Source organism: Kogia breviceps, chromosome 2 (assembly GCF_026419965.1).
Source record: "Kogia breviceps isolate mKogBre1 chromosome 2, mKogBre1 haplotype 1, whole genome shotgun sequence".
NCBI classification, from domain to species: Eukaryota; Metazoa; Chordata; class Mammalia; order Artiodactyla; family Physeteridae; genus Kogia; species Kogia breviceps.
This window is the reverse complement of record NC_081311.1, coordinates 188040732-188161493: the sequence shown is the minus strand read 5'-3', so window position 1 is coordinate 188161493 and position 120762 is coordinate 188040732. Positions and strand designations below refer to the sequence as shown.

The 120762-nt window shown below is 41.8% G+C and overlaps 1 protein-coding gene, 1 long non-coding RNA gene and 1 other non-coding gene across 4 annotated transcripts; 2 read left to right on the top strand and 1 right to left on the bottom strand.

The window, feature by feature from the left end:
• Window positions 1-42118: 42118 nt before the first annotated feature.
• LOC136793719 (uncharacterized) lies at window positions 42119-45864 on the bottom strand. The gene is made up of 3 exons (XR_010839339.1): window positions 45813-45864; window positions 45431-45590; window positions 42119-44102 (listed from the first exon to the last, which is right to left on the bottom strand). It is a non-coding gene; the product is annotated as an uncharacterized lncRNA (long non-coding RNA).
• A 2505-nt stretch (window positions 45865-48369) lies between these two features.
• Window positions 48370-81891, top strand: FAM124B (family with sequence similarity 124 member B). Of its 2 annotated transcripts, none has more exons than XM_059052072.2 (2): window positions 48370-49420; window positions 60247-63885. In XM_059052072.2, exons 1-2 carry the CDS (start codon window positions 48686-48688, stop codon window positions 60898-60900), a joined length of 1389 nt encoding a protein of 462 aa, XP_058908055.1. In that variant the 5' UTR covers window positions 48370-48685; the 3' UTR covers window positions 60901-63885. The 2 variants fall into 2 exon arrangements, with proteins under 2 accessions (XP_058908055.1, XP_066883092.1); XM_067026991.1 differs by lacking the exon at window positions 60247-63885 and adding an exon at window positions 81390-81891 and having other exon boundaries at window positions 48394-49420.
• A 20691-nt stretch (window positions 81892-102582) lies between these two features.
• On the top strand, window positions 102583-102655 carry TRNAF-GAA (transfer RNA phenylalanine (anticodon GAA)). The gene has a single exon. It is a non-coding gene; the product is annotated as a tRNA-Phe (tRNA).
• Window positions 102656-120762: the final 18107 nt, after the last annotated feature.

Here is a 120762-nt window from a genome sequence, read left to right as displayed (position 1 = left end):
CAAGTATCGGTACGCGGGCCTCTCACTGTTGTGGCCTCTCCCGTTGCGGAGCACAGGCTCTGGACGCGCAGGCTCCGCGGCCATGGCTCACGGGCCCAGCCGCTCCGCGGCATGTGGGATCTTCCCGGACTGGGGCACGAACCCGTGTCCCCTGCATCGGCAGGCAGACTCTCAACCACTGCACCACCGGGGAAGCCCAGCCCAAGTGTCTTAACTGTGAACCAGTATTTAAAGGAATACAACAAAATCCTGCAGTCAACAAATAAAATTCACAGCATCTGACATCCAATAAAAAGATTGTGAGACATGCAAGGAGTGGAATATGATCTATAAGTAGTAGAAAAATAAAAGAAACAGACCCACAATGCAGAGATGATGTAACTAGGAGACAAGGACTTTAAAACAGCTATAATAAATGCACCCCACATATTCAACAGTGAGAGAAAAACAAGATTGTAAAAGAGAAGTGGAAGATGTAAAAAAGATTCCAATGAAACTTTTAGAGATGAAAAATACAACGTTTGAAATAAAGAACATACTGAATGAGATTAAAGCAGATTAGACACCAACTTGAAGACAGCAATAGAAACTATCCAAAAAGAAACACAGAGAAACTAAAATCAAAAGAACAACAAAAAAATATAGCATCAACAACTTGTGGGACAATATTAAGAGGTCTAACATATGTGTAATTGAAATCCCAGTGGGAGAGGAAGGGGAGAGGGAAAAATATTTGACCAAATAATGGACAAAATTTCCAATAATTCCATGAAGATTACAAATCAATGGTTGGAAAACTATTGACTCATGGACCAACTATGCCTGGTGCCTACTTTTGTAAATAAAATTTTGTTGAAACAGAGCTATGCTCATTTATGTGTCATTCATGTGTTATGGCTGTCTTTAAGTAGTTGTGATGGAAAGTATGGGGTTCAAAGCCTAAAATATTTACTATCTAGCCCTTTACAGAAAAAAAAAAAAAAAATTGCCAGGGGATTGGGGGAGGAGATTAACTGTAAAATACCAGGAGGGAATTTTGAGGGTGATGGTATTGTTCTACATAATGAGTGTGGTGGTCACTACATGACTGTGTATATTTGTCAAAACTCACTGAACTGGACCCTTAAAACTGGTAAATTTTATTGTATGTAAATTGTACTTCAATAAATCTAATTTTAAAAATATGATACGTTAGAAATAGTTCAGCATCTTTGTAGACCTTGATAAGTTTGGCTTGCACTTTAAACATAATCAGTGGAAAGCCAGTGGAGACTTTTAATCAGAGGAGGGACAATTTGATTGAAAAGTTTTAAATAAATTGCTACTTTAGCAACACAGTGGTGACTGAGAGACAGGAGCCTGGTTTAAAGGGTTTTGCAGCATGGGCATACCTCATTTTATTGCACTTCAGAGATATTGCAGTTTTTACAGATTGAAGTTTTGTGGCAACCCTGAGTTGTCAGAAGATAGTTAGCATTTTTAGCAATGAAGTATTTTTTAATGAAGGTATGTACATTGGGTTTTTCAGACATAATACTATTGCACACTTATAGACTACATTATCGTGTAAACACAATTTTTATATGCACTGGGAAACTAAAAAATTAATGTGAACTTGCTTATTGCAGTAGTCTAGAACCAAACCTGAAATATCTCCAAGGTGTGCCTGTAATCTCCTTAAGAGATCATGGTAACTTCTGAACAAGGATGATGAAAGTAAAGATTGAAAATGAGATGGATTGAGGATCTGTTTTTGAGGTAGAACCAACAATCCTGCTGATTGAATGTGGAAGCTAAAGCTGGACCCAAACAGGACTTCAGGGTTTGGGCAGAGAGGTGGGTAGAGGTGCTCTTTACTGGGATGGGAAAGATGGGGAGGAAGGCAAAGCCCAGAATGAAAAAACAACTCTTGTTTGACTCATCATGCATATTCCAGATAAACTGAACCATAATGTTTTACATACACAATATTTTTATGATTACAGTTGACTTACTTACTTGGCAATAAGATGAAGTTCACTTTCACCATGGTGTAATGTTTTTAATGAGAAAGAAGCTTTTGACAATTGTATAAAATATAAAGATACTTTTCTTAGATCTAGTTTATCATTGTAAACTCTTGCTTAGTTCCTCCTCCTAGAAGATAATTAAAATTATGTTGGAGCAAAATTAAAATATCAGTGAGGAGGCACTTTGAATGGTAATTCCACTCATTACAAAAATAATCAGTAACGGAAGTAAATAAAATAATTATACTGTCTTAATTCTCAGTAAGTCACTTCCCTTTTCACACCTTCATTTCCCTATTTCCCAAAATGCCTTATTCCTCCAAAGATTCTGATAAACTTTACCTTTCACAAGTTCATTTTCTAGCTTACTATGAAGTGTGCTAAATTGTATTTGGAAAAATAATTGACCCAAACCTGTGCTTTTTACTTTCAGTCATAAAAAGAATTTTCTGATGACTAAATACATAATATATATCTTATTAATTATCATGATTTTGACTTTACTTTGTGAGGATCAATACCAGCCAATTAAATTCTTCATGTTCAGAGGCATCTCCCCTTTGTATTTTCACTCTTTGAAAATGAATTCTGCCTTTCTATCCAGCCTTCTCCCAGCTCCCCTCTCCACAAAAAATGTTCACCTCTTTACCTGTGTTTTTCAGGCTGTGGTCACACATAACACGTGAAGCAAAGTGGGACTGAGAATATTAGTTCCAAGTCTGCTGGTGTCTGGAAGTAGCAGCCACCTGATGTAAGGGCCCCTGACGGACTGAGTGTGTGGGGTTCACCCAGACTGGCTCTGACTTGGATCCTTTGGTTCCTTTTCTGAGTCAGATGCAACCCTTCCTCCTATGAGTTTCCAGTTTTGCTCCTATTACACATCTGATTAAATTCTCCCAACACAGTTTCCTTCCAGACCTGAACTCTGACTTGCTACTACTCTCCTTTCTTCTACCTGTTTTGCTTAAGGTTGTGGACATTTCCCTGATCTCCAGTGAAGCTGATGCTTCTCAAGGGAGAGCGCTCCTTTACGGAGTGAGCCAACACACTGGATATGTCCAGCCTCTCCAGACAGAAACAAGATGGAGATTTGACCCCAGTGTAAAGGGCACAATTGCCAAATATAGTCTCCTGGCCTCCAGTGCATGGGAAGTGTCTCATTTAACTCATCCACTAATTAGCATTTTCCTTTGAAAATTCTGATTTACACACTGTCATGAATATTTGCATTTTTCTTAATTTTAATCTAAGTCCAACCATTAAAAATCCACTCCTTTTGGTTAGATGTGTGTTGTTTCCCAAGACTCCTGGATAACCGCTAGTCCTCCCCAAGTAGACTTTCAATTTTCCTGGAGCCCCTGGATCGACTGGACATATTTTCATACACAATTCATACACAATTGTTATTGTTGTTTGTTTGTTTGTTTGTTTGTACATGTCAATCCCAGTCTCCCAGTCTATCCCTCCCCACCACCCTTCCCCCCTGGTAACCATAAGTTCATACTCTAAGTCTGTGAGTCTGTTTCTGTTTTGTGAATAAGTTCATTTGTATCATTTTTTTAGATTCCACATATAAGCAATATCGTATGATATTTGTCTTTGTCTGACTTAGTTCACTTAGTATAATAATCTTTAGGTCCATCCATGTTGCTGCAAATGGCATTATTTCATTCTTTTTAATGGCTGAGTAATATTCCATTGTGTGTGTGTATGTGTGTGTGTGTGTGTATATATATATATATATATATATATATACCACATCTTTATACATTCATCTGGTGATGGACATTTAGGTTGTTTCATGTCTTGGCTATTGTAAACAGTGCTGAATTGAGCATTGGGGTACATGTATACTTTCGAACCAAGTTTTTCTCTGGATATATGCCCAGGAGTGGGATTGCTGGATCATATGGTAGCTCTATTTTTAGTTTTTTAGGGAACCTCCATACTGTTCTCCATAAGTGGCTCTATCAATTTACATTCCCACCAACAGTGCAAGAGGGTTCTCTTTTCTCCACACCCTCTCCAGCATTTATTGTTTGTAGATTTTTCCATGATGGCCATTCTGACTATTGTGAGGTGATATTTTATTGTAGTTTTGATTTGCATTTCTGTTGTTTGTTTTCTTAATTTCAAATCAGTTTGTTCCAGAATGAAAACTACTACTAAGTGGATTCTCTTTCCCTGAATGTATGTTTCCTATTGCTGTTGTAATAAATTACCACAAACATAATGGCCTAAATTTATTATCTTACAGTTCTGGAAGTCAGACATCCAAAATCAGTCTCATGGGTCCAAAGTCAAAGTAACAGCAGGGTTGGTTTCCTTGGAGGCTCTAGGGGAGGATCAATTTCTTTGCCTTTGCTAGCTCCCTGAGGCTGCTACATTCCTGGGCTCCTGGCCTCTTCTTCCATCTTCAAAGCTAGCAGCGTACCTAGCATCTTCTCTCCTTCTCCCGCACTGCTTCTGTCGCCACATCACCTTCTCTCTGACCCTGACCCCCCTGCTTCCCTCTTACGAGGACACTGTAATCACATCGGGCCCATCCTGATGACCCAGGATAATCTTTCCTCTCAAGAGTTTTAACTTAATCACATCCGCAGGGTCCCTTTTGCCCTATAAGGTAACATATTCACAGGTCACAGGGATTCGGGTGCGGACATCTGGGGAGAAAGGGAGCATTATTCAGCCTGCCAGACCAAGTAAACTCATTATTTTCTCTTTTTCTTCAAAATAAAAATTATAATTAGTTAAATGAGCCATAGGTCAAGATTTATTTTCTTTATGGATAGAAGCCCAAGGAGTTTAATGACGTCTACACAGTCGCGTGATGAGACTCGGCTGGCACAAAATCAAGGCACATCAATCTGAGATCAGCCGGTGGGTCGCCTTCAATTTTTTGTCACATTGACCAGTTTCTTTTCTTCTGTTACTTCATAACATAGAACATTATTCCTAAATCATTAACAGGCCATCCTTTAATCTGGCTGTACAATTTGTCTGAAGAAGGCTGTGTAAAAGCGTTTTGCCAGTAGAAAACTCATGTGAAGTTGAGGGCCAATAGTATAATTTGACATCTTAATTCTTTTCATGCTGGTGGCAGCGTATTTGACAATTTATCATCCTTGGGTTTGAAATACCAAAAGTAATTGGAAGAGTGGGTACAGAATGAGGTTGATTTAGCCAGTAGCTATAAGAATCCACTACAGGGACTTCCCTGGTTGTCCAGTGGTTAAGACTCCGCGCTTCCACCGCAGGGGGTGCGGCTTCGATCCCTGGTCAGGGGACTAAAGATCCTGCATGCCCTGCTTCACGACAAAAAAAAATAAAATAAGATGGTTAATGAAAAAAAAATCCACTACATGCAAGGCACTTAACCGACCACCTTAAAGAACATGCCTTCCAAATGGAGAGGCAAGACCATCACGTGAATATCACGTGAATACTCAGCAATGTGGCACACATGTGCAATTGAGGAAAGAACCATCCCGTCCAGAAAGACTTCACATTGCCCCTCATGCTCTCAATATTTCATTGGAACCTGCTTTCACTTGGGAAATTATGATGAGTAGGAAGTGCATGGGAAGGTATAGTTTGTTTTTTTTTAAATTAATAGACTAATTTTTAGAGCAGTTTTAGGTTTACAGAATATTTAGCAGAAAGTACGGAGAGTTCTCACATACTCCATCTCTCTCCCGCTTACAGTTCCCCTCCATCTTGAGTTACTGTGGCACATATGAACCAATGGGGACAAACTGTTATTAACGAAATGTCCTTCACTCTTTGTGCCATACAGTTTTTTTTTTTTTTTTTTTAACATCTTTATTGGTGTGCCATACAGTTTTATGGGTTTTGACAAATGCCTAATGTCATGTATCCACCATTACAGGATCATACAGAATAGTTTCATTCTGTATTCATTCATTCATTCATAAATCCCTTGTTTTCCACTTTTTCATTCCTTCCCGCCTCCTCTCAGACCTCTGACAGACACTGATCATTTTAGTCTCCATATGGGTCTGCCTTTTCCGAAACATCACATAGTTGGAATCAGATAGCTTGTAGTCTTTTCAGACTGGCTTTATTCACTTGGTAATAAGTATTTAAGGTTCCTCCTTGTCTTTTTGTGGCTCGATAACTCATTTCTTTCATCACAGAATAATATTCCATTGTAGGCATGTAGTACAGTTTATCTATTAGAGAGCACCTCTGTTGTTTCCAACTCTGTCTGATTATGGATAAAGCTGCCATAAATATGTATGTGCAGATTTGTGTGGACATAGTTTTCAGCTCCTCTGGGTAAATGCCAAGGGTTCTGGATCATAGGTGATGACCATGTTTAGCTTTGTAATAATCTGTCAAACCGTCTTCCAAAGTGTACCATTTTGCATTCCCACCAAAAAGGAATGGGAGTTCTTGTTGCTCCACATCCTCACTGTTATTCGCTCTTGTCAGTTTTTGGATTTTAGCAATTCTAATAGGTGTGCAGTGGCACCTTACTGTTATTAAATTTGCATGGCCTAATGACATATGATGTTGAGCATCTTTTCATATGCTTATCTGCCATCTGTGTATTTTCTTTATTGAGGAGTCTGTTCAGATATTGCCCATTTAAAAAATGGGTTGTTTTCTTATTGTTGAGTTTTAAGAGTTATTTATATATTTTGGCTATAAGTTCTTTATCAGATATGTGGGTTTTTTTGTTTTTTTGTTTTTGTTTTTTTTTTAGTTGTATGCGGGCCTCTCACTGCTGTGGCCTCTCCCGTTGTGGAGCACAGGCTCCGGACGGGCAGGCTCAGCGGCCATGGCTCACAGGCCCAGCCGCTTCGCGGCATGTGGGATCTTCCCAGACAGGGGCACGAACCCGTGTCCCCTGCATCAGCAGGTGGACTCTCAGCCACTGCGCCACCAGGGAAGCCCCAGATATGTGTTTTGAAACTCCTTTTTCCTGGTCTGTGGCTTGTTTTTTCATTATTTTAGTCATGTGTTTTGCAGAGATGAAGTTGGTTTTTTTCTCTTTTAATTTTTTTCTTTTTTTATTGAAGTATAGTTGATATACAATATTATATAAGTCACAGGTATACAGTATAGGGATTCACAATTTTTAAAGGTTATATTCCATTTATAGTTATTATATTATAAAATATTGGCTATATTCCCTGTGTTGTAAAATATATCCTTGTAGGCTTATTTTATACATAATATTGGGTTGGCCAAAAAGTTTGTTTTGTTAGTGAACACATTGTTCAATAAAATTTTTGGTGAAAATTAAAAATGTGTCTTTTAGTTCTACTTAAAATTGAATGAATTTTTTGGCCAGCCCAATAGTTCGTACCTCTTAATCCCCTGCCCCTATATTACCCCTCCCCTCTCCCTTTCTTTATTGTTAACCACTAATTTGTTCTCTATATCTGTGAGTCTTTTTCCTTTTTGCTATATTCATTAGTTTGTTGTATTTTTTAGATTCTACATATAAGTGATATCATACAGTAGTTGTCTTTCTCTGTCAGACTTTGTTGTTGCAAATGGCAACATTTCCTTCTTTTTTATGGCTGAGTAATATTCCATTGTGTTTGTGTGTGTGTGTGTGTGTGTGTGTGTGTACACATATATATATACATATACATAAATATACCACATCTTCTTTATCCATTCATCAGCAGAGCAGAAATTTAAAATCTTAATGCAGTCCAACTCATCAGTTTTTGTTTGAATTTTTCATTTAAAAATTCATCACTGAACCCAAGGTTATATAGATTTTCTCCTATGGTGTCTTCTAAAAGTATTATAGTTTTGTATTTTATATTTAGGTATATGACCCATTTGAGCTAATTTTTATGAAAGGTGCAAGGTCCGTGTCTAGATTCACTTTTTTTTTTACACACAGATGTCCGGCTCCAGCACTATTTGTTTAAAAGACTATCTTTTTTCCATTGAATTGCCTTTGCTCCTTTGTCAAAAATTAATTGAGTATATTTGTGTGAGTCTATTTATGGGCTCTCTTGCTGTTTTATTGATCTATTTGTCTATTCTTTCACCAATATCATGCTGACTAAATTATTGTAGCTTTTTAGTAAGTCTTGAAGTCAGATAGTGTCAGGCCTCTAACTAGAATGTATAGTTTTTAATATAGCCCTCACATGCTTCCATGAAATATGTTTTTTTTAGATGAAGTTCTTTCCTGGAAATTTAAATTTTTTTTCTATATTTGTGAATACCATCCTGTTACATTTCTTTATGGCTCCAAATTGTAGGGATTTTCTTTCCAAATTAATTCACATGCAGAACAATTTGATTGGTATTGACGGGCTTTGAGTAGGAAATGATTCACATGCAGAACAATTTGATTGGTATTGACAGGCTTTGAGTAGGAAATGATTACTACCTAGTAAGGGAAACAAGGATCTCCTCTTCCCAAATTATGACTGTTTGCATAAAATGGATTATTACACTGAAGGTAGATGCTCAAATCCCTCCTACCACAACTGTTAACTATCAGGTACTTGTGGACAAAAGTGCAGCCTAAGAACATGCTCTCTGTCTTTGATCTTCATCCCTCGCCTAGTTCCTCACACCGGTGTCTCAACTAATGTGGAAAAAAAAGCTCTCTCATCACTGACAGCTGGAGATGGGTACCATCTGCAACTCTGGTGCCATAGGTGTCAACTGAAACAACACAAATGAGACTGGAAAATTTGCCAGTGGTTATTTTGCAGCAAGAAACTCACATATCAAGTGAATTCTCTTTGGCCATTGTGGGAAAAGAATAACCTCTACTGGCTTCCTAAACTCAGGAGGATCACCTTTAGCTTTTAAGAGATAAAATTACCCCAACATCTTCCCTGCACCTAAGCTGGAGTCTCCTGCAGTGAAACTGACATGGATACTAACGGAGCCCATATCTCCATCCATACAATCGAGCTCCACTATCACAGGCAAAAATGGAGACAAACAGCAATGTGGATCTTGAGCAACATCAGCCACTTGAAAATATGATGCCAAATCGAATGCTGATAAATGCTTCCAGTAAGATAGAATTAATGCAGAAAACAGAAGAGAATTTAACAATATTTAAACATGTATTTTCACATTGATTTCAGGGCTATTGCAACAATAAATAAATCTTGCCTTAAAATAGGACTAACAACAAAAATAAGAAATAATTCTTTCAAATGAAAAAACATAACTGTCAAAAATTTTTAACTTATTAAAAACATTGATGAAAAGAACATTCCCCAAAATGGAAATAATGATTTATAAGGGTAAATAACTCATTCAGAGTACAGAGCAAAAAGACCAAGAAAAAGATTTTATAAAAGGAAAGAGGAGACATGAAAATAGAGCAAAGAGACCCCATATTCATGAAATAGGAATGCTAGGAAACAATCAAGCAGATGGAGGATAAGCCAAAAAATAAAAACAAAAACAAAAGCAAAACAGAACAAATACCCAAAGGAAATTTCTCCAAGTTTAAGAATCATATGAATTCCAATTCAAAATGCCTCACAAATGTTTGACAGGATTATTGAAAAAATTGAAACAAATTGAAAAATACATTGGATTTCTAAGGATAAAATAAGCATTTTCCAATATAAATACAAAATATAGTTTGACTGCGAAGGAAAGAGATTGCTGACATGAGAATTCTCATTTGCAATAGCAAATGCCAAACACAACATGGAGCAACGCGGGAAAATTTCTGAGGAAATAACATTTTCTGAGAGTTCCATATACCAGACAGACTGTGGGTCATCTCTGAAGGCAAAAGAAAGACATTTTTGAGACCAGCCACGTAACTTTCTAGAAAGAATTACTTTGAAATTCTCCAGCCAAATGTAAACGTGAATCTGAATTCGAATTTGAAAACACAGGGAAGTGAAAACATAATATCCAACAGTGATGAGCAATGAAACTCAGGCTCCACACCAGACCTAGTGAATCCAAATTTTCGGTTTAGCAAGATTCCCAGGTGAGAAGCTGTGCTCTTTTGTTTGTTTGTTTGTTTGTTTTTTTGGCTGTGTTGAGTCTTTGTTGCTGCGCAGGCTTTCTCTAGTTGTGGTGAGCGGGGGCTACTCTTCGTTGCCTTGCATGGCCTTCTCGTTGCAGTGGCTTCTCTTGTTGTGGAGCACGGGCTCTAGGGCGCATAGGCTTCAGTAGTTGCAGCGCGTGGGCTCAGTAGTTGTGGCTCGCGGGCTCTAGAGCGCAGGCTCAGTAGTTGTGGAGCATGGGCTTAGTTGCTCCGTGGCATGTGGGATCTTCCCGGACAGGGGCTCAAACCCGTGTCTTCTGCATTGGCAGGACTCTTAACCACTGCGCCACCAGGGAAGTCCAGAAGCTGTGCTCTTAAAATAATTCTGAACACGCTTACAACCGCCAACTGCTGAGGAGTGGGAAAATTTTTAAATTTTAGTCCAGCTTAGTTTGATTCCAATTTGTTTAAAACAATAATTTAAACAATCTCTAGGTTTAACGCAGTTTATTGGAGGGGGGGTGCTGATGGCAGTCTTGAGGTTTCTCACTGCCCCCCCTTGCTTCTTTCTAACGTGGTATCTGGAACATGGGGTGGGGTCAACTGGGTCTCATGTTATTTGAGGGTAAATGGAACCCCCTGATCTCAAGTTGGTCCTTGGTTGTACAGTTGGGTCTGCTGAGAGGTGAATGGTCTCCTCCTCCTCTGGGCTTCCTGCTGGTGTCTGCCTCTGGAGGTGATGAATTCATGGCGTGTTCTTCCTAGGATCCATCAGGGCCCAGCTGCCCCTCCCCCTTGCCTCATCAACCTCCCTTCAATGTTCATGGAGGCTGAGATGCTCACACACATCTGCTATCCCAGCTTTAGCTTAAGCAGTCCTTTGTCCTTACCTGCTGGCTGTCAGCTCAGCAACCCTCACATCCAAGGATGTGAACTGGAATTGGGGCCACGGATTTAGATCCTCCCATCGTGCAACTACACTGCCTTCCTTTGTAGACCAGGGCTGCCCTGCACCTCAGGCTCCTTCCACAGTCCCAGGTGGAAACAGAAGAAGCCTCATCATCATCTTAGCACAAGTTTCCCTCAACAAGTCAAGGCTCCAGGAGAATCCAGGACATACAGGGTACTCCTTTATCCCATGACAGTCTACCCTGGCCTCTTTGTCTTGCTTTCCAGACACCTCCCCAGGACCAGCAGGGACTAACTCCCTTTTACTCCCTCTGTTTAAGTTAATATCCTCCACCTTATGATTCCAAATTCTTGGGTAATCCCTATTGGCAGACAAAATTATTTTCTATGAACTTTGGGAGAAATACTGCTTTGTGGTTCACGCCTAGCATCGGATCTATTAAATAGAAGCAAAGGAATTTAGACATTTCTTTGTTCTTCAACTGACTTTCAGGCACATTTGCCTATTGTCTTCCTGCAAAATGCCATTTAAATATCAGAAACTGAAAACCCTTTGTTCATCATTACATTTCTTCTCTACAAATGAATTTTAATAATTTTCATTTTCTAACATCTCTTGGCAGCAGATGAACTATAAAATAAGCAAAAATTTTAGTAAAATGTTTAGAGTTCTACATTTTCTGATGGCCGGTGAAGCAAGATTAGACATTAATAAACAAAAAGATAACAAAATCCCATTTGGAAACTTCAGACTGCTCTTCTAAATAATTCCTGTCAGGAAATCAAAATTGAAATTATAAGCTCTTTAGAACTGAATGATATTGGGAATACTGAATATCAATAACTATAGAATTTGGCCACAGTCATACACCGAAGAAAATTCAGGATTCAGTGCTTTTATTATTAAATAAGAGACTAAACATTCAATTCAAGTATGTAATAAAAATAACCACACAACAAATCTAAGGAAAGGAAAAGGATATAATAAATATAAAACTAGAAATTAATTGACAGACAAGCAAAAGTAGAAATAATGGACAAAACTAAGAGTCTGGGGAGTTCTCAAGTTCATTTGAAAGAACAAATAACGAGTTAAAGATGCCACATTGAACACATGTATTTAACCTCCACTCCCTCCTGAAATCCTATAAAAATGAGAATAAAGGTGTGTTTTCTTTGTCTGAGTTTTGCACAGATTCTCAAGGTCAGAGAAGGCAGGAGAAAGCAATAACCAACATTAGGGTCTGCAAAGCAGATGGATAATGGCAGCTGACTTAGCAGTTCCTAGAAAGCTGAATCCTAAATCTGGCAGTAGAGAAAAATCAAGAAGCAATCTGACTTACACTACAGACTTTTCAAAGTCTCAGGAATTGGATGTATCCAGGACCTATGAAAGTGAATGAAGAGGTAAAGCCAAAAACTGGAGAGAATGGGTTTCTTACCTGTTTAAGTTAGAATTTCACTATGGTCTCCACCATCTCCACAGTCTTTTTACTGGCTCTCTCTCACCCCCAAAATTGGACTGCTGTTATTTGTTTTCCCGGAGAGAGCAAAACAAAAGGTGACAGAACAAGTTGAGGATGAGGATGTTTTGCGGAAAACAGGGGGAATAAATGAAAGGTGACACACTGAGGATAAGACTTGCAAACTTCTTCCCCAACAGAGCCCCCAGAATGTTGGCAGCCAGGCCAATATACTCCAGGCAGGACGGACTGGCTTCCTCCAGGCAGAAAAACGTGCAGGCTAAAGGAAGAGACACAAAGATATTGATGTCAGGGGTGACTTAAAGAAATAGCACAGTCAGAGCTTCTCAAGGTAAAACCCAGGCTCTGCAAGACTGACACTTGCATTCAGAGCTTCCAATCTGCTTTTTGTTTATATATTCTAACAGCCAAAGAGAAAAGCATATAATATGAGAAACCAAGACAAACAGGGAAAAGTTACTTGGAAATCACAGAGAGACTCTCCAGGGAGAAGGAAATTTCAAAAGAACTATCAAATCTTCAGAGGGCTAAGAGAAGATACAGTATAAACAGAGTATGAACAGAATGCTCTAAGAATAAAAGTATTGAGAGAGTAAAGGACTCTTAGAAATTAAAAATATCACAGAAGTGAAAGACTTGAGAGAAGGATTAGAAGATACAGTTGAGGAAATCTACTGGAAAGTAGGAAGAAAATAGTAGAGAAAAGATGATTGGAGGACTGGTCCAGGAGGTGGGGTATCCAAAATAAGAGGAGCTCCAGAATGGGAGAGCAGAAAAAAAGAAACAAAAATGGAGGGGAATACCATCAGAGAAAAAAATCAAAGAAAATTTCCTAAGACTGGATGATACACCTTTTCTGGAATGGGCTTACCAATTGCTCAGAATAGATCCAATCCAAAGTATATCATCATATAATTTGAACAGACTTATCACTAGAATCTATAATAACAACAACAACAAAAACTCCCTACAAACAAAAGTCCTGGACCAGATGGCTTCATAGGTGAATTCTACCAAACATACAAGGAAGACTTAAACCAGTCCTGTTCAAACTCTTCCAGAAGATTGAAGAGGAGAGAATACTCCCAAAGACATTCTATGAAGTCACCATCTCCTTCATACCAAAACCAAACAAAGACACCACCAAAAAGAAAATTATAGGCCAATATCTTTGATGAATATAGATGCAAAAATTCTCAAAATATTAGCAAACCGAACTCAACAATGCATAAAAAAGATCATACACCACAACCAAGTGGGATTCATCGCAGAGTCACAAGGATGGTTCAACATAACAAATCAATCAATGTGATACACCACGACAACAAAAGAAAAGACAAAAACCACATGATCATCTCAATGTATACAGAAAAAGCAATAGATAAAATGCAAAGTATATCATCATGAAATGAAACTGCAGAATACTAGGAACAAAGAAAAGAGCCCACAAACCTCCAGAGAAAGAGAGAAAGGTTTCACACAAACATCAGAATGAATTCTATTTCTTGACAGCAACATTGGAAGTTAGGAGACAATAAAGAAGTGTATTCCAAATTCACAGAAGAAAATTTTCCAATGAACTTGAGAAAAGCTACACAATATCAGCAATTAAAAAAAGGAAAATTAAAACATCCATGCCTATTTTCCATTTTTATAAAGGAAAAAGTAAAAAATATTGATATTGTTCAGTGTTGGTAAAAATATAGGAAAACAGGGACTTCCCTGGTGGTCTAGTGGTTAGGACTCTGCGTTTCCACTGCAGGGGGCATGGGTTTGATCCCTGATTCGGGGAACTAAGATCCTACATGTCATGTGGAGCAGCCCCCCCAAAAAAAGAAGGAAAACAGCTCAGTTATTTATTTCAGTTGTCTGGAATAAACTAAAATACATCAGGGTCCACACTTACCTACAGGAAGTACCAAAGGTCATTCTGGTGTCAAGCTGTCTTATTCTGGGTCTGATATGGGACATAGGAGTTAGAAAATCAAAGCATTTAATTCATTCATTATTTATCCAACAAACCTGATGTGTTTCATACTTTTATTGTATTAGGAGTATCCTGATATAAAAAAAAAAAAAACTTTTGCAAGGATTATGCACAAGTTTGTGAGGATGAAGTAGAGTCAGTCTCACCCTCAAGAAAGTCATGAGGTTCCTGTGATTTTTGGCTTCACTTACTCAATCGGTAAAATGAAGGCATTGGACTTGGGTGACTCAGTTTCTAAAGTGCCTTCCGGCCTATAATGTTCTATTCTTCAATAGCTAAAGTATGTTTTATAGGTGCTATACACCAATGAAACTTTTGCATCACTATGGCATAAAGAAACCATGTTTATATTAGTCTGTCTCATAGTCAGTCAGGCTCTAGGTGGTACAGTAGAGTCCAAGTGATTCACATTTTAATTGTTCTGTGAAAAGGTAAGTTTATGTAAAAATTCTGACATCCGTTGTCTGAGGGGAAAAAGACAGTTTTTTTTTTTCCCCAGGAATCCCCTAAAGTCCGTATGATGCTGATCTCCTCAAAATAATGGAGCATATCCAGTTAAATTCCAGAATCAAGGCAATTTCAGTATTTGATCACCTATTCTAAGTCCAATGGAAACATACTGAGGAAAATGAATAGCAAACTTCTGTTTTATAAGTTCAGAAGTGTTCCTTGCTGGCATATTTTAAAAAGGTATTCTAACATGAAACTAAGATATGTCTGAGAATTAAGTAAACGTGTTTAATGGAGGAAGAAAACCTCCTAGGTATTTTAACGAATGACGAAGCTGTATTGTAAATAAAAGCTTATTTAAGAGAATTTTAGGTCACATCTAAAATAAACAAAATTAAAATCCAAACATTATATTAAATATCCAAAAATTGGCAAGACTGAAGATTTTGAAATTTACATTTTATATGTTCATAACATTAGTTATGGAATAAGCACATCATTTCATAAATATAGAAACAGGAAAGGGGGTGCTTTATTCGGGGAAAAAATTACTCCTTCTGGTAGTGGTTTTCAATGTGTCATCTATTAGCTGCCTCTCTCAGAATTACTTGTGATGTTTGCTAAAAGAAGCCCTGCTGTCTGCACTTCTCCTGATATCACTGAATCAGAATCTCTGAAGGGTGGACCTGGGAATTTTCATATTTCACAATATCCACAAAGTTTTCTGTCTTACAGTAACATTTGAAAATATGGTCTTAGAAAGCTATTAAAGTTTGTATGTAAATGTCGTGAGCATCTGGCATTAGTTTGTATGTACATGTCATTTTTTATTTTATTTTATTTTTTTATTTATTTTTTTTTTGCGGTACGAGGGCCTCTCACTGTTGTGGCCTCTCTTGTTGCGGAGCACAGGCTCCGGACGCGCAGGCTCAGTGGCCATGGCTCACGGGCCCAGCCGCTCCGCGTCATGTGGGATCTTCCCAGACCGGGGCACGAACCCGCGTCCCCTGCATCGGCAGGCGGACTCTCAACCACTGCGCCACCAGGGAAGCCCTGTCATTTTTTAAATGGAGATATTTTTGAGTCATAATCCTGTATAAAAGTTTGCATATTGTATTTTACATTTAATAATTTCTCTTAGGCCATTATTTCAAGCCATCAAAAATAATGTGTATATATATGTGTGTGCATGTGTATGTATTTATGTGTGTGTATATATAAGTATACACACACACACAATATTCACCAAGTTTCTTATGCTGCCATAAAGTTTTGTTAGGAGCTTGAGTGGTTACAAGTGAGCCTGTCTAGTAGAGAACAAAGCATATCAAGGGAAGAGAGTGTGAGAGAAGGGTTGGAACCAAGAACCTCATCTTGGCTGCTATAGTAGACTGAACTGCAGATTTGCCTCGGGGATGCCACACTCTGTTTCTTCACATTCATGAGAAATATGGGGAAGGCTGGGGCAAGAATATGCAGCCCTTCACATGAGCGAAGCAGGCAGATTCTCTTGAGTTCCAGAAATATGGTGGTGAAAGCAGAGGGAATGATGGTGGGACTGGCAGGCTGAAAACCTGTGATTTAACATGGTAGATAATAAGAAGCCACTGAAGTTTCTAAGTGAAACATCAGACAGATCCTGGAAGAAAACGGGATAAGTTTAAATTAATTAGGAAAAAAAAAAAGATTAAGTGCCCTTTAACAATTACCATTAAAATTAACCAAAATCCTTTGTAGAAATGCTGTTGGATTTTTCCAAAGCATTTTGGTTCTAGACTATCACAGCGCTCACCACTCTTACATGATTCACTCTTCTCTAATTATGCTCTCCAGTTAAAAATATAGCACATCAGGACCAGTTGCTGATTTTAAACTCTTAAACTTTAAGTTAACTGCATAAAAAAGTAGATGAAGTGTTTCTCTGGTGGCGCAGTGGTTGAGAATCTGCCTGCCGATGCAGGGGACGCAGGTTCGTGCCCCGGTCCCGGAAGATCCCACGTGCCGCAGAGCGGCTGGGCCCGTGAGCCATGGCCGCTGAGCCTGTGCATCCGGAGCCTGTGCTCCGCAAAGGGAGGGGCACAACAGTGAGAGGCCCGCGTACCACACACACACACAAAAAAAAAAAAGTAGAGGAAAAATTTAAATTTGTGTAATATTTTATGTTTTAAAGTAATGAATTTCTCTGTACAATGTCTCAAATAATATATAACACAAATGGTTTTCTACTTAGAACACAGTAATTATACATGAATTCACTTGAAGATTAATATTTTCCACCATTGAGTTTTGTCAACAGATATTTAATTTTAATTAAAAATAGCTCCTTACAGCATTGTTGAGTTTTTGCTACATGTTTGGAAAGTAAGAGTGAATTATGGAAAGAGTTAGTTATTAATTTACAAACCACATTTCAGTGTGACCTCAGGCCAGACGAGGTGTAATTTATCTGTTAAGCCTTATGTATGGAAGGTCTGGCCAAACTGATTGGCCCAGTCAAGCTCCCGCTCTGGGTTTCGTGTGTGTGTGTGTGTGTGTGTGTGTGTGTGTGTGTGTGTGTGTGTATTTTGCCAACACTGAGTTCACAGGCCTTTGGTGGAGGCTGCATTTTCCAGCTTCACCATACTTGGCACCATGATCTATTGTCAGATACCGGGTTACCTGACATATTTTCGTGACTTGTCTGGCCTCTGAAAGCATTTGAATTGGCAACTCCTGATAAGATCTATTCCAATTCTAAAAATTATAATAAATAAACACTTGCTGAATCCACCAGGGGTCAGCACACCAAGCATTATCACTCCAACGTCAATATGAGTTGAACCAAGAAAAAAATTATAAAGATTAGAAAAGCCAAATACTTTTTGAAACTTGCATATGCCCATAATTATTTTTTTCCCCTTTCAGGCAAGTTGCCTCACTTGCTTGCTTTGTACTGCTTTGATCCTGCCCTCTGAGGATCAGGAACTCAACAGCCATCAACTCTGATTTCTAGTCAAGATGACTCTGTAGGTTAGCCTTTCAACTCGTCCCCCTTGCTCCAAACCCATAGCAATGACAGGTCACAAAAAGAGAAAACCATTAAGATGGACTCTGGATCAAAAACAAAACAGGTTATTTCATGGACCAAAAATGGTTCAGAAATGCAATACCACACAAAGACCTTCATTAAAATAATTATCAAAGGATATACGTTATTGGAAGAAAAATGAGCCTAGAGGAAAAGTGTGGAATACAAAAAACAGGGGAAGCACAGAAACTGATAAAATATAAGCAAATGTTTATAAACTGTTAACTGTAAAAAAAAAAAAATCTCAATTTTTCTTTGTTTTGTTTCAAGAAGTACAAAACTAAAACTCTAGATAACAATAAATTGAAGAGGTGATGCCAATGGGCAGGTAAAGTGTGCTACAGGCTTTTGGCTATATGTTGTTCAGGACAAAACCAAAATTACTGAGCATTTTGGATTCTTTAGAAAACTGTGTGGTCTAATATGTATGTTAAAAAACTAAAGGCAAATAGTCAAAATATAAAAACACTATCAGTAGCTTCCTAACCTTAAAGGGGGGAAATAGAGATAACTTTACTAGTTCAAGAAAATTCAGGAAAGGGGGAAGAAAAGAAAAAGATAAGTGAAGGTGAACAGAAAATCAAAACTAAGAGAGTAGAAATAAATTTTAAATCAATCAATAATTAAAAAATGGAAAATAGAATAAATTCAATAGAAAAAGATTATATGATTAAATTAAATTTTAAAAACTAGGTATAGTCTTCTTATAAAAGATACAAATAAAATAAAACTACCCATATAAGCTTTTCGGCTAAAGGGATGGGAAAACTTGTCCCATACAAATAATAAAAACACTTACCCTAAAGAATAGCAATATCAATTTCAGACAAAACACAATTTATGGCAAAAACATGGATAGAGAAGGAAAGAACTTAGTAATAAGAGGACTGCATAGTACTCAGGAACTCCTGTGTACCTAAAAACAGATGCCTTAAATTCTAGAAGGCAAAATTAACCTACATAAAGAAAACAGACAAACTTATAATTATATTGGGGGATTTTAACACATCTCTATAAGATACTGATTGGTCACATAATACAAAAAAGTGTGAGGGTATGGAAATAAAAAATAAAAATAACAAGTTTGATGTAATGGATTATTTTCAAAAAATCTTCAAAAATTGACAACATAATAGGTAATAAGGTCTAAACAAATTTAAAAATATATAGAAAACAGACCACATTCATTCTCTGGCTATACTGTAATTACATGAGAACTCAAGAATAAAATAATAGCAAAATTAATAAGTAAACAATAAACAAAAGTACTAATAAAATAATAAATAATGTACATAGACTTTTGGAAATTCTTCAATGCATTCCTGAATAATTTCTGAATTAATTTAAAAAGAGACCACAATGGAAATTGCAGCATATTTAAGACCAGAGTGATAATACATTTGTTACATATCAAAATTAGCTGAATGCAGCAAAAAGAATTAGAAACACATTTTGCAGACTTAACTTTATGTTTTAAAGAAATTTTGAAAACAAATGAGTAATACAGCACTTAATTAGTTAGCAGAAAAATAAAGTAAATATAAAGAGAGTAAAAGGAAGAAATTTTAAATAATAGGAGCAGAAAGAAACAGTGAGTATCAGCAAAATCAGAAGCTAGTTTTTTTGGTTAAACTAAGAAAATGGAAAACAATAAAAGAGAGTAAATGCATACATATACACACACAATCAATATTAGGAATAAAAAAAAAAACAGCTATAGATTTAATGGAAAATTTCAAAACCACACATGAACATTAAAATCTTTGATGAACTAAAAAAACTTTGATAAAAGATTTACTTTTCTAAAAAAAAATATGAATGTCAAAAACTGACCCCAGAAGACAAAGAACTTCTGAATAAACCAATAGCCATGGCAAAAATTAAATTAGTAATCAAAAGTTTCTCCTGGCATTCTCCTCCACCCACTCAAAAAAACACCAGGCCAGCTGATTATACTGGGGGTGGGATGGGAGGGTGGTCTTACTAAATTTTCAAGGAGCATTTATTCTATTTTAAACCATTTCAGAGGAAAAAAAGAGAAGGAAATTATCTAGCTAATTTTATGAGACTACTATAGCCTTGGTACCAAGACACGACAAGAACAGTACAAGAAAGGAAAGGCATAGGCAAAGTACAAGTATGATTTAGATGCAAAAATCCTAATTAAAATACCAGCAGATTGAATTCAGAATTAGATATATGTAAGAGGCCAAAGTGGAAACTTAAAAATGCCTTTTTTGACCCGGCCTCAGAGGTCACACCCCACTGTTTTCCCCTGGACACGCTCACTGGCCCTGATTCAGTGCCTGAGTCGCTTACACCGGGCGCATTACGACAGGAGCAAGGCACTCTGAGGGCCCCCTTGGGACTGGCTGCTACAAACAAGTGCCGTTTTGGAAATTGAAGAATTACATAGCATGTTAGTTTGTCTAAGAAGTGTTACTGTAAAGTGTTTGATTTTTTTTTAAGTCCAGTATTTGTTTAATCCGTATCTGACATGGGATCCTTATATTCACCTAACACCTATTGATTCCCACGGAGTGCACTTTAAGAAATCTGCCTTCAGCTTTTTTAGTTGAAGGGAGAATTCAAGGACCCAGTGTTCATAGCACCTTAGAAATCCGACAACCTTTTGTAAAATATCTTCCTTTCGAATTTTTTGATGGCATGTAATGGAACATCTGATTCGTTTTTGGAGGCTCAGCAGTGAGAGCCTGATCTTAAGCGGTCCAGTTTCCCTTTCTGTTCAGGTGTAGGTGGGCTCATCTCTTTAAAGTCAAGGTTGCATAGATTCTCTAGCTCCCAGGTGTAAGCACAGGTCTGAAGGGGGCGCTGGGGGAAGCCTTCCCCGGGGCTTCTGGAAATGGGTGGAAGGTAAGAGTCAGAAACTCCTAAGTCCCTTTCAGCTCCTAAGATTCCATGATTCCGACTTCAGTTAATACCTTTGGGTTCTCCCTTCCCACTCCTGGCCTCTTGCTTGTTGGTCAACAAAAGGTATCAGCATTTTGAAACACACGCTGGGTGGTCCTTCCTTTACCGCATGATGTCACTCTAAGAAAACTAATAACCCCCAGTGAGGCTGGCCGCGGGTTTTACATGTGGAAGATTCCCAAGACTTATATCCCCATGAAACATGTTGTTCTAGAGGAGGGGAGGGTCACATCCAAAGTGGCATGAGAAAGGAAAGGGGTGCTACACGCGGTTAGTCAGAAAATAATCATTATGAAAGGAAAAAGACGGGTGAAATAAAAATACTACGCTCCGCCTAGAGGGAGTAGGGGTTTCAACCTTCGGACTCTCGCCTCCGGGAAGCCTTCCGGGATAGCGCCGCCTCCCCACGGCCCCATCAGGGCCCGGATGGATCAGGTCCCCGGCGGCCTCGGCTCCGCGTGGCCTGGCTCTCGGTCTCGCTCCGAGCTAGGGCGCAGGCCCGGGGGGATTGGTGCCCGCGGCCGGGCGGGGGTCCCGGAAGCCGCAGGCGGCGACCACGAACGGGCGCAGGGACCTGGGCGCTGGTTCTAGTCCGGCGACGAGCGGGCGGAACGGCTCGAGGGGGACCGAGGAGACCGCAGAGCGACGGCGGCGGCGGCGGCTGCCCCAGCGGATCCGGCGGAGGGGAGGTTCTCGCCGCCCTCTGGTCCCGGGGGTTTGTCGGCGGCTTCCACGTGGCCGGGACTGACCGGCAGGGCGGGGTGCGGGAGTGGCGTGGCCCGAGCCTGGGCGGGCGGGAGGCCCAAGTCCTTGTCCCGCCTACGGTGAGACTCGCCCGGGCACCGATGGGACGCGCGTCCCCGGACTCGGCCCGCAGGAGAGACGGGCAGGAGATGGGCCGGGGGTCGGGGGTCGTGGTGGGGGGGGTCCTGGCCTGGCTTCTCCTCCGACTGCGGCCTGCGAGATGCCCGGGGCATCGGCTCCTTTTTCCTTCCTCTCGGTCGCTGACTGTGGGTCCGGGGTCTCTTTGTCCGATTGCCCAGTTATTCTGATTCCTGAATCATGACTTGGTGCCCTTTCTTTGGCTTCGCATTTTGAATTCTCCTGACATCCATCTCCCCTGAGCTCAACCCCCATCCTCGTCTTTCACAGTACACAGAGGTCACAGTGGTGCCTTACGCAAAGACACGCCCAGCCTCCCCCCGGACCCCCTCTCTAAGGCCATCATGAAAAGATCCAGAAGCAGGGTTAGAGACCAGGTCCTCTACGTGGGTTCTCAAACTGGGCCCCGTGATCACCCGACCCCATCCATCTCCTTCGGACGGGAGTTTGTGGAAATCCACCCTTTGGCCCATTCCTATTTTTCCCCTTGTGGTTATGATTGTTTTCTCCTGGATCCTGAAAAGCTGTTTCCTTATTTCTTCCCTTTGTACTAAAGGTGGGTGGTGATAACCAGCGCTGTCGATAAAGGGAAAGAGGTGCGAGGGTGGGTGGCTGGGAGGGAAAGCGCAGGGCTCAGAATGAAAGGCCGGCGGTGCAGGTGCGCCACCTGGGCTGGAAGAGAACGTGCGTCTTCAAGTAAGTGCAGCGCCCTGGGTGATGTTTCTCCTCTCCCGTTTCTGACTTGGGGTGATCATGTTTTGCTCCATATGGGCCACCTTGTTATGGGTTACTTATGTAATGATGAGCCAATGAAAAAAAGTCAATGGTGACTTTGCCATCTGCTTGCCAAATTAATACCTCAAGTTAGAGGGGACCTGCCCCCAGGTAGCCTCAATAACTGTGTGAAGGGATAGGAAGTAAACTGTAGAAATAGCCCACCTGTTTGAATCTTGACACTCGTCCACAAGATTCAAATGCGTGAGTTAAGTAGCCACAGACAGTCCGTAGACCAGACCATGGGCCAGCAAACAAAATGCGCAAGAGTCTTTATGTCACAGCTTTAAGCTGAAGAGGACTGGGCAAAAGAAAAAGAAAAACGAGGAGAAAAAACCGAAAGCATCAAGAGTTAAACTGAGAACTGAAGAAAGGCGATTATGGGTAAAACTAGTTCAAGAATTATCACTTTAATGAATTGGATAGTTGCTCGTCAGCCAAAGATGGGAAATGTTTGTGGTTTTAAAAATGAATGCTACAAAGTATTTTCTAGACTGAGGGTATTTTAATCCCACCCCTCTCATCTTTGCAATAGGACCCAACAGGGGAAAATGGCAGGGTCAAAATGTATCAATTTGAATCCTAACTCAGGCCCTTCCAGGCTGCGTTAGCGTTACCCCGTGGGGTGGGCGTGTGTGTGTGTGTGTGTGTGTGTGTGTGTGTGTGTGTGTGGCAGGAGGAGTTACCCTCGGAGCCTCTGCTGGTTCATTAGCCAAATAGGATTGTGTGGGAGATGAACAGTGCTGTACACCTGGTAGCAGCTATCAACAAATATAATAGCCATTACTAAAAGTCACAGATCATAATTATAAACTATTTTGGTAGAAATCATGCCATGGCTTTAATAGGCACTCATTACATATTTTTAAAGAATAAACGAATGCCCCTAATTTATAACTAATACTGTTCTATGTCTTGTGTTTAGTCAGACTTAGACTTCCCGTTTTACCCTGAAGGCAATATTACACCAACTAAAATACTGGCATTCACTTAGTTTTGGTTTGCTCTTTCCAAGAATAATAGAAAAATTTACAGACTGCGGCATAAAGAAGCTGGTACCCCTCTGTAATCAAACGTGTGATCAGTTAAACAGAACGAAAGAATGAGAAATGGGAGCACAGGACTGCCTGAAGGCAACAGCTTGTCACCCTAATTCCATGTGGACTTCAGGGGTTTCCCAATTTGTCTGTCATTCTCAAGGTCAATTTCTAGCTTTCACAGGATTCAAAGGCACTTGGGAATGTTAGTAGAAGATATTCTTCTTGGCCCTGGAATCCTTACATCCCAGGGGCTTTGGGGGAGAGGGGAGAATAATTAAATAGTAAGTAAATTAACAGTGCTCTCATTCTGCTGTCAGGGGTCATACAATAGGATTTACATTACAAAGGTGGAATTTACATTATAAAGAAGTCCCTTAGGTGTTTTATAAACTAAATCCTTTTAGGCAAAGGCTGGTAAAGACTTGCCTTGACTAAGTGTTCTTTATAAAGCATCCCAATTCCAAATAAAACTAAGTGAACAGTGATATGATGAATGCTTTTTGGAGTAGATCTCAAAGGATTTGGAAGGTGGGAGGGCATGGCAGTGGTGGGGTCCAAGCTGGGTGGGATGTATGAACAAAAGCCTCTAAGACGAGGTGTGACGTGGAGAAGGGTGTCCTTCAGTTATATGTAACGCGAAGAGCCAAATCTGACTGCGGGTTGGATCTGTTTCTTTTACTTTAGCATTTGCTGCCTGTCGCTTTTGTTCACTAAGAGGATACTGTCTATACATAAGGGCCTGCCTCGGGGAACCCTGCCCCTCTGCCTGAACGTTAAACCAAAGTACCTTTGTTCAGGGAAACATCCGGACCCTGTCCACCTGTGGAAGGTTGCAAGAAAGAAGAAATTAACACACCCCCTCCCCGAGGCTGGCCATTCCAGGGGATATTTGCAAAACTTATGGCTTTTTTACTTCACTTCCTCATCTCCCCGTCTCTGTGCTATAAAAAGAAACTGGCATCCAAACCCTGATAAGACAGTTATTTTGAGACTTTAGTCTGCCGTCTTCTCGGTCTGCAGGCTTCCCGAATAAAGTCGTCTTCCCTGCCTCAACACCTCGTCTCTGATTTATTGGCCTGTCATGCAGCGAACAGAGCGAGCTTAGACTTGGTAACAGTTAGGAGTCGCTGTAATTGGTGGCTGAGTGCTGGCGCGTAGAGGTGGGAGATGGCAGAATTGCGCTGAGGATATAGGAATTCACTCAAATGAAAAGGGGATGGGGGGGTGGGGGAAGGCACGGGCTGCTGTGAATAAACCTTACGGCAGGAATTTCAGCGTGATCAGGAGCACACGGGAAAAGGAATGACAGACCTCACAAGGAAGTCGGTGTGTCTTCGGTGGCAGCTCCAGAATTTCCAGGGTCGGGAGGCGATTGGGGGTAGCCGCCTCCTTCGGGACACCTAAGAGTATCTGTCTGGAAGCTCTCTGCGGGGCAAACACCGAGTTTACTTAGACTACATCTTTATTCGGAGTGACTCGCTCTAGATTAAAGCGATTAGGAGTAACTAACGTACTGCCCCTGCCAAGCAGCGCTTTATTATTTAGATTGTTTCGATTAAAAAAAAAAAGGTAATTGCCCCAAAATGAGTTTTTGTTATAAAGATACTAAGGAAATTAGGGCCCTAGTTATGTCGCACAGAAACCCAGCAGCCCTCACAGAGACCAGAAGAGAATCACGGTGGGTGGCAGAGCAAGTCAAGACCCCAGGACCCAGGCTCCCGCAGGACTCCTCCGTTACCTCTGGGGGGACTTGGGGTCTTTGTGTTCTTTCCCCACGGCTGTTGCTGGTTCCGGCGATCTGTCTTCCTTCCCAGGTCTCTCTGAAATCAACTGTCTGTCTCCGTCTTTGCCCAGAAACACCTCCCTGGAAAGAATGCTCAGCTGCTCCAGTTTAGTCTCCATGAGGCCAGGAGAGGCATGTTTGTCTCTCAGAGGTTGCAGGGAAGGGAATCACCCTGGAAGACTGCCTTGTAGAACCTTCTGGGGCTTGCTCCTCAGCGTGGGGTATGTGGGAGGCACCTCCGGAGAAGGGGCCTTGGCCTCCCCAGGAAATACCCTGCTCTCCACTCTGAGAGTGTGCTCAGATCCGCAGCATGAGGGCAGGGGAGCGGGCCCGGGTTCCCTCAGTCTCAGAACGCACTGAATATGTGGGGAGGGAAAAGGGCCTCAGAGGGTTTGAGAAAAAAAAAATCTCATCATAAAGAGCAATAACCCTTTACACCATTGCTGGTGGGGCATTCAGAAAATGAATGAAAATGAAATGAATGCAATCTCGGAAAAGGACAAAATGACAGCACAACAACAGTCAGCTCTGATGGAGAGTTCCTACCCGCAGGAGGAATTTTCCCCGCTCAAGGCATCACACACACTCCCTCCATCCCCTCCACGTGATGAGGGAAGTGCTCCAGATATAACTGGTCACACTTTACCAATGAATCACCTTCTTCTGTAGAACAAACCATCCCAAGACTTAGTGGACTTAATCACTGTTTTATTTGTTCAGGTCTGGAGGGGGGCAGAGATGCAGGTAGGGATCAGCAGGTCAGCACTTCTCTGCTCTACGATGTTAGGGGCCTCAGCGGGGCTGGCTGATATGGCCGAGACTGGCTGGGACTCTTGAATCTTTTTTGTAATGCTAGCGCCACTAAGCTGGAGCTGGAAAATCCAAAATAGCCTCAGTCACATGACTGGGGCCCTGGTGCCGGCTGTTGGCTGGGGGGGGCTTGGGTTTCCCTCTGAGTGGTCGCCCTCTGTCTTTCTCCATGGTCCCTCATCCTTCAGTAGTCTAGCCTAACCTTCTTCACATAGCGGTTGGCTTCCAAAAGGGCAAACATGGAAGCTGCAAAGCCTCCTAAGGGAGAAGCCTGAAAGTCACATAGCATCACTTCTGCTGCACTCTCTGGGGCAAAGCAAATCACAGAGATGGCTCGGGTTCCAGGAGAGAGGAGACGGAGCCACTTGTGCACGTAGGGATGGGAGGACCAGCTACCGCAGGATGGGAGCTCTCTGAAAATGGTAGAGCCACCTTTTCAATTGAGACTGACCTTCAAGTTTATGCTTGAAACTGCCTCAGATGTCCCAGTAACAGGCCAGTCAGCACTGGACTTTTGTTTTGATTAGAAATGTTTTCTGTTGAAGTGAAATCTGCCCCCCGTTCCTGGGTAGTGATCTGAGCTTAGGCTCTTTAAACCTTCCTACTGTTATAAAATGCACTATTCTTCTTTTTCAAGGATAAGCTGATGATTCAGACAGAGGACCTCAGTGGTAAAGGACATATCCACCTTTCTGCTATAAAATCGATCATCCCTGGGGTGGTCACAGGTCTACAGAGATCCACAGTGAAAGGCCCTAGAATACCCTCTCTCCATGATTCTGTCTCCCATAAAATGGTGATGCTCACAGCAGTCAATAATTATTTTTCTTCTTATCTCTCACCCTTTCATTCCAACTAGTTACCCTTTTTCCACCTGGATTCAGTTCATGAACTATCATCCAAGAAAGACATTTTATAGAATTACACCTTTATCATTTTTGAAAAATATAAACTGTTTACTGGGAAACTCTCTGGAAAAGCTTGAGCCATCAGAATGCTTCATGAAGGACTCCTGGAGCTTGTATTTTTCTGGTTAACTGAATATTGAGCTCTCATCATTTCAGCTCCCATTGGAAAATCGCAGAAAATGTACTAATTGAATTGACTGCCTCTGCAACTATAGTACATGAAACACACCTGAATTTTGGTTCCCAGATGAACACCTCTATGCTCAGTGTCAAGTTGATGAAGTCTTTTTTGGAGGGAGCTGTCGCAGGACCAAGCACCCGATCTAAATATGCAGTCCCCAGAAAGTGACGTTGTTGACAAAGTTTGATAGTTTTAGTATAACTTTCCTCTTTCAGATAAAATTAAATGCAGCCCCTCTTTTCAAAGAATGCTACCTACTTGGAGATTTTACTATCAATGGAAACAAATACCTTCAAAAAAATGAAGGGAAACTATTTTTTCATTGAATCATGGAGAATTTTTCTCTTGTTTCATCTGACTCTTCAAGAGGAAATCAGTAATTAGTATGGGGTTGGTTTGCATCGGCCCGGAACCCCACTTCTTCCTAAAAGGAAGGCCTGAACAATAGGGGATATGAACTTTTATTGGGCTATTATTACAATACATAGATATGTCTGTTCAGACACATTCTTTTTTAAACTTCCATTTCTGTTAAACTTCTTATCTCTCTCACACATTTCCCCGTCAGACTCTGAGTGTCCTCTGAAAGATAAGATTTGCATTTATAACTATAAAAGTAGTTCTAGGGCTGGGTGATATTTGTATTTGATTGGATAAAGTTGAACTTTGAATAAGAGTTATTTGATTTTTATTTTACGAAGAAACCCTTCCCAATATGGTAATGTTATTTGTCCAATCAGGGATGGTTTACAGGTTAAAAATTCCACATGTGTTTTCCAACTTACATGTAAAATCCGGAAGTGTGATAAATAGAGATAGTCTGCAGTTATAAAGTAGAACTCTTTCTGTAGTTAAAAATATATGTATGTATATATATTATGGATGTTACATCAAATCATCGCCCACAACTGTCTCCGTTGTTTCCTTTGTGTTTGCCCTTTATAATTTCCTTTATGTTTGTTCATTTATTTATTTATTCACCGAGCTTTGAAAAACCTAGTATATGCTGGGCACTGGAGATCTAAGGATGAACGGAGCTGTAGTCCTTCCCCTCTGGAGACAGACATTGAAAGGGAGTTGTAGCAATGTCAAGTGCTATCACATAGATATGAACTTGGGGAGGCCTGGGGAAGTCAGGGAGGGCTTCTTGGAGAAAGAAGTGCTTATGCTGAATCTCTAAGAAAGAGCAGAAATTCACCATGTACCAAGTGGGGGCGAGGGTTGGAGAAGGGCATTTAAGGTTGAATTACCTGTGAAAAGGCAAAAAGAACGCAGCTTGTTGAGGAAGCTGCAGACACCTGGGGGAGCTGGAGACTCTTCTCTTGGGAAGTGTAACAGGGGCATGGGAAAGATTGTTAGGGACAGGGTTATGGAGCCCCTCCATGCTAGGACCAGAAATTGGGGCTCTCCTTTGCAGGGCAGACAGTGGGCATCCTCAGTCTCTGTAAATGAAAGCAGAGGAGGTGGTGGTAGGTGCGGAGGAGGGGGAGAAGAGGGAGAGGGTTGAAGCAGCAACAGAGAGGCAAATAACACAGTGGGCAAAAGCCAGAAGCTGGTTGACACTCTAGTTCTAGCCACTCTGCCTTACTAGCTGTGCACACCTGAAATGAGTTACTTAACCTCTCTGTATTTCCATTTGCTCATCTTAAAATAAGGATAAAAATAGTGCCTACATTATAACATTGTCAGGATTTTTTTTTTTTTTTTGCGATACGCGGGCCTCTCACTGTTGTGGCCTCTCCCATTGCGGAGCACAGGCTCCGGACGCACAGGCCCAGCGGCCATGGCTCACGGGCCCAGCCGCTCCATGGCATGCGGGATCCTCCCGGACCGGGGCACGAAGCCACATCCTTTGCACTGGCAGGCGGACCCCCACCCACTGCACCACCAGGGGAAGCCCTTGTCAGAATGGTTGAATGCTTAATATATGGAGAGCATTTAGAAGTGTCCAGTGTTTCTTAATAAATGGTTGCTGTTATTAATTGTAGTCAACAATGTGATAAAATATGCACTCAGAAAGTTCGCTTTGTTAACACAGTAGAGAAGGGTTTAAGAGAGGGGCTGATAAGAAAGTGTTTGAAGCTCACCAGAGGAGAGTGAAACTCACCTGGTGGTGAAATCCATCAGAAGATTGATTCAAAAGATGTTTGAAGATAAATTCTCCATGACTTGGCAATTGATAGAATGTGTAGAGGGAGGGTATGAGGCTGGGGGAGTGAGGTGTTCATGCTGAGAAGAGGAGATGAGGACAGAGCAGGGAGTAATGAGAGGTGTTGCCGTGTTGTACTGGAGGCGTTTGTGGGACATGGTAGTGGAGACGCCTGGCTGCATATGTGGATCAGGCCTAGGGACTTGGATTTGGGACCCGCCACGGCATAGGCGGCAGGAGAAACCATGGATAGGGATCAGCTGGCTCAGGTCACGTGTTCAGAGAGAGAAAGGGAGGAAGGACAGAGACCTGAGCAGAATCCCCTGGAGATCTGGGTCTGGAGGACTCTGGACCTTTCCTTTCTGGGGTGATGACAATGTTTCAGTGAGTCTGAGGTTGTCCTACTTGTGCTGGGAAGATCCATTAGGAGGCCAGCACATCCGAGAGGGCAGTGGCTCCTGGGGACAGGGAGGGAGGAAGGAAGAAACAGCCCCCCTGAAATGGTGGTTGTGCGTGAAATTCAGTTTTGAGGAGCTCACAGAGGAACCCCTATAGAAGTGTTCTGAGGCACAGGGGCACAACGGCAATGTCAGCGTTAGATGGACGATGTGAATAGCATGGATTGTGGGAATGGGAGCTAGATCCAGGCTGGAGTGCAGCTGCTTCTAAAAATAGCTGCTGTTAATTGAGCATTCACTGTATGCTAAGCCTCTCAGATGGATGTATTCATCCTCCAGGCCACCTTGGAAGTGGATCCTAGTATCATCTGCATTTCACCAGTTAAGAAGCATTCTTAAAGAGATGACATTAGTTGCTTATGGTCACATAGTAGTAAGTGGTAGTGAAAGACCTGTCGAGTGTCTGCCTCTTGGGACTGCAGTTGTTGTTATAAGCATATGGGCAGGGTTTCATCAGGAAACAAACAGATGGTACCTTCAAACTGGGTAATTTGGGATGACTTTAGTAAAGGGACTACTTTTTAAAAATTTATTTATTTTGTTTATTTTTATTTTTGGCTGCTTTGGATCTTCGTTGCTTCATGCAGCCTTTCTCTAGTTGCCGCGAGCAGGGGCTACTCTTCATTGCGGTGCGCGGGCTTCTCATGGCGGTGGCTTCTCTTGTTGTGGAGCACGGGCTCTAGGCGCGCGGGCTTCAGGATTTGTGGCTCGCAGGCTCAGTAGTTGTGGCGCACGGGCTTAGTTGCTCCGCGGCATGTGGGATCTTCCCGGACCAGGGCTCGAACCCGTGTCCCTGCATTGGCAGGCGGATTCTTAACCACTGCGCCACCAGGGAAGCCCCAGTAAAGGGACTATTTTTTAAAGGTGTGGGAGAGTTTAGGGAAACCACAAGGAACAGTAAGGGCCTCCAGGTAAGGAGTCAGGAAGCCTGGAGGAGAGAGGGCAGCAGAGGGCTCTTGGAAGGGGCTGTGGATAGGAGCTGTGACCTTCAGAGGCGGCCTGAAGGTGACCCTGAGGTGGCCCTGCAGGGAAGAATGATATCCTACCCTCACAGTCCTGCAGCTTTCAAATCCCCCCATTGGCCAAACAACCAAATGCTAAGGACAGGAGGTCAGTCTCAGGACACAGAGCAGGGTGGAGAAGGGTGGAGAGTGGAACAGGAGGAAGAGTGGAAGCTTCCAGCACAGTTCAGGCCAAGGGAGCTGGACCGACAGAAGGTGAGCAGCAAGGCTAGGGGAGGCACGTGGTCCGACAAGCCTGATGCTACCCTCAGGGCAGCCAACAGGAACCAGTGACGCTGGACCAGCCCAGGAAATCCAGCCCAGGGCATCTCTGCAGCCCCTTTTGGGCCACAACCCCATCAGGCATCACCTCTCAATTCTAGGAAACCCCACACTTGGCAGAGCGATGGGCTCCCCTTTTGCAGGACTTCCTGACACTTGCTAAAGAATCTCTGTCAGATTTTTCCAGCTGTTCCCAGTGATCAAGGGGATGTAGACAAGGTGATTCTGGGTTATGACCTGCAGACCATTTAGAAAGGCTCCCATCTCATCCTTCAGAGTAAAGAGAGATATGCTTGTGTGTGTGTGTGTGTGTGTGTGTGTGTGTGTGTGTGTGAGAGAGAGAGAGAGAGAGAGAGAGAGAGAGAGAGAGAGAGAGAGAGAGGGAGAGAGAGAGAGGGAGAGAGAGAGAGAGAGAGAGAGAGAGAGAGAGAGAGAGAGAGAGAGAGAGAGAGAGAGAGAGAGAGAGAGAGTATGAATGACTGAATGAATGGGCTGGATCCCATAGGATAAAACTGAGGTCACAGCTGGCCTACTCTCCTAAGCAGAGTCGTCATACAGGGCTTTTCTTTTTACTGCCCCATCCCTGTCCCTCCCCAGATCCTTACACTGTGACTTGATCCTGTTCTGCTGACTGAGAGCAGGACAGTTTGATGGACTTGCTGCGAAATAAGAGTGTGGAGATAGTGTCTGGGATTCCAGATTCGCGTGCATCATTGCCATAGTTGGCCGTGGCAATCTTTGGGTAAGAGCCTTTTTCTGGTGCCCGCTGTGCAATTTTATTACGCCTGCTCCTTGCTGCCCTGGAGCATCTGGAAACGTACCTAGAATTTTCAAATTCTGATTTGGGTAGTTCTGTATTCCATTCATTTGTGAAAATTAACACGAGGGGAGTATTTATTTATATCTTGCAATGAACAGGAAGCTAGATTAGATGGAAGTGGGACATAATCACGGCAGACATTTTTTTGGGGGGTGGGACTGGGGTGGATAGTTTTGATTGGCTGAGCGGCAGCCATGTCCCTGCTGACCTGCGCAGATCGCCAGGGGAGCACCTGTGCCCCCAAATCAGTTCTGGGCTGGAAAACTGACTTTTGCTCAACACCAATTCTTATGTTAGTTCTTCCTCCTGGAATATGTCTCTTTCTTTTCGTGATTTTGGTTTCTGCTTTTACTCTAAAGTCGTCATCATTGCAGTTAATGCCTTTTATAGTAAGGACACTCCAAACTTGTGTGGATGGGAGTGGGTAATAAATATAAAGAGAAGAGAATGGGAAATTTAATCTGAGATGTCAATAACATACTGATTTTTAAAATTTTTCCACATCAGGCTTGGTTGCTCTAATATTACCAGTCAAATAATGTCATAAAACAAAGTCATCAGAGATTACTTACCAAGGATCATTGCAGCAAGTTGGGGTCCCCGCTTTCTCTGGCTTCCTAACCCAACTGGTTTAGTGTTGGATCCCACAGAGGGGGGGGATGGTTTCACTCTGGTCTTTAGCACCATCGTAACTATATTGTTACTTTTCTGCAGTCAGATTTCATTCTTTCATAAAATGTGTTTTATTTTCTGAGTACCTCACTGGAATGGGGGCAAGGGGAGAAGAATTTCAAGAATTTTTGCCTGGTTTTTTTTTGTTTGTTTGTTTGTTTTCTTACATCTGTGCCTCATCACCTAGAACGATGCCTGGCACACAGGAGAAGCACAATAAATAGTGAATGTAGTAGGTGCCCAATAAAGAGTCGCTGAATGAATGAATGATGATATGGATTTTTTTTTGTGTGTGGTATGCGGGCCTCTCACTGTTGTGGCCTCTCCCGTTGCGGAGCACAGGCTCCGGACGCGCAGGCGCAGCGGCCATGGCTCACGGACTCAGTTGCTCTGCGGCATGTGGGATCTTCCTGGACTGGGGCGGGAACCCGTGTCCCCTGCATTGGCAGGCAGGTTCTTAACCACTGTGCCACCAGGGAGGGGCTTCTTCTTTTAAGTAAAATTATTTTATTTTATTAGAACAAGTAAGACAGTCAGATTTCACTTACAGCTTTTAACGGCTTTAAATACCATCGATATGCTGCTGACTCTCAAGTGTGTGTCTTCCACCCAAACCCCTCCCACTTGCATCTCAAACTCACAGCCTAGACCCAACCTGCTCCTTGACCAGACACTGTTCTCCTGGGAAATGACATCACTGTGCACCCAGCTGTTCAAGCCAGAAACTTGGACTGTTTCATACCCCTCCCTCATCCTCCTTATCCAGTTTACTCCAAGCCTTGCTGGCCCCCACCTCTTCTACCTCCCAGATAATCCCATGGGTTTTTCTCACCTCTGCTGTCTCCATCACTGCACTGTAGCAGCCTCCTAACTGGTCTTCTGACCCCACCCATTCTCCTCAGAGGTTACTGCCAAAAACCTAAATCAGATTATATTGCTTATTTGAAATCCTTCACTAGACTCTATATGTGGGATAAAATTGCATAGAACCATGCATGTGTACAAATGAATGAATGCATGTAAAAGAATCTGTAAAGCTGAACAGGATCTGCAGTCTAGTTAACAGTATTGTATTGATGTCAATCTCCTGATTTTGATATTACACTCATGTAAGATCCCACCATTGGGGGAAGCTGGGTGAAGGGTACATGGGAATCTACAAACTATTTTTGCAATTTCCTGTGAGTCTATAATTAGTTAAAAATAAGGTTCAAAAAACTTGCTTAAGAATAAAGAAAATCATTGGCTTTCCGCTGCAGCAAACCCAGCTCCTTACCACAGCCTATGGAAACCATTGACTGCTATGATTCCTGCCAACCCTTTTCCAACGCCATCCAATGTCATTCTTCCATCAGTTATCCTTCCTCAGCTACACTGGATTCCTGGCAGTTCCTAAAACACAGCAAACACCTTTCTGCTTCAGGACATTTGCATATGCTGTTCCATGTGCCTACAATGCTATTCCCATGGCTGGTTCTTCTTCACCCACTGGAGAAGTCTTTCCTGGCAACTGAAATCTATATTGGACCCCACTTTTCCTTAAAAGAACTGTTTGTGATCTGTAAAGAGTGTTTGCCTAGTATTCAGTGGAATGTATAGCCTAGTGAGAGAACCCTAACAGATCACGTCTGTTTTATTTAGTACTGTATCCTTGGTCCCTAGCATGGTGTATGGCCAATAATCGGTGTTCAATCCATATTTATTGATAAAAAGAGTGAACAAACATGCTTTAGGGTCCCACAAAATGGGGATGTCAGTGCTGAAAGATGCTTGAGGAATCTGGTTTGGTAAATATTGTTGTTGGTGTGTGTGTGTGTGTGCACAATTAAGATTCTGTCTTCAGATGAATGGTTAAAGATATGGTATGTGTATATATATATACAATGGAATAATACTCAGCCATAAGAATGAAATAATGCCATTGGCAGCAACATGGATTGACCTAGAGATTATCATACTAAGTGAAGTAAGTCAGAAAGAGAAAGACAAATATCATATGATATCACGTATATGTGGAATCTAAAATATGACACAAATGAACTTATCTGTGAAGCAGAAACAGACTCACAGACATAGAGAACAGACTTGTGGTTGCCAAGGGGAAGGGAGGGATGCATTGGGAGTTTGGGATTAACAAATGCAAACCATTATATGTATGTATAATCGATCACTTTGCTGTACACCAGAAACTAATATAACATTGTAAATTAACTATACTTCGATAAAATATTAAAATTAAAAAGAGTGTCTTCAAAATATAAATGTATATCATGTATAAGTACAATTCCATTTTATGTTTTATTTGCTTTGAAATTTTGCGATCTATTTTAAAACCAATTGCAGGAACTACTGCAAGGTCTACTATTTGAAGTCTCCCCCAATAACATTTGAATTTATTTTAACTCATTTTTCCTGATATTTTTGTGCAGGATAAAGGAGGGAGATGATGCATTTAAGTTACTTTATTTAAATATATGTATTTCTTCTTATTAAAGCTCAACGTTTCAGATAATTTGGAAAATACAGAAAGATAAAAATAAAAAGAAATATCACAGTTATCTCATTATCCAGAGATCACCATTGATCACACTTACATTTTCTTCCAGTTCTTTCTATGAATATTTCTTTACCCAAACTAGAAACATACTATACATGAAATATCATACCCTGGCTTTAAAATTTTAACATTAACATAAGCAGTTTTACATCAGTAGATACTTTTTGAAAAAAGCTTTTCAAATGATAATGCCATGATTTACTCCACTTTGCTCCTATTGTGTGGTACACTACAATTTATATTATCCAACTCGAAATTTAGGCTATTTTTTTTCCACTTTCATAGATTTGCAATGTGGTGAATATCTCTGTCCACAAATGTTTGTCAGAATTTCTAATATTGGCTTAGAATAGGTTTTTAGAAGGAAGATTACCGAGTCAAATTCACCTTTTTAAAGCTCGTGATAAAATACGGCCCAGTTGTTTTCCCCTCAAAAATGTATTCCCCTTGTTACTCCTTTACTACAGAGCCACTGTGGCATTTTACTTTATTCTAAACTCAAACTGATAGGACCCAGGCCCATGTTGCATCCTTTCCAAGAGATGTATTACTCAGGTACCAGAAGGCCTCACACTGGGGTGGTCTTGCATAAGAAATGATCTCAATGCATGGATACTCCAGCCAGTATTATCCTGAGTCTCCTGCACATTTACCTCCTCATTATTCTAGGGGAGAAATGTTAGTATTTGGTCTGGTTTCCTGAGCTTTAAGTTGGAGAGAAAAGTGGAGGAAGTGGGTTCGTTTAAATTCCCAGAGCATTCCTTTGCATCAGTGAAAAGTTACAATGTTTGAATAGATACCTGTATTTCAGCGGGTCCCATGGTGCCTGAAGAATTTTGGGCATGATTAAAAGAGTTGAAAGGAAGCAGTGTCAAAAGACCTAGAAAATCTAGTGTGCCGAGAATGAAAACAGGATTTCAAGCCTTTGAATTCCACCAAACCATTCACAGCTGTGCCTCCTGTCAGATTTGGGCCATTGGGTAAACATCTTGGGAAGAGAGCATTTGACCTTTAAGAGAAAACTTTTTTTGAACCGGAAGGAAAATGCACAATGGCAGTGCCAATAGGCTGATGCTGATGAGTTTCTTGGAAATTAGTTATTTTTATTCTTAATGAGGTAAAACATGACTGCTCTGCGTCAAACGAGTATTTTTGGCTCTTCCATCTGTGTCTCAAGTACTTACTAAGTTTCAAAATTGTGTTGACCGAACACAGTGAGGAGTTTTTCACAGTTTTGATTGTGGTGATTACCAACAAGTAAACAATGTCTTTGTGTGTGTGTGTGTGTGTACACAGAGAGAGCACTGATGTAGAATTATATATTCTGTAGACCGGGGAATCCAATATATCCAGGTAGGTTGGGAGTTTCTGCTCACACTTCTTAAGAGCCCACATGGTGACTGATGAGGACCCCCAGTAACCCCAGAACAACAAAGCTTGGCATAAATATTCCTGCCTTCAAAGCAGCAGTTCTAGTGAAGTTAAATTCCTTTAACTCTGTATTTCCTGTTGTTGCAGAGCTTACGTGGCTAACAGAGGTACGAATCACTGTGCATGTGTCATGCTTTCCTTTGAAGGACTGCTAGGGTGTTAACTAATTACTAGGCAAATGGACAATTATTTGAGAGGTTTTTTCCAGCATGTTTGTTGATACAATGACTAGGCTATTTATAGTAATCTTTTCAAGCAGTTTCTGAGTCTTTCTGTGCAACAGCAAATAGATAAAAATAATAGAGATGGTACAGCAGGGGGTTGTGATGCGAGCTCTTTTGGTAAGAATGTGGTGCTAATGAGGGCACGATCCCCTGAAGGTCAGAAAAACAATTCCATTGGTGCCAACAGAGAAGTCTCACAGTCACCAGCTATCTCAGCCTGGGGCTATTCATCATGAGAGGAGCTGGGTCAATGGGAGAGGATGGTCCAGGGCAAGAATGGTTAAGAATCTGCCTGCCAATGCAGGGGACACGGGTTCAATCCCTGGTCCAGGAAGATCCCACATGCCTCGGAGCAACTAAGCCCGTGCGCCACAACTACTGAACCTGCGCTCTAGAGCCTGCATGCCACAACTAGTGACTCCGCGTGCCGCAACCACTGAAGCTCGTGTGCACAGAGCCCATGCTCTGCAACAAGAGAAGCCACCGCAATGAGAAGCCTGTGCACTGCAACGAAGAGTAGCCCCTGCTCGCCGCAACTAGAGAAAGCCCACGCACAGCAACGAAGACCCAACGTGGCCAAAAAAAATTAAAAAAAAAAAAAACCAAACACCATCAAATTTTATGTTTATCAAGTTAGTAATCTTCCTTTTAGAGGATCTTAACTAACACTCATGTAAAATGCTTCGTTTCTTTTAAGGAATTTAAAAGAAATACAGCTTCCGCGGTACTAAATAGAAATAGATGGACATGATAAACCAATTCAAAGGATGCCTAAAGGATGGTTATTCTTTTCCTCTACGGGAATCTCAAGGTCTCTTTGTCTTGGGTGGCCAATGAGTACAGCAGAAACTAGCTGATTTATTTCATCTATTACTTTTACTTGAATATTTTATTTTATTATTATTATTTTTTGCGGTATGTGGGCCTCTCACTGTTGTGGCCTCTCCCGTCGCAGAGCACAGGCTCCGGACGCGCAGGCTCAGCAGCCATGGCTCACGGGCCCAGCAGCTCCACGGCATGTGGGATCTTCCCAGACCGGGGCACGAACCCGCGTCCCCTGCATCGGCAGGCGGACTCTCAACCACCGCGCCACCAAGGAAGCCCTACTTGAATATTTTAAAGTTCTTATAGTATCATGACATCTCTCCCTTAAATATGGACTATGCATCTCCAAAAAGTGAGGACATTTCCCTACTTCACCACGAGACCTAACAAAATTAATAGTAATTCCTCAGCTGTATCTAATATTCATCTTCCTTCCCCCAAATTTGCCCACTTGTCCCTAAATGTCATTTACCGTTGGTTTATTTAAACCAGTCAAGGTCCACGCATTGCGTCCAGTTATGTCCCTTAAGTTTCTTTTAATCCAGAACAGTCTTCTTCCTCTTCCCTCACTTCACTGACTTACAGAAGAAATAGCCAGCTATTTACTAACAATTAGTCTCGTTTTATTAATTACTAAGCAAGAAGGCAACCACAGGCTAACTTAATGAAACCAGATGTCTTCATTCGAAGATTGATATATTTGATCTGGGGTTTACTGCTATTCCCCCTCAAGAGCAAAGGAAACAAAAAACAAAACAAAAACAAACCCTGACTTTGACTTGGATTTGACTAGCAGTTCTATGGCAGAATCCCTGTGATTCGGTTCCAACAGTGCTTTTCTTCTACCCCTCTTGATTCTCAAGTCAGTTTTCAGACAGCCAACGTCCTTTACCTGTGGGTTGCTTTTTGGAAGGTATGCAATTCCCTACCAGCTCTATGAAGTATCTCCCTGGTAAGGAGACTATATTAAACGGAAAGATGTTTACTGATCTTCTCTTTTATTTGGTTACATCTTACATTTTTCTCTATCCTTTTCTCATATGGAAAAGAAAGCCCCCAGGACAGAATGGCAGTTGGTACTAGTATTTCCTCCAGTAACTGTTCATCTTAAATCTGACAGTGCACATGTATTAGGGATGTGGGGGAAGGGTCCTTTATTCACAATGAAAGGAAACTGCCACTTAAAAAATGACTCCTACAGGAAGTCTTTAGAAAATGGTACCCACTCTTTTACTAGTATGGGTTAGAGGTTATCCTTTCTTACATCTGTGGACCAAAGTGCATCCATTGGCTTGTGTTCTAGTTCCAGCTGAACCATATTAAACTGGGAGACCCAAGGCAACCCACCCATTTTCCTTAGTCTTATATTCTCAATCTAAAAACAGGAGATTGCATTAGACTTCTAAGCTCCCATCTAGCTGTTGAGCTCGATGACCTCACCATGTGAATAGTAACTTTAATTTTCCCATTTCATCTCTCCCTTCCTCCCATAAATAACCTCTTCCAACAGGCACTTGCCTCTGGGTGTGTTGGGAGCCTCTGTAATGGTTTGGGAGCCATGAGTCAAGAGGTCCCGTTCTTACTTTCAGGTATGACTTTGAAGGTCAGGTATGACCTGTTTATTACTACACAGGTAATTTCTTGTCTAGTTTTACACGCTGTAGGTTTCCCACATATGGAAACTACTCATCTTTTTTTTTTTTTTTTTTGCGGTACGCGGGCCTCTCACTGTCGTGGCCTCCCCCGTTGCGGGGTACAGGCTCCGGACGCGCAGGCTCAGCGGCCACGGCTCACGGGCCCAGTCGCTCCGCGGCACGTGGGATCTTCCCGGACCGGGGCACGAACCCACATCCCCTGCATCGGCAGGCGGACTCTCAACCGCTGCGCCACCAGGAAAGCCTGAAACTACTCATCTTTTTAATTAAGAGCAGTGAACCCAAATATATTTATGTTAAAATGTGTGTTATCGGGCTTCCCTGGTGGCGCAGTGGTTGAGAATCCGCCTGCCGATGCAGGGGACACGGGTTCGTGCCCCGGTCTGGGAAGGTCCCGCATGCCGCGGAGCGGCTGGGCCCGTGAGCCATGGCCGCTGGGCCTGAGCGTCCGGAGCCTGTGCTCCACAACGGGAGAGGCCACAACAGTGAGGCCCGCATACCACAAAAAAAAAAAAAAAAAAAAAAAAAAAAAATGTGTGTTATCATGGGGTTGCCTAGAATTGGTTGCATTAAAAAAAATATGGAGCTAGCAAATATGCTGGGACTGAATAGTACCAACTGATAATGCAGCGTACACAGTGTCTGAGCTAAAAAAAAAAAAATGCATTATTCGGCATCGACCTTGTGCCAGGCACGTGAAGGCTCATTTTCTCTCTAATCCCCACAGCGACCAAGGAGAGAGCCGGCCTGTTTGGGGAATCAACAAAGAAACAATTTTGCGCACAAGGGAGCAAGGATTCCAGCCCAGGTCTTCCCCAGCTTCGGACCAGCTCTCTTCCCCGTGTTGCAACTCAACTTTTTAAGTTGTGTATTTGAGCAATATTCTTGTTTATACGTAGGTTGTGTGTAATTCAAGAGCTGTTCTCATTTTTCTCATGTGTTATGCTACAGAATAGATACCACAGACACATTTAGAAACCTTTTCCGAATGATTCGTATTGGGAGAAAAATCCAGCCACAAGCTATTTGTATCAGGCAGCCATAGAAACCACAACTTCAATTTGTGTCTTACAAAAGTTCTTTTATGAACTTGCATAGACCCAAATTCCTGCTTCGTGGTTTAAAAACCGATTGGTTATTAATGTGTATAGCTATTTCCCCATCTCTTCTATTTTTGCCGTCTGGTGAGCACAGCCGTGGCCTTTGGCGGCAGCTGGGATATAAATATAAAGTGGGGATTGAGGCCCATTGGGGGTGGAAGAACAGGTGACAGGGCACAGCAAAGCCCCAGGCTCTGCAGGGCCCAGCGACCAGCCCGGGCATGTTGGTTTCGGTCTGATCGACGTGTCGGCTTTGTGCTGAGCGAGCTTTCATGGTTTAAAGGTTGGCATGGGAAGCGATGTTCCTTGCCCTGAGAATATCCATCTCTATTTGTAATCTATGTGGTAATTAAGGCCAGACTTTCTGATGGAGCCTCATCTGTGGCAGAATTTGAGGCATGGTGTTATATGCCCCTTTCTAGCTTATTTTTAAAGGTGCACATTATATGTTAGGAAAATGTTTAAAAGCTGTTTATGGTTCAAAGTCAGCTGGCGTCGTCCTTACTAATTTACAGATGTGTCACTTCATGAATGTAAGTCCTTGTGTTGGAAAGGTACTTGTCTAAAGTGCAGGTGAGAGTTTATAATATTTATGTTTCCTTTTGCAAAGACTGGCAGGGTTTTGTTGTTGTTTTACTTTGTTTTGTTTCTTGTGGGTTGTTTCTTAAGCTTCTAATGAGAACGATTGCCATTGCTTATTAATTATAGTTTACCTCGAACCGAATTGTTGACAAATAGCTAGCATTTTTCCATTTGGGGAATAGAAATGTGCATGTATCAAGTGGAAAATTTGTCACATATATTCAGCTAACAGCTTTCTGCAGCAAACATTTATGAAGTGCTCACAGGTGTCAGGCTTTGTGACAGTGACACAATGGAAGGTTGTATAGATGTGATCTCAGCCCTCCAAGAGCACACAGCTATTTTCCCTAGTTCAGTGAACCCCAAATTTTCTGGAAAATTATTACTATTGTAACAGAAAATGAAGACACCAAATAATTAAAGGTTGTTTTGGCTTTACATATTCAGATACTGTATGATTAAAACATCTATGCTCTTGTGTTTTTCATTGTTTCTCAGTTTTCTCATCTGTAAAATGGGCATAATCATAGAACCTACCTCATAAGGTTGTTGTGAGGATTAAACTAGTTAATAGATCCAATGTTTAGAACAGTGCCTGGCACACAGTAAGTGTTCAATAAGTATTAGAGTTATTATTATTTGTCCAATGACTGTCTGGACTTTCTTCTTTCCTGGGTTGCTAGGAACGTTTTGAATCATATGACATTTTTCTGGAACTCATAATCAAAACTTCCCAGCCACACCCAGCAAAACCTGCTCTTCCTGCAGAATTTCGTATCTTAGCACATGGCACCACCAGCTACGTGAGCCAGTCCTTCGTGCCACCATGCTCCTGCCTACCACAGGGTCTTTGCACGTGCTGGTCCTTGTCTTGGAATGTCGTTCCCACTTCTCCCAGGTAATGTCTGCTCCTTTTCAAGATCGCAGCTTCCTTCTGCTGAGATGGCCTGTTTGAGCTCCCCAAACAGAGCAAATATTCTACACCACTTATTTGAGGTACAATTTTACATCTCACTGAGTGACTATTTGATCAATGTCTGTCTCTCCACCAGAATATAAGCTCTATGAGATCCAGGGCAGTATTAATTTTTGTTAATCTTTGGTATCCCCAGCATCTAGCCCTGAATTACATGATAGGTGCTTGGTAAACATTTGTTGACAGAATGGATTAGAAGGCTGTAGTTCATGTATTATTTATTATTTCATTCCAAAAATAATACATGGTATTTGTAATAAATATGAGTAGTATAGAAATGCATGAAGAAATGAAGTAAGGAAAGAAATGCTCCTTTACTTTATAATCCCATCTCCCAGAAGTGTCCTCTATGGACACTCTTAGACAAACTTGGTTTATATCCTTCTAGACGTTTTTCCTGTGTTTACCAATCATACACATATACACATATGCATATATATAGTTCTTATAGGAAAATAGAATCTTATGCTACATATGCTTTTGCTTTGTTTTATATGATGCTGGAGCTATCTTTCTAGGTTGGTACATAATAGAGCTCCCTCATTAAAATGATTATGAAATACTTCAGAAAGGTCTAGAACAATACAACGAGCACACCTGTACCCACTGGACAGCTTGAAAGATAAAGATTATCAATACATTGAACAGATCCCCCCACCTTGCTATCTTGAACCTGGTGTTTCTCATTCCCATGCATTTCTTTATTCTTCGCCTAACTAGGTTTATACCTATAACCATTGGAGAGTCTTTGCATATTTCCAAATTTTATATTAATGGTATAATTCTGTATGTGTTTTCTGCAACTTACTTTTTTCACTCAAATTTATGTTTGTGAGATTCATTCAAACTAAAGTGTGTAGTTCAGTTTCATTCACTTCCCTTGATGTAGCATATTCTACTGCAAGAATGTGATATAAATAGTTATCTATTCTTCTATTAGTGTGCATTTAGTTGGTTCCTTCTCCCCCACTACTTTTTTTAGTATTTCAATCAATGCAGCTATAAAACATTCTTGAATTTGCCTGCTTTTGTGCATATGTGAGAGAATTTCTCCAGAGGTTATACCTGGGAGGGGAAATGCTGAAGTGTAGGGTATGTAGATCTTCAGCCTTACTAGATGGCACCAATCTACTTCTCCCAAGTTCTTTCATTATTTTTTAAAGCTGCGTAGTATTCCATGAAAATAACGTACACTGATTTATTTATCCATTCCTTTTGCTAGATATCCATTTGCAATATCCAGTAATACCCATCTGCTGGATATTAGTTGGGGAGTTAAAACAATATTAAATATAAAATATTTCATGTTGAGATGATTCTACTAGCACAGCACTTGGAAGAGCTTGGAAGACCCTCTGGGGTATTTTAAGTTCAGCTGATCCACTCTGTGGAGAGAGTCAGGTCAATTATTACCATTGCTATGTTTTATCTTCAGTGGATGATGAAACCAAACCTGAGGTATTAGGAACGTCAGGTCCTCGCTGGGTGGGCAGCAGAGCCAGGTGGAGTGGCTCACGTCTCTAGTTCACAGCTTGTTCCATTCTACTTCTCTGCCTTCTGACACAGTGCCAAGAAGAAAATGTTGCCCACTATTCCAGTTCTACAAGGATCAAGCCCTTAGCCACTTCAGTCGTTGCACCCTGAGGGGAATCAGGATGGAGGAAAACAGGATGCATTCTGTGCTTTGGATATACTGGCCCCTAGATAGTTAAGATGTCTATCTAAGGAAAAATTTCAATGACCCTAGATTCTTGCATCTTTCCATACATAGAAAAGCACTAAAAACAGCAACTGGAGATGTCTGTTCTTTGTGACTTAGCAGTAACCATTGTATGCTTGACTACATGCTTTTCCCAGCAAAAAGGTTCATCCGCATCCTGGCTCCTGCCTTACCTCCTCAGTGTAGTTCCTCAGAGCTACCTGAGAGTCTGTCTCCTGGGCAATAGTCCTCAGTAAGGTCCCGAATAAAACCTTACTCACGACTTTTACATTGTGCGATTTTAGTTCAGTCGACAGACAACAGCTACTGAGTGGTTCAGCTGAGAACTATAGCTGGTCAGAGCATTGGAAACAGTGTCAGAAAGGAAGACCACCGCAAAGATGGAGGAGGAAACACGCCTTCTTTGTTGCACCTGTGAAAACTGCAGAGTATCAGCTCACAGGCTGTGCTGCTGGGCTGCATTGTCCTGGGAAAAGGGAAACAGATGGCAATTTAATAGGAAGCTGATAGCATTGTTTGGGGTTGGGCAGGGGCTGTCCTCTGGGGAACTAGGAGAGAAGCTTTCAGCTAAGAGCCACTACAGCCTGGAGAGGGAGCTTCTGTGGCCACTTCCTGCCACCTCTGCCCTAGAGGAGCCAGAGGGGGCAGGCGTCATAGGTCTCCATTGTCTGCCTGCTGCTGTTTCTGCCAGAACTCCCTTGAGAAGCCAGAAGTTATGACCCCAGGGTAGGGGCGTGTGTGTGTGTGTGTGTGTGTGTGTGTGTGTGTGTGTGTGTGTGTGTGTGTGTGTGTGTGTGTGTTGGAAGAAGCGCTGGCCAGATGGTGAAAGCTGAGTATATAAATGGCATCGGAGTGGGAATGCTGAGGATGGGGAAACACGTTAACCAGATGTGCCTATAGGGCAGGGGACACAAACAATGTGTATAATGCCCACCCCTCATTTCTCTCTTTTTCCTTTTTATATGCTGGCACATGTCCTGAACTTGAATGGCTCTGGCCTGAATAGATGCAGCTGCTGTGTACAGCTTCTCTTAAGAGTGGTGGGGAAGCATGGTTTAAAAACCAGAAACGCAGGCTCTGCCACTAACCAGCTCTGTGACGCTGGGAAAGTCCCTTTGCCGCCCGGCAATGCTTATCCTTTAGGAAATGCCAAGACCCCTTCTTCGCCGCAGACCCATCTTGAGCCTGCTGTGCAGGTCTGGGGTTGTAGGCTGCTATCGGAGGTTTAAAAGTAAGCAAGACGTGATCCCTTCCTGGCACCTTTTCTCCAGCTCCTGCCCAAGTTCTGAATGTCTGGCTCCTGGTTAGCAACGAGTGTCAGACACAGGATCAGAATGAAGGTTGTTCTGGGAACGAGGAAAACAGGATCGAATGGCTCTGAGTTCTGCTTGGTGCTTCTTTGGAGTTTCCCCCATTGAGAAGGTCGAGTGAGTCACAAATGCTATTCTTTGACACTGAGTATCGTGGGCTGCCCAGCCAAGGCAGAAATCCTCGTAACCCAAGACACAAACACCCCCACTGGGTTAGGATGACACGCCCACTCTTCAATTCTCTCCGCATGCCACGTACATGCTGCATGTCCCTTAATCTGGGTACTCCAGAGTCCCATCCTCTCCTCTCCTTTCCCATCCCCGTTGTGTATTCTCCGTCAGGACCATCATATGAATTCCCACGGTTACCCAAAGACCAGTGGTTCCCCGCCCATATTCTCTGGTCTGTGGCTCTGCTCTAAGTTCCATTTTAAATGGCTGCCTGCCATCTCGACTTGGATGACCTGCAGGCATTGACACTCACCGTGTCCAAACCGCATTCCTCAGCCTCACTCCCGGCTGCTTCCTTTCTGCAGCGTTTCCTAGTTGATGGCTGACAGCCTCACCTGTAAGCACCATGCTGGGAGGCTCCTTGGACCCATCACTGGGTCCTTTTTCAAGCCAACTCTTTTGTGGTTCTGTTCCTGGTGGAAGAAAATCCAAAGCCTTTACGATGACCTGAGAAGCCTGGCTGCCTTTCCGGCTTTTTACCCCCTTCTTTGTTCCCTCCCCACAGCCACCTTGAGTTCAGCCTGCGGGTCACAGGGCCCTCACTCTTGTCCTGATGGGGACAAGGGGAGTACTTTGTCCCCATCAGCTTCCTGGCCCTGGAATCCCTCCTTTTCCCCCACATCCAGTCTCCTTACCTGCCCGACTCCTTTCTCCTCACCTTCCAGAACTTCAAATAGCATCTCCTTTCCTTGGGCTTCCTTGGCCCTCTCATCTAGGTTGGTGGCTCCTCCTAGGGGTTGCCATGGCATCCTGCAGTGACCTTGATACTTGATGACATAATTGAAGGTGTTCTTCCAAAGGGAGACTTGGTGATTATCCTCCTCTGCTCTGGGCACAGTGGCTGGCTCTCAGCATGTGGGATAAATAAACACATTTTATAAAGAGGGCAAGAAACTCTTTCTCAAAGTTTTCTTGGGGTGTGGGCAGGATCTCAGGGTTTGAATGTATCCCCGTACATTTCTGAGATTTGCCGCAGGGAAAAATCCTGAAGGATGTCCACAGGTTCCAACAAATCCTCCTGACTAGCTGATTTCTTAGGTTTCCCGGTGCTTCCTGTCACCACCTTCTCCACTTTGCTGCGAGGAGTTGACCAGTTGGGGGTTGTCCAGGAGCTGGAGACTGACAGATACCTGGGCATCTTTTGCCAAGTTTCAGGGGGAAAAAAGGTAGAGAATCGAGTGTCCAGGTACTGGGCGGCAAAGCTGATGACTTCCCCTAATATATGCATGTGTGCTTTCAACAGAGGCAGTTGAAATGCAAAAATGAAGAGCGCAGTGGAGCCCAGCTGAGGATCTGGCCGTTGCCGTGGGTGGAGGGGTCTGTGAGGCATGGAGGCCATCACGGGAGGTAAGGTTGGGAGGTCAATATTTCAGGTTCTCGGAGAAATAACTGCAGAGGCAGTCAGTCAGAAAGGGATGTGGTGGTGCCCCCCTGTCCCATGCGCCGGTGTCTTGGCACTTAGGCAGCCATCAGATTAATGAAATCTTTTCAGTCCTCACAGAATTGACAGCCTCACAAGGAAAAAGAATGTTTTCCCACTGGATGGAAGATTACAACAACATCAAAAGGAGCAAAAGCTTTTCTATATAAGGGCATAAACACTTGCCTTCTACACAGTCTTGCAAGTTAATATGTTTGTCTCAGGGGTATAATTTTTCTCCTCGAATCTTTAGAGCTAGTTCCAGAATTTCAAAGACTGTTTTCAAAAACTGTATCTAAAGTCTCAAATGCCTGAGTCAGCTCCGCGTGTGGATGGACAGGGGAGAGGTGAGGGGAGTCATACTGGGGGATGAGAAAGTTATTGCTTTTCAAACGCCAGTGTGTAACCTAAATCAATTTTTTAAAAAAAGCTTCAGAACTAGAAAGCCTTTAAAAAAAAAACAAACTTGAATGATGCTGGGAAAGTTGAAGCAAAATGAATTTAATTACTGAATCACTGGTGGTAATTAAAAAACAAATTATCTGTAATAAACTATATTTATAGATTTTTCCAATGCAAAGGTATAAGACTTATGAAATGCAAATGATTAGAAGTGTAGGTTAGATTTAAAAAGGAAATCTGAATAGAAATGATTCCCTTCCACGGCTAACAATATTTGATGTTAAATTTGGTTCTTTTACTACTCAAGCAATCAACATATATAAAATAAAGTTAGAGTAAACTATATTTTTCATCACAAAAGTGCCTTTTAATTTGTAAAACATCAAGTCACACCATGTTCCACTACAGGCATTAATAAATTGCTTATGTTATAAATTATGTTTAGAAAAGTGTGCTTGTCCACATTTTCAGAAACACAGCTATCAGAGTAGCAAATGATTTTTAAATGGGTATTTAGAACACATTACGGTGTTATGTTTAGAGCTTGGATATTCTTACTGAAGATTATTCAGTTTAAGATTCAACAGCACACACAATCTCTGGGAAATGTGTGTCCTCAACAAGAATCTGCTTGGGCATCCTTTCCTTATACTTAGGAAGAAAAATCCGGTCTGGGACATCCAGGTCCCAGAGAGGCACCTCCTCTATGGTTCACAGGGATACCACTCAGTTCCTGGGTTCAAGTCTTCCCTCGGTCACTTTTTCACTGCGAGATCTTGGGCAAGTTACTTAGCTTTTCTGTGCCTCAGTTTCTTCCTCAGTAATTTGGGGATAATAGTCTCTTCATAGATTTGCTGGAGAATTAAACCAGTTTATGTAAAGCTCTGGAACAGTTTATGATGGACACGTAGTAAATCTTCAAAAGACATGAATAATGATTATTATTGACGTTGAAAAGCTCTCACTCTTTCTAAAGAATTGGCACGAATCAATGTCTTTTGAGTACACTCAGACTTTGCAGCAGAGCGAATCATTTTCAGTGAACAGTCAAAATTATTTAGATAAAGTAACTTCTCTTCAATGCCCTGGCATCAATTGTTCAAAAGTAAAATAAAAAGACAAAGGGGAAAAATTCCTGGCAAAGAGACAAGTTTTGAGAATTGTTTTAAAGCAGTCATTGTATTCAGGTGGCTTACTATAAACAGGGAGGGCGGTAAGGAGGAAATCAGAGCCCATTGTGGGTCCATGAAATGGATGTCTTTTCAACTAAACAGATTGCTATCAGCCTCACAGAGCCAACTCATGTTCCTTTTTGCCTGGTCATTTCCTTTACTGAGTGTCTGTAAGAACCACCCACTCGGGTGTTTCTCAGGATTATAGGTTTTTAGGTCAAACAGAAACCCTGGGAGCGCCCATCGCAGCCCCACACACGCGATTACATTATGCACCGGCTGGGTGACATCGACCCTGCCGCTGTGGTGTGTCCTGGAAGCTGCTGTGCCTGTTTTGCAGAGATTCTCTCACAGTGCGGCCAGCGGCGACCAGCAGCACAGGGTAAGAGCTTGGCTCTGAGGTCCTGAAGGCTTCCTGGTGGGCTGAAGGCTGCGCGTGGGAACCCCCCCATTCATTTCAGAAGCTGGACCAGTGGGCCCTGCTCGCTTGCATCCTTTGTCACTCTCGGCATCCATGATGGACGAGACACGGGAGCCTCTGGCCATGACTGTCCACCTCCTGGCCCACTCTGGGCATGGCTCGCTTCTGCAGCAAACCCTGGACCAGCTCCTGGACTGCGTTTGCCCAGAGGTCCGCGTCTTTCTGGTGTCTGAGCGGGTCAGTCCAGTGAAACACTATGACAAATGCCACTCCAAGCGGTCCTGCTTCCCGGGGATGTCTGTTCTGCTCTTCCTGCATGAGAGCCTCGGAGAGGAGCGGCTATTTCGCGTTCTTGACTCCCTACAGCATTGGCCGTGGCAGTGCTACCCCACCCAGAACGCGCAGGGAAGACCGTGCCCCTATATTCTTGCCAATCAGGAATTCTATAGTTTGGACAACCAGATGCCCGTCTGGGGCGTGAGGCAGGTGCACTGTGGCACCGAGATCCTCAGAGTGACGCTCTACTGCAGTTTTGATAACTACGAGGATGCCATCAGGCTCTATGAGATGATCCTGCAGAGGGAAGCCACCTTGCAGAAGAGCAACTTCTGTTTCTTCGCGCTCTACTCCACTGAGAGCTTTGCCCTGCAGCTCTCCCTGAAGCAGCTGCCCCCTGGAGTGTCGGTGGACCCCAAAGAGGCTTCAGTGTTGCAGTTCAAGGTCCAAGAGATTGGCCAGTTAGTGCCTCTTCTACCCCATCCGTGTGTCCCCATCAGCCCTACCCGGTGGCAAACACAGGACTATGACGGCAACAAGATTCTACTTCAGGTACCTCTGTTTGGTCTCTCTGATCTTTCGATGCACATGTAACTGTGTGATTTGACATCCAAGAGGTGATATATAATGTCGTGGTTCTCAACCTTAGTTGCACACCAAAATCTCTGGGGCATTTTCAAACATTCCCACGCCATGGCTGCACCCCAGGTCAGTTAGATTAGAAGCTTTGGGGGCACACTGGCTTGGGTAATCTTTTTGAAAGCTCCTTGGATGATTCTAATATGTAGCTTGTAACATGGTTGAGAGGCACTGATTTAATAAAACCCCTTCATCGGGCAGATAAGGAAGTACAGATTCTGTGAGCTGGTAACTTGCACAAGTAGTTTGCAGTAGAATCAGGCAACAGCCTACTTCTCAGATTTTCCTTTAATCATGCTCCACAACTATACACAAATACTTTGCCCACTCTTTGGGTCCAGAAATATCATTAGTTATTTCCATCTGGACCTAAGGAAGCTGAAGCTGTAATTATGATTGGGGATGTTAATTAAGTGTGCCGTCCTACTGACTTAATTTTTAAGCATCTTGCATCACTGTCAAATTCTACCCCAAATAAAGTTATATAGTTAGAACCCTTCAAAATAAAATCTTAAAATTAAAGCCTTCTTCTGTAGGCATCTTATTGAAAGCAAACACAATCGTGATAGCTACCATGTGTCATTTCTTATGAAGGATTATGTGGCAGTTGAACCTTGCTGTTTAGTAGCTGTGTGATTTTTGAGCCTTGGGTTCTTCATTAGCACAATGCGGGTAATATTAGCATCTTCCTAGAGTACAGGTTGTTACCTATGCTAAATGACCTGACATTTATAAAGTGCTTAAGATAGTGCCTAGAATGCAATTTTAGCTGTTATTGTTCATATTATGCCCTAGAGTATGTATCTCACATTGATCGTTTTATTTAGTCCTTCTCACAAGGAAGTTTTGCAGAAGGGAAAATCAAGGGGTAGAGGAAATAGTTCCTTGCCCAAAGACACAAGAGGAAGTGTTTACCTGGCTCCAAAGCCAGGCGGCTAACCACTGCAGTCCAGTGCTGTGTGTGTGTGTGTGCGTGTAAGCGTGTGCAGGCGGGGAGGTGTACGTGATATTCACAGCAAAATTTCTGTCCTTGAGAAATGGTCAGAAACCCTTTTAAGTCCAAAGGGATAAAGTAAAAACAGGCTAGGAGATGAATTATCTTTCCTTTTGATTAATTTTGTTGTCATCAGCTTTGAGTTATTAATAAAATATGAGTCATATTGATAGTGTGTGTAATGATCTCTAAATTATTTACCTTCTCATTCACATAAGGTGGACAGGCACTGTTTCTGTTAGCTGCCTGTTACAAAACTCACTGATTTCCAAGGCATCTAAAGTTTTTCCTTCAGCCTTAGTTAATCTCCTGAATCTAAACCTACCTCACTGTCAAGCAAACATTTAATATGTGTGCGCAGCAGGGGACACATTTCTGTCTCAGAGGCTAACTGACATATTTACTTCTGAACCATGGCTTAATGCAACTTAGTTCCTTTGGAAAGTTAAGTCAAATTTGGGGAGTGAAGAATAGTTTTTTGGATAAAGACGTCAATGAGTTTAGACTTTTGCCAACAAAACGGGCGATTATCTTCTGGAAACTTCTGTTTCTGGTGTCATAGAAAAGTCCCTGAAGAAAGCATATACAAAGGCTTGGCTATAATACACTATAAAAGATAATACCTTGTAGCTACTTCACTCCTATAATGGGGTGAATTTTTCCAGATAGAAAACCCAGCCCAAACTTCCTTGGGGGCAGAGAGGATGGCGGGGGGTGGGGGTGGGGGGGAGCAAATGAACTGGCTTTTGTGAGTAAGTAGCCTGAGTTTTGAGGCTTAGGAGCTGACTCCAGCTCTGCCACTTCCTCAGACAGGCCCTTGTGGTCACCAGCTGGCTGCCAGCAGCTCTGAGGACTATCCTTTTGAGTTCCTCACCCTACAATGGTCCAACAAAACTTCTGGACTTCACGTCAATTGGACCAACTTGGATCCCATTCTCTTCCCTAAATCAATCATTGCATTCAGGGGAATGGGATTAGGTGGATTAGCTTAGTTCTGAGGCAAAGGCTCTACTACCCTGCATCCTGAGATTTTTTGTGGACTCAGACTCTCTTGGCACTCATGGAGGTGGGGGACATGGGTCCCCAAGGAAGATCAGTGAGGGGACAAATGCTGGGTGACAAAAATGACTAATGTCCACCAGTGAAAGAAACTAATATCTATTTAAGGGAGAGCTTTAATCACAAGTTAACTTCCCCCTGTGTAACCCTTCCAGGATGGACATGTGTGTGAGGTCGGGGGGAAAGGGGGGGGTATGCTAGACCCAATGAGGGTGATGGGCAAAGCTTTCCTGAGAGGTGATGCCTGGGCCTGGCTGAGCTGGATGGCCCAGAAGGAGGTAGCTAGATGGGGAAGGGAGGAAAGTGTTCCAAACAGAGGAGATGGCGGGTGACAATGTGCGGAATAGCATTTCCTTAGCAGGCATGTTCAGAAAAGCGCCTGTGGTTCCATGTGGCTGGGGAGAAAGGAGGGTGTTGGGGGGAGGAGGATGGGCAGGTGAGCAGAGACCACATCACCAGGCACGTGGTCAGCCACTGGAGGCAAGCACCACGAGGACAGGGACCTTTTCCGGTCCACTGTTTGTTTTTTTTTTTAATTTTTAAATTTTATTTTATTTACTTTTTTATACAGTGAGTTCTTATTAGTCATCCATTTTATACACATCAGTGTATACACGTCAATCCCAATCTCCCAATTCATCACACCACCACCACCACCCCCTCCTGTGGCTTTCCCCCCTTGGTGTCCATATGTTTGTTCTCTACATCTGTGTCTCAACTTGTGCCCTGCAAACCGGTTCATCTGTACCATATATGCGTTAACATACGATATTTGTTTTTCTCTTTCTGACTTACTTCACTCTGTATGACAGTCTCTAGATCCATCCACGTCTCAACAAATGACCCAATTTCGTTCCTTTTTATGGCTGAGTAATATTCCATTGTATATATGTGCCACATCTTCTTTATCCATTCGTCTGTCGATGGGCACTTACGTTGCTTCCGTGAGTTGGCTATTGTAAATAGTGCTGCAATGAACATTGGGCTGCATATATCTTTTTGAATTATGGTTTTCTCTGGGGATATGCCCAGTAGTGGGATTGCTGGGTCATATGGTAATTCTATTTTTAGTTTTTTAAGGAACCTCCATACTGTTCTCCATAGTGGCTCTATCAATTTACATTCCCACCAACAGTGCAAGAGGGTTCCTTTTTCTCCACACCCTCTCCAGCATTTATTGTTTCTAGATTTTCTGATGATGGCCATTCTGACTGGTGTGAGGTGATACCTCATTGTAGTTTTGATTTGCATTTGTCTAATAATTAGTGATGTTGAGCAGCTTTTCATGTGCTTCTTGGCCATCTGTATGTCTTCTTTGGAGCAATGTCTATTTAGGTCTTCTGCCCATTTTTGAATTGGGGTGTTTGTTTCTTTAATATTGAGCTGCATGAGCTGTTTACATATTCAGTCCACTCTTATACTCCCAGTACCTGGCATCTGGCACATGCATGGTAGGCAAATCCATTCTTGTGTGAATGAGCAAAAGCTTTGCCAAGTAGCTTCTACCTTATTCTGACTGTAATCAGCAGTCACTGACAGAGCCACTGAATGGTACTGACATGTACAATTCGCATTATGAGGATCAAAAAGGAGAGTATACATGGAGGTGCTTTGTAAAGTAGAAACTGTAGCGCGATTATTGTCTGTGTAAGAAGGCTACTAGCTGTCTCTCCATGTCTTTTCCCGCATAACCTTCTGTCAGCACACACTGTCTGATGCTTCTTAACGCCTAGTATGTGTATTTTTGATGAGATTGATATTGGGGTACCTAGTAGATGCTCAGTAAATGAGTGAATGTCTGAATACATAAGCAGGTATGTCAAACGTTTATTCATCCACCAAGTGTTTATTAAATGCATACCTTGGGCTACCCTATTCTCCACTTGGCAGTTTTCGTTCTGCTGTCTTCAGTCCTTAGTGGATGCATCTGCAGTTTGGTGCCTGACATAAATTTGGGGAAATTCTTAATCATTATTTGTTTCAAACATTTCTTCTATTCCATTCTCTTTCTCTTCTTCTGGTACTCCCATTATTTTTCTACTACTCCTTTTTTAGTTGTCCCATAGTCTTTAGATAGTCTGTTCTGGGTTTTTTTTTCAGGCTTTTTTTTCTCTCTGCTTTTGTTTTTCAAGGATTCTATTGATATGTCCTCTAGCTCAGAGATTCTTTCCTCAGCTGTGTTTAGTCTGCAAATAAGCCCATAAAAGGCATTCTTTATTTCTGTTACAATGTTGTTGTTTTTTTTAAATCTTTTTGGTTCTTCTTTTAGGATTTCCATCTCTCTTTTCACATTGCCATCTGTTCTTGCATGCCATTTACTTTATCCATTCGGGTCCTTAGCATATTAATCAGAGTTGTTTTAAATTACAGGTCTGATAATTCCAACATCCCTGCCATGTCTGCTTCTGGTACTTGCTCTGTCTCTTCACATTGTGCTTTTTACCTTTTGTAATGCCTTGTAAATTTTTCTCGATAGCCAGGCATGATGTAGCAGGTATAGGAACTGCTGTAAATAAGCCTTTATTAATGTGGTAGTAAGGAGTTGGGGGAGGGGAAGCATTCTATAATTAAGTCTCCGTCTTAGTGAGTCTATGCCTTGAACTGTGAATTTCACAAGTGTTTAATTTTTTTTTTTTTTTTTCCTCCTTGCTTAGGTGGGCGAGAATGGCTAGAGTGGGCTGGAGTTGAGTACTTCCTTTCTCTCACATAGGAGGCTAGAGAAAGCTGGAGTTGGGTATTCCTCTTCACCCAGGTCAGTTAGGTTCTGATAATATGCCAGCATGTTAGGCTCTGGTTAACTAGTTTCCCCTGAGAGAAGGCCTTTTAAGAACAGAGTGCTCTGGAGTATTTAAAAATGGTCCCTTTTCACCTAGAGATTAACATACTAAGTGAAGTAAGTCAGAGAAAGACAGATATCATATGACATCACTTTATATGTGGAATCTAAAAAAATGATACATATGAACTTACTTACAAGACAGAAACAGTCTCACAGACATAGAACTTACGGTTACCAAATGGGAAAAGGAGGGGAGAGGGATAAATTAGGGGGTTAGGATTAGCAGATACAAACTACTATATATAAAATAGATAAACAACAAGGACATATTGTATAGCACAGGGAACTTATTCACTATCTTGTTATAAACTATAATGGAAAAGAATCTGAAAAAGATCTGAATCACTGTGCTATATACCAGAAACTAACACAACATTGTAAGTCAACTATACTTCAATAAAAACAAAGGTTCCTTTTCTCCTTCTCTTTCCGGAAGCACAAGGGGATTTTTCTCTGATATTTGTTGTGAGAGTCTAGTTCCGCTCCTAGAGGTAAATCTCACAAAACTAGGGGGGGGGCTCCCCTGGGACTGGGTCCCCTGGAGTTTTTAACTTTCAGAGTTGTCCACACTAAGCCTCCAGCTATTTGCCAATTACAGTTCAGGTTTTCCTCGCCCCGTCCTGGTTCCTGCAGTGGTTTTCACTTTTTTTTTTTTTTTTTTTTTTTGTGCTAGGCGAGCCTCTCACTGTTGTGGCCTCTCCCGTTGCGGAGCGCAGGCTCCGGACGCGCAGGCTCAGTGGCCATGGCTCACGGGCCCAGCCACTCCGCGGAATGTGGGATCTTCCCGGACCGGGGCACGAACCAGTGTCCCCTGCATCGGCAGGCGGACTCGCAACCACTGCGCCACCAGGGAAGCCCTGGTTTCCACTTTTGATCCTCTTTTCCGGGAAGCCATGACTCCCCGTATTCATTCGTATGTCTCGCCAATCTTGGGGGCTGCTGTTTGCCCTGTGTCCTCACCTCTCATACAGATGCTAGAAGAGTTGTTGCTCTCTCAAAGGCCACCAGTGCCTGAGGTCAGGGTCAGCAGTATCGGCAAATGCTGACCACTCCTTGCTTGAAAGTTTCTCCTCTGTGAGCTTCCATAACTTGGATCTTCTAATTAAAGGATTTATCCTATCTCTCTATCACTTGGACATTTTTTTCAAAGTTTCAACTCTTTTTGCCCCTAAATCAGGTTTTCTTAACCTCGGCTCTATTGACATTTTGGACTAGATAATTCTTTGCCGTGGGCGAGATGTCTTATGCATTATAGGATATTTAGTTCATCCTCAGTGCTACCATTAGATGCTAGAACCGACTCCACTTCCCTGCAGCTGTGACAACAGGAAGTGTCTCCAGACATTATCAAATGCCCTCTGGGGGGTGAAATTTCCCCCAGTTGAGAACCACTGTCCCAAGTTTAAGGTTTCCCTAAGATTAAGAAATAAAGGCCATCCTGGGCATTTAGTTGTCCTCTTTGTTCAACTTAACTCCTGTATTTTCATCTCCTCTATCTCTTGAGCTTTTGGCTTTTTCAACTCCCTGTAAGACCATTTAAACTAACGCCTCCTCATCTCAAATTCAGTCCAAACAAAACCAAAGTCATCCTCTGCAGCCGGGCCCCCAATTTCTCCAGCTCTGGTCACCTTCCCATTTGCACAGGTTTTGAAATATGTCATTTTTTAAAGCCTCTCTTTTTGGAAGACCCACATTCAGACAGCCCCCCCAAACTGTTCAAGTTTTCCTCTGGAGCCATTTCTTTTTTTCTCTTTCCTTCCTTCAACCCACCTAACTTCAAATGTGCATTGTTATTACAACATTCTAACTCTTCACTCTGGCTCCAGGCATCTGTTTTATCCTGCACAGGACTGTTGAATACATTTTTAAATGATGGCTGGATTTATGTTCCTTGTCAGCTCAATAGCCAAAGTTAGCAAATAAAATTAAAACTCACGTGTCCAAATTTCAAGGCTCTTCATAATCAGGCCCCCCGAAATGTTTCCTTTGCTGCCTCCTTCTCTGGTTATTCCAACCTTCTTTCCAGACCTCTAGGCTCACTCCTGCACCCATGTATTTTTTTGTCTTAAAATATACATAACATAAAAATGTATCACTTTAACCATTTTGAGTGTAGAATTCAGTGCCTAATGGTACATTTACACTGTACTTCATCCTCACCAGTATCTATTTCCAGAACATTTTCATCACTGCAAACAGAAACTCTGTACCCATTAAACAATAACTCCACAACTGCCCCCCGTCCCTGCCCCTGGTAACCTCTAATTTCTGTCCCTATAAATTTGCCTATTCTAGGGACCTCATATAACTGGTATCATACAATGTTTGTCCTTCTGGGTCTGACTTACTTCACTCAGCATAATATTTTCAAGGTTCATCTATGTTGTAGCATGTGTTAGAATTTCCTTCTTTTACAAGCTGAATACTATTTCATTTTATGGATATCTGCCTTTATATATGGCCTGAGCTGTTCCTTGTCCAGAGATATCTTTCTCTTCCTCTTTACTTGTCTCTCCTTTTAGACCCTGTGCGAGCACCACCTCCTCTGTGAAACCTGCTATAAGCGCATTCTTAACTAGAACATTTTACACCGAAACTTTGTAACACGCCACTGATTATAGATTTCCTCATTCTTGTACCATATAATTTGGGACTTTATGACTCGCCATCTCTTTTCAGTATTTTATTGTAAATGTTTATGTCTGGTAGAGTACCAGATGGACAGATGCTTCTGAACCATTTGTTGACTGATTAACTGCCTGTCGTCAGGAAGTAAGTTTCTCTTCAGAAAAGTAAATATTCCAGAAGCTAGTTTGGCAAAAGCAAACATATATTTCTCTTCATTTTATCAACAGACCTTTAGCTAAGATCATCTTGATGTTCTTTATTAGCCATTTAAAATAAAAGAAGATAGTCTCTCGTGAAGTGAGTAATTCATTTGCTTCTTCTGTAGCATTTCTGGGTTCCTTTCTCATTTCTGAGTCTCTCAGAGGCACTCGTTCAGACTCTATCCTCCCCCTTTGTTCTTCTCCTCCCCATTTCCTCATACCCTACACAGACACACACAGACACAGACACACACAGACACAGACACACACACACACACACACACACACACACACTTCCAACCCTACACGCCCGCTCTCACTCAATACCACTCTCACTCAATACTTTGCTTTATGCTGCCCTGAAGGAATCCTTGTAAGCATGGCTCAGAAGGTTGCTGCTGCTATAGGATGGTGGGTTAACATCATTGGTTTTGGTTAATAAATTAAAATAAGTACCTTTCAAAAGATCAGTTAATTGGAAGAGACTAGATTCAACTCTTAAGTAAGCAAGTTTGGCATTGTTTTGGGGTTTCTTATTATCTATATAATTTGTTCCCATGCAATCTTTTTTTTTTTTTTTCATTGTAGGAGAAATCCTCTTTTGCTATCTCTTGGAATCACTTTTAGTAAAAGACAATATTATTTTCCCTTCATGATGTCAGTCTGCCCCATAACAGCTTAATCATGTTTCAGTGATGTATATTCTCTTATTTCTCAAGTGTTTAGAACCAAATGAATGACAAATGATCTTCCTGTTCATCAAGATAATTACTAATGTTCCCTGAAACTCGAAAACATCTACCTCTCAATTTGTAACATTTTACAAATATTTCTTAGAAAGATGGGCTCTAAATGATCAGAATTCCTACAAATGCATTTCAATTGCTTTTTTGGCAAGAGGAGCTTTATTCTCTCTCAAGAGATTTATCTCAACCATTTGGCATTATGTTTCTCCTGGAAATTCTTCACTCCAACTGCACACACCTGCATTTCTACATTAATAATCTTGTGCTTTCTTCGGCCATATCGTCTAAGGACTTCTCTAAAAAAGGAAAAGTTGATATTCTCTCTCAAAAAAGACTGCAGAAATGGCCATCCACAGGATGAATATCCTTTGGCAGTTTCTTAGTAAGACTTTGTATCTACCTAATGGCTAATAATTAGGGGCCATACATTTCTATATGCAAATAATTTATAGTTTATTAGGCATTAAGCTTTATTTATTTATCCAACAGCCATCTAGTGATTACTTACCATGTGTTAGGCATTGTGCTAGGTACTGGAGGTACAATGATGAAGAAGGTGTATACAATCCTGGCACTTCTGGCTGACAAAGTCTAGAAGAAGAAATAGAGAAGTGAGTAAACAGATGCAAAATAGTGTGGTAACTACTATGATATGGAAAGTACAGGCTGCCAGGACAGCTAGTAATAATATTTGTGATGATGATAATAGCCAACTTATGTTTAGCACTACTATTTCCAGGCCCTGTTATCATTTAATCTTCTCAACAACTCTTTGACATTAGTACTTATTATGATCTCCTCTTATAGATGAGGAAAGCGAGGCACAGAAAAATTAGGTAACTTGTCTAAAGTCTCACAACTAATTAGTGGCAGAGCCAATATTTAGGGGTACTTAACTCAGATTCAGTGCCATGGAGAAGGCTCCTAAGGAAATGATGTGTAAGCTTGGAGTTATCAACAGGTATGAAGGATCAGAGGTGACATGTCCCAGACAAAGGAAATAATATACACAAACACTGTCATTAAGAAAGAGCAAATAATGTCCAAAGAATTGAACAAATTTCAATTTTGGCAAGTGGAAGAGGTGGCGAATTAGGCTGGAGTAAGAAGGGACAGACTGTGAAGGGTGTGGGAGCCCATACTAAAGGGCTTAGATTTTTTCTTAAGAAGAGTAGGAAGCCACTTGAAGTAGGAGGGTGACATGATCAAAACTGTTTTCAAAGATCCTCTGGTAGTGGAGTGGAGAACGGATTAGAGGGAGGCAAGGGCATCCATGAGGTGTCCCTTCGGATGGCTGTTGCAGTAATTCAGACTAGAGATGATGACAGCCTGCCTAGGGTTAATGGCAGTGGACATGGAGAGACAGGAAGATCTGAGAGATCTTTGGGAGAACGAGTCCATGGGAATGCGTGACATGAGGGATAGAGAAGGGAAAATGATGCTCTTACTTGGTGAATGTGGGGCAAACGATGCCAGGTTCTAAGACAGGGAAAAGAGTAAGCAGAACAGATTTAGGGTAAGGAGGGGGATGAGTTCATCTTGGGACATGTTGAGTTTTAGGACCTTGTGCCTGGAAGACAGTTGGATAGGTAGGTATGAAGCTTAAGAGACAGATCTGAACTATAATTAGACTTTCAGAAGCCTTCATCATTCAGATAATAATTGAAGGCAGGGGATTCAACAAGGCTGGCTGGGAGAGTGTGTAAAGTGAGAAAAGAAGATGGCCCACTTAGCACTGAAGAACCACCTTCTGTCACAAATTGACAGGGGAGGAGGCTCCTTCAGTGGACCCTGAGAAAGGGTGGATGGAAAGGAAGGAGAAAATCCAGAAGAACGTGTTGACATAGAAGGTTAAGGAGAAGAAGTCTTCACACATAAAGGAGAAAGGTCAGTCTTGTAAAATTCTACCAGAGCTCAAGTAAAAATTAATGACAAGGAGGCTCCTCTAGATTGGATAGTCTAATATCAACCCTGAACAATTTCTGAATATGGAACTAGCCATGCCGGTTTCCATTTCCAGAAGAAAAAGACTTCATTGGATTAAAAAAAAAAAAAAGGTAGAATATAATGTCAAATGACCTTCCAGGAGGCAAAGGTGGCAGCTCATCCCTTTGAAGGATTGTACTTGTCACTTTTATTCAATTCAACCGACTTTATTGAAAGTCTGCTATGGGCACAGCATGGCAGAAGGCTGAATAGGGCGTAGTCTGTTCTTGACACTTAGTTAATGGAAAACATCGGTTACACCTGTTCCTCTTCTCCTTGTCCCATAGGTCCAGTTGAATCCAGGACTTGGTGTTAGGAATGGTGAGCTTGCCTTTCTGAATGGCACCTCGGGAGCTGACACGCTCCCCCAGGGCTCCAGGCTGACCCCTGTCTCTGCGGTTAGGACCCTAGAGCCTAGAAGCCGAAGGAGCCGGGGCAGGAGGTTCAAGGTGGGGTCCGTGGAGCGGCCTGAGCCTGGTGGGCAGACAGCATCAGACAGTGGTAGTGGCACTTCGTGGAAAAGCCCTGGCCGCTCAGCCCAGCCCTGCAGCCCAGCTACGGACTCCCAGCTGCCTCTGACTTCTTTCCATCTCGAACCCGGGGCCAGAGTAAAGGTCCTCAGACGGGAAAACAGCTTTGAGAAGCAAGAGGCAGAGACGAATGTTGACACAGGATTCACTGTGGTCAGCCCTGGACCCAGGCAATCTTTTCTGAGCAGATTTCCAAGGGATCTTTGGACCCACCAGCCACCATCCTGCTTGTCAACCTCTTCCTTAGGGCCAGCTGCTTCCAAAAACAACAGAATCTTGAAGGAAAGCGTTCCTCGTCTGTCACTTGCTGGCCAAAGGGACCTTTGTTCCAGGACGATAGTCTCAAAATGTCCCCTTCCTCCACCAGTCCAGGGTGAAGAAAAAGAAGCACAAGAAGAATTCTTTATATAGCATAAAACAACTGTGGTTTTCTAAAACACAAAATCAAATAGAATGTTCTAGAAATGGAGCACTGACCCAGAATCAGCCTGTTTCTTGTTCATCTGAGGGGCTCTAAATGCTAGCCATGCACATATCTGTATCACTTTTATTTCAAATGTTCAAAGTCTAGCAGTGCTGGTGAGTGGTTGTTTATTTGCCGTCATGGTCATAAGGGAACACAGCCAACGCACAGGGAAAAAGCCCAATGCCTCACGTCCTTGGAGACACACTAACACAGCTGGGTGTGTTGAGGTCAGTACCTGTCAGGATAATTGCTTTGTATGCAAATAAGTCTGATGTGTTATGCAATGCTGATTAGAGTCTGTAATTTGGTTTTAATTTTTACTTGCGTTGCATTGCTCATCCCCCCGGGCAGCATGGGATATTTATTCTTTAGTGTTTTTTAATTTTTATGTGACCTCATTTGGTAACTAGGCCCTGTTCACCACTCACCTCTAGTGACTTTTGGCTCCGGACGCGCAGGCTCAGCAGCCATGGCTCACGGGCCCAGCCGCTCCGCGGCATGTGGGATCTTCCCGGACCAGGGCACGAACCCGCGTCCCCCGCATCAGCAGGCGGACTCTCAACCACTGCGCCACCAGGGAAGCCAACCTCTAGTGACTTTTGCCTTTAAAGTTGTTTGCATCTGGAATGAGTTAACATGCAAAGTGTTTTGAACATTACAAACATTTCTTTTTCTCCTGTTTAATGAGCAGCAACCCTGGAAACCAAAAAAGTCAAGTTAAAAATGAAAGCTAGGCTCTAGGGTTTTACGGCTCCTCCATTTCTTGTTTGTTTCCGCACTACTCCTGTGGGGCCCGTGGTTCATATAAGGAAGCAGAGAGGAGTGGAATGTGATTGGATGATTCGAGATCTCCACTGAGTGTGGCAGGAAGGTTGCATTGGTTGGGTCACTGGAGCTGGACTTGGGTTTTTTTGGCCATGTTCAAATTCCTGAATTCCTTTGCAATACTCATTCATTTATTCATTAATTTATACATCCATTTGTGCAACACAGTGTACGAATACCTACCTTTGAATAAGGCATTGGTATATGGTATACAGACATTCTGTGGCCATCAAACCCAAAACTTATTTATGGTTTCACTGTATCACAAATCCATTCTATCAATTCTTAAGAACAGGTGGAAGTTCAAACTTATTTCTCTGGGAAACTTTTCCACAGCTGATTACCACTTGCTGCATAGGCTGTGGTAAGAATTCACAACCTGTGGATGGAGATTGGGCATATTATGAGTTGCAATTGTAATCATAATGGACAAATCCTTATTTGCTCATATGATGTATTATTTGGTTGGGTCTATACACACATTTTTAAAAAATCTGAGGTCTGTGTGTTTCAGTTAATTTAGAAGGTTATTTGACTCCAAGAACTTCATTTTCCAGAACAGATGTTATGTGACTATGAGTGCTGATTTAGCTGGATCTTTTGGAGACCCCTATACTGAGTATACCTAATTGGAGAGAAGGATGAGTTCAGGCTTAAGCATGAATCTCATGGCAGTGAGACTGGACTGAGTTTGTGTGCTCTGTCCCCCTAAAAGAACAGAAATGGAAGACAGCTGCAAATGGACAGAGACAAGACTTCTAAACAGATTTTTGTCCTTATAACTATCAGTATATTCTTATCCCCATTTTCTTTCTTTCCCTCAGATTAAAGTTAGATCTTTGAATGTGGAATGAAGAACTTATTTTTGGTATGGTTTTCTATAATAAGAGTTTAAAAAAAATGAAAGTCTTATTTAAGTTGAACTATTGAGCTGCTTTGAAAAGCACAGCAGGCAGTTTTGAAGTTTCTTTCCGACTTTTTTGAGGTTATCTAATTCCTTTAACATAATACATAGGTAGGAATATAAGTACATGGAAAGCATAAAGAATATTGAGGAATTTGAATGAGTAACTTAACAAAATTGACTTGTAAAATAAGAGTGTACTCTTAAAATGTACTCTATTGTATCCTCCTACTCACTATAGGAATCCAATTTATAGCATGATGGGATGGAAATGTCAGTGGGCTTTGTGAGAGAGGCCCAGATTTTGGTCTCAGTTTAAAACTTACTATTTATATGTGACCTTAAACTCTTTGATCTTCTGTTGCCTTATCTTCTGTACCAAGGTTGTTAGGAAAATCAAGATTATGCATATGAAAGCATTTGGATACTGTTAAACACTGTAAATATGTACGATATTATAATCACAAATGGTCCTTCAGACCCACATTTAAAAAATGTCTTAACAACAAAGGATTTTTTTTGAAACAACTTTTAGTGAAAGCAATGCTACAATTAAAAAAAAGAAATCAACTCTCTAAGATTTTTACTATGTGTGTCATTTATGTTTACACATCTAGGAGGAAAATTATGGATAAAAAGGATCAAATATATCCTAAAGTTCAAAAGAGATTTTATATATAACAGGGACAAACTTATGAACTAGTTTAATCCAAATTATCAAATTATCCAGACTCTTTACTTACTTATACTGTATTTTTAAAAATTTATTTATTCTATTATTCTATTTTATTTATTTATTGTTTCTGGCTGCATTGGGTCTTCATTGCTGTGCGTGGGCATTTCTCTGGTTGCGGTGAGCAGGGGATACTCTTCGTTGTGGTTCGCGGGCTTATTGTGGTGGCCTCTCTTGTTGTGGAGCACGGGTTCTAGGCATGCGGGCTTCAGTAGTTGTGACTCATGGGCTCTAGAGCACAGGCTCAGTAGTTGTGGCGCCTGGGCTTAGCCGCTCTGTGGCATGTGGGATCTTCCCGGACCAGGAATCGAACCCGTGTCCCCTGCACTGACAGGCGGATTCTCAACCACTCTACCACCAGGGAAGCCCTATACTGCATTTTTTGAAATGTAAAATGTATCACAAGTGACTCCTGATGATCAGATTATTTAATATTTTTATAGGTATATTAAAACTAAGTTGCATCACAGTTGTTTGGCTATTTTTAACCTTAATAGTAGTTCACATTTTTTGCAAACATTATTTGGATATTGCTAAGCATTAATAGAAATTGTAACATTTAGAAACTTGCAAATGTGTTTGTCTCTTAGGGGAAGTAGAGCAGGGGATTTGCAGGCTGAGAGGGAAGGAGAGGGACACACCTTGATTTACAAAGGGAAGTGGCACAGGTGCCTCAGCTATACCCCATCTGCCCTCAGCTCTGATGGTGTTACCGAGTCCAAGCTTGTACTGCTCGCTTCATGAAAGGCCAAGAAATTGAGAGACGAGTTGTTGGGGCAAAGAATAGTGACTTTATTCAGAAAGCCAGCAGACTGAGATGATGGTGGACAGGTGTCCCAAAGAACAATCTTGCTGGGGTTTTGGATGCTAGTTTCTTTGATAGAACAAATCAGGGCGGGGGTGAGAAGGTAAAGTAAAAAAGGTGATAAGTTGTTGCAAATATTTCCTGGCTCCAGCCAGACTTGGGAGGGGAGGTGTTAATTTCTTCCTTCCTGCAGCCATTCATAGGTGAGCCTGGTCAGGATGTTTCCTGTGGAACTGAACAGAGGTATTTTCATTTAATATTCAGGCATGAGAGACAGGATTCCCAGAGATGGGCCATTATGTATACTTAAGCTATAGGCAATATCCCTTTATAGTGATTAAGTTGTAGCAAAAGCAATAGAATACAAAGGTTAAGGTAAAAGAAACAGATCTAACATGGAGTGAGATTTGTTCTTCCCTATTACAATGGGATTTTGTGGTGGTGATGCTGGTCTTTGCACCACTCTACCAACAATGCAGTTACGCGTGTGAGGTGCTGATAGCACAGAGAGGGATGGAGGCAAGAGTGCGAGGAGGTGAGAACCCCTTTTTTCCCTCCCAGAGAAAGATGGAGAAAGGGGAAGATGAGAGGAGAGAGAAGAATGGGACCATGAGCACACACCCATTTTCTGTTGATTGGAAACTCCTAAGTTTCATCTCCTTGCTCTCAAACTTAGAAATTCCTGGGATAACTTAACCCTGTTTGCCTTTCTGGAGTCTTCTCCAAGCCAGAGTGTGTGGACTTTTCCTCCATTTTTTTCTCTTCCTTTTTTCCCCATTCCCCTCCGTTTTCATTCCTTTTTTTTTCTTTCCTTCTTTTCTCTTCCTTCTCTCTCTTCCTGTGTGTGTGTGTGTGTGTGTGTGTGTGTGTGTGTGTGTGTGTGAATTTGATACTCTCTTCATTCTTCACTTTGTCTAAAACACTTTGTCTTTGCAGCATCTCCCAAGATTCCTCAAGGGGTTTAACTGTAGTTTCAACTTCTGATGGGCCCCCTTGGCTAAGCTCTGAGAGGATCAGAAAGATTTCCTCCTTCTCTGAGGAGATTCTCGCTACATTCCAATTCGTTGTTGGGGTTCTGCTCTGGGACTGCTCAACCCACATCACTTAGAAATGAGCTGGTCTCTCCTCCCCACAGCTCTCTCCTTCCTTTCACACCTGTCCAACCTTTCTCTGAGGTTTGAGATGTTTCCTGAGCATTTCTTACAATTAGCAATTTAAAATATTGTCTGTAATTTGTGATAGGAAAACAAAAGGAGCTTATGGCCCCAGAGAGCACATAATTAGGATTTATGTTATTAAGAAATCAAGCCTGCTAAACTTCATTTCAAAAACATCATTGAAAACGTCTAGTTATTCCAGAGAATCCATCTGAGCTACCGAAGACATAACTAGGTCTCTGCTTAGCATGAGCAATGTATTCTATTTGCAGATTCCATTTTTGCCAGAGATGATTCTGAGGTGTTTCGTTTAAGAACAGTAATTGTAAAGAAGGACAATAATACTAAATCTGAGTTGATGATGGCTGACCTGAGAACTCCCTTCCTAGGTGGGCATTTGTTACTTAAGGATTTCCATCTCTACACCAATCCTGTGAGGTCTGTGCTACAATGACCCCCATTTTACAGATGAGAAAACTGAAGCACAGAGAGGTCGAGAGCCTAATCAGGAACGGCACAATAACTAAGCGGCTCAGTTAGGATTATAATCTGGGCTGTCAGGCTGGCATCTACACCCTTAACCATGCTATTGTCCTGCTACCCGAAGGGGGTGCAAGAAGGAAGACCTCCACTTCCACATGGTGCCACCCTGCCTCCACACCTTGTGCCCCAACAACTGGCATGCCACCCAGGTTTCCTTGTTGCTCCTCCAGCATGCCCCAGACCTGCCCTGGTGGGCCCGTTTTTATCCTTTGAGTCTTAAATTAAGTCCACTGTCAGGAGGGACTAGGCGAGATGGCATCCTATTAAAGCAGCCCAGGCACCAGTCCCTGCTGCAGTCCTAGGACCAGAGCAGGTGCTTTTACACGTATATTGTTCAGTGAATGCGCAGCAAGGGTTGGGCACACCTATGAGGCTTCCATCCTCTAGAACCCAGAGACAAGAGATTGTCTTAGTCTTCTGGGGCTGCCATAGACTGTGTGGCTTAAACGAGACATTTACTTTTCACAGCTCTGGAGGCTGGGAAGCCCAAGATCAAGGTGCCAACATGGCCCATTTCTGGTGAGAGCTCTCTTCCCGTCTTGCACCAGCCACTTTTCCTCTGTGTCCTCTTGTGGCGCCCAGAGAGAAAGGGAGAGAACTCTCTCATGTCTCTGATTTTTTTTTTTTTTTTTTTTTTTTTTTTTTTTTTTTGTGGTACGCGGGCCTCTCACTGTTGTGGCCTCTCCCATTGCGGAGCACAGGCTCCGGACGCGCAGGCTCAGCGGCCATGGCTCACGGGCCCAGCCGCTCTGCGGCATGTGGGATCTTCCCGGACCGGGGCACGAACCTGTGTCCCCTGCATCGGCAGGCGGACTCTCAACCACTGCGCCACCAGGGAAGCCCATGTCTCTGATTTTTTAAAATTGAGGTATAATTGACACATAGCACTATATTAGTTTCAGGTATACAACATAATGATTCCATATTTGTACATATTGCAGAATGATCACCACAATAAGTCTAGTTAAATTCTGTCACCACACACTTCTTTTCTTGTGATGAGGACTTTTAAGATTCACTCTCAGCACCTTTCATATATGCAATATAGCATTATTAACTATAGACACCCTGCCGTACAAAATATCACCTCGGCTTATTTCTCATGTCTATTATAAGGGCACTAATCCCATTCATGAGGTCTTCACCCTCATGACCTAATTACCTGCCAAAGTCCCCACCTCCACAGTGGGAATTAGGGCTTCTGCATTTGAATTTGGGAGGACACATCCATTCCATAATAGAGATAAATCATTTCCTTCCTGCCTAGGTCCTAGGGCCATGTTGACTCTGGGCAGCCCCTCTTCACCAGCATTTCCTCCATTTATCAGGTGTGTACTTTTCCTCCTTTATCTGTTGACTGCAGACCTATGACAGTTGACAGAACCTCCCTCCTTATCTTCCCTGGTCCTCTTTAGTGTATAAGCATCCCTGTACATTTCCTTCATTGTTGGTGCTGCTGTGCTCTATCAAAGGTTTGGCCTCCTCCATCCATTCCACAAGTGTGTCCTGTGTGCTAGACCCCAGGGAAGTGGGCCCTCAGATACCCCACACCTTCTGCCTTCAACTCTGGGAGCTTGTCCAGACTCCCTGCACCTCGGCCAGTGAGCCTCACTTCCAAAGGAGCAGGTTTGTTCTGCAAGGAAGTAGCCACACTGCACAGTCACAGAAAAAAATGACACTGTTGTTCTCATCACGAGGGCTGTTTGAATTCCCGTGGGCGTGGACTATGGTTGAGGCAACCTAACATCTATTATAAGTCACAGTCCTTTTTATATCCCTTTCACAGTTTAGCATTTGCATCTTGGAATTTTCTCTTGCTTTGTGCAATGGTCTAAATCACGAAACTAAGCGTGACTGAATGTCAGCAGGACGTTTTTAGTGGGGTGTGTAAACATCAATACTTACCTTGGTTTTCACCCTATCATTATTCTGTCACTAGAGGGCACTGTTGTGAAACTATCCAATGACTGCGGGGGCGTCTCCAAGCTTTTCCCCTCTGCTTCAGCCGGAGAGAGCACAAAGTATTACAGATATTTAAAAATTAACTTATGTTCAGGAAATTTCCCCATAGGAGTATCAGCAGGAGGCAGAGCCCACCTGAAATACTTTCCATCCCCGCCTCCCCTCATGACGTTGTCACTAGGCCAATCAGGTGTTCTCCCCTGGAGTCTTGATGTGGAAAAACTCCTCTAGGGTCGGGGGAGGCGGCGGCAGCAGTCCCAGGGAGAAGTGATGTCAGTCTTTGGCTTTGGAGCCCTTACCCCACATTGGTCCAGGGGCCTGCTTTTGGTTGTGATTCATCCTCCTTTTGTTCTTTTGCATTTTCTGAGCCAGTTCTCCAGCCTTCTGATAAATCCGTTCTCAGCTTGCATCGGCTACAATCAGTTCTGTTCTTGCACCAAATAACTGAGACTGATACAAACACTGATCGGGGTTCGGGCCAAGTACAAAATTGGGGCACAATGTTAGGGAATTTCATTTTCAAAGGGATAAACAAAGATGTTAAAAACCGAAAAACCGGTCGTTTGGGGGTTCAGTGTCTCTTTGAAGTTCCCCTGGCTTTGATTCTTTTCCTTTTGGATTGCTTCTTTCCTCTCCCTTACGGCCTGACAATGAGAAGACCCTCCCCTCCCCTTTAGCAGGCGAAGAAGGACAGGACACACAGAGTGGGAGCAGGGTCCCTTCTGAGAAGTAGGTCTGCCTCTAGACTTTTGTCTCGGGAAGACGGAAAGAACCTTATGTGCTACATGTGGTCTGGCCTAGGTCACCAGAACAGGGCCTCAACCTAGAGCCCTTTCATTTACAAGCAAGAGAGACAGAACTAATTTAAACAAAAGGGGGAAAGAAGGAAAGCTACAGGGTCATTTAACTGAAAGCCTGCATCAGGTAACCACAACCCCAGCATCACATTCCACCAGCGGTGCCCCCTAGTGGAGACAGGAAGTCTTTTCTCAGAGTTCCAGAGAAAATTCTCTGATTGGCCTGGCCTGAGTCACATGTCTATTCCTGGACCAATCACTGTGTCCCGATGATGGGGTTCTCTGATTGGTGACACTGTGTCTGTGTCTGTTTGTGTGAGTGCAGTTTGGAGGGACACAAGGAGGGAGTCAGACCCACTTGAACAACATGTGGGTCCACACAAGAAAGGGACTTTTTATTAATCAGAAAAAGTGAGAAGAGATGTTGGCTGGCAACGGAAGCAGAGGTCCACTCCTGGCCACAACTGTAGCTGGTAACCAAGGAAGAGCACCTTCTGCATGGTACTTGTGAGGGGGACCCTGGATGCAGCTCCTGGTCTCCTCTTCCTTGCAAAGAGCGTAGTTTTTGACAGCATGAGACCTTCCAGTATCCGGCCTCTATCAACCTATGTTGTCTTCTTTAAAAGCTGTATTAGTTTTCTAGAGTTGTTGTAACAAATGCACTGTAAACGTCATGGTGCAAAACAACAGAAGTTATTCCCTCACAGCTCTGGAGGCCAGGTATCAGAAATCAAGGTGCTGGTGGGGCTACACTCCCTCTGGAGGCCCAGGTGGAGAATCCTTCTCTGCCTCTCCCAGCTTCTCCAGGTGTTCCCTGGCTGCGGCTGCAAAACTCTAATCTCTGACTCCATTTCCAAAGTCACCTTCTTCTCTTCTTATGTCTCTCTGTCTCTTGCAGTGATACGTGGTATTAGATTTAGGTCATCAGCCACCAATAATTCAGGATGATTTCATCTCAAGATCTTTAATTTAATTACATCTGCAGAGTCCCTTTTTCCAAATAAGGTCACATTTACAGGTTCTGGGAGATAGGAAAGGGACATAACTTTTGGGAGGCCATCATTCAACCCACTATAGACCCTTATAATTATATGGTTTATAATTTTCTGGTTTAGTTATTTATTTGTATTGTCCTTAGCCCACACTACTCTGTCTCTATCTCTCCCTCTCTCTCCCCACCCCCGTCTCTCTCTCTCTCTCTCTCTCTCTCACACACACACACACACACACACACACACACACACACAAATATAACCTCCATCAGAGTTAGGACCTGCCTGTCACCTTTATAACTGTATTTATAAGGCCTAAAACAGTGCCTGAACCAGAGAAGACACTCAGTGAGTGTTTGTTGATTGAATAAAGGAATGAAAGAATTGATTTCCTTGGATTGTGTCCCATTAGCATGTCATCAGTTTATTTAGTGAGCTCTTTTTTTTTTTTTTTTTTTTGCGGTACGCGGGCCTCTCACTGTTGTGGCCCCTCCCGTTGTGGAGCACAGGCTCCGGACGCGCAGGCCCAGCAGCCATGGCTCAGGGGTCCAGCTGCTCCGCGGCATGTGGGATCCTCGCGGACCGGGGCACGAACCCGTGTCCCCTGCATTGGCAGGCGGGCTCTCAACCACTGCGCCACTAGGGAAGCCCTATTTAGTGAGCTCTTAACTCACTGCATTAGTGTTGGGTTACATATGGATCTCGGTCCCCCATTTTATTTTATTTTATTATTATATTTTTAACATCTTTATTGGAGTATAATTGCTTTACAATGGTGTGTTAGTTTCTGCTTTATAACAAAGTGAATCAGTTATACATATACATATGTCCCCATATCTCTTCCCTCTTGTGTCTCCCTCCCTCCAACCCTCCCTATCCCACCCTTCTAGGTTCGGTCCCCCATTTTAATACATACTCTCTGAGGCCCGTTTTTTCTAATTCTGGGCGATTACTTCTGCCCTTTAATTCAGAGCAATGGAATTTATGTGTCAACTCTTGTGCTAGATGCCGCCCTAGGAGTTAATAGTAGATAAAGACACATAGTAATACATATTGCAGAGGTTTAGTTTTATTATAATTGCCTGTCCAGATGTAAATAATTTTAGCTTTTCCCCTTCATCCCAATATTTGTCTCATCTCAAATTACACATTAAGCCAGCAATCATTGGGCCATGTGTGCTCAGAGCCTTTAAGTATTTTTTTGTGGTCTAACTCTCCTTTGTCAAGTCAGTTACCTTCCTCAAATTTTATTTCCTTAACTCAGCCCTGAACAAGTGAGGCATGAAAGGGAGGCTTCAGATGGGCACTAAACCGGTTCCAACAGGATGAAAAGTAGGAGGCTAAATCTTGTTTTTGACTGCCTTAAATCTAATTGTTTAAAAAAATCATGATTAACATGCTTTGCCACCCGAGCAGCTGCCTCCTCAGCCTAAAACACCTACTGGGAAGAAGTATTAATGGAGTAATTTCTATAGAGATACTTTACAGACTCATGATCATTAAGCAATGGCAATGATGCCCCACAGCTATGAGGGTTTGTGTGTGCCCACAGTGTGTATGTGGAAGGTTTCCAACCAGCCTCTCAATAAGTCTTCCTTGAGCTCCTACCACCAAGCAGCAGAAGACTAGAAACTTAGGAAATATTTGCCTGGTTTGGGTGGGAGTCAAGGGACTGAAATTGATTCTTGCAGTTTTCTCATGAGAGAAAAGCTCTCATATTTTTGAAGAAAGTAGTCAGTGTACACCAGAGAAGCAGACTTCAATTACTTTGCACATTGCCGTTCTAAATGAGCAAGCTTTAGGAGGGCCCTGCAGACACCACAAAAATGTTCCCCAAGTGCAAAAGCATAAAAACATAACTGCCTTGCTGTAGATGTTGCCCTATAAAACTTAACACAGGACTCCTAAGGAAAAAAAGCAGATTGAGAGCCGATTCAGGAGTTACATAATTAGTGAGCAATTGCAGATTAATCCTTTGTCCTTGATTTGTTTGCTAATATTTTCTCCCATTCTGAGGGTTGTCTTTTCATCTTGTTTATAGTTTCCTTTGCTGTGCAAAAGCTTTTAAGTTTCATTAGGTCCCATTTGTTTATTTTTGTTTTTATTTCCATTACTCTAGGAGGTGGGTCGATAAGATCTTACTGTGATTTATGTCAAAGAGTGTTCCTCCTATGTTTTCCTCTTAGAGTTTTATAATGTCCGGTCTTACATTTATGTCTTTAATCCATTTTGAGTTTATTTTTGTGTATACTGTTAGGGAGTGTTCTAATTTCATTCTTTTACAAGTAGCTGTCCATTTTTCCCACCACCACTTATTGAAGAGACTGTCTTTTCTCCATTGTATATCCTTGCCTCCTTTGTCATAATAAGTTGACTATAGGTGTGTGGGTTTATTGCTGGGCTTTCTATCCTGTTCCATTGATCTATATTTCTGTTTTTGTGCCAGTACCATATTGTCTTGATGACTGTAGATTTGTAGTATAGTCTGAAGTCAGGGAGTCTGATTCCTCCAGCTCTGTTTTTTTCCCTCAAAATTGCTTTGGCTATACAGGGTCTTTTGTGTCTCCATACAAATTTTAAGATATTTTGTTCTAGTTCTGTAAAAAATGCAGTAATTTGATAGGGATTGCATTGAATCTGTAGAGTCTTTGGGTAGTATAGTCATTTTCACAATGCTGATTCTTCCAACCCAAGAACATGGTATATCTCTCCATCTGTTTGTGTCATCTTTCTTTGATTTCTTTCATCAGTGTCTTATAGTTTTCTGAGTACAGGTCTTTTACCTCCTTAGGTAGGTTTATTCCTAGGTATTTTATTCTCTTTGTTGCAAAGGTGAATGGGATTGTTTCCTTAATTTCTCTTTCTGATCTTTCATTGTTAGTGTATAGGAATGCAAGAGATTTCTGTGCATTAATTCTGTGTCCTGCAACTTTACCAGATTCATTGATTACCTCTAGCAGTTTTCTGTTGGCATATTTGGATGATCTATGTATAATAGCATGTCATCTGCAAACACTGACAGTTTTACTTCTTCTTTTCCAGTTTGTATTCCTTTTGTTTCTTTGTCTTCTCTGATTGTCGTGGCTAAAACTTCCAAAACTATTTGAATAATAGTGGCGAGAGTGGCATCCTTGTCTTGTTCCTGATCTTAGAGGAAATGCTTTCAGTTTTTTACCATTGAGAATGATGTTTACTGTGGGTTTGTCATATATGGTCTTTATTATGTTGAGGTAGGTTCCCTCTATGCCCACTTTCTGGAGAGTTTTTATCATAAATGGGTGTTGAATTTTGTCAAATGCTTTTTCTCTATCTATTGAGATGATCATATGGTTTTTATTCCTCAATTTGTTAATATGTTGTATCACATTGATTGATTTGCATATATTGAAGAATCCTTACATCCCTGGGATAAATCCCACTTGATCATGGTATATGATACTTTTAATGTGCTGTTGGATTCTGTTTGCTAGTATTTTATTGAGGACTTTTGCATCTATATTCATCAGTGATATTCATCATCTGTAATTTTTTTTGGTAGTATCTCGATCTGGTTTTGGTATCAGGGTGATGGTGGCCTTGTAGAATGAGTTTGGGAGTGTTCCTTCCTCTGCAATTTTTTGGAAGAGTTTGAGAAGGATGGGTGTTAGCTCTTCTGTAAATGTTTGATAGAATTCACCTGTGAAGCCATCCAGACCTGGACTTCTGTTTGTTGGAAGATTTTTTTCATCACAGTTTCAATTTCAGTGCTTGTGATTGGTCTGTTCATATTTTCTATTTCTTCCTGGTTCAGTCTTGGAAAGTTATACCTTTCTAAGAATATGTCCATTTCTTCCAGGTTGTCCATTTTATTAGCATAGAGTTGCTTCTAGTAGTCTCTTATGTTGCTTTGTATTTCTGTGGTGTCCATTGTAACTTCTCCTTTTCCATTTCTCGTTTTTTTGATTTGAGTCCTCTCCCTCTTTTTCTTGATGAGTCTAGCTAAAGGTTTATCAATTTGTTTATCTTCTCAAAGAGACAGCTTTTAGTTTTATTGATCTTTGCTATTGTTTTCTTTGTTTCTATTTCATTTATTTCTGCTCTGATCTGAATGATTTCTTTCCTTCTACTAACTTTGGGTTTTGTTTGTTCTTCTTTCTCTAGTTCCTTTAGGTGTAATGTTAGATTGTTTACTTGAGATTTTTCTTGTTTCTTTTTTTTGTTTGTTTGTTTATTTTTGTTTTTTGTTTTTTTTGGTGGTCCGCGGGCCTCTCACTGCTGTGGCCTCTCCCGTTGCGGAGCACAGGCTCCGGATGCGCAGGCTCAGCGGCCATTGCTCACGGGACTAGCCGCTCCGCAGAATGTGGGATCTTCCCAGACCGGGGCACGAACCCGTGTCCCCTGCATTGGCATGTGGACTCTCAACCACTGTGCCACCAGGGAAGCCCAGATTTTTCTTGTTTCTTGAGGTAGGCTTGTGTAGCTATAAACTTCCCTCTTAGAACTGCTTTTACTGCATCCCATAGGTTTTAGATCATCGTGTTTTCATTGTCATTTGTCTCTAGTTATTTTTTTATTTCCTCTTTGATTTCTTCAGTGATCTCTTGGTTACTTAGTAACATATTGTTTAGCCTCCATGTGTTTCTGTTTTTTACGGTTTTTTCCTGTAATTCATTTCTGATCTCACAGCATTGTGGTCTGAAAATATGCTTGATATGATTTCAATTTTCTTAAATTTACCAAGGCTTGATTTGTGACCCAAGATGTGATCTATCCTGGAGAATGTTCCATGTGCACTTGAGAAGAAAGTGTAATCTGCTCTTTTTGGATGGAATGTCCTATAAATATCAATTAAATCTATCTGGTCTGTTGTGTCATTTAAAGCTTCTGTTTCCTTATTTATTTTCATTTTGGATGATCTGTTCACTGGTGTAAGTGAGGTGTTAACGTCCCCAACTATTATTGTGTTACTGTCGATTTCCTCTTTTATAGCTGTTAACAGTTGCCTTATGTACTGAGGTGCTCCTATGTTGGGTGCATATATATTTATAATTGTTATATCTTCTTCTTGGATTGACCCCTTGATCATTATGTAGTGTCCTTCCTTGTCTCTTGTAACATTCTTTATTTTAAAGTCTATTTTATCTGATATGAGTATAGCTACTCCAGCTTTCTTTTGACTTCCATTTGCATGGAATATCTTTTTCCATCCTTTCACTTTCAGTCTGTATGTGTCCCTAGGTCTGAAGTGGGTCTCTTGTAGACAGCATATATATGGTTCTTGTTTTTGTATCCATTCAGCAAGCCTGTGTCTTTTGGTTGGAGCATTTAATCCATTCACGTTTAAGGTAATTGTCCATATGTATGTTCCTATTACCATTTTCTTAATTGTTGTGGGTTTGTTTTTGTAATTACTTTTCTTTTCTTGTGTTTACCAGTTAGAGAAGTTCCTTTAGCACTTGTTGTAGAGTTGGTTTAGTGGTGCTGAATTCTCTTAGCTTTTGCTTTTCCGTAAAGCTTTTGATTTCTATGTCAAATCTGGATTAGATCCTTGCTCGGTAGAGTAATCTTGGTTGTAGTTTCTTCCCTTTCATCCCTTTAAATATGTTGTGCCACTCTCTTCTGGCTTGTAGAGTTTCTGCTGAGAAATCAGCTGTTAACCTTATGGGAGTTCCCTTGTATGTTATTTGTTGTTTTTCCCTTGTTGCTTTTAGTAATTTTTTTTGTCTTTGATTTTTGTCAGTTTGTTTACTATGTGTCTCACCGTGTTTCTCCTTGGGTTTATCCTGCCTGGGACTCTCTTCACTTCCTGGACTTGGGTGGCTATTTCCTCTCCCATGTTAGGGAATTTTCAACTATAATCTCTTCAAATATTTTCTCGGGTCCTTTCTATCTCTCCTCTCCTTCTGGGACCCCTATAATGTGAATGTTGTTGCATTTAATGTTGTCCCAGATGTCTCTTAGGCTGTCTTCATTTCTTTTCAGTCTTTTTTCTTCATTCTGTTCTGCAGCAGTGAATGCCACCATTCTGTCTTCCAGGTCACTTATCTGTTCTTCTGCCTCAGGTATTCTGCTATTGATTCCTTCTAGTGTATTTTTCATTTCAGTTATTGTATTGTTCATCTCTGTTTGTTTGTTCTTTAATTCTTATAAGTGTTTGTTCTTTAATTCGTCTAGGTCTTTGTTAAACATTTCTTGCATCCTCTCGATCTTTGCCTCCATTCTTTTTCCGAGGTCCTGGATCATCTTCACTATCATTATTCTGAATTTTTTTCCTGCAAGGTTGCCTATCTCCACTTCATTTAGTTGTTTTTCTGGGTTTTATCTTGTTCTTTCATCTGATACATAGTCCTCTGCCTTTTCATTTTGTCTTTCTCTCTGTGAATGTGGTTTTCGTTCCATAAGCTGCAGGATTGTAGTTCTTCTTTCTTCTGCTGTCTGCCATCTGGTGGATGAGGCTATCTAAGAGGCTTGTGCAAGCTTCCTGATGGGAGGGACTGGTGGTGGTTAGAGCTGGGTGTTGCTCTGGTGGGCAGACCTCAGTAAAACTTTAATCTGCTTGTCTGCTAATGGGTGAGGCTGAGTTCCCTCCGTTTTGGATGCTTGGCCTGAGGTGATCCAACACTGGAGCCTAGAGGCTCTTTGGTGGGGCTAATGGTGGACTCTGGGAGGGGTTATGCCAAGGAGTACTTCCCAGAACTTCTGCTGCCAGTGTCCTTGTCCCCGAGGTGAGCCACAGGCAACCCCCAACCCTGCAGGCCTTCCAACACTTGCAGGTAGGTCTGGTTCAGTCTCCTATGGGGTCACTGCTCCTTTCCCCTGGGTCTTGATGTGCACTCTACTTTGTGTGTGCCCTCCAAGTGTGAACTCTCTGTTTCCCCCAGTCCTATTGAAGTCCTGCAATCAAATCCCACTAGCCTTCAAAGTCTGATTCTCTGGGAATTCCTCCTCCCGTTGCCAGACCCCCAGGTTGGGAAGCCTGACGTGGGGCTCAGAACCTTCACTCCAGTGGGAGGACTTATGTGGTATAAGTGTTCTCCAGTATGCGAATCACCCACCCCGCAGTTATGGGATTTGATTTTACTGTGATTGTGCCCCTCCTACCATCTCACTGTGGCTTCTCCTTTGTCTTTGGATGTGGGGTATCTTTTGTGGTGAGTTCCAGTGTCTCCCTGTCGATGATTGTTCAGCAGTTAGCTGTGATTCCAGTGCTCTTGCAAGAGGGAGTCAATCGCCTCCTTAAATGGTTACTCAGTGGTTTCTCCCACACTGATGGGGGCCAGAGTCTGCTTTCCATCTCACCCATGAAAGTCTTGGTGAGGCTGAGTAACTTAGTGTGAAATTTGAATTTGGGACTATTTTGCAGTTGCATATGAAAATGAGGTATTCCAATGAGGCAATTAAAGTCTGCTTCAGAAGGAACTTTTTTCTTCTTTTGTGAGCATAATTTTGGAAAGAGGTGAAAGTATAGCTGGGCACTCTTTATTAAGTCTGAAAAGTGCCACCCCTGTCACCTCTTGAATTCAATATGTTGACACCATTCTGTTATACTACAGGCTGACATTTTTCTGTGCTATATTGTACTGAAATGAAGATGATCAATTTCTGTGCCTTTGTTAGGTTTTGTAAGTTCACTTCTGCAGAGAGGCTACAGAGCTGGATGAAAATGGAAAGGTACGTAATGAAATAAACCAATATCCTCATGGCTGTCACTTGTGGTGGACCAGTTCCCTCGCTCCAAGAGGAGTGAGGAGGAGGGTGCCCGGGAAAAGGCAACCTCTTATTAAGAAAATGGTGCCAGAATCTCAGATGTTTTTACGGAAGGCAAAGGCTTTGCTTCCTTGAGTCAATAGCTCTGTAGTTTCTGCTCAGTTATCCCTGGGTCACAGTCACAAAAAGATCCAGCAAGGTCAACTTCCACAAGATGAGTGAGTGATTCAGAGAGCTGGGAGTGACTGGGGGTTCTGTTCTGTCCCAAGAGAGAGACTGAAGGAAGAAAAGAGGGCTGTGTCTCTGGTCGGTGGTTTTATTTTGCAGACAAGGAACAGTTAGGGTAGAAGGAAGGAGTGAGTCTACTGGGATGGAAGCTGATCACAGGAGCACGAGTACGGACAAGAATCAGACCAAGATCTTGTTCTCAGTTACCAATGACCATGGCAGCAGGATCTTTAGTTTAATGTGACAAGAGCTGAACCAAATTCCCTGATGCTTTCAGATGAGTTGCCTTGGGGAGAAGTGAAGGACACTGAGCATCTTAGACATGGTGCCTGAGCCAACATGGGCTCAGAGCCAGAGCTCACTGGCTTTGGACCTGGAACTAAGGTGAGGCCCTGGAGACAAGAGAAAGTGATGCTGAGGTGTGTGTGTGTGTGTGTGTGTGTGTGTGTGTGTGTGTGTGTGTGTGTTTGTCTGTCTGCCAAATGGATGCACAGGTCTCTAGTAGGAAAATAATCATCACTCAAACATAATGAACACTCAATGTATCCAAGGCACTGTTCTAAGACTTTTTTCTTGTACAGTTCAATTTCTAAGATTTTTACATATATTAACTCATTTAATCCTCACAACAACTCTACAAAGGAGGTACAATTATTATCCTCATTTAACAAATGAGGAAACTGAGGCAGAGCATAAGTAACTTGCACAACAACTAGAAAGGGCCCAGGCTGTCTGAACCGGAATTCCTGACTCTTCATTATCTTACTATTTGTGGATATATGACTGAATGATGGTCCCCCAAGATATACAGTTCCTAAACCCTGGAATCTGTGAATGTTACTTGATGTGATGAAAGGGACTTTGCAGATGTGATTAAGTTAAGAATGTTGAGATGAGGAGATTATTCTGGGTGTTTCCATGGGGTCTAAATGTAACCACAAGTGTTCTTATAAGAGGGAGTCTTGACTACAGAAGAGGCAGAGGTGATGTGATGTGAGGAAGGAGTCATGAGCAGGTAGCTTCTAGAACGTGGAAAAGGCAAGGAAGCAGACTCTTCCCTAGAGCCTCCAGAAGAGCCAGCATTGCTAACATCTTGGTTTTCGTCCTATCAAAGCTATTTCAAACTTCTGGCCTCCAGAATTTTACGATACCATTAATAAATTCATGTTGATTTAAATCACTGAGTTCAGGGTAATTTATTATAGCAGCCACAGGAAACGAGTGCACCATGATTCTCAACTCTTTTCCTGGTAAAACGTAGAGGTGATGTATGTCCTCAAGGCATATGCTCACATTTTGACACCCTCAACTCCCACTAAATTAAATAGTGTATGTGTATGTACGTGTGTGTGTGCATGTATGTGTTTGGTGAGGGCAAGACATAATGAGCACATGTTTTAAGTATGAGATTCAGTCATATAAAAGTAATATAAATTCATTTTTAAGAAAACTCTAATATTATTATTCACTATTAACACTATTTTAAAACTTACTACTTTGACTCCACAAAGAATATTAACAAGTAGGTGGTATTGATGAATAAACCTATGCAAACCTTACTCGATTGCTTGTAATGATACACATTGTCATTTGCCTCATTCACTTGATTTGGTGATTAACTTCCACTGATGCCCACAGAAATGTTCACAGCAATTTACTACACTCCAAAAATGTAGATGGAGATGCTCTATTTATGCTTCTTCATCTCCCCTTGTCCCTTCCTTTATAAAAATGTATCCATGGTTAGAAGGATAAGGAAAGGGAAGGAAAAACAAACATGACAACTGAACACACAAATCCCAGCCCACTATTAGGGGTTAAGATCTGGGGATGTTTTCATTCTGCCAATGTAAGCTTCATCTTTTTGCTCTTGTTCAGAAAGCTGATCAGGATGCAAGTGACAGGAAGTGAGGTTCTGATTGGAATAACCTGGAATCTCACATAATTAAAAATGCAAAGCATTCAAAAACTTTGGTCCTGTATTATTAATTGCAAAACACTACCCTTTTTGTCAGACAGTCCTGGACATCGGCACCCAGTGCTGAGATAGGCAAGGAATGTACATTTCTCTTTCACAGGTGTGAGCAGCTCTTATCATACGGTACACTGGTTGTATGTGCACACGCCAGGGCTGCCTTCACCACTTGAACACACATGAACCCCTGTTTGCTAGGACAATTTCCCAGGGGTGGCACTGAGAGTTGTCTTTTTCTGATTTACAGAAGGCGCCATATGGGCTAACAGGGAGCTCTAGAGCACTTGCACTGGCACAGCAGGAAGAGGGTCAGTGGATGGAAAGCCGTGTCCTTTCTGGGCTATTTTGACCTCAAAAAGAAGGAGACAGCAACTGGAAAAAGGCAGGCAAGACACCTGCCATTGGGAGTGATCCTGATGAAGGAATCTGAGTGAGGCTATCCGGAAACCACATATTAATAATCTCTATAGGACTCTTATGTAAGATGTGAGATGACTCCCCGACATCCCAGGAAGATGCCAGTGCTTAGTTAATATTCATGTTAAGGAGATCCTTATGTGTGTGTCATGCTTTATTCATCATAAAAATCACCCTTAATGAAAAACATGATAATCCACAGAGGCAGTCAAATTGTATAATAGAAGGATTTAAAGAAATCTCTAAATACTTTTTGCTTATTTTCAATTCGAGGTAAACTTGATGTCAAGTGAACCTACTAGGTTGTCACTAGGCAAGGCTAGCTGGACGCCAAATACAAGTTGCCCACATGTATATTATAACCGAGTTTACAAGCATAAACAAGTTCTGACACTTCATTTCTGTCTTTTAAGTAATTGTGGGCAGTAAAGGTTCATAATGTGTGTTACAGGAACATAACGTCTTGTCCGGTGGCAGTGGTTTACTTGAATGAATCAAGAAAGTGCTAGGTTTTTTAAACAGTGAATTTTAAGTGTTTATCCATTTCCACATTGCATTGAAAAGGCTTAGTTATGTAGAATAAAGACATGTAGAATATTTGAGAGAAAATGAAAATGTTGGAGTCCATTAATAATGGAAATCTCTTCCTAGGATGAATCATTATTTTTCCTGCCCTCTCATGATTTCCTCGTGTCTCTGGAATTGCAGTGATCACAGTTTGTTCTGTCATCCCTGTTATTTATGTTACACATGTATCTGACTCCTCTAAGAGGTGATAAGATCAGGAAAACTACAGACTGTTTTAAATTATTGTATACCCAGATCACATAGTAGGGTGTTTAGCTCACAATAGATGTTAGATAGTAATTCTATGCATTACATTGGCAATCATGTCTATGGGTAGAGTTTAATTCTAATAACATTGTCAATATCAATATCTCAAGACTATCTTGAATCTACATTTGTACGTTTTATTAGTATCCATGCATGGGCAGACCAGTACTTCAGAAGATGACTGCCATGAACAGATAGTTTATTACTCCCAGTTCCCAAGAGGAGGGCAGCACACCACGCCGTGCGGGGCCCCATGGCACCAGGGTTGATCAGACCAGAGGCGGAGAGAGAAAATGTGGGCAAGAACATTTATTGTGGTTTCCACGGAAGGAACAGGTGAGGCAAAGTGATCAGTTTTAGGATTGGCTAGTTTGAATAATTTCAGCAGACGCTGGGTGTAGGGGCTGTGTCTAGTTGTCTGGTACCTGGCCCTGGGGTGAGTAGGACTGGGCATAGTGGAGCTATGTGTGCGAGCTCTGTGAGGGAAAGATAAAGGAGGTGATTGGATGTGGACTCTGGACTGGTTGGATTGTCAGTGCAAGGCGTGTTCTCACGTGAGTCTTTAACTCTCTCTAGGAATTGGCTAGTCCTACGGGGGGCAGTCTCTCCAGGGTCAGCAAAGCCCCAGATGTCAAAGCATCAGAAGAAAAAGACACGCTTAATCCAAATGAAGAAACCATTTCCAGACGTACAGAACAGTGAGAATATGATGGTGACTGTTCACGGAGCACTTGTTTTGTGCTTGACCTTGTGCCATGTACTTTGCATGTGTGAACCCTGCACCTTCTGATTTGGTGGTGTTTTAGCTTAGGTAACTTGCCCAAGGGCATTCTGCGGGTAAGTGTCTAAATTAGGATGACCATCCTAGACATTCTGGCTCCTGAGAACCACAAAGGGGCCCAGGACTTTTTGATGGAGGTGGCATGGAACGGTTAAAAGAACACAGCAGTGGCAGAGAATGAACTTGGCGAGAAGATGGCTGCGGAAGTTTCGATCTATTCTTCTCAGTGGGGAGAAGAATGATTGTGTTTTGAATGAATGAAAGACACCTACACACAAAATCTCATCAAGCTCAAAGAAATGTATACTCAGGGCTTCCCTGGTGGCGCAGTGGTTGAGAGTCCGCCTGCCGATGCAGGGGACGCGGGTTCGTGCCCTGGTCCGGGAGGATCCCACATGCCGCGGAGCGGCTGGGCCCGTGAGCCATGGCCACTGAGCCTGCGCGTCCGGAGCCTGTGCTCCGCAACAGGAGAGGCCACAACAGTGAGAGGCCCGCGTATCGCAAAAAAAAAAAAAAAAAAAAAAAAAGAAATGTATACTCTTTATGATACTCTGTTCTGGCATTTGTTCAAATGGACTCGAGTTAATTGTCTTACATTAGAATGCACTTCTTAAAGAAAAGATGGTATTAAGGCTTGGCTTCGGTAAGTGGGTGGGTTTCCAGTGGGTGGGCTGTGCCAGTATCTCCATCCCAGCGAGCAAGCTGGGAGCAGCCAGAGCCAGTCCAGAGACAAAGCATGGCCAATGGGAAGGGAGATGGGTACAGAGCTACCATCCACAGGGAGTAGGGCTAGAAGTCCCAAACACTGTCTCAAAGTGTCACAGTCACCTGCCAGTCAGGGAGGACAACACTTCTGAAGGATCAGGGTGGGGTCTGTATGGAGGGAGGTCAGGTTTAAGCCAGGCCACCTGCAAGAACAGGAGAAAATAAAGCTGGTTTTAAAGAACCCTGGCTATTTGTGGTAATTTATCACAAGGAGCCAATTTTAGATGATTCTCATTTGCAAAGCTTCCAAGACCATGCCTTACTAGAGCTCTCCAAGCCAGTGCAACCCTAAATGATGCCGAGGACCCACTCAAATTTCCGTCTTGTTCCTGAAGCCTATACTATGTGTGGAAGTGATCCTGGAAGGACTATATCAAAACCGAGGATCTGTGTGTGGGCTTCCCTCAGAATATTCAGTAAATATTCATACAATTCAATTCCGTTGAAAAAATCTTGACCTGAATGGGGAAAATGTGTCACACATCTGCAATATACATTCTCATCGTTTTTTGTTTTTTTAAATTTTGATTGGAGTGTAGTTGATTTACAATGTTGTGTTAGTTTCAGGTGTACAGCAAAGTGATTCAGTTATACATATACATATATCCACTCTTTTTTAGATCCTTTTCCCAAGTAGGTCATTACAGAATACTGAATAGAGTTCCCTGTGCTATACAGTAGGTCCTTATTAGTTATCTATTTTATATTATAGTAGTGCATATATGTCAATCCCAATCTCCCAGTTTATCCTCCCGCCCCACTAACCATACGTTTGTTCTCTACATCTGTGACTCATTTACAAAACAGAAATAGAGTCACAGATGTACATTCTCACCGATTTAATGAGTATTCACAAATTCTCAGAGCATCGGTTATCTATATTATGTGAGTAGGGTACTATTGCCACCTTGTGATGAGAGACAGAAGTGTTTTCATTCTGGGAGTTGATTCTGTAATACTTCATTTCAATATGAATTAGCTACCTTCATTTACTTTTGATCAATTCTTTCTTTTTCTTGTTCTGTTGCTTTACATATATGTACAAGAATTTACACTAAAATCAAAACAAAACAAAACTCTGCATTAACCCAAAGTGGGCAAAATACCACCCCAAACCATTAGAAGTAAGGAAGGGGCCAGTGTCACTAAGTGTCCCTAACCCACACCTATTTTTCTCAGATGAGCTGAATATAGTAGCTTTGAGGCCAAATACTGAAAATAGCAGGACACATGTTAGATTAAATCCTAGGTACTCTAAAGGGTTTTAGACATCCCTTCAGGATAAATATTAAAAAGCTCTCTGAGTTTAATTGTCAAAGATGATTGGAGCCGCCTCTGAGTTTGATTTAGCACACTTGGTCAGGGTGGTAAGAGGATTCTTGCAAAATCAGGTTAAATATTTTGTAAACCATATATATATGTATATTGGCTGCACTTCACGGCTTGTAGGATCTTAGTTCCCCAACCAGGGATTGAACCCAGGCCATGGCAGTGAAAGCTCTGAGTCCTAACCACTGAACGGCCAGGGAATTCCCCTGTAATCCTTATTTAGAGAGAACGTTCCCAACCACTGAAAATTAAAATAAATAAAATATTAGTGGCAGGAAAAATCACGTTGATTCTAAACTAACATAAACCTTTTTTTGTGCTTCAGAAAATAGCACCCCTACCCCTGGCAGGAGAAGATCATGGATTTTAAATGTCATCTGCCTCTTATGCAATTTTCACCCGTTCCTTTCTCATCAGGAGCCTCTGCAATTTGTTCACTTCTTGAAGGCCATCTGTGGGTGGCTATGACACTATTTTCATGAGAAGTTGTTCTTATAATATTTCTTCCTGGCATCTTATTATTTCTAACTGGACATTATTCTCTTACTCTATCCTCTCAGTGGCCATTCCTTTTTTTTTTCCTTTTGTCTTTATTTTTTTAACTTTTAAAAAATTGAAGTATAGTTATCTTACAATGTTGTGTTAGTTTCAGGTGTACAGCAAGGTACAGATTCTTTTCAGATTCTTTTCCATTATAGGTTATCTACATATAAGATATTGAATATAGTTCCCTGTGCTATACAGTAGGACCTTGTTCATTGTCTATTTTATATATAGTACTGTGTATCTGTTAATCCCAAACTCCTAATTTGTCTCCCCCTCCATCCCCTTTGGTAGCCATAAGTTTGTTTTCTATGTCTGTGAGTCTATTTCTGTTTTATAAAAAAGTTCCTTTAAATCACTTTTTCTTAGATTCCACATACAAGTGATATCATATGATCTTTGTCTGACTTACTTCACTTAGTATGATAATCTCTAGGTCCATCCATGTTGCTGCAAATGTCATTATTTCACTCTTTTTTATGTCTGAGTAATATTCCATTATACATATATATATACCACATCTTCTTTATCTGTTCACCTGTCAGTGGACACTTAGGTTGCTTCCATGTCTTGGCTATTGTAAATAGTGCTGCAATGAACATTGGGGCAGTGCTAATAACTTTTAATGTTGTTATCTAATACTGAACAGGAAAGTTCTTTGCTGAGCATGGAAGGAGTATGTGTTTGTAGAGGGCAAATACAGGTCTTATTGTTTTTATTGGTTAAAAATAAGAATCTAGGCCTTATTCAGATATTCTCAGCAATAACTCAGATAAAGAACAAATCAGGATCCTAGAATACATAAGCTACATGCTGTTTAAAAGGAGGAGCTGCCTGATCAAATAAGGATCTCTGAACTGTTAGTTTGAAACACATCCTGAACAATGATATAATTTCTAATCTTCCAGGAAAAACACTAGAGGACTCAGGCAAGAGATGACTAATGTTAAAGCTACTCCCTGTTTTAATATGGCTCGTTGGAACCTGTGTGGAACTAAGACTGGGAAGATGAGAATCCTTTAGCTGCTCTGGGGTAATACTCAGATAACAGATTCATTAGGGTTTCCTGAGGACATGACATCCATGGTCCTTGTTTATCCTGCATACTCTTCCATCAGAGCAAGGTTGATTTCTTGGGTGTAATTATTGATTTCTGGGTCAGTGCCAAGACAGCATGTCTGAGGCCCTTCCTAAACTCATACCCTATTATTCCTTATAATTACAGTATTCTTTTTAGCTTTCAGCTCTGAAAAATGCTAGCAACTGAGCGCTCAAGGGGGCAGGATTCTTGTACCAATAAAAGCCTCCATTACCACTTGAAACCTTAATCTTTCTCACTGACTATTCAATCTCTCTGAAGGCCTGGACTGGGCTCCTGCCTGGTTAGGAGATGCTGAATGGACAAATCTCTCCAGGACTGTCCAAGGAGGTTCTGGATGCCCCAAGAATCAGGCATCACCACTCCCACTTCATACTCGGCACAGGTACACGCATTGCTTTTACAACATTTCATGTAGTTCTTATTCTCCCAACTAAATTGGAAGCTCTTTTGGTAGTGGGGAACCTATCAACAGCCTTTAGCTCTCAAGGAAGCCCTGGAAATTTTGTAGGAACTCAGTAGTGTTTGTGGTTGATAATCAGATAGATAATGAAGAATGAGGAGGAGGAGGAACAGGAGGAGAAGTTGGCAAGGGACAGATATCAGTAGAACCAGGGACATCTGAAGGATGACATGAAGACTCAAGGTTCAGAGCCCTGGATTCAAGCAGGATGGTGAAACTTAGTGCAATCCTGGGCTCATGGTGCTTTCATTGGCATCTTGTCATTTTCTGTTTGGAGTTTAGAGGTATCTAGCAGGAGACAACAGAGAGGCAGGGTTGTTAATAGGCCCAGGAAAAAAAGTCATGGAAACTGCTCAGTAGAAGGCAATGGAGGAACTTTTCTCCTTTTGCTCTCACCCTGGCACCTACCCTCAAGGGCTCCTGCAGCCCTAGGAGCCACAGACCAGGGGTCTCCTCCTTAGCAGAACAAGTGAGAGGCCACTATTAGGCAGCTTTGGTTCTTGCTGGTGGGAAAGTTCTAGATGTCACCCTCTCCCACATTTAGACCCTTTTTACTAAAATGTCCCCTAAATCACCGGGTGGTGGTTAGAGGCATCTTAAACTGTTGACATCAAGAAGGTCCAGGGGCCAAGGACAAAGTGCCAATGCCTGGGGAACCTGTATTGGGGCAGTAGATAGAGCAACAGGGCCAACGCTGTTCCAAGGGGGACAATGAGGGCCGAGCTCCTGGGTGGCTGCTACACTCGTTGCTGCTTCTCTTCTGTTCCTCTGCCCAGAGCTTCCTCCCCAGACAGATAGGTCTCCTCCACCATCAACTGTGAAGGATGAAAAGGACCAGTGGTTCCAGCAAAAGTTTGACCATTTAAGCGATGGTAAAGGGTAAGTCTTGCAACAGGTAAAAATCCATAAGCAGGGCAAGTGGTGACCAGTGAAGGGTGGCGTAAGCCTGAGGCCTTGCGGAGAGTTCCAGGGAGATTGGGGAGGAATAGGAGCGCAGATGGGGAGGGGAACCAAAGCTTTCTACCTGCCTCCTCCAGGCCAGGTTCTGAGCTAGGCATTTTGCATCCTATCTCACTGTTATGTTTTTACTTTTAATTAAGAAATATTTCGAATATGCAAAAGAGTACAGAAAATAACATCGTGGATACCCCTGTAGCTGCATCTAACAGATGTCAACACTTTGTGGAATTTCTTCCCATCTCTTCTTCTTTTTTTTTTTTTTGTTTTTGTTTTTGTTTTTCCTAATGACTTTATTTATTTATTTAAACATATTTATTGGAGTATAATTGCTTTACAATGGTGTGTTAGTTTCTGCTTTATAACAAAGTGAATCAGTTATATATATACATATGTTCCCATATCTCTTCCCTCCCCATCTCTTCTGAGGTCTTTTTCAGCATTGTTGCTTGGGGCATGTGGTAGAAGACCAGCTAGTAAAATTTTAAAAACAAATAAGAAAGCAAGCAAGCCGAAACAAATAATTGTTTTCCAAGAAGGCCAGTTGTAATGTGGTTCTCGTCTTTGATATCTATTCGTATATTCTGTTAATGTCTTACTTTCTTTTATCATTATTTTTTGGAATTTGAGATTTTATTTATTTTTTAAATTTTTATTGGAGTATAGTTGATTTGCAATGTTGTGTTACTTTCTGCTGCACAGCAAAGTGAATCAGTTATCCATATACATATATCCACTCTTTTTAAGATTCATTTCCCATATAGGTCATTACAGAGTATTGAGTACAGTTCCCTGTGCTCTACAGAATGTCTTATTTTCAAGAATCTTTTAATGGTTTTTTTACTACAGGAAATTTTACTCATAATTCTCCCTCCTTACATAACTGTTTCTATATCCCTGTGCTTTCATGTGTTTTTCTCCTTTTCATGTAGTTGCAATCATAGTTTCTATGTAATTTGGAGCTCTATTTCTCCTCTGTCATGGCCACAGAATATTCTTTCATAAACTTACTCTATTGTTAGCATCCATGGAAAATGGCTTTGTTTGCCAGCCATTCTGTTGAGTTTGTGTGCCCACATTTCCTTTAGGAGAAATATTATGTTATTTCTCTTGGCTTTGCTTTTACCTCTTTCAATTCCAAATTATGATCATGAAGATTTTTTAGATGCATAGAATTGAGCTGATCATACTAATTTCATGGCATATAATCACCATCATTCTACACTGCAGCCTCTCTTTTACAATTTTATTTTATTTTCCTCTCTCCTCCCTCCTGGTTCCTAATATTATTCCCCTCTTGTGTCTGGTATATTTACCATATACCTTTCCAAATGATTTTGTAAGTTTCTTTACATGTATGTTCATGAGAAATATATGTATTGCTTTCTGTTTTAGAAAATGTACTAAAATGTTATCATGCCCTAAATCAATTCTGTTCCTTACTTTCTTTTTTCAATCAACATGAGGTTTTGAGATCTGTCCTTGGTGTTATATGCACAGCTAGCTCCTTCCTTCCTTCTGTTCAGCAATCTCTATGCGTGGTGCACATTTTACTTATCTGTTCCCATTTTTATGGACAACTTCATGGTCTCTAACTCCTAGAATCCCCAGTGCATCTATGAGAAAATTTTTCTGGGAAGTAGACTCAGGAGTAGAAAAGCTGTGTCTGAAGGTACAGGTTTCTCAGTTGCACAAAATCCTGCCAGATTGCTCTCCAAATGAACACACAAGCTATGGTCCCATCAGCAATGCATAAGGGTTCTTGTTTTTCCACATCCCTACCAACAAATGATTTTATTGAAATTCTGAATTTTTGACTATCTGATGGGTAAAAATAGCATCTCAGGGGTGTTTTATTTTTTTCCTGTGTGGTTTTTTTTGAAGTATAGTTGATGTACAATATTATATAAGTTACAAGTGTACAAGAGAGTGATTCACAATTTTTAAAGGTTATACCTCATTTATAGTTATTATAAAATATTAGCTGTATTCCCTGTGTTGTACAATGTATCATTGTAGCTCATTTTATACCTAATAATTTGCACCTCACCTAATAATTTGTACCTCTTGATCCCCTACCAGTGTATTGCCCCTTCCCTCTCCCCTCTCCCCTCTCCCCTCTCACTTCTCCCCGTTGGTAACCACTAGTATGTTCTCTGTATCTGTGAGTTCTCAGTGTTTTGAGCGCAGACTCAGCGACCATGACTCACGGGCCCAATCGCTCCACAGCATGTGGGATCTTCTCGGACCGAGGCACGAACCCGCGTCCCCTGCATCAGCAGGCGGACACTCTCAACCACTGCGCCACCAGGGAAGCCGCCCCGCTCCGCCCGCCCAGTGTTGTTTTAATTTGCACTTCTCTGTTGCTAGTGAGGAGTCAGTTTTCTTTTGTGAATTGCATATTACTATTCTCTATCCATTTTCCTGTTGGGTGTCTTGTCTTTTTTCCCCTCTCATTTGTAGGAATCCCATCAATATACTAAAAGTGCTATACCTTAACCTGATTCTTTTCTAGTCACATTAAAAATGGACTAAAAACAATTTATCTGTGTATAAATAAGCTAACACAGAAAGTTAAATATTTGTAACCCTAGCATGAGCTGTCAATTTCAAAGCTGGGGGAGAAGATGAAAAGGTCACAAGACGGGAGAAGCTCTGAGCTGCAAACACCAGAAACAGTATGCTTTTATTTGCAAGCAAGAGAAACTCAACTCAAATTAATTTAAGCATAAAGGAGGACTGTATTGGCTCGCAAAAGTTCAGGGAGGTCAGGCTTCAGGCAGGGAGAGACACAGAGAAAGAGGTTATCTTTTCATCTCTTGCTTCTGGCTTTGCCTTGCTGTGGGACAGGCTTCCTCTGGACAGTAACAGAGACCACCCCTGGGCTCTCCAAGCTAATGAAGGCTTGTGATATGCATGTCAAAAGGAGTGTTTTGGTGTCACTGAGTGTGGCGTCTGTACTCAAGGTTACTCAGAGTCTAATTGGCATACACAAAATTATTATTTGACTGTAGTAAGTCAAAATTTGACTTTGCTAAAATTTGTAACTTTAATAAGTTATCAAGTCCTTTCTACTAGTCTTTAGTAAGTGACAAATTTAGAAACCTAATTCTTCTTTGTACTTTAAAAATTAAATTACAGATCTTACCTATTTATAAAACTAGCAAATGTTAGCAGTCACTTTTCAGGGTGCTTTTGTAATCTAATAAAATTCTCTTAAATATTTAAACTTTATTTGTAAATTTAATATGTTCAATTTTCTTTGAAGTCCTTCAAAGTCTTAGTTTAACAAACGAAACTTCCCAAGTACTTAGATGTTCTGATAAGTCAAATACATTAAAATTGTTCATATGGAGAATCATAAATTCTCTTAAATGTTCTCATTTACAACCTTAGCCAACTTCTCTTGTTCCTTTCACCTGAAAAACTCAAGTTTAAGTCAATTACCAAATGCACTTTTTCATTGGAATGACTGGATTAACCTGTTAAGTACTCAGATTCTCCTAAGCATTACCACTGCTTAAAATATCCAATGTGCACAGATTGTTTTTATCTCCATAGGTGATGAAGTTGCATGCAACCGGAAGTCTTGGTCAAGACATAAGATCTGGAGTAACATGCTGGGCGGGTATTTTTCTCCAAGAGGGACAAACCAGAGGGCCATTGAGCCAACAGGGACTTTGAGTCCATGCTTATCAAATGGGGGGGCCTTGCAGCCACTCTCAAATTACTGTACACATTATTTAATTCTGAAATCAGAGTTGAGACTATAAGCCCCTGACCAGATGCTTCCAGCATTTGACTGGATTATTTCTTTGATTAATTAATTCTTTGATTAATTCTTTGATTCTCTTCTAAATTCTTTGATTAATTCTTTGATTCTCTTCTAAATTCTTTTCATATCCTTCTTACCGAGCAGGACAAAAACTTTTATAGTTTTGTGAGCACATCTGACTGAATTCTGCACACCTCTGAAGAACTGGTCAGGCTCTGCTGTCACAAATCCAAATTCATACCAATGACATTCCATAGCAGAAAAATCCTCTTTCCAAGAATAAACCACAGTTCCAGGTGAGAGAACTCACTTGGTTCTGTTTGTGCTACGTGCTCATTTCTGGAGTAATCTTTGTATCCTGGACTATGAAATATTTGGAATGGCCTGTCTTGAGAAAGAGGCTTCTCCTCTTCCTCGGTGATATTAAGAAAAAACATGTTTTTTCTTAAACACATACATTTATAATTAACTAAATGTAACTACATATTAATGTATGGGTGTATATCTTATAGATATTATATGGTACATAAAATCATGATATAAGATACCTATGTATTCCTTTTTTAAAGGATAGATGTTGAATGTTATCAAATGTCTTTTGGAAATAATGAAGATGATCATATAATTTTTCTGATTTATTAAACTGGTAATTACAAAATGGTAAATTACATTAGATTTCCTAATGTTGAAACTTCCATCACTAATATGCATCCCACCTGGCATCATGTATTATTGCTTTAAAGTGCTGACAGAATCTTCTGGTTAATAGCTTGTGTTTGTTTGTTTTTTTTTTTGCGGTACGCGGGCCTCTCACTGTTGTGGCCTCTCCCGTTGCGGAGCACAGGCTCCGGACGCGCAGGCTCAGCGGCCACGGCTCACGAGCCCAGCCGCTCCGCGGCATGTGGGATCTTCCCGGACCGGGGCACGAACCTGCGTCCCCTGCATTGGCAGGCGGACTCTCAACCACTGCACCACCAAGGAAGCCCGAAAAGTGTGATTTTTAAAAAAACTTACTTATAATTATTATCATTATATGAAACCAAACGAAGAATTACAAAGTGTTTCTAAAAGTTTTAAAAATATTGAAAATTGGGTGCAGTCTTTCCTCTCATTTTAAAAGGAGCATGCATTGCTTTTAACAACCCCGAGAATGCTATTCATGTCAGCGAAATGATATCTTTATGATGAGACTCATAATTCTTGGTACCCTTTAACAGTGAAAAGCTATTAATAACTTTATGTTAATAGTAGAGGTCTCTTTCTAGCTTCAAAAAATGTGCTTTTGGAATTCTAAGTCACTGACTTTTTCGTGATGTGGTGACAGTCCTGTAATTTCATGAGCTCTACCTTTCTTCATTAGAAACTGTGATTTGTCTGTGGGTGTTGTTGGAATATTGATATACGTTTTCTGTATGGTCCTGAAACACTTTTCAAAAATGGAGGTACTAATTGTATTGACCGAAGTCACAGCCTATATTTGACAAGGTCAGAAATAACCATTGACTCTGAATTCAATTAACTTGTAACACATCAAAGGGATCCAATAAATGGTTTTGGGGTGGAGTTGCTCTTTATTTGCTGGGACAAAACTTACACGCCTTCAGTGTTTACTGCACTCCTTCCTTCCCCATTTGCTGCAGAAAATCCTATATTTGCTGGGTCCCTTCGTCCCCTGTGTCCACTCTACCTTCTAATCACTGAAGAGAACACCAAGTTAGCTGGGAAAGAGATTAGGTTGAAACACATAAAAAATTTTGGTCCTTGAACTAGGGGGCTAAGAAGGGAGTATGAGGGTTTGGCTTGTGAGAGTTTCCCAAACAGAATAAGGAAGAACAGAAGGGTCAAAGGTGGGTCATGACTTTTATCCTCATTAATGTGCTTTGCGGATCGCCTGCTAAGAATAGAATTCTCTTTTAATTACTGTGGGTTTTAATTACTGTAGGTTGTTAAATTGTCCTTTAAATGTGACTTCACAGAAAGACCCCTGAGCAGCATTGAGACAGGCTTGGACCTGGGACGCTTTGCTGCAACGCTTGCCCCTGGACAAATGTCTTCGTGAGTAATAAAATACAAAGAAACTGTAAGGGACAAAAAAGTAACGGTGCACATGTGCAACTGGGGCAAATTTTAGACAACAAGATACAAAAGATAGAAAAAAAAACCCCTGCCACTTCTGAATAGCTGGGAGCAAAAATAGGGTGTCGGGGACAAAAGCAGGATACTTCGCATGCCCCCTGCACTCAACACTACCAAAGGGGTGGGCAAACCACCTAAGCTACCCCTCCGGCCTGACCCCTGGACACACTCCTACCCTCACCCCATGTAAGGAACCAGCTTTCCCTCCTTGGGGAGTGAGCCAGGGAACTTGTTTTTTGCTCTCACTCCCTCCTGCAGCCCCAGGAGCCCCAGTAAAGCCTTGCCTGAATTTCTTGTCTGGCCTCTGGTCAAAGTCTATTGACTGGGGAAGGCCAAGAACCCCGGTGGGTATCAGCGTGACACCACTCCTCACCATTTATTCAGGGTATCGCTCTATCTGGAATGGAAACTGAAGGCCGATAAGGATTAGGAAATCAATATTTTTGAAAAAAAATTTTAAACAATTTTTAAAGAAGCAAACTTCTTAGCATGCATTACTGTACCCTAGATTACTATCTGTCATACTGTTACGGTAAATGATTAGTACATAATATAGGGATTCTTACTGTATTAACTCGTATAACATTTGTGAATCACATTATATGGTCCCTTGGTTTTTAGTGGTGTTGTTTTTTTTTAAATTTTATTTATTTATTTTTGGCTGTGTTGGGTCTTTGTTGCTACACGCAGGCTTTTCTCTAGTTGCGGTGAGCCGGGGCTACACTTCGTTGCGGTGCGCGGGCTTCTCATTGTGGTGCCTTCTCTTGTTGCCGAGCACTGGCTCCAGGCGCACAGGCTTCAGTAGTTGTAGCACGTGGGCTCAGTAGTTGTGGCTCGTGGGCTCTAGAGCGCAGGCTCAGTAGTTGTGGTGCACAGGCTTAGTTGCTCTGCGGCATGTGGGATCTTCCCGGACCGGGGCTCGAACCCATGTCCCCTGCATTGGCAGGCGGATTCTTAACCACTGCACCGCCAGGGAAGTCCCTTTAGTGGTGTTTTAAACGTTTCTTTTCCTGATTTTTCAAATTGGTATTTTGGGGGGAAAGTATAGATGATTATAAAGAAAGAAAAAATGTTTCTCATAATCTGACTGAGATGTGATTTATAATAAGAAATATATGTTTGATCTTCATCCCCACTTCTGGCACAGAGCTCCTAAAACCTTTGGAATCTCCTAAGTGACAAAGGTGTCTTTTGTTATGTGTTAAGGTGACTTTTGGATGCATGTAAGGATGGGGGCTTGTTGCCTGGAGAACCAAACGTGAATAGAGGGTTGGAATTTTCACTCCCACCTTCTTGACCTCCAGAAAAGGGTGATGGGCTGGAGGTTGAATCAATCATCAATGGCCAATGATTTAATCCATTTTGACTGTGTAATGAAGTCTCCATAAAACCCCAAAAGGACAGGTTTTGGAGAGTTTCTGGGTTGGTGAACACATGACGATTTAGGGTGAGTTTCTTGCCTGAAGACGTCATGGAAGCTCCATGCTCTTACCCCACACCTTGCCCTGTGCATCTCTTCCATCTGGCTGTTCCTGAGTTATATTCTTTTATAGTAAACCGGTGATCTAGTAAGTAAAATGCTTCTCTGAGTTCTGTAAGCCGCTCTAGCAAATTAATTGAATCGGAGGAGGGGACGTAGGAACCTCTGATTTACAGCCAGTTGGTCAAGTACAGGTGACAACCTGGGCTTACAATTGGCATCTGAAATAAAGGGCAGTCTTGTGGGCCTGAGCCCTTAACCTATGGAATCTGATGTTATCTCCAGGTAGATAGTGTCAGAATTGAGTTGAATTATAGGACACCCAACTGGTGTTGAACCATTGCATGGTGGGAAAACCATGACACACATGTTGGAATTTGGGTGCAGCAGTTAACTGACCTATCAGAGATAATGGTTGCTAAAATCTTGGTTTACATTTGTTTATTCTTTTTCTATGGTTAAATATTGTCATATATATATTACAATATATAATTGAGGTTTATATATATATAAACCTCAATTCAAATAGTGCTGAGAGATTAGAAGGGGGAGCTCTCATGCCTGGCAAGAGCTCAGCCAATGAGAGACAGTCACAACTTAGCCAATGAAAATCCATGGACTCTTTGTTTTTTATCTCCCTCCCAACTTCCTTTTCCCTTTATAAAAGAATTCTGTTTTTGCACGTGGCTCACCATGGTTGTAGAACCCAAATTGCAATTCTTTGCTAATCCCAAATAAAGCCATTTTTTGCTGGCAAAATAACTGGCAGTCTATTTGTTTTAGGTCAACAATATATAGTGTTTGTTTGTTTTTTTCTCCAAACAGAGTCAAACTGTGTTTTAGGTTTTATATACTATTTTTCCTTTAGTGACATTGTTGTTTCTGGAAATGCAGCCTCAATTTTATGTGTCTAGCTGAACTTTCTTTTCTAAGAGAAGGGGAGAATGGATATTTGGGTCCACCTAGCACTGCCTGTTACAGCCCCTAGTAGTGAAATGAGTGAAAAGCTCTTTTACTTTCTGTAAGGTCCTTGATATAAGTGGCCAATATGCTCCCCAGAAATGTTTTTCTAGTTTATTCTCTCTAATATTGTACAAGTGTGTCTGCCTCATCTAGCTCTTGCCAACATTTAATATTATCATTGAAACAAAATATTTGACAGTTGGATAGGAGAAAAAAAATCATCACTGTATTTGCATTTTTATGACTATTAGTAGGACTAAACTTTTTTCATATGTTCATTGACTGTATTTCTTCTTTGTGAATTGTTTCTTTATGTCTTTAGCACATTTTTTTTTTTTTTTTTTGGTGGTATGCGGGCCTCTCACTGTTGTGGCCTCTCCCGTTGCGGAGCACAGGCTCCGGACGCGCAGGCTCCGCGGCCATGGCTCGGGCCCAGCCACTCCGCGGCATGTGGGATCTTCCCGGACCGGGGCACGAACCCGTGTCCCCTGCATCGGCAGGCAGATTCTCAACCACTGCGCCACCAGGGAAGCCCGATTTAGCACATTTTTTGATATCTGTATTCAGACACTTGGGGTATTATGCTTCTTGAAATTAGTATGTCTAGCAAGTAGGGGGTGAATTTGTTTCTTCTGATGTTGAGGATTAAAATATATATGGAATCTAAGAAAAAAAAGTCATGAAGAGCCTAGGGGTGGCACAGGAATAAAACACAGACCTACTAGAGCATGGACTTGAGGATATGCGGGGCGGTGGGGGGAAGGGTAAGCTGTGACGAAGTGAGAGAGTGGCATGGACATATATACACTGCCAAGCGTGGGGTGGATAGCTAGTGGGAAGCAGCCATATGGCACAGGGAGATCAGCTGGGTGCTTTGTGACCACCTAGAGGGGTGGGATGGGGAGGGGGAGAGGGAGGGAGATGCAAGAGGAGAGAGATATGGGAACATGTGTGTGTGTGTATAACTGATTCACTTTGTTGTAAAGCAGAAACGAACTCACCATTGTAAAGCAATTATACTCCAATAAAGATGTTAAAAAAAATAAAAAAATAAAAGATAAAAACAGCCATAACGCAAACAACAGACTTCCTGACACTTATAGAAAACCCTACTGAAAAACAGCTTGATGGTAATTGTTATTTGGGTCCTTTATAACTTAGGAAATTCAGGCTCATGTTGGCTTTATCTGGTTGTCACAGGCAAACCAGAATGACTAGAAAATACCCTCCACACAATTAACCATGGATTTTCTAAATTCTTAGAAAACAGAGAAGCAATGCCAGCTTATCTCTTTCAAATAAGAGCTACCCTTGGAGTCAGGCTGATAAGTCAGTTGCCCTGGTACTGTGTGCAGAGTGCATGAGGAAAAACCATCTTGTGATGGGAACGTATCTGGGGTTCCCATCCAGTGCCCAGGATGGGAAGACATGCTCAAAATGAGACTTGAGAAATGGTAGCTCTTCCTGCTTTCTGCTGTTTCAGGTCTCCCTCCTCGGCTTGCAGATGGCTCCCCTCTTGCCAATTTCCCCCCACATGGTCCTCCCTCTGTGCAGCAGGGTCCCCTGTGTCTCTTCCTCTTATAAGGACACCAGTCAGATTGGATTAAGGTCCTGCCCTAAGGGCCTCATTTTAATAATCATTCTTTAACAAGGTGAATGCGGTAACAGTCTGAGATACTGGGAGTGGAGACCTCAACATCTGAATTTGGGGGAAACACAGTTCAGTCCATAACAGACATTATCTCCATTTTATAGAGGAAATGGAGGGAAATGAGGTCCAGGGAATTCAGTTGCCCAATTCTTTTACTACACCAGTGTTACCTATCTAGGAAATGTAGAAATTTGTGCGACCAAGAAAAATGGTGTTAGATTCAGTCTCTTACTTTAAATCACATAGAATCCACTTAAAATCAATACCAGAATTTAGCTACAGCCCTACCTTCCATATTTATTGAGTTTGTAGGTTTTAAAATTATTTAGGATAAAAGAATCTGAGACTTTAAGTCATCAAAGATAGCTTACCTTCAAACTACAGAATTAATCCAAAGCACATTTGGTATTAAAAATTCTAATATTAGACATTCTAAAATTCCAATATTCAGTTAACTTACTAATAAATATGTTTTTTACAAACCTATTAGTTTCCAATTGCTGCTGCAACAAACTACCACAAATGTAGTGACTTGAAATAACACAAATGTATTATCTTACAGTTCTGGAGATGAGAGGACCAAAATTAGCCTTCCTGGGCTAAAATCAAGATGTTGGCAGGGCTGCGTTCTTTTGTGCAGGTTCCAGGGGAGAATCCATTTTTTTTTTGCCTTTTCCAGCTTCCAGGGGCTGCTGCCCACTTTCCTTCTGGCCCTCTTCCACCTTCAAATCCAGCAGTGTCAGGCCGGGTTCCTCTTGTGCTGCCGTCTCTCTGGTTCTTTCTTCTGCCTCCTTCTTCTACCTACAAGGACTCTTGTGATTACATTGGGCCCACCCAGATGGTCCAGGATGCTCTCCTCATCTCAAAGGAAACTGATTAGCAGACAACTCCATCTGCAACCTTGATTCTCCTTTTCCAGGTTTCCTAACATATTGTATTGTCTGGGGGTTAGTGGAATTGAACTGAACCCTGTGGCCTCTCCAAGTACAAAGGCCTCTTCATGTCTCCTGTCTCTTGTTTATAGAAAAGCTGAAGTCTTCCAGGCCCACCGGAGTCACAAAGGAGCCTCCTCAAGCAGCTAATGATTAGGACAATAAAGTCACAGACTTGAGTGTCTGATGCACACTGAGTTGCTCTGAGTTGTTTTACAGATACTGTGACTGCCACGAGAGGGAAAAAGCTGACTGCGTGATGACCAGGCAGTAGCCATGACATAAGCTGCTCCATCTTGAGCAATACTGAATCTATGGCTAACACGATTCCAAGAAATGGCCTTAAGAGGATGGGATTAACATTGATGCTCATAATATTCTTTGTAGGCATCAAAATAATTGTAGCTTGTTCCGCCTGGTTATGTAAACGGGCAATTACAATGGTCAGCAAAGAGATGCTTCAGACCCATGTTGACATCTTCTACTCTAAGAATACGGCGCCCTATGTCAGCATGAAGAAGTTACAGAAGACTCACCTTCGCCCATAATCCCATGGAAATTGAATGATGCTCTGACAAGGGGGCATTCATAAGCAGTTTTGGGCAGGAAAGAGCTCTCTGCAGGGGGCACCCCTTTGTCCTGTCACTAATATTAAACCAGGGACCCCCATGCTCTACTTACCTCCAGCCCTAACACACCTTTCAAATCTTTTTTTTTTTTTTTTTTTTTTTTTTTTTTTGCGATACGCGGGCTTCTCACTGATGTGGCCTCTCCCGTTGCGGAGCACAGGCTCCGGACGCGCAGGCTCCGCGGCCATGGCTCGGGCCCAGCCACTCCGCGGCATGTGGGATCTTCCCGGACCGGGGCACGAACCCGTGTCCCCTGCATCGGCAGGCAGATTCTCAACCACTGCGCCACCAGGGAAGCCCGATTTAGCACATTTTTTGATATCTGTATTCAGACACTTGGGGTATTATGCTTCTTGAAATTAGTATGTCTAGCAAGTAGGGGGTGAATTTGTTTCTTCTGATGTTGAGGATTAAAATATATATGGAATCTAAGAAAAAAAAGTCATGAAGAGCCTAGGGGTGGCACAGGAATAAAACACAGACCTACTAGAGCATGGACTTGAGGATATGCGGGGCGGTGGGGGGAAGGGTAAGCTGTGACGAAGTGAGAGAGTGGCATGGACATATATACACTGCCAAGCGTGGGGTGGATAGCTAGTGGGAAGCAGCCATATGGCACAGGGAGATCAGCTGGGTGCTTTGTGACCACCTAGAGGGGTGGGATGGGGAGGGGGAGAGGGAGGGAGATGCAAGAGGAGAGAGATATGGGAACATGTGTGTGTGTGTATAACTGATTCACTTTGTTGTAAAGCAGAAACGAACTCACCATTGTAAAGCAATTATACTCCAATAAAGATGTTAAAAAAAATAAAAAAATAAAAGATAAAAACAGCCATAACGCAAACAACAGACTTCCTGACACTTATAGAAAACCCTACTGAAAAACAGCTTGATGGTAATTGTTATTTGGGTCCTTTATAACTTAGGAAATTCAGGCTCATGTTGGCTTTATCTGGTTGTCACAGGCAAACCAGAATGACTAGAAAATACCCTCCACACAATTAACCATGGATTTTCTAAATTCTTAGAAAACAGAGAAGCAATGCCAGCTTATCTCTTTCAAATAAGAGCTACCCTTGGAGTCAGGCTGATAAGTCAGTTGCGTTGCCCTGGTACTGTGTGCAGAGTGCATGAGGAAAAACCATCTTGTGATGGGAACGTATCTGGGGTTCCCATCCAGTGCCCAGGATGGGAAGACATGCTCAAAATGAGACTTGAGAAATGGTAGCTCTTCCTGCTTTCTGCTGTTTCAGGTCTCCCTCCTCGGCTTGCAGATGGCTCCCCTCTTGCCAATTTCCCCCCACATGGTCCTCCCTCTGTGCAGCAGGGTCCCCTGTGTCTCTTCCTCTTATAAGGACACCAGTCAGATTGGATTAAGGTCCTGCCCTAAGGGCCTCATTTTAATAATCATTCTTTAACAAGGTGAATGCGGTAACAGTCTGAGATACTGGGAGTGGAGACCTCAACATCTGAATTTGGGGGAAACACAGTTCAGTCCATAACAGACATTATCTCCATTTTATAGAGGAAATGGAGGGAAATGAGGTCCAGGGAATTCAGTTGCCCAATTCTTTTACTACACCAGTGTTACCTATCTAGGAAATGTAGAAATTTGTGCGACCAAGAAAAATGGTGTTAGATTCAGTCTCTTACTTTAAATCACATAGAATCCACTTAAAATCAATACCAGAATTTAGCTACAGCCCTACCTTCCATATTTATTGAGTTTGTAGGTTTTAAAATTATTTAGGATAAAAGAATCTGAGACTTTAAGTCATCAAAGATAGCTTACCTTCAAACTACAGAATTAATCCAAAGCACATTTGGTATTAAAAATTCTAATATTAGACATTCTAAAATTCCAATATTCAGTTAACTTACTAATAAATATGTTTTTTACAAACCTATTAGTTTCCAATTGCTGCTGCAACAAACTACCACAAATGTAGTGACTTGAAATAACACAAATGTATTATCTTACAGTTCTGGAGATGAGAGGACCAAAATTAGCCTTCCTGGGCTAAAATCAAGATGTTGGCAGGGCTGCGTTCTTTTGTGCAGGTTCCAGGGGAGAATCCATTTTTTTTTTGCCTTTTCCAGCTTCCAGGGGCTGCTGCCCACTTTCCTTCTGGCCCTCTTCCACCTTCAAATCCAGCAGTGTCAGGCCGGGTTCCTCTTGTGCTGCCGTCTCTCTGGTTCTTTCTTCTGCCTCCTTCTTCTACCTACAAGGACTCTTGTGATTACATTGGGCCCACCCAGATGGTCCAGGATGCTCTCCTCATCTCAAAGGAAACTGATTAGCAGACAACTCCATCTGCAACCTTGATTCTCCTTTTCCAGGTTTCCTAACATATTGTATTGTCTGGGGGTTAGTGGAATTGAACTGAACCCTGTGGCCTCTCCAAGTACAAAGGCCTCTTCATGTCTCCTGTCTCTTGTTTATAGAAAAGCTGAAGTCTTCCAGGCCCACCGGAGTCACAAAGGAGCCTCCTCAAGCAGCTAATGATTAGGACAATAAAGTCACAGACTTGAGTGTCTGATGCACACTGAGTTGCTCTGAGTTGTTTTACAGATACTGTGACTGCCACGAGAGGGAAAAAGCTGACTGCGTGATGACCAGGCAGTAGCCATGACATAAGCTGCTCCATCTTGAGCAATACTGAATCTATGGCTAACACGATTCCAAGAAATGGCCTTAAGAGGATGGGATTAACATTGATGCTCATAATATTCTTTGTAGGCATCAAAATAATTGTAGCTTGTTCCGCCTGGTTATGTAAACGGGCAATTACAATGGTCAGCAAAGAGATGCTTCAGACCCATGTTGACATCTTCTACTCTAAGAATACGGCGCCCTATGTCAGCATGAAGAAGTTACAGAAGACTCACCTTCGCCCATAATCCCATGGAAATTGAATGATGCTCTGACAAGGGGGCATTCATAAGCAGTTTTGGGCAGGAAAGAGCTCTCTGCAGGGGGCACCCCTTTGTCCTGTCACTAATATTAAACCAGGGACCCCCATGCTCTACTTACCTCCAGCCCTAACACACCTTTCAAATCTTTTTTTTTTTTTTTTTTTTTTTTTTTTTTTTGCGATACGCGGGCTTCTCACTGATGTGGCCTCTCCCGTTGCGGAGCACAGGCTCCGGACGCGCAGGCTCAGCGGCCATGGCTCACGGGCCCAGCCGCTCCGCGGCATGTGGGATCTTCCCGGACCGGGGCACGAACCCGTGTCCCCAGCATCGGCAGGCGGACTCTCAACCACTGCGCCACCAGGGAAGCCCCCTTTCAAACCTTTTGATCACACAACACCTTGCCTGATCTGTTGGTTCTTTCCATAGATCACAGAAGTAGAAATGAAGAATAAGTAATTAACAGATAACCAGATCTTTTTCTTAGTTTCCCCTCCAGTCATCTCGTGAACAAACTGTGTGCACAAGATAGCATCTAAAGAAAAATCACAAGAAGTCAACAAGCCTGCACCCAGTGGAGGGTGGTGTTGACTCTGAGCCCCCATCTCAATGATGAATGGAGATTACCTCCCTTTTTCCCTTTAAAAACTTTCATGGCCAAGCAGAATCTTCAGAGATGGTTTCTGGGGGACACTGAGTCCGCCATATCCCCAGATTTCCGGAATTCTGATTACAAGCAGCTTTCCTGTCTGCCAACATTTGTCTCTCTCTCTTGTACTGACTTTTGAGCAGTAAGCAACAGGACCCAGCAACAGGGAACATTAGGACCTGGGTATCCTTGGAGGCCTGTTATTCTGTTACCACAGAGCTTTTCAGTTTATTTCATCTTTCTTGGTCATATATTTTGGGTCTGCATTACACTTTAGTGATCTCTTTGGAGCTTTAGTCTTCAGCTAGTTTCCAATCCTGGCTATGTTAATGAGCTTATGGGAACATTGCTTTTATGAAAAAGTGATATTTAATTAAATGTTTAAGTGGACCAAGCTGCCATTTTTCTAGAAATTAAGCATATATTAGGATGGAAATTCCAAGTAAAGACGTGTATTTTTTGGACGTGAAAAAAGTCCATGATTTATTTTTAAATGGAAAACACAGATTGCAGGGCAGTTAAACACAGAACTGAGAAAAATGCAATTATTTATTACGTCTAGCTTGTAAACAGGGATCTTACTTCATCATCTCTGAAGATTTGTTAAATGCCTACATCCAGCTGACTCTGAGTATTGATTTTTAAAATTATTATAAAACAAGTATTATTCCATTATAGTTATTCAGGAGAAGCTACCTGAGCAAGCTGAAATAGCTCAGTTGGGAGAGCGTTAGACTGAAGATCTAAAGGTCCCTGGTTCGATCCCGGGTTTCAGCAGTAGTTTTGGGTTTTTGCACTAAATGTAGTTTCCTGGCAGTCTTAACCAAAATATAAGCTTTAAGGGGAATATTTGGTTATTATGTTTTGAGTGAGTCAATGACTTTTCAGGGAGGGGTGGTGTCAGGTGCCCTGGTGGACCTTTTTACTAAACCCCCAATACCTTAGTACTTCCTGACTGTAATAATAATAGGTAACTTATCTTGAGTACTTGCTGTATGTCAAGCTATCCTTTAAGCTTTCTCTGTGTATTAACTTATTTAAAATGACCACTAAAATTCTTGATAACTACTTGTTAAACAAATGAACAGTTTGGTGCCAGAGACCTGGCATGTGGTTGGTACAAAATGACCTTTGTTTTGACTATCATTATTATTTCTGTTGTCTAAGAACTTTGCAAGCTAGAGCTATGAGATGTGAATTGTTTCTAAGGACCCTTTTCTCCTCAAACTAATAAGGTAGTGTTAAAGGCCATTGTTCCCCTGTACCCTCTGTATTAACAATTCCTTGTTTTATATGGTAGATGTGAATGGCTATTTTCCCACCATGTTTTAATTTCTGTGAAGGGATTTAGAATCAAAGAACCTTTGATTCCAAAGGTTCTTACCTGTCCTCCATAGGCAGCAGGAGGTCTTTAAAGTTTCTGAAACTGAATGTAAATTTGAGTGTTCATGTGGACATTTCCTGGGGAGAATGTCAGGGGTATCATCAAATTTTAGGTTTGTAACCTAGAAAAAGTTTAGAAAAGTTAGATGTGAAAAGTCTCCTTACCACAAATACTTAATGATAGCTTGCGACCCAACACTTGTGTTTTTCCAAGATGCTGAGTGATAGGGCTTTTCTTGGTTATTGTGTCTTGCCCCTTGTCCAATGCTATCAGCTGTGGGGGGGGATTTCAGGAGGGAGCCCAAGTTGTCAACAAACTTTCCTTCTGTAATGGTGGTGGCTCTTGGGGACAGATTTTTCCACAGTAAAGCAGACGACCATTTTTTAGAGGCCCCTGCTACTTCAGGGTACCCTCTCCATGACCTGTCCCCCATCACTTTGTTTAATCTGAAGAGGTGGGTACCACTTCTTTTTTTATACATTTTTATTTTATATTGGAGTATAGATGATTTACACTGTTGTGTTAGTTTCAGGTGTACAGCAAAGTGATTCAGTTATACGTATGCATATATCTATTCTTTCTCTGATTCTTTTCCCATTTAGGTTATTACAGGATATTGAGTACAGTTCTCTGTGCTATACAGCAGGTCCTTGTTGATTATCTATTTTATATATAATAGTGTGTGTATGTTAAAGCCAAACTACTAATTTATCCCTCCCCCCAACCCTTCCCCTTTGGTAACCATAAGTTTGCTTTCTAAGTCTGTGAGTCTCTTTCTATTTTGTAAATAAGTTTATTTGTATCATTTTTTTTAGATTCCACATATAAGTGATATATGATATTTGACTTTGTCTGACTTAACTTCACTGAGTATGATAACCTCTAGGTCCATCCATGTTACTGCAAATGGCATTATTTCATTTTTTATAGCTGAATAATATTCCATTGCATATATGTATTACATGTTCTTTATTCATCTGTTTTTATTTATTTATTTAAACATCTTTACTGGAGTATAATTGCTTTACAATGTTGTGTTAGTTTCTGCTGTATAACAAAGTGAATCAGCTATATGTATACATATATCCCCATATCCCCTCCCTCTTGTGTCTCCCTCCCACCCTCCCTATCCCACCCCTCTAGGTGGTCACAAAGCACCGAGCTGATCTCCCTGTGCTACATAGCTGCTTCCCACTAGCTATCTGTTTTACATTTTGTGGTGTATATATGTCAGTGCTACTCTCTCACTTCATCCCAGCTTACCCTTCCCCCTCCCTGTGTCCTCAAGTCCATTCTCTACGTCTGCATCTTTATTACCGTCCCGCCTCTAGGTTCACTAGAACCTTTTTTTTTTTTTTTTTTTTTTTTAGTTTCCATATATATGTGTTAGTATGCGGTATTTGTTTTTCTCCTTCTGACTTACTCTGTATGACAGTCTCTAGATCCACCCACATCTCTGCAAATGACCCAGTTTTCATTCTTATTGCTGAGTAATATTCCATTGTATATATGTGCCACATCTTCTTTATCCATTCATCTGTTGATGGGCATTTAGGTTGCTTCCATGACCTGGCTATTGTAAATAGTGCTGCAGTGAACATTGGGGTGCATGCGTAGTTTTGAATTATGGTTTTCTCTGGGTATATGCCGAGTAGTGGGATTGCTGGGTAATATGGTAATTCTATTTTTAGTTTTTTAAGGAACCTCCATACTGTTCTCCATAGTGGCTGTATCAATGAACATTCCCACCAAGAGTGCAAGAGGGTTCTCTTTTATCCACACCCTCTCCAGCATTTAATGTTTGTAGATTTTTGATGATGGCCATTCTGACCGGTGTGAGGTGATACCTCATTGTAGTTTTGATCTGCATTTCTCTAATGATTAGCGATGTTGAGCATCCTTTCATGTATTTGTTGGCAATCTGTATATCTTTGGAGAAATGTCTATTTAGACATTTTTGTCTGCCCATTTTTGGATTGGGTTGTTTGTTTTTTTTATATTGAGCTGCATGAGCTGCTTATATATTTTGGAGATTAATCCTTTGTCAGTTGCTTCATTTGCAAATATTTTCTCCCATTCTGAGGGTTGTCTTTTCTTCTTATTTATGGTTTCCTTTGCTGTGAAAAAGCTTTTAAGTTTCATTAGGTCCCATTTGTTTTAATTTCCATTTTTGTAAGAGGTGGGTTGAAAAGGATCTTGCTGTGATTTATGTCAAAGAGTGTTCTTCCTATGTTTTCCTCTAAGAGTTTTATAGTGTCTGGCCTTACATTTAGGTCTTTAATCCATTTTGAGTTTATTTTTGTTCATGGTGTTAGGAAGTGTTCTAATTTCATTCTTTTACATGTAGCTGTCCATTTTTCCCACCACCACTTATTGAAGAGACTGTCTTTTCTCCATTGTATAACCTTGCCTCCTTTATCAAAGATAATGTGACCATATGTGCGTGGGTTTATCTCTGGGCTTTCTATCCTGTTCCATTGATCTATATTTCTGTTTTTGTGCCAGTACCATACTATTTTGATTACAGTAGCTTTGTATTATAATCTGAAGTCAGGGAACCTGATTCTTCCTGCTCAGTTTTTCTTTCTCAAGATTGCTTTGGCTATTTGGGGTCTTTTATGTTTCCATACAAATTTTAAAAAATTTTGTTCTAGTTCTGTTAAGAATGTCATTGGTAATTTGATAGGTATTGCATTGAATCTGTAGATTGCCTTGGGTAATATAGTCATTTTGAAAATATTGATTCTTCAATCTAAAAACATGGTATATTTTCCATCTGTTCATGTCATATTTGATTTTTTTTCATCAGCATCTTATAGTTTTCAGAGTACAGGTCTTTTGCCTCCTTAGGTAGGTTTATTCCCATATACTTTATTCTTTTTGATGTGACGGTAAATGGGATTGTTTCCTTAATTTCTCTTTCTGAGCTTTCATTGTTCGTGTATAGGAGTGAAACAGATTTCTGCATATTAACTTTGTATCCTGCAACTTTACCAAATTTATTGGTGAGCTCTAGTAGTTTTCTCATAGCATCTTGAGGATTCTCTATGTATAATATCATGTCATCTGCAACAGTGAAAATTTTATCATTTCTTCTGATTGTTTCTTTTTCAGGGAGATTAATGATGAAGTTCCCATATCATTTTTACTATTCTACTCTTTTCCTCTAGCTTTCATTCTTGTTGATGGGAATTGTAGTCAATCTGGATGTACAGATGCAATACCAGGCAATGGCTGCCTGTTCTTCCACCTTTATATTATTTAATATTTGTCACCTAAATGATATCTCTATGTTTTGACTGTATTTTGCCAAGAGGTAGCATTTTCAGTTCATGGAAGGCATTCACCAGGCTTTAGGTATAAAACTCTTGGTTCGGGCTTCCCTGGTGGGGCAGTGGTTGAGGGTCCATCTGCCAATGCAGGGGACAAGGGTTCGTGCCCCAGTCCGGGAGGATCCCACATGCTGTGGAGCGGCTTGGCCCGTGAGCCATGGCCTCTGAGCCTGCGTGTCCGGAGCCTGTGCTCCGCAACGCGAGAGGCCTGTGTACTGCAACAAAACAAAACAAAACAAAACAAAACAAACTCTTAGATCAATTCCATCATGGGGATAGTTTTTCCATACCACCGAGAAATTCTCCAACACTAGCTGGGTGTCCTACAGTTCAGCTCAATTCTGACACTATCTGCCTGGAGATAGCACCAGATGCCACAGGTTAAGGACTCAGTCCTGCAAGACTGCCCCCTCCCCCGCCCCTCTTCATATGCCAGTCGCAAGCTCAAGTTGTCAACTGTGCTTCTGACTCACTAGCTGTAGATTGGAGCTTCCAATGACTCCCTCCTTGGGTTTGACTAATTTACTAGTGCAGCTCACAGAACTCATAGAAACATTCTACTTATTAGATCATCAGCTTATTATAAAAAGATATAACTCAGGAACAGCAAAACAGAAGAGATGCATAGGACAAGGTATAGGGAGGGCTTGGAGATTCTATTCCCTTTCTGAGCGCACCACTTTCCCTGAATTTCCATATTTCACCAACATAGATGCTCTCCAAATCCTGTCCTTTTCGATTTTTATGGAGGCTTCATTACATGGGCAAGATTAGGTTAGCTTTGGCCATCAGCGACTGATTCAACTTCCAGCTTCTCCTTGCTCCACTCCTCAGAGGTCAGGGGGTGGGACTGAAAGTTCCAACCCTCAAATGATGCGGTTGGCTCTCTTGGCAACCAGCCCCCATCCTTAGGTACTGTCCAAAAGTTACCTCATAACATAACAATTTGTTGCTCTCATCACCTAGGAAATTCCAAGGGTTTAAGCAGCTGAGTCAAAAATGAGGACAAAGGCCAAATACGTACTTTTTATTATAAATCACGACATCACAAGGCATTTACATCAAATACAAATACAGCATGTTATCCTGTTTTGACCCTTGTTTTTCCCTAAGAATTTACGCACACTTCCCGATAAGCTGTTGCCTGCAAAATGGGTGGATCAGGTATTGCGTTTCTGCTATGAGGCTGGAGCGAGGGAAGAGAGTTCCCATAGAGGTCTGAGAACTAAAGGAGTGAGCCAGGTGCATGGAGAATCGTCAAGCATCCAACACCACAGTCCACTTCCAAACACCAAGTCTATTGGGATATAGGCAGGATCAGCATCAAAATGATGAGACCAAGTGTTTGTTGACTGAAAAAAATGCACAACCTAAAAGTTGAAAGTTATGCTTTTTTCAGCAGACATTCTGAGGACTTCAAGCCCAGGACATAGCATCTCAGACAACGCTGAGAAACTGTTCCGAAGAGGCAAGCAGGGGAGCCAGGATATATCGAAGTTTTTGCAGCAAAAGACCAGGTAGGTGGAACATCAAAATATTACTGTTAATCAAAGAAAACCAGACATCTCGAGTTAATGAATTTAACGCCTTTCTATATATGGGAAGATGCAAAGTCTGGGCTCATTTTGATTCCTAATTTTTTTTCTGAGTTGCAAAGTGCACTTTTTTATTTTTATTTTTAAAGGAGCTCTACCTTTTGCTTTAGGACAGAGAATCTCAGAAGAGTCTTGAACATGGGTGGGTCCGTAGCTGCAAATTTCAAACCTTTGGGCCTGCCATTAAAAAAAAATACAAATTAATCTTTCATATGAAAATACACTAAAATTAAATATGGAAGTTTAACTTGCATTAAGGGTTGGAAAGTAGTTTGACAACGTTGTGGTTTTCTTTATCTTGACCTGAATGTATATTTCTATTGTGAAAATTGACATTTGTGCCTGGAGAGTCCCAGAGAACCAAGGGAAGAACACTTATTCCAGGACACCTAATATAGTGTCATTCACCTATTATGCACTCAGCACATGTGTTATTGAAGGCTCCTTCCCCTGCTCAATTAAACACATCTAATCCATGCCTTGTAACAATTGGGCTTCAGCCATACTTTGTCAACCAGCTCCCTGCGGAGCCCTCGATATGGAAACAGTATGGCTCATGTTGACCTGACTGAAGGTAGGCTTGACAGCTGAACGCTCCTTGATGTAGGGAAGCTGAGCTTCAGGCTTCAGGGTTTGCCCGACCATCAAAGCCCAGATTTACTGCTTAGCTGAAAAGACACTGCCTGGCTTCCGGGATGAGAGACAGTTTTTGCGTTATATCTTTTCCTCAGTTCTGTCTTTTGGATTGCCCTAGATGCCACCAGAAATGCACTTTCTCATGGTCTCTACAACCTTCCAGGTCTAGCTCAGTTCCTATCTCCTCCAGAGTCTCCCATAATTACTCAACCCCACTTCGATCTCTTAGCTGCAGGGTCCTGTCAGCAGCTAATTTTCATGTATTGTTATTTTATGTCTTGTCATTTCATCTAGGCCGGCTTCCCCTGGGACATGCATGCTGCCTTACACTCTGGTTGTGTACCACAGTCCTCAGGATACAGCAAATGACACTCAAAGTCATAACTTTAGAAACTATTGGAAATACATTTTTGGCCTCTATGGGGGTGTGTTTCTCCCAGGGTCACTCTCACTCTCTGAGACAGACAGCATTCTGTCTATGGAATGTGTGTGTCTCTAAATAAACCTGCTTTCACTTTACCAAAAAAAAAAAAAAAAAAAAAAAAAGAAGAAAAAACATTATTTACTCACAGCCCCAAAAGCCCAGGGATTCTGTGCCATTGCCAAAGCAAATGAGCAATTGTAAGAAATATGTCTCACACAAGGAGATTTTTCAATACCCCTGCCACTTACTTAGGTGAGTTGAGACTATCTTGGTGGAGGGGGGGGGGGTCATCTTTTACAGTGGGAAAAAACCAACAGACAATAGCCTTGTACAGTCATATTCCAGGTCAAGTGGCCTGGAATCTCATCTTGTAAGAATTTGTTTTTTTTTTTTTTTTTTTTGTAGTATGTGGGCCTCTCACTGATGTGGCCTCTCCCGTTGCGGAGCACAGGCTCCGGATGCGCAGGCTCAGCGGCCATGGCTCACGGGCCCAGCTGCTCCGCGGCATGTGGGATCTTCCCGGACCGGGGCACGAACCCGTGTCCCCTGCATCGGCAGGCGGACTCTCAACCACTGCGCCACCAGGGAAGCCCTAGAATTTGTATTTTTGAAGTTTGTATCTTCCTTGAATAATAGCAATCACTTAAGATATTTTAAAAAAAAGTTTCAAATTAAAATTTAGACTTGAGGCTAGTTCCATGTATATTCTTTTAAAAATTGTTTAAAATTGAGTTACAATTTACATACAGTAAATTTCACTCAGAGGCCATCATGTAACCACCGCCACAACCAAGATACAGAGCACTTCCATCACCACCCCACCAAATTCACCCAACCTTTCACAGTTAACTCCTTCCCCAATGCCCAGGTATCAGGTAAGACCTGGTCAGTTTTCTGTCCCTAGAGTTTTGCTTTTTCCAGAATGTCCTAAATGGAATCACGCAGTGTGGAGCCTTTCGAGTCTTCTTTCAGTTAGCACGATGCACTTGAGGTTCACCCATGTGGGTGTGTGTATCAGTAGTTTTGTCCTTTTTCTTGCTGAGCATGCATATTTGTTTATGGATTATTGGAATCTTGGTTTTACAAGGCGTTGGGGGATCTGAGGTCACTATTGACAACCTGTGTACAACCGTGACCGGTGCCTCCCTTGGTTCACACTGTCTGTACCGTCTGCAGCCACTGTGATCTTCCACGCCAGGACCCAAGTTAAAGAAATATATGAGGGACCAGCTGACCCTTCTTGGGAAGGCCGAGATGCCGGAGGATGTAAAGTGTTGTCTGGTGACATTTGGGATTTACATTTGGGGGTTGAGAGAGGAGAGCAGAGGCCACCGCACTGAGCATTAATCCCTCCTTGTATGCCTGTGTGCTGGGAATAGTATTTTTTTTAACTTGCATTCCTGTAGTTTGATTACACATCCCGTCAAATGTACATATATAAAAACAAAAAGATAATTATGGAGAAGGAAGTTGATAGGACAAGAAGAGATCTTTTTCTGTTCCCAATATACTCACCACACGTCAAAGTTTGCAAGTATCTTGTCTAGGTCAGAGGTAGAAATTTTCTTAAGACCATGTCACAAGCATGTACATACTTGGACAATCCCAAATCTATTTCCAAGACTGTTTTTAATCATCTGGAACCACAGTTTCCCAGAATCCCACCCTTTCTCTGCCCCACCTCTGAGGCTGCCACCTGCTCTCAGCTGGGTGTCCTATCCTGTCTCTGTGCCTCTGCCCTGGCCCCTCCATTTATTCTAACCCAGCAGCTATAGTGGTCCCCAATGAACAAAGCAAATCTTTCATTCCTCGGCTCAAACCATGCAATGATTGCCATTTCCCTTGGAGGACAAGCCATTGTCCTTTCTTCACATGCAGGGTCCCTCCCAGTTTGACCTCACCCCCTTCTACCCTCACTCTGGGGCAGACACACTGACTCTGTGATGTTCCAGGACATTATTCCCTCACCTCCTTCAAATCTTTGCTTAAACCACCTTCTCAATGGTGTCCACTCTGTCCTCCCCATCTGGAAATTTAACAGTTGCTCACCCCCATTTCAGGAGCTCTAGATCACTTTTACTGTACGTTTTCCCTGCTTTCTGAGACCTATAAACTCTTAACGATAATGCATATATTCTTGACATAGCTGCAAGACTTAAGATGAATCACGTTTCTAACCTGGTAATCATAATTCTGATTCTTTGGTTCAGTTTGAAGCCAGACGCTGTGATAGATGCTGGGGGTGAGTACTTTACTAGGAACATGGACAAGGAGGTAAAGGAAGCTCTGCAAACAAAGCAGAAGATAACTGGGGAAAGGGCAGGGGAAAATTCAGAAGAAGCGGTCTCTCTATTCTGGCAGAAGGAAGAGCAAAAGTTTGCAGATCAGACAAGGGGAAGCTATTGTTTCATGCAGATAAGAGTAGATGTGGAAGAGGCATAGAGCTGTGGAACCACACTGGGGCTGAACTACAGAAGTGAAGTATCGTTTGAGAGGTGAGTGTAGGTAGGGTGGCGTCGTGGTGGCAGGAGACAAGTTTGGACCACTGGGCGGGGCCAGATCGTAAGGGGTCTTTACACCCTACTAAGGAGTCTGGACTTGATCATACAAGGTCACTAATGCAACTTAATTTAGAAAGTCTGCTAACTTGCTCCATATTAGGGATTTATCTTAGCTTGACAATGACATCTTTGATTAAGAAATGTTTAATTTTCTTTACTTAGTCTAAATCCAAAAAAATCATGCACATAAGAAGTTGAGGGTCTAGAGAATAGGGTGGCAGTGCATGCTTTCAGCTGCCTAGGAAAGAATATTTTGTACATAAACATTCTTGTGTAAATCTATGCATAGGTCAAATGAAAAGCTATTTTGCAGTGTCAAACTATCTTTAGATGTGTGACAAGGAACTCATAATTTAGCATATTTAAGAGATTTCTCCACGAGAAATAACCATACTGAGATAACAGGGTTTTCAGTACTCCCTTTCTTAAATTGCAGAGATTCCTTTAGCCATTTTAACAAATCAAGATTCTCAGGAGAAAACAAAGCAAAAAAATCAATCTCTGCAATCTTTCTCTTTACACCTCCTCACTTCTGCTCCCCAGGATATAAAACTTAATCTCTTACTGCCCCCCGCCTTTTTTTGTTCTTGTTGTTTTGTTTTTTGCGGTACGCAGGCCTCTCACTGCTGTGGCCTCTCCCGTTGTGGAGCACAGGCTCCAGACGCCCAGGCTCAGCGGCCATGGCTCACGGGCCCAGCCGCTCCGCGTCATGTGGGATCTTCCCGGACCGGGGCACAAACCCGTGTCTCCTGCATCGGCAGGCGGATTCTTAACCACTGCGCCACCAGGGAAGCCCCCTCCCCGCCTTTTTTTGCAGTTCTTTTCTTTAGCGATCTTCAGATTCCTTTGGCCCTGAGCTCAGTGTGTTTCAGTGGCTCATTTAGGTCACTGAAAATGAGTTCTCCTCTGACCTGATTATGACAGAAAGTAAAATTATCTTTCCCAATGATTCTATTGATCCAGGAAACACTCTGGGAGTCATAAAAGATGTCAGTGCAGATTTGCCTGCTGTTTACATGGAAGGTAACACAGTCATGAATATCTAAAGAGATACAGAATAAACCATTTTGTTAACTATTGGGTTAAAGGTTTTCCTACAAGTGCAGTAATCAAGTGACATGAGGTCGCATTTTTTCAGGAATCTTATTACTTAGTAAAATGAGCTGTTTTTTCTAGACAGGTTTGACTGGGAGGTAGATGATGTGATTTGTCAGTGATCACTGATCAATGATGTGTCCACTTAGTTCTTAGTGCAATAAATTCATGGGGGATATAAGGATCCATTGACTGAAAATTCCCTTTTGCTTGTTGGAAATTACTGAAGTGTGCTTTAAAATAATCTAAATAATCCATTTTTAGTACTTGATGAGATGTTCAAGTTTTATCCCCTTGCAAAATCAAAATCTGCTGCTTAGTACGTTAACGTGATATTTGCAAAACTAATACCATAATTTCAAGCCCAAAGACTCCACAAACCCTTGCAAATCAATCAAAGAAAAGTCAGGCATTCAATATGCATGAGGGAGGGTCCCATATATCTGTAGGTCACTGCCAAGTCAAGACAGATAAGACACAAGGCCTGATGAACTGTGTTCTAGTTCTGGCTTCATCAACAATTGTCTTTACAAGTCAATTAAACTATCTGAGCCTCAATTTTTCTTTTCTTTTCTTTTTTTAAATCTGTAAAATAAAGAAATAAACATATCTTATTTAGTTAAAATAAAGGATCTTAAGCTTCTCTAAAACTATATATCATCCTTTTGCTCTTATTCTTGGTAGGTGATAACCTTCCGCTTGTAACTTTCAAGGAATAAACTCAGGCCTGGGAACTTAAATTGTATCACACTCCTGAGTTGAAGAATGAGATTAATTTAAAATGTTAATCTCTAAATTGACAAGTTTATGTATTTTCCTATAGCTTTCATTTATTTGTACTACTTGGTGATGAATAACGAACAATAAGTGTTTTTAATAAGTATCAGACAATTAAATGAGAATTCCTAGGAACTGACCTGGCATAGTTATATATTTTTTTTGTGTGTGTGTGGTATGCGGGCCTCACTGTTGTGGCCTCTCCCGTTGCGGAGCACAGGCTCCGGACGCGCAGGCTCAGCGGCCATGGCTCATGGGCCCAGCCGCTCCGCGGCATGTGGGATCTTCCCGGACCGGGGCACGAACCCGTGTCCCCTGCATCGGCAGGCGGATTCTCAACCACTGCGCCACCAGGGAAGCCCTGGCATAGTTATTTTTAAAGGCTCCCATATACATTAATATGCAGCCACTGGTATGAACACTTACCGTATAGGTAATTCTGATCTTTCCTCTTCACATCTTAAGTGAAGCCCACTGTGCAAATATGCATCCAGACCAAAATAATGATTGAGCTGAACTAACTCATGCATGAGACAAAAATCTGTGAGTATCTGCAAAAGTGGCTAGCTAAAATGCGAGATCTTTGAGAAAGAAAACTCAATTGCATATGCAATCTGCCCTCCATTTTCTCAACAAAACATAAAACCACTGAAAGGATAAAGTTAGAGCAAGTGGAAGGACAGTGGTTTTATTTTATTTATTTTAAAATTTATTTATTATTTATTTTTGGCTGCGTTGAGTGTTGCTTGCTGTGCGCGGCCTTTCTCTAGCTGTGACGAGCGAGGGCTACTCTTCGTTGCGGTGCACAGGCTTCTCATTGCGGTGGCTTCCCTTGTCGTGGAGCACAGGGTCTAGGCACAGCGGGCTTCAGTAGTTGTGACTTGTGGGCTCTAGAGCGCAGGCTCAGTGGTGGCGATGCACGGGCTTAGTTGCTCTGAGGCATGTGGGATCTTCCCGGACCAGGGCTTGAACCTGTGTCTCCTACATTGGCAGGTGGATTCTTAAACACTGAGCCACCAGGGAAGTCCCAGGACAGTGGTTTTAGATTTAGGTTGTGAGTGTGTGTGTTTTATATTTCAAAGAGATTACATCAGGTTCTTTTTCTGTGATGTTTAGAAGTATTAACCATCCCAACACATAAGAAATTAATTATGTGGAGAATCGGGTGCATGGCCTAACTACGTAATTCTTGGTTGCCATAGAAACAGACAGAATATAGATTTTGCTTGCCTGTCACAGGTTCCTGGTATGTGTGGGGCTCTGCCCACAGAGGTAACTTAAGCAAGGTCTTTCCCACTACTGCAGATGTACCGTCCCTGTTTCTATGTCTCTATTTTTCACTTTATTGTCAGGCCGGATAACAGGACTACTTACAAACCTATCTAGTTGATTATATGCCAATATGTATTCTGAGAAAACAAAAATCGTGGACAGTGAAAGAGAAGGATGTAACTTTACATAAGCCAATTGACTTTTTGGACCTTGGTTTTATTATTTCTGAAATGTAAGGATGGAATTAAATATTTTATAAAGTATGTTGAAGTCTAGATCCTAGGAATCTTCAAACATAGGGTAAGAACAAGATTTTATAAAGGTTATGATTTAGTCACCTTGAGAGTTTTAAATTGCATTGTTTCTGAGAACTGGAAACTTAAAAAATGCTAAATGTCTCTGACTGCCAGTTTTTGTCTCACCCTTTTTGCAAACTGATTCATGGAGAAGTTTGGTGAAATAAATGAGCATAGTTGGAATCTAATTTTTAAAAAAGCTATGTAAGCTTCTAAACTAAGGAAAATATTGGAAAACTCAGGATACACAGGATACCGAGTTTTTTAGCATGTATAAGATTTTTTTTTTAGCCTGATATCAACTGGTTCTTTGACATACACAGATTCTTGGTTCAGCTCACAGAACCTCTGTCTACTAAACCTTAGATAAAAGGGATTCTCCCCTAGCTAGGCTCCCAAGGCAGGCACTGCTTTTGCATCTCTTATTCACCAAATTCTCCAAGTTAAGTGCCTTTTGCCCACTGCTAGATTCCAAAGAACCTGAAGGTTGTATTGCTTGATGTTTCTCTTAGAGAGCCTTTGAACATTAAGAGGTGCTTAAGCAAGAGTTGTTGAATGAACACATTTATTCTAAATAGTATTTAGGGAAAGCTGGAGGTAACAAAGGAGCACTTAATCTCAACCCACGGTAGTAAATAGAGGTCACAGATAATGTTCGATAGCTCATCAGTGTTCTTCAGTGGACAACGTGAAAGATGATACCTTTAGGGGTTGGTCAAGCCTCTAATTTAGTAGATTAAATAGTTTCCACTTTCAGGTCAAAGAGAGGAAGCCTTTCTTCAGTTAAATATCCCGGGAGATTACTTATGCACACACATCACCGTTAAACCACTGTTAGTTAAGCTTCTTTCTGCCTGGTGGCTTTGTTCCTTCGGTCTGGAGTTCTCCTCCTCCAGATCTTTCAGGCTGGCTTCAGGGTAGACACCACTTTGCGTTCAGATCAAATATCACTTTTTAAGAGACGCTCACCGCCCTATGTAAAGCAGTTCCAGTGCCCGGCCCGGTACGGGGCACGTGGTAACTGCTTTTTCACATATTGTTTAATTAATGCACACAGCCAAGGGTGGGACAAAGAAAAGGCTTCCACACCCTGGATGCCAAAGGCAAGACAAAAACCGTTTTCACAAGGGTTTGGGTGCTGGAGCTCCATCTGTCCTCCTCGTCACGCCCTCTCCTCTTCCTGCTCCTTCCCCACTCGCGTGGCTGTGCTTTCCCTTGCCTTTCTATCTGCTCTATGGAGAGCTGCTCTATAGAGAGCTGGAGGCGCAATTTGCTTGGCCCAGCGCAAAGTGAAACTGTTGGGCTCCTGGTTCGAAAATCAAGAAAACAGCGTTTCGTTTCCTCCGGTGGTCTTTCTCCACCAGTCATGGCGATTTTCATTTGCTATTTAAAATGAGCCCTCCGCACTGGGATACTCGAGCCGAGGGGAGTGCGGACGTCGCAGGAGCCGGGGCTTGTGCCTAAACCCACCACGCTGGGGTCCAAGTTCAGGTCCTCTGGGGGCAAAGTCCCCGCGGAGCAAAGGGCATCGGGAGAGGGGCCCAGCACCTGTCCCCAGGAAGCGGGACTCACCTGAGAGGAGGCTCCGGCCCTTGTGGATGCTCCCAGCAAACTTCACACAGATGCGATCACTAAGCGTTTCAAGACGGCTACTGCAGCAGTAGTACTGCACTCTAAGGATTTGTTTATCCATCCATTTGCTGCTTCCAGTTTTTGCTGTTGCATATAAAGCTGCTGTGAACATTCATGTAATAGTCTTTGTATAGATGCATACTTTCATTTGTCTTGGGAAAATACCTAAGAAGTGGGATAGCTGGATCATATGGTAGATACATGTTTAACTTTTTAAGAAATTGCCAAACCGTTTTCCAACACGGTTAAACGATTCTCTCACCAGCAGTGAAGGAGTGTTCAAGTTGCTCCATATCTTTGCCAACACTTGATATGGTCAGTCTATTTTGAAAGTAGGGATATGTCCAATTTGTATGTAGTAGTGTCTCATTGAGGTTCTAATTTGCATATCCATAATGACTGATGATGTCAAGCATATTTTAATGTGTCCATTTGCCATCCATTTATCTTCTTTAGTAAATATCTGTTCAAATCTTATACCCATTTGTTTTATTAGGTTTGTTTTCTAATTTGAGTTTATTAGAGTGTTTAATATATTCTGTGCTCAAGTCCTTTTTCAGGTAGAAGACTTGCAAATATTTTCTCCCAGACTGTGGCTTATGCTTTTATTTTATTAACAGTGTCTTTCAAAGAGCAGTTGTTATTTTGATGAAGTCCAGTTTTTTTCTTCTATGGATTGTGATTTTGATCACATCTAAGAAATCTTTGCCTAACCCTACATCATAAAGATTTTCTCCTATGTTTCTTCTAGAAGTTTTATAATGTTAGGTTTTGCATTTAGGTCTGTGATCCGTTTTGAATTGAGTTTCGTATATGGTGTAAGACATGGATTGAAGTTCTACACAGGAACTAAAGAGCCCTGGAAATAGTAACTATGTGAGTAAAACCACTTTTTTATCATTTACATATTTTGCTTAAAGCAAAGACTATAACAACATAGTATGGTGTTTAAAATATAAGTAGAAAATATTTGATGAGAGCAGTAGTGTACAGACTGGGAGGAGAGAAATGAAAGTATGTTTTCTTAAAGTTCTTACGGGATACCTGAATGTTACTTTCAGGCAGAGTGTGATAACGTAGAGAGGACACTGAACCTAGAGAAACCACTAAACAATACAGAGAGTTACAGTTAATATGCCAGCAAGAGATCCAAAAGCAGGCAGAAAAAGAGGAAGAACAGAACAAAGAGCAGATGCAACAAATGGAAAACAGATAAGTTGTAGCTTTAAACGCAACTACATCAGGAATCACGTTAAATATAAGCAACAATGTCTTTAATAACCTGATCTTGAATATCCGTCAGCAGCAGGAGGCATGTGGGAATGTGGGTAGAGATGGTCTGTTGGAGTCAGTAGAAGTTTTCTTTTGATTCTTTAAGTTTTCTCAGTAAAGTTGGATGTGAGAAAACCAACTTCTAGCCGAGAAAACCTTGTCTAATTTAGGTTGTTACCCTTGAGCTGAGCATCATCCTGAATTTATTTTTATTTTCTTAATTTGATCCTGAACAGGTGAGGCATAGAAAAGAAATTCCAGATAAACATTAAACTGATTCTAATTAAACAGACAAATGGGGAGCTAAACTTTGTTTACGATTGCCTTAAATCTAAAAGGCAAAAAATATTGTAATAATTAACACAGCTAGGAATCTGCACCCAGTGCATCTCGCTCATTCGTCTAGAACACTTACTGGGAATTAATATTAATAAGGTAGTTTCCATCGAGACTTTTGCAACTGCAAAGACCATGACATCACAGCAGCGATGCCCCCAACAGCTTCGAGGCTTGTGTGTGTCTGTCCATGTCCAGTGTATCTTGTCCAACCAACTCAACAGCAAATACTTCTTGAGCTCCAATCATGAAAGCAGTACAGTGCTAGACGCTGTTAATATTCCCCTAGTTCAAGATCAAGGGCTGTTCAATTAATTGCTGCAGCTTTCTTCTAACAGAAAATCTCTCATAAATTAAGAAGAAAATGATACATATACACTGGAGAACTCTGTTTCAATTGCTTTATGTATCATCAGGCCAAACCAACAATGCTTTAAAAAGGCCCACAGACACCATGGAAATATCCCGTAAGTGCAAGAACATAAGTATTTTTTCTGTAGCTCTCCCTTGACAGGTCCTAACACAGAACTCTTAAAGAATGAAAGACAGCCTGCAATCAGAACGCTGAGGAAGGGTGCACAATTAGTGAGCAAACCACCACCTTGAGTTGATTCTTGTCAGTTGTGATGGACCAAATTTGGTTTCTTTGGTTTACACCTGAGAAGACCTCAGTGCCTTTGGAGTGAAAGTAATTTAACATATAATTTAGCTATATGAATATTTGCAGTTTGCAAATGGAAAGGAGACACTCCAGTGTGGGAGATGAAGTTTGCTTCTTAAAACAAAAGTTCTCTTAATTATGGTCCCATAATTTAGGAAAGAAACAAAAGTAGAGATGTCTCCTGACTTCTCTATATTAATCTGAAAACTGCTCCATCTACCACCTTTTGATCTAAGTGGAGAGGACATGATTCAGTTATCCTAAAAACTACATAGTTCAAGTCCACTGTGTACTAAAACTAAGACCATAAATATCTTCTATTTTAAGCAGTGATTGTGTCTCTGTATCTGTGTGGTGTGTGTGTGTGCATGATTTTTTTTAAAGGAACATCAGCAAGACATATTTAATAAATTAATGTTTTCTTCTTGAGTGCCACACGTGGCTGTGATAGTAAATTCGCTGCTACCCATGGAGGTTGTGAAGGGAAGGGGCCCAGTGACCAAGGAGAGTTGGGTAAGACATTAAGAATCTGTGCAGAGACTTCCCTGGTGGTGCAGTGGTTAAGAATCTGCCTGCTAATGCAGGGGACACAGGTTCGATCCCTGGTCCGGGAAGATCCCATGTGCCACTGAACAAATAAGCCTGCGCTCCACAGCTACTGAGCCTGTACTCTAGAGCCTGCAAGCCACATCTACTGAGCCTGCGCACCATAACTACTGAGCCTGAGTGCCTAGAGCCCATGCTTCACAACAAGAGAAGCCACTGCAATGAGAAGCCTGCGCACCGCAACGAAGAGTAGCCCCCACTTGCCGCAACTACAGAAAACCCGTGCGCAGCAACAAAGACCCAACGCAGCCAAAAAAAAAAAGAATCTGTGTAGCCTCTCAGTTTCTACCCTGTTAGAGTGACCCAGATTCTGCTTAATTATGGTCACGAGATGGCCCAGCAAGGTCAACTGTCCCAAGATGAATGACTGAGAAGCTGGCAGCGGAGCTGTTGGTTCAGTTCTCTCCTACTGGAAAGATGTAATGGCTCCGGCCTGGCGATTTTCTTAGCTGGATGAGAGGCTGCACAGAGGGAGGAGGAGTGAATGATCCTGTGATCCTTTCTCCGGAAAAACAGTTGTGGAGTAAAATAGCACCTAGCCAGACCTTCTCTCAAAATGGCCCATGAGCGCAATAGCTATCTCTCCTATGTGTAGAGAAAGCAGTCGACCAATGTTCCTTGAAGCTCAGTGGAAGTGTTGCCTGACATCTTAGACAACTACACATGGCTCCTTAAGGGTGTGCAAGTTTCCAGTGGTGTGACAGTGATAGCTAACATTTATTGTGCTTACTATATGCCAGGCTGTGTTCTGGGCCTCATATGTTTTCTCCACTTTAGTCTTTACATACAACAATACTAGGAGGTAAGTATTACAACTCCCTTTTTACAGATGTGGACCTGAGGCCCAGAGAGGTTAAATAGCTTGCCTGAGATCACACAGCTGCTAAGGGGCAAAGCCAGGATTTGAATACAGGATCATACGATACACAAGACAGATGGCGCTCATGTAAGGAATATAGCTGATGGTAATGTAGGCTGCGTTTTACACATTTGGGACTCCACTTA

Excerpts from the sequence above, each read along its gene's own strand:
- FAM124B (XM_059052072.2), top strand. The coding sequence starts at position 48,686 with ATGATGGACGAGACACGGGAGCCTCTGGCCATGACTGTCCACCTCCTG. Across the intron at positions 49,421-60,246 it reads GCAACAAGATTCTACTTCAG|GTCCAGTTGAATCCAGGACT; the intron begins GTACCTCTGTTT and ends CTTGTCCCATAG.